This window comes from Copadichromis virginalis, linkage group LG17, assembly GCF_057382275.1.
Source record: "Copadichromis virginalis isolate Kocher_CV1m ecotype Utaka linkage group LG17, C_Virginalis_male_GT1.1, whole genome shotgun sequence".
Classification (NCBI taxonomy): domain Eukaryota; kingdom Metazoa; phylum Chordata; class Actinopteri; order Cichliformes; family Cichlidae; genus Copadichromis; species Copadichromis virginalis.
In genome coordinates this window covers 23,140,260-23,248,410 of record NC_140634.1, presented here as the reverse complement: position 1 = coordinate 23,248,410, position 108,151 = coordinate 23,140,260, and the positions used below count along the sequence as shown (strand labels likewise).

The 108,151-nt window shown below is 40.0% G+C and overlaps 1 protein-coding gene across 7 annotated transcripts; it reads left to right on the top strand.

The window, feature by feature from the left end:
- Positions 1-3,326: 3,326 nt before the first annotated feature.
- On the top strand, positions 3,327-107,501 carry dgki (diacylglycerol kinase, iota). Of its 7 annotated transcripts, none has more exons than XM_085436225.1 (34): positions 3,327-3,799; positions 53,690-53,798; positions 60,217-60,312; positions 67,108-67,179; positions 70,439-70,495; positions 70,588-70,653; positions 70,734-70,802; positions 72,388-72,504; positions 74,272-74,346; positions 75,150-75,245; positions 75,933-76,015; positions 76,307-76,367; positions 76,448-76,561; positions 83,810-83,935; positions 84,226-84,304; positions 84,632-84,687; positions 85,630-85,692; positions 87,961-88,034; positions 89,584-89,695; positions 89,768-89,854; positions 91,563-91,675; positions 92,502-92,564; positions 94,389-94,489; positions 95,173-95,252; positions 95,550-95,594; positions 96,019-96,088; positions 97,330-97,370; positions 97,488-97,612; positions 98,877-98,902; positions 100,310-100,347; positions 101,551-101,671; positions 102,371-102,407; positions 102,664-102,763; positions 103,603-107,501. In XM_085436225.1, exons 1-34 carry the CDS (start codon positions 3,576-3,578, stop codon positions 103,699-103,701), a joined length of 2,895 nt encoding a protein of 964 aa, XP_085292351.1. In that variant the 5' UTR covers positions 3,327-3,575; the 3' UTR covers positions 103,702-107,501. The 7 variants fall into 7 exon arrangements, with proteins under 7 accessions (XP_085292351.1, XP_085292350.1, XP_085292353.1 ...); XM_085436224.1 differs by having other exon boundaries at positions 67,105-67,179; XM_085436227.1 differs by lacking the exon at positions 92,502-92,564 and having other exon boundaries at positions 67,105-67,179.
- Positions 107,502-108,151: the final 650 nt, after the last annotated feature.

The window sequence follows — 108,151 nt, the reverse complement described above, 5'->3', positions numbered from 1 at the left end:
TAGTTCCAGTGTAAATATTTTGAACTCAAGGTGGAGAGCATGGAATGCTAAGTTATTGGCTAAATCCTGCGAACTTTGTTAGCAAGCTTCATTCATAAACTGTACGTTTGCAACAGGCAGACAGACCTACATAATAATTGTTGCTTAGTAACAAGCACCAACACCACCATTATGCTACAGCTGCCCATGACACATGCCAATCAAACTCACCCACTGAACTGTTTTTATGGAGGAGATTGGGGATTGACTCACTTTAGGAGAACCTCATTTGAGGAGATGCAGTAATTGGTGCTTGTGCACAGGTCAAAATGTACAGTTACTGAATCACAGTGATGTCATGCATGTTAAAATGGTAAAAAGTATGTGAATATGCTGACTCGTGTTGTGATATAGTTTTGATGGAGGCAATTTTTGGCTCTAGAACTGCAGACTGACAGTTTCTGTTGCTGAAAACGAGACATCCCACAAACCTGACCGTCCTGACTGGATTTAGCAGGATTTAGCTTCTTCTGTTTTCTTTAAAGTTTAGTGCAGCACTGATTTATGCGTTTCACACAGCAGCATTCATTTCTAAGGATTTCCCTGGAAATCAGACAGACACAGTCCAGAGAAACAGACTCACTGCTGACTGAACTCGATCGGTAAACAAGCCACTTTTGTAGTTTCTCATTTATCAACTGAGGGTTTTGTTTGAAAGACATATCTGCAGCCAAAGAGCTGGAGGTACCGAGAACACCGCTCAAAGGTCTCGATACGAGTATTTAAAACTAGAAGTCTTACACATATATACTGGATTTGTGAGGGATATTTTCTTTTGTTATTAGTCTGCACTCTGGTATTGTAGACATTATAAAGACATAAAGTTTAAAAAAATCTGCTCACACAGAGATTCTTCCATGAAATGAGATTTCTGGCCACCTCAGAAACCGGGTATTAGGGTAAAAGACTAACTGAACAAGTAATGGCTGGTTGAGTCGTGATAGCTGGCGCTCAAGTCTCGCTGTTTCATCCGATAAAGTGAATGGTTAGAAGTGATTTCAACCTGATCTCAAACTTGGTACTTTTGGTACTTGGTATCAAAGTTCAGGAGACCTTTTATCCAATATGACAGAGTCTGTGGAACTCTTTTTGACATTTTCTCTAGTGAATTCATTTCATTAATTTTATTTCTGTCTGATCATAGCAAAACAAGCAGTATTTTCCAAAAACAATGAAAAATACTAATAGATAAATAAAATAAACAACTAAATAAAAAATAACCCCGTTATATTTCAGACAGAAAGGGTTCAGGGAAAAGCAATTGCTTATATGTTGCTGTTTTTTTTAAAAGAAAATATAAAATAGCTATTAAATGCAATTTGGCAGGTCAAAAATTATATATAAAAGATTGGATTTATAAAGCGCTTTAAATTACAATTCCACTATTCATTCACACACTGGTGGAGGCAGCTACAGTTGTAGCCACAGTTGGGGCAGACTGACAGAAGCGAGGCTGCCATATCGCGCCATCGGCCCCTCTGAAGTGTATTGCCCAAGGACACAACAACCAAGACAGACAGAGCTGGGGATCGAATCGGCAACCTTCTGGTCACAAGCTAAGCTCCCAACCCCCTGAACCATGATCACCCAAGATTTATATAAATCTTAACTAATACTAGTGTGTTTAAGTTTCAGCATAATTCAGTTTGCCCATTTGTGCCCATCACTGGTTATTTTTTGGGTTACCATTAAGCAGTTATTTGTTCTTTTTAATTTTTGTAAGGCTTTTTGGACAGTATGGCTGCAGTATTGTAGATAAAATTAGTAACTCTTATATGATTAGACTAATGTTAATGAAGCTTATTACCTGTAGTCATTAGTTTAGCTGTACAGTCATGTGGCTTGCATATCAATTACTGGTCCGTGCCACCTGTGGTTAATAGTGCTATTAGTTTTCGTGTAGTGTTCATTGCTCTTTCATCTTCTTGTCTCTTCCTTAGGTTGACAGCCTATTATGCACTAAGCGAACACTATAACAGTATGAACCGGAGAGATCAGGTTTATATACAGTGACAGATTTTTTTTTTCATGCACACATGAAAAAAAGGTTGTTTAAACTCAGCAGTAATTTCCCTGATGGTCCGGTGCAGTGGAGTGAAAAGGGACAGATGTGGCCTGATGTTTCACAGGGAGACTGACAGCAACGTGTAGGAAGCAAAGAAGCATGATGAAGAGGGAAGGGCAGCATGTTGACATCATGGAATGTGTGTATGTGTGTGACTAGACTGAGCATGAGATACTAGCAGTCTGAATGTGCTGATGCATGTATGCTTACGCTCTGGCCTACTTTCTCACTGATGATGCTGCAGAAAAGAGAGCAGCAGGAGGAGAGGGAGTATCCCACAATGCCACGCTGCTCACCCCATGAGCCATGTGGATGGATAAAGGACGGATGGATGGATAGATGTCGGAGTCAGCCAAGATCTGCACACACTGAACGTGTTTACTGTCACCGCCCTCACATTAGCTCGCGCTTTTGCAGTTTTTAAACCTGTGTCATATCGCAAACAATAAAACACATAACTTCCGTGTGAGTATTTCGAAATAAATGTTTTGTTTTTTAAATTAATTGGTTAGTTGTGGCTATGAGGAACCTCGTGGAAGCCATTTAATATCAAATATGTACTTAACGTTTCAATGGATTTGATGTTAAAGAAGAAACTGTAAATAAATCACTAATATTAGTTATAATATAGTAGTTTTAAAGATTTTGAGCTTTAAAAACAATTATGTCATCTGAAATTTTAAATCTGCCTTTAACTTGTGGTAAAAAAATGCATGGGAATATGGAGCTTCTTAATGTGTAAAAAAGTATAAGTGCAGGGATTGATTCTAAATCATAATTATAATTTGTGCAAGAACTCACATTTAAAAAAAAAAAAATTCAGAATATTTTTGTGTTTGTCATTTGTTGTAAAATGTACTTATTAGGTATTTTCGGGCTTATTTAAGGGGACACTGGTCCAAAATTAAAAAAGTAGGAGAAGAAAGCGAAAGGAAACCTAGTTTAAACCTCTAATTTAAAAAAAAGGCGGGCACAAAACTATAGTAAAAAAAAACAAACAAGCAAAAAACCTTACTGCTCTATGTATAAATAACTATTTTATGACATAAAAAGACGATGGTTAATTTTTTAATGAATTATTATAATATTATTTTTTTAAAATATCAAATGTCACATAAAAATGTTTCGTTTAAAAAAAAGTTTGGGGGCTTTTATTTTGAAGACAAGTTTTCCCACTTCCTACCTGGCGTGCGTAGCTTGACGTAGCTCACTGCCAGTTGGTCAGGGGGCTCGTGAGTGCAGTTTGTTCTGCTGTCCAGGCGGCTGCGCGTGCTGCCGTGCTCGGCTGCAGTATATAAAGGCGGTCAGCGGTCAAAGCCCACACAGCCGCTCTCAGCGTTACGTTTTTTTTTTAAATTTATTATCACGCCGGAGTAGTTAGACTCTCCTTTTCACCGCCGGCATCCGCGTCCTCTCAGTACCCGGAGGAGAGGGGGTCCAGCGCGGCGTGACACCGCGAGGAGCGACCAGCATGGACCCCCAAGCGAAGGATCGCACCAGCCCGGCGGCGGGGGGCTTAAGCGGGCGCCCGGCCTCTCTCGGAGCTGACGGGGGTGACTCGGAGTCCGGAGCCGGCTCGGAGGAGGCTGCCGTGGGCTGCTGCAGCGACACGTTCAGTAGCCTGCCTGACATGGAGCAAGAGACTCTGGAGGAGAAATTAAGGGGACTGGCGTTCAGAAAACAGACGTCGTATCGGTGAGTGGGATAGCTGGGAGGATGCTGGGGAAGGATACTGGTTCGAGAAGGATATGTTTGTGCATTTATTATGTCTTTGCGCCTATACTTCACTCTCCTCGTGCTTAAGTTACACGTTAAAGGCTAAAGCTGCTGCAAGAATTACACCCATGCTAGCTAAATCTTGTAAACATAAACACACACTGAGTGGTGCATACTTCAGCTCATAGCTGAAAAGCTAAATTCTCACATGTCATAGTTATGATAACCCTGCCTTGTCCCAGGCTGTGCTCACCATGCTGCTGTTGACAGCCCCAGCACTGATATGCGCACAAAAGCCAGGGCATTTTAGCCCCATCAGTGAGGGATAAAAACAATTTTACATACACAACAATGTGTGCATGTCCCTGTGGTGCTGGAACAGTGTGGAGGAGGGGGAGGGAGTGAAGCTGTATTGATTTGTGGTGTGTGTTTGCGTGCGTGTGTGCGTGCGTGCGTGCGTGAATGCCAGCAGCATCCTGACACCCCAGTGTGACTGGCAGCTGCAGTTGATAGTGAAAACTGGCCAGATCCCAAGTCCACACGTTCACACAGTCTATCTGTCTGTCTTTCTGTCTAGGCTTTGTGTTTATGTGTCTGCTGGAAATGATCTGTAGTTGGGGGTCAAATCAATCATTTCAGCTTGTTTGTGTTCGACTAACTTGTTTGTGTCTGATTTGGGGCAGTGTGATAAAGTGAAGTATAATTTTTACCATCAGCACTATTAAATCTTTGCTTGGGAAAATTGATAAGAAAGGGTCACGACCTCTAATCTGGTGACTCTGTGCTCGTATGTACTGATTTGTGTCATGAAATTAATATTTTTCACTTTCAGATGTCGATGGCGTTCACATTTTGAATGTGGGAGGGTTTGCAGGAGAGGTTGAGTGAGTCATTTTGCAACTTGCACTGTCGACCTCACTTTGACTCGTAGATTTTAATCATCAAGTAAAAATGACTCTGTTTAGGGATTAAAAACTACTTGGTTAGATTGAAGGTCACAAAACAGCTTGGTCAATAAAACCTACTTTGATCAGTTAAGGGAATAAAATCTACTCTGATTAGAAAAATATCATGTTTTTGGGTGAAAACACACCGATTGCCACTTCTTTTTCTTGGTTTCCACGGTGAGACATCCCCTCCTATTGAAATTCATTCATTTTAAAGTTGTAAATCACATTTGGTCTTCGTCAACACAAAGAATAAAAACTGTAAATTAAAAATTATGGCTGCATTTGATAAATTATTTCTTTTTAAACCTGGGTGGAGGGTGGGGGTGCAGGATAATTACTGTAAGCCTTTTATTGCCCCAGTAATTAATGACCCAGTCAGATTAAATATTCCCCATGTAAACACATTACAGTTGAATAAACCATTCCTTTTTTTTTTTTTTTGAGGAATGCAATTCATCTCATTTTAAAAAGTGCTGGTACATTATAATAATCCTATTACAATCCATTCGACAGATGATAATTACCCATTTTGTTGTTGTTGTTGTTTGGAGTGTGCATGATCTTTTTAAACAGTGTAAGGCAAAGACAACAGAGACTCACAACTCCTTTGTGTTTATTGTGTCATCATTTACGGAGTCTCTGTTCCGAGGGGAAACCATCTTTGGTTAAGTGAGGTTTCCAGGAGATTGTGTTTCCTGGGGAGTGCCGCAGCTGGCTTGCCTTTTTCCAATTTTATGACTGCAGGAGTAGTTTGTTGTGATAAAAGTGTTGCCTCAGTAGAAAATGCAGCAGTAAACCGGAACATTGATGGGTTTGGTACACTGAACATATCAAACCCTCGTCTGCTTTATGGACTCCGGAGGAAAGGATGACGTCATGTGAAGAATCGTGTTCAGCCAGCAGAAGTCTTAGTTGGCAGAAGTTGTGTTATTATTATGTGATAGTCAAGGAAGTGGTGGTGTTTGATTATTTGCTCGACATGGATCCATTTTATTGCACTTAACTGAGTCAAATATAGCGAGTCAAATGTTCATAAGTAGTACTTTTTTTAAAAATGGTGTTTCTCCAGACATTTTGTGCCTGTGAGGAAGAGTCAGTATTTGAGATTTATTGTTCTGTAAAACAGTTCAGAGCTTGATCGGAACTATTTTAAGTCACACTTTTGGCTTCCAGTGATTATGAAAACAATTACCCCATGGTAACCAATGGTTGCGAGGGAAAGATTGGTTGGGGAGTGTTTGCGGGAGGTTGCTTGCTCTCGCTGGGTGAAAGTGGTGCACCCAAAACCTTCTTACGTTTGCTTTGGTTGCTCCTAGATAGCAGTGATTAACTTTTACTTTGAAGGTTTCCCTTTTTCGTCGCCGATTTTTTTTGGTTTCACTACTGCAGTTAGTGAGGGTTTACAGATGCAGTGGTGTCTTCTGTGGAAACTAAAGGTGAATGTGATAATCTGATTGCGACTAAAGAAAGCTCAGGGAGGTTTTTGATGTTATCACCATTTTTTTTGGACCAGTTTAACCTAGCAACAACTGGTCAGAGAATAAACGTTTCCCCTAGGGACCAGCAGTTTCTGACTCTTCTCTAGGCCCGTGTAATTGACCAACTTGCTCGCTGTTAGGTTCAGCTCTAGCTGAGATGACTTCGATAGGTAAAACCCAGCAGTTTCCATAGAAGAACCTGTGGAAGAACTACTACCGGTACTTGCTGCTTTTTGTCTCCAGATCTCTCAGGACCCATTGAACTGGCCTGCTTTAAGTGATGCACAGCAGCTGGCTGTTGTCTTGGCAAAGGTGATAAGATCCCAACAATTTAAATGTGAGACAGTTTAGTTTAGTAAATACACAATTTTCCATAGCCTGTGAGTAATTCTGATCATAATTTTTGCCAAAAATAAGGAGTTCCTACTCTCATTAAGTAATGACCTGTGGTCTGCCATACTACACCAAAATAAGGTGGTGTAGTCCAAGGAGCTGGCGATTGTTTAATTTAAAAATGCAACATTTTTTTACGTAAAAAGAAATGGGAACAATTTAACTGTGTTTTTATTAGGTTATTAGGCATTAGTTACCCTGTTTTCATCTGGTTAATATACTAATACAGTTAGTTTATACAACAGGAACAACTGACGAGTACTTGTAAGGTTATCTTGTGTTTTATAAATGCCGATACCCTTAAAACCTGTCATTCATCAACAGATAGTTGTTGGTGTGAGATGAAATTTTGGCAAGTGTGATTGCTCTTTTATGATGATTATCAGACACTTGGCTCAAACTTGATTGAGTAATGCAACTAGAAACCAGAAGATTTACCCAAACTCTGGCCTAGATATTCTACATATATAGAAATGCAGATTTCTCTGTATAGAGATTAATATATACCGAGTATATTGGAATATTACACCGGAATTGAGAGTAAAAGTTCTGGGAGGAAAGTGGAATGACAAAAGATGAACCAAATAATGACCTTGTCCACCCTGTCCCTTTATAGCTGCTTCCAGTAGCTGTATTCAGTGCTCATAAACTGTAAATGGCCTCACTGGAATCCCTAGTTGGATTATTTTTGTTTGCAAAGCAGAGAATTTGGCTCATGTTACTCAGCCACTGTTTGCTACTGTGCACCGAGTATTTCAGAGAAGAAGAATGTGGAAATGAAATGCCAGATGGTTAGAAAACCTGCCATTTTTTTTCTTTTTCTTTTTCTTTTTTTTAGTTAATGAACAACTTATACTGTGTATATGGTACTCTTTGCTGGAATTTCACTTATTCCTTAGCATGATGTTCTTTTGTCACATCTGAAGTTAGAACAGTTTGTTTCTTTATTGTATTTCTAATCCACCGCATTATGTCGGTCGTATGTTTGGACTGGAAGAATACAGTCTGGTATATTTAATTACGCCAAATAAATCTGCCTTGTTCTATCAACACGACAAAGGCAGATTGGCACGGCGGTTAACGTGGCGTGTCTTGGGTTGTTTGGACCTTTGACCTTATTGGATGAGGCTATGATTAATCTGTGAATTTTCTGCTTCGTGGAATCAGCCATGATGTGCAGGAAATGGAATTAGCCGGTCAGGGGAGATGGTTTGTAAGAAGGTGGTTTACATAGCTTTGAAGTGGCCAATGCCAAGAAGTGAATTACCATATGTGGCAATATGAAAGAGCTGAGAAATTATGCTGTTGAACATCAAAGCCAGCGTGTGTGTGAGTGTATGTGAGGAGCTGTGGTATTGTGTGTTTATGGCAGCATGAGGCACGTGTAACTTATCTGCCAGACATTCGTCACACTTTGTCTGTGTGTGTGTGTGAGTGTGTGTGTGTGTTCCCAGAATGCTGTCCCTCCTTTTATCTATTCTTAGATGTCTCACCCATCTGCCTGCATGACAGCCCTTCCTCTGTCAAAAGACAGCGGCTTTGTGTGTGTCTGTGTAGTCAGTGCACCGGTTGGTTTGTAAGACATTACTTTAATTAGCTAGTCAGTCAGCCGGCTGGACACTCAATCTGTAAGTGAGTCAGTGACATGTTTCTCCAACCACTTCCTGGTTATCTGTGACAGGCAGTTGGTCAGCGTTGCATTTATAGATTTTTTGGATTATCTAGCTGTCAACACAGTTGGCATTAGAGCTCATAAAATTATATAAACCCGCTACAGTTCCCACAACCCATAAAGCAGAGCCTTAGCAGAGCGGCAGTTGTGCTCATAGCAGCGAAATGAGACTCTATCTCCTCTGTCCTGACCTCACAATGACCCCACTCCATCCCTGTGCACTCTTTCTGAAGTCCTAATGTACCCCAAAGCCCATATATACATGCCTACAATATTTGCAGTCTTCCTGGAACACTTTATTAATTATGCCACAACTGACTGATAGCCACATTGAGATTAGATATAAAATATTAATTGCAACTTAGAGCTGCATCATAGTTGAAATACGTAGTGGAAGATATGTATTGTAAGATGATGCCATTAGAGATGCTGGGGCTTTTCCCTGCACCATTAAAGAGGTGTTAGTCAGAGCCAAAGGACAGTAAGGGCAAAATGATTACTAGTTTTTTAATTATGCTTTTATTTATTCATATATAAACTATATATTTTTTCGAGTAGTCTACTCCCAAAGACTAATTCTCAGCCTGGAAAAATCCCTGGATATGTAACCCCTAATTATCCTCTAATGTTTCTGGCCAGCGGCATGTAAATGTTCTGTGTCTGAGGCTCACCAAAGAGCAAACAGAAAAGGCAAACCTGTATTATCTGCACAAGATAGCTATTATGTTATCTGGAATGACAGTTTTAATTTAATTTGTCCTTATTGTAACTTATGAGAACATTTGAGAGAGAACTCACTGATAAATCTGTGAAAAAAGAGCACTAAAGGATAAGATTTACAAATATGAATGGGGGAAAATTGCCTCCGTGTATGCAAACAGTCTCCAGTACAGAAGAACGTCTGTGGTTTTGAAGAGAGGGGGTAAAATGGTACATACACAGATACATTCTGATGCTAAATCAGTGTCTGTGTTCACAAAACAATCTCTGTTTACTTTATTCTGCTGAACTTACAAAGTATCTACGAATTTCGCTCGTCTTTTGGTGGTCTCTGCGTGTTGTTTTTATATTCTTTAAATGACTTTAAAATAAAGTTTAGTATAGATTTGAATTTGTTGAAACTGTACTGGCTGATCTGAAGAGTTTTCATAATATATATATATATATATATATATATATATATATATATATATATATATATATATATATATATATATATATATATATATATATATATATTAGGGGTGCAACGATATTCGTATCGATATTGAACCGTTCGATACAGTGCTTTCGGTTCGGTACGCATATGTATCGAACAATACAACATTTGTAATTTATTTTATCAATTTTCCTTCTGACGATGCTGTCTGTGTTGAGCGCTCAGTGAATCTGTGTTCGACTACTCCGCCTAGGCTGCACTGTCGAGCGCAGATCCACTGAGCGCTCAACACAGACAGCATAGTCAGGAGGAAGAGCGCAGGGCAAGCTAGCGAGACAGAAGTTAACCTCTCAGCAACATGGACCTCCCCCACTCTCATTCAGATCTGGCGTTTGGAATTATTTTGGTTTTCATGTGACGTATGACCCTGAAGGTAAGCGAGTCATGGACTAAAGTAAAACAGTATGTTGGATGTGCCATGCAATGCTCAATTACATTGGTGTGAACTAGTGTGTTAGCGCAGTTAGCTCGTTAATGTGTTGGCCGTCTAGCCCCATGCACGGAGCGATCGGCGGTAGCTCGTTAACGGAGATTTGCCGTGTTGTGGCGTTAAGGTCATTTCAACGAGATTAACCTGAAAGCACTAGTGGGAACACAACGAATATGACTGCACATTTACGCCGACATCATCCTAGTGCAAAGACAAAAACAACAAGCATGCTACTAACTTTAGCCGAGTCATTTAGACAGCTGTTAGCACATGATTCTCCTTATGCTGCTGAGAATATAGCCCAGAAGAAGCGGATAGTATAGCTTTTATTTTGGAAAGAGCCATTTCTCTGTAATAAACTCTCTTTTCCAAAGATGAGTGATTCCTCAATCAGATACAGGGCTTGCAATATCGCTAGCCCGACGTCCCGGAGCTAGCGATTTTTTCAGTCGGGCTACCAAAATCTATCTCTTCCCTGCCCGTCGGGCTATTGTAGGAAAAATATATGTCAATGCTTTTGCATTCTTTCAGAAATGTAGCTGGGTAATTATGTCATTGGCATCGGTGAGCCACTGTCAATATGTGACATATTGAAGTCACGTTTGAATTTGCGCTTGTTTTTTTGCTTTCACTTTGCAATCGTGCGAACTGTGTATAGAGAGCGACAGTACTGATTGGTGAGTGATGATAATTTGTGCACCAATTCCTCTGACATTGTCTTATTAATCGTTAGCTTACTATGCAAACATGACAAGTGAAATCTCCTGCAGCTTAAACATGTGAGAGGTTGATCGCGCAGAGAATCGCTGAGCTTATGTGAGTGCGCGTGTAAAAGCAGCAGGAGAAGTTATGACAAATCAGACTATAAGGCAAAAAGAAAGTGCAGCTTTAGGGTTTCATGGACAAAATAATTTCTGTGGCTGCAATATGACGAGCTAAATAACCAGGGCTGCACATAAGTGGTCCGCAGGTGCGCATTCGCTGTCAAAATAAAAAACACGCACAAGGGTTAGGGTTAAATTTAAAAACTGTACTTTTGAGTTAAAATATATATTTATAATTTTAATAAATGACAAATTAAAAAGGCATGAACATTTTTTTTGTATCGAAAAAATATCGAACCGTGACACCAAAGTATCGAACCGAACCGTGAATTTTGTGTATCGTTGCACCCCTAATATATAAATATATATATATATATATATATATATATATATATATATATATATATATATATATATATATATATATATATATATATATATATATATATATATATATATATATAAAATAAAATAAAAGTCTGATGTGCCTGCCTTGTGCTGCATTTTTGGTATGATTATATTCAGCTGATTAAAGGAGTAGGCAGTTGAAAAATTCTATAAAAACAAGTCTTCAGGGTGCCACTGTAGCTCACCTGGTTGATTGGGGAACCCATGGGGGCAGGGGGCCCTGGGGTCGAGTCCACCCTGGACCATTTCCTGCATATCATTCCCTCGCACTCTCTTCCTGTGTTTCTGTCTGCTCTCTACCATTCTGTTAAAAAAAAATCAAGGCTAAAAATACCCCCAGAATCTACTGTTTGTATCCCAGCTGTCAAATGCTTCCCCTGGCACCTTCTTTGACTCCAGGATGTCATCGCTAACAAGAAGCCGACAACGCTGAATCACACATTATTTGACAACCACCTAAGACTTCGAGTCTGTAGCTGATGAACCAGCTATCTGGCCGTGATCTCTGACTTTGCAGGCAAAGAAAATGCCAGCGTGACCTGTTTGCCCCGAAGCAAAAATACAAAGAAACAAACACTCTGTTTCATCACCCCAGCTTTACCGTGTGGTGAGATTTTTACCTCCGCCTTTGTGGGAATTGTTGCTGAAACAAACCGCCACAGGACAGGATGTTGCAACGCTATCCTTCCGCTATTTACGGCCCACTTTACAAATGGCATATCACAATAAGTGCATGTCTGCAGTCCAGGATATACTCCGGGTTTCACGTCCACTGGCTGACTGCGAGGTGGTGTATGAGAGGGATGGAGAGAAAAGGCTGGCGAGGCACACACAAATGCAGGAGGAGAGAGGAAAAAAACATAAAAAGATACGAGTGTATCTCATGTTGCTACTGCTGTGTACCACCTGCGGGGGTAAACAGTGATCAAAGGCCTTTCATCATCTGATACTGCCAGAATATAAAACTCTATTCAGCCTTCAATTAGGACAGAATACAGAGGGGAGAGGGGGAAAGGAGGGGTAAAAAATGGCTATAGAGGGGAAGAGAAATGGGCAAATGTTTGATACAGAGTCAGAGGTATATATGAAAGAGGAGGAAGCAGGAAAAAGAGAGAATTAGTGGCAGTGGCATATTATAGGACAATTATTTTATTACCCAGTGGAGAAGTGACATTAGGCGGAGTAATAAAAGTTAACTCGCTCTTAAAATAAAACAAGCCCGGTGACTTGAATGAAGCTGTCTTCTGGTGTAAGAGTAAGGCATTTAAGGTCCCTGATATATTTATAACCAGCGGAGCTCCTGCTGCTGCTTATGTGCTGAAATCTTGGTTTCTTCCTTCAAGCTTTAAATTCTGTTATCATTAACCTGTCATTCTTTTTAAATTAAACTTAAAAAAAAGATGTGAGTTTGCAGTAGAAAAAGCATGTTTGATTTTCCAAATGTACTTACCCGGAGCTCCTGAAGGCACTCGTGAATTTTTAACTTTCTGATTTTTGTGTCTGCAGTTGTTTTCTATGGACGATGCACACGGTCAGCAGCCTGAAACGGCCTAAAGGAAAGAGATATTTATGAGTTAGAAACCTTTAATGTCATTCTACTTACAGTAATTGTAAAACAGAGCAATACATCCCAGTGCAGTTCAATAGCATTGGCTTTCTCTGGGGAAATTAAATGGGAAAGGCCAAAACAGAAGAAATACCTTGCATGCAGTAAGGGCGGCATTTAATAAGCTACAAAACACATGGGCACACATAATTTTTAATGACATTTTTACAATTTAATGCATTCAGGAAAAGGAAAACTGTTTTGTCAAATTTTGACAGGAATGTAGATGTTATTAATTTTGCTGTTATGTCCTTAATTTATCTACCTACAAGTCTCACTGAGAGACGATCAGACATCAAAAATTAATGTTTTGGTGACGCTTTAGTGTGTTACTCTGGAAAAATGTCAGCCTGTTTTGGCTGGTTTTTCACTTTAGTGTTGGTTTAGTAATGGTTCTCAAAATATGGCGTGTGGACAGTAAGAAGAAAAACTATAAAACTATAATTACTATACGTATCAAAACATCCAAAGGAGATGATGCTTTTGGGTTGACCTTCACTTTTAGATCAGTTTCTATTCTGAATGATTGCTAAAAATTCTGGAGTATGGTGCATGAACCATTTTTGTGCAGAAAATGAACTCGAAATTACTCTTACATGATCCGCACTGTATGAGTGCTTCTGACGTTAGTGAGCCTTTGACTCTCCTGAGGTTTCCATTTTTAGTTTTAGTGAAATGGTCTCAGCAAGTGCTATGTGGGTGTAACAGCAGAAGGACCTATTATTTTATATGTAATACAGTGGGGCAAAAAAGTATTTAGTCAGCCACCGATTGTGCAAGTTCCCCCACCTAAAATGATGACAGAGGTCAGTAATTTGCACCACAGGTACACTTCAACTGTGAGAGACAGAATGTGAAAAAAAAATCCATGAATCCACATGGTAGGATTTGTAAAGAATTTATTCGTAAATCAGGGTGGAAAATAAGTATTTGGTCAATAACAAAAATACAACTCAATACTTTGTAACATAACCTTTGTTGGCAGTAACAGAGGTCAAACGTTTACTATAGGTCTTTACCAGGTTTGCACACACAGTAGCTGGTATTTTGGCCCATTCCTCCATGCAGATCTTCTCGAGAGCAGTGATGTTTTGGGGCTGTCGCCGAGCAACACGGACTTTCAACTCCCGCCACAGATTTTCTATGGGGTTGAGGTCTGGAGACTGGCTAGGCCACTCCAGGACTTTCAAATGCTTCTTACGGAGCCACTCCTTTGTTGCCCGGGCGGTGTGTTTTGGATCATTGTCATGTTGGAAGACCCAGCCTCGTTTCATCTTCAAAGTTCTCACTGATGGAAGGAGGTTTTGGCTCAAAATCTCACGATACATGGCCCCATTCATTCTGTCCTTAACACGGATCAGTCGTCCTGTCCCCTTGGCAGAAAAACAGCCCCATAGCATGATGTTTCCACCCCCATGCTTCACAGTAGGTATGGTGTTCTTGGGATGCAACTCAGTATTCTTCTTCCTCCAAACACGACGAGTTGAGTTTATACCAAAAAGTTCTACTTTGGTTTCATCTGACCACATGACATTCTCCCAATCCTCTGCTGTATCATCCATGTGCTCTGTGGCAAACTTCAGACGGGCCTGGACATGCACTGGCTTCAGCAGCGGAACACGTCTGGCACTGCGGGATTTGATTCCCTGCCGTTGTAGTGTGTTACTGATGGTGACCTTTGTTACTTTGGTCCCAGCTCTCTGCAGGTCATTCACCAGGTCCCCCCGTGTGGTTCTGGGATCTTTGCTCACCGTTCTCATGATCATTTTGACCCCACGGGATGAGATCTTGCGTGGAGCCCCAGATCGAGGGAGATTATCAGTGATCTTGTATGTCTTCCATTTTCTGATGATTGCTCCCACAGTTGATTTTTTCACACCAAGCTGCTTGCGTATTGTAGATTCACTCTTCCCAGTCTGGTGCAGGTCTGCAATACTTTTCCTGGTGTCCTTTGAAAGCTCTTTGGTCTTGGCCATGGCGGAGTTTGGAGTCTGACTGTTTGAGGCTGTGGACAGGTGTCTTTTATACAGATGAGTTCAAACAAGTGCCATTCATACAGGTAACGAGTGGGGGACAGAAAAAGCTTCTTACAGAAGACGTTACAGGTCTGTGAGAGCCAGAGATTTTCCTTGTTTGAGGTGACCAAATACTTATTTTCCACCCTAATTTACGAATAAATTCTTTACAAATCCTACCATGTGGATTCATGGATTTTTTTTTCACATTCTGTCTCTCACAGTTGAAGTGTACCTCTGGTGCAAATTACTGACCTCTGTCATCATTTTGAGTGGGGGAACTTGCACAATCGGTGGCTGACTAAATACTTTTTTGCCCCACTGTATATATGTCCGTGTTTGCTAATACAGCACACTTCTCCTTCTGCGTTACCTCTCATGGCTAAAGTGAATGACAGACAAGATCAATAAGAAATAAATAAAGAAATGTAAAACAACGGTAGCCACTGTGATGTCGCCTGCTTTTGAAGACATCTCCATTGTAACTTTTGGAAAGTAGACATCATCAGCGGGAGGTAGATCTGAGAAGCCAATGAACGCTGCATGCTTATTGGCTTGTAGCCCATTAGTCATCTCTGGTAAAGCATATTCCTGTTTATTGTCATTATGATCACAAGTGGTAACCTTGACCTACAAAGTAAACATTATGTTGCACTCAGTAAGACTTGGAACTGGTACTTGAAGACATAAAGTCAGCAGGAAAGTGTTTAGTAAAAGGTAGAGCTCAACTGAGGCAAATGCTGTTTTCCCATAGAAGGGTTGGTGTGACAGAAGAGGATGCTAGGGACAGCCTGAGATGGGAGTATAAATATCCAGGATCTGTATCCAAAGTTTGCCAGACTGATCTTGATCTGTGTGAAATAGTTTAGGATGAAACCAAATGAACACATCTATTTAACAAAAAAAAAAAAAAAATCAGGAAGGAGAACAGAGCTCATCTGATAGGCCTGTGTGGGTTAGCCTAACAATAAAGGTTTGGGATCACTGCTCTATAGCGTAAAGCAAGAAAGACCTGATCCCGAATGTTCTATACAACCAGTGTAGGAGCTGGTTTTGTAGTGCAGTATGTGTTAAATTCAGTGGAACGTTTGGCTCAGAGTCCAGGCAGCTTAAAGACACTCATGCATTTTTAAGCAGACGATCACAGCACCAATTGTTGATGAAATACAAGGCTCAGTGACACAATTTTCCCTCTCTCCTCTCATCCTCACAACGGATGAACAGATATACATGCATATTTATGATTTCTCCTCTTGTTAGGAAGCAGAGGAGGAGGGAGAGTAAGCTGTAAGGTAGACGAGATAATTCAAAAAAACAGAAGAACATATAGGATTTTTGTAAGATTAAACCAGTCTCAGTGCTATGAAGCTGCAGTTTTCTTTTAATCCACAGTCCTGATTTCTCAAAGTTGATTATATAATTCATTTGGGGGTAAAAAGACATTTTATGGGACTGAACACTTCGAGTGTGAGGCATGAAGTGTTCAAGACATAGTTAAAGCTATTTGTATGTCCAAGGCACCTGAACCCAAAATTTTGAATGTAAGATTAAATACTGACGCCATTATGCCATTTCCAGGCATTATACTTTTTCAAACTCTTCCTGGGGATTTTAAGGGGTCAGCTTTGTATTTGGTCAGTGTAGATGGCACAGCTTCGTCATGCTAAATTTGGAGGCTTTTCAGTTTTTGTTGAAGGGCGTGTCTGTGGCCCAATGGGCAACAGCAAATGACATGTTGCACTTACAGCTTCAAGCTGGTTGACTGAAGCCATCTAAAAGTTGGTCAGGAAAGTCAAAAGGGAGTTGGTGTTACTTTATTTTGAAAACCGTGAGCTTTTACCAAATGTGTGACCATGGCGGCATGGAGAATTCGATGTTTTGCAATGGAAAACAAAATTGAACTCAAACACCCAAACTTCTCGTTTGATGAGAGCTACAGAGCAACACAAGCACAATAAGATAATTTTGTATACTGGTACTGGTATACTGGTAATGTTGTTAGCCTAACCTGTGGATGGACTACATCAAAGGTTAGGCTGTTCATACAGATTGAGCACAGAAGTCAAGGAAGAGTCAAAGGCACCTTCACAAGATAAAGGGGGGAGAGATGGGGAAATGCTTGTGAGACTATAATGATATCATTACATCAAGAATCCAAACTCAATAATATTATATAAAAAAACAAAAAAACCCTCATCGCCAGACTAACCACAAAGTCAAAATAGGAGCCAAAACTCAATAATATCAAGCAAGAACCCAAAAATATTCTTTCTTTTTTAGCCATCTCTCTCCTGATTGGCTGCTACTCGCAAACAGAAAGGTTGAACAGAAAGTGGGAGGGGCTAGAAGAGCGTAATTGGAGTATTTGAAGTAGAAATAGCCTGAAATAATTTATTTATTAATTTTTCTTAAGCACAAATTCTGTGCCGAAGGGATTCTGCTTCATTTTCCAGAATAATGAGTGTGTTTATGTTAGTGTATGTTATTCATCGTGATGTGTAGGGTTTCTCTGCTCACTGACTCAGTCTCCTTTTATTTCTATACATATTATAGACGGTGTTATTCGGAGGTGTTGGTACAACCTTCGCTACCTTCACTGAGTAATGCTGTTCTAGTTGTCTGGTGGTGTGTTTGTGTGTGCTTATGCATATCAATCATTTTCTTGCTAAGAGGAAGAAGAAGAGTGATGACATCTTTTTTTGGAACAGTGGGATTTCTGGCTTATCTCGCTCTCTTTTCCTAGCCTTTTCAGGAGTGTTTGAGAGTGACTGGGTGTCTCTATGTGTGTGTGTGTTGGGGGTTATTTTGCCCATAATGCAGTGTGCCGAGGCATTAAGGGGGATTGGCTGACAGGAGCCGCTCCTTATTAGTCGTCTGCCTGGCTGTAAGAGGCTTTTCCCACTTGGAAACGGGGCTGAAAAAAAGAGGGCAAAAGGCGAAACAGACGAAAAAAAGGGAAGTAGATCTTCTTAGTGTACTAGAGAAGAGAAACCATGACGTGTTGCAAGATTAGTCAATTAACTTCCTTCCCTCACTAGGTGATTGTGACAGGAGTTTTCTGCGACAGTTAGTGTGACGTGTGTAGCCTGTTGTGACCTGCTATTTGTTAAAAATGACTACCTACACTGATCATCAGAGAAGTAGTCTCTCATCTATCATGCCGCAAATGATGTAGTAGAAGAAATTGTGTCCTTTATGGCCACAGAAAGTGGCCTGATGATAATACAGTATAATGAGCAAAAAAGCAACAACATGGTAAGTAAATCAACAAAGGCAGGTCTGAAAACTGACTGGTGATGGCTGACCACATCAATGCAAGCAGAATGACTCCTAAATACACTGAATTCGCTGTAATGGAATGAAAGTCTGATGTGATTTAAAATAAAAGAAGAGGACAGCTTTCCCAACCTCTCTTCCGTGCCACTTTATGTAATTTATGTAGTGTAGCTGTCTGTTTACATTCCACAGATGTAGAGAGGCACAGCGTTGGACCTGCTTGTACATTTTGTCAAGAAATAACCACCATAAATTACACCTTCAGTTTCTGAAAATGTGTTTTGACATACTTAAACTTCCTTAGGTAGCTGTTAGTATAAGGTTTGAAACCCCTTTTCCATTAAGACTGCCTTAATACTTCATGGCATTGAATCAACAAGTTAATGGAAACTTTCCTAGCATTTGCTCCATATCGACATGATAGCATCGCAAAATTGCTGCAGATTTGCCCATGCACGTTTTGGATTGAGATCTGGTGATTGTGGTGGAAATTAGAGTAGAGTGAACTCATTGTCAGGTTCAAAAAAATCAGTTTCAGATGATTTGAGCTTTGTGACATGATGTGCTATCCTGCTGGAAGGAGCCATTAGAAAATGGGCACACTGTGCTCATGAAGGAATGGATATGATCAGCAACAAATTTCAGGTACATTGTGGTTTTTAATGAATGCTTAGTTGGTAATAAGAGTCCCAAAGACTAGAAAATGTCCCCCACATCATTGGAGCGCCACAACCAGCCTGAACCACTGATACAAGGCAGGATGGATCCCTGCTTTCATGACATCATTTTCATTTTGGTAAGCCTGTAAGCATCCAGTGTAGCCCATCTGCTTCAAAGTTTGACATGTTATGCATTAAGACATGTGGGGTTGAAATGGTACTGAGGGGCCAGAAATGTGCAGAAACTGTCCCCCGCACCACTATACCACCACCAGCAGCAAGAACTGTTAATACAAGGCTAATCGATTCAACATTTGTCCAGTTTGGTAAACCCATGTGAAACCTTAGCCTCAACTTCCTGTTCTTAGCTCATAGGGGTGGTACTCTGGTGGCCTTCTGCTGCTGTAGCCCATCTACTTCAGTTTGACATATTGTGCATTCAGAGATGCTCTTCTGCATACCTTGGTTGTAGCGAGTGGTTGTTGTTGCCTTCCCATCAGCTTAAAGCACTCTAAACTTTTCAGACCTCTGGTACCAACAAGACATTTTCAAATATTTTCTCTTTTTTTAGACCATTATTTGTTGTTTATCTGTTTTACATGATCTGTCTATGGCTTTAATAGATTATTTTAAATACCTATAGGTAGATACCAGAAAGATGATTACATTCATCTGGATAAAGTACGTTCAGTGAGATACAAGCGGAATCAATTTTCTGTGATTACCTGGATGATTGAGCATGCATCAAGACTTATTGGTACATAGATATGCAGGTAATTACACCTAATGTCCACCTTCAAAAATAACTTGCAGTCTACACACTTATCTCACTTTTCTTAGATGAAATGCACACAATGATTAACATACTGTAGAGAAAAGCACTCAGAGTCCTTTATTTTTAAGTAAATTTGTGTGAATAAATTTCTCTTTCACTAATGTTGGATGGAAATAAAGAGAAAATCATTTTCATCACTCAACCCATTTTGTCATCAAAACACTTAACAGGCCATGACAGTTGTAGCTGCTGGGCTTTTATGTTTGTGACACTGATTGCTTTTGACTAGCTAATGAATTAATTATGACAGCCGAGGTCTTGCTTTGATCTATCAACTTATTACTAAATTTACACTAAAACTGGTTTGTTTGCACTGTTGGCATTCACCATTTAAAACAACCAAAGGTGCTCAGGATGGATCAGCATACATCTACATACCAACCATGTATGAATGTGGATAGACTGCTGGTTGAACGATTAGTTGCATAGACAGCTGACTGACTCGAATTACAAGCTGTTTAGCTGTTAGTGAGTGTTGTGAAATAGGCCACACCTTATTAACCTTGATGCAGAAACCTTAATTTTGTCAGTAAAAGGTATTTTATGACCCAGGAGGTGAGCTGGAAGATTTCCGGTTGGCGTGTTTCTCAGCTTTCCTGTTTGCCTGGATATAAGTTTGATTGTCTTGATTTGTCATATCAAATTGCATATTACCACCTTGCAATCACTTGGCGATGATCAGTTTTTTGCTATTATGTTCATGTTCATGTTTTGTTTTTTTTAAGTTTTCCTTATAGTTTAGTTTTTTTCCTTCTTTTTCCTCAGTCGAAGTGCCAAGAGTGGTGAGCCTAAACTAAACATGCCATGAAAACTTTGCAAACCTCTAACTTGTCATAGAGAACTGTCATGTCTGCAGCATGATAAGTGCATGTGGGCCATCATACTTCTGCTTTTGTTTTTTTGTTCTTTTGGCCACCCACTTCAACCGCGACATACAGCTATATTACACCCAAAGAACACCATCTTTTGATAGCAGTGTCCCCATTTCTTTAATTGATTTATTTATTTTAAGCTGATGGGCGAACAGGTTTACGTGATAGTCCCCTGACAGTCGACTGAGATACCCTGCTACGTTGCAGTGTTTCTGTCAGTTGTCGAAACCGAGGTAGAAAAGTAAGCATTACCAAGAGTGAGTAAAGTCAATTTGAGTACTACAGTACATCAATACAGAGGGCTATCTATAGCCATGTTTCCCTGGTATGTAATTGTACTTTGAAAGTAGCACCTCCTCTCTCTCTTCCAACAAGCCCATCTGTCTTGATAATGAACCTGTGGAGTTCACTGCTGAGGTGACACAGACTCCATCACTGCAACTCCGGCCTTTCTTCCTCTGTGTCTCACTCCTGTCATATCACAATGAGCTTTATCACCTAATAGGTTTGCACATACACAAATTATTTATCTTGTTTTTTGTGAATGACAATGATAAACTTAGGAGAAAATAAAGTAAAATTACAACCCGTGAGAACCCAATGGAAAACCAAAACAATACAGAAACATCTATTATAAGAATATGATATAAAGTATATAAAGAATATATAAAAATGGTCTGTTTTTAAAACAAAGGAGGTGTAACATGCACTAATGTAACACATGCACAGCTGTGGTGACCTCAGCTCTGGCTGTATTAAAGGGTGTCATGATGCTAGTTTTGCTTCCCCTTGTCTCGTTGGTCTGATTGTGTTCAGCTGTCTTCCCTGGTGTTCCCCATCTCCCTGATTACGTGGTATGTACATAATGTCTGAATCTGCCTTTATTTTTTGTTGTGTTGTTCCTCAAGGTTGTTCCCTTCCTCACACTATTGTTTTTTTTCCTCCTACGTTGATTTGAAGGTTGCAGCTGAAAATTCCAGCTAGACTTTGTATTTTTAATATCCCTAATATAACATGGTTACACTTAGACCCGGTCAGTGGAGAGTTGGAATGACGGCATTCACAATTAATTTCCTTGTGCACAAGCTCCTCGCTCTTATTTTGAAAGTTTTGCTAGTCCCAGCCCTTCCTGCTTCATTTTACGCACTTACTGGCTTGCCCAGATTCACATTGGATTGAGTGGACTACTGGTGTCAGTAGTCCACTCAATCCAGAAGCCATCATTGGTGGAGAACTGGTTCATCTGTCGAGACATCAAGTAGAACCTGGACTATCTCTGCTATGTCTAAATCTGTGGAAACGCTGGGTTCCTTAAAATCAGTTTTGGAAGATTATCTAAGCGGCCTAAGTGGTCAATGAAGAAAATATTCAGTTGGCACATTTTTGTGTAGATACATGAATATAAGAATTGCAGTTTCTTCTAATACCATACTTTCATTAGTCTTTTTTTCCATACTATTTTTACTACTTTTTCCAAAAAGAAATTGGATGGTTTATATTTTCTGCATGGCTGTAAATCCTGGAATAGATTTCAGTATCTAGGGTTTACTCACAGGCATTTTCTGCCAGGTAGATTGCTCGGCTAAAGAACCGACAAAAGGGCATTTCATTTTTTTGATTTATTTTCATTGCTTTATTGTCTGGCCTAATCATCTTTCAGAGGTATCTCAGAGGTTTTGATGGATGAGAGAGATCTGCGGCTCTGCTGCCAAATGCCTGTGCTGACTAATTTGGTGAAGCCCACAGCCAGCTGCTCCATCAGGGGCCGATGCTCGGGAAGGGGATTTATGCTTTACTCTGTCTGGTTCACATGCCGCCAGGCGTGCTTTTCTTTTTGTAATTCTGGACCTTTAGGGTGTGCACACCGCTTCCTGTTACGCACTCTGCCATGACCGCAAACACGTACATCCTACATGGATTAAAAAACCTTTTGGAAGAGTCTTGTATTTGTGTTTATTTTGTGTGTGTGTGTGTGTGTGTGTGTGTGTGTGTGTGTGTGTGTGTGTGTGTGTGTGTGTGTGTGTGCGCGCAGGTAGGATTACCGAGCACTGATCATCTCCCAGCACTCAGAAAGAGGAGTCCTCATTTAAAGTCAAAGCTTGCTCTTGCTCACACACACACACACACACACACACACACACACACACACACACACACACACACACACACACACACACACACACACACAGAAAACACACACACACACACACACGCACAGAAAACACACACACACACAGAAAACACACACACACACACACACGCACAGAAAACACACACACACACACACGCACAGAAAACACACACACACACACACGCACAGAAAACACACGCACAGAAAACACGCACAGAAAACACACGCACACACACACACGCACAGAAAACACACACACACAATACCCAGCAGACCTCAGCTGCACAGACACACTATAATTAGTGAGACAGCTTCTTTATCTCACTCTCTCGTTCTGTGTGTGTGTGTGTGTGTGTGTGTGTGTGTGTTTCCCTCTGTGTTTGTTAATTGCTCAGGTTAGATTAGAGTTATTAGTAAATGATTAATTTTATTAGGCAGATGTAGCCTGACATTACAGAGACAGTGCATCGACCTTTTTGTGAATCTCCCACTGTACTGTGAAGTGCAGCAGAAATGTTCCCAGTTTTCCCGTGTTTGTTCGTTCTTTTCTTCTTTGTTTCTTTCTCTGATTCTTGTACTCTTTGCCATCTTTCTCTGTGCGTGTCTATTCTAAGCGTTAAAGGTCAGATACAGATGCACAGTGTGAATCTGGTGCCACCCCCACATTACATGCTCGCTCTCACACACATGTAACACACAGGCACGCACATACAGGCTCACTGACAGACTGTGTAATTATGTAGGTGTCAGGGGAAGATGTGAGGGAGAGAGGGAGCCCGGGTGAGGAGAGGGTCGTATCACTCAGGTTCTGGCTCTTCATGACATTTATTAATTGATTGCAGAGTAGGATATACCTAGTGTCATCACTGCTGCTCAGATCTGTGTATGACTGGGTGCTGTTTGCAGAAATTATGTTAAAATATGTCTATAGATAAGATTTAACATTTTTCCAGTTTCATTATTAGTTTTGCTTCTTCTTCATCGACTTTGTTATTGATTCCTTATCAGTTTTCTGTGGGGGCCTGTGCAGATTATTGTTACAGAGTATTTAGGAGCTCCACCTCAGGTGAATCGGGTATCAGTTGTTAATTATTTTGCAATTTGCAAATGCCAAAAAACCCACCATTGTTGAAAGAATGTTGTTATATTGGAGGCATATGATTCCAGCAGAGTGGAAAATTGGCACCAAAATGTTGTTTCAAACATGACGTGACATAACAAACATGATTAGAATGTTTTTTGTTTGATATCATGTTGCTATTGAAATAAAACAATATGTTATTTATTTAGTTATTTTAATCTAGCCTAGAAAAAAAAACATCCTTGAGGTTGCGTAGGAGTTCGTCCAAACACTCTACATGTCGTTTGGTAAACCTGGAGAGGGCATGCAGTCGTGTCCCATGGGGTTTCCATGTGGGGGTTGCTACAGGAGTATGGGGTAGCTGGCCAGTTGCAGTCTGTGTAATCGTAGTGATTACTTAGTTCACACTGCAAAAATGAGTCAGACTCACTCCTGGTGGGTCCTGCCCTTTGACATCGATTCTGTTTACAGCTTTTACAGGGACAATTTCTCAGCACAGCCAAGTAGCACAGGCTCTCTGCTTTGGCCTCGGGATGATTTGGATTGAGTTTTCACTTCCAAGTCTGAGAGCGTGCCTTGCCCATTCCCGGAGTTGCTGCTCTTCGGGTCTCATTCATGAGTGGTGTGTGGAGCAGGAGATGGGATCTTTTCTTTTCTTCTCTTTTCTTTTTTTTTTACACCCACATTTTTGCCTCATAATGTTACTTTATTTAACTTTACACAAAAGCAATTAAAAACAAATATAATTTTTACCTTACTCATGTATTTTGGTGTCCTATTATAGGCTGCTGAAAAAACAGAATTAAATACTCTTGTCTTCCAGTAAGTACACAAAGACATTTTTAGAAATCTTTTTTTTTGATTTGGGGTGATTTTTTTTCTTTTACTTTACAATTGGTCATCAGTATGGTAATTTTAAACAAAACCACTCTTCACTTGTATGACTCAGTTATGTTGAGGTGCTTTCCCAGTTCGATATCCATCTAGTGCCGTGTGTGGTTGTTTGTGTTACAGTGCAGACAGACTGATTTAAAAAAAAAAAAAAAAATCCCAGTAAGGCCAGTTGTTCCTAGTTCTGCTGCTTTTTTCTTCCCTACTGCTCTGTTTAGAAAGCTGTGCTATTAACCTGAGCAGACATGGTTTTACTTATTTACATCAATTTGCGTGTCCCATTGACTTTGTGTGCATGCGTCCTGTTTAAAGTTAGCTTTGCATTCAGTCTGAACACGCCTTTGGAAGAGCTGACGTTCTCCAAGTTTCTACAACTCCGTTTTTCAAACCTGCCCAAACATGCTGTCTCGTATAAAGCTGACTCTCAGCACTTTGCTTTAGAAATAGTTGGCATGATAAATGTGCAAACTGAGTGACAAGTGAGAAATCCAGTCATTGCCCTGTCATGGTGTTTTTAAAGAAGTGTGATCACTGTGTGATCTAATATGTGACAAAATTGTTCATTTTGTTTTTTGTTATATGAAATCAATATCATAGTTTATTTATTTCACCGCGTTCTCAGAAATTGGCAGTGAACGGCTTCACCTGCAGGGTGTTTATGTGGTATTGACTTCATGTATTGAGTACAGCATTCATACCCTGCCTTGTTTGGTACATAAGTGAAACAAATACAGCATGTCGCTCATTAAAAATGTGTTTTGTGGTTAATGTTGTTTCATAAGCCATGTTTGCAATCCACCTCAGTTCACTTTGTGTCACTCACAGAACAGACTTGGTGTGATTTGGACCACCTGCCTCTTGAAAGTACTCATAATTTCAGCGTATTTGTGGGTCTTTAGGGCATGAAGCTTTAACACTTTTGGAAGCCCTCGTGTGGTATGCCCTCTACATTTTTGACATTAATAAAATCCTATTTCCTCTTTCGCTCTTACTGGGAAATCCAGAATATCTCTGCTTTTTCAAAGCCAATGAGTAAGAGACCACTCTCTGTATCTGTGTGTGTGTTTCAGCAGTATGTTGAGTTGACACTCCACCACTATGACTGTTAGTAGCTAGTTCACAGACAATAAGAAGTGCTCTCACTTTCTTTCTATCCTTCCCACTTATAGAAACAGAGTGGGTTTTCTGAGTGGGAGTTTTTGGAAAAGATACACTGCTGACTCTGCTGAACAAAGAGAGAGAGATGCTGCTGGCTGAAGCAGCTCAAAAATACCAGTAGTACAGTAAAAATTTAAATTTTGTGCATTTTGATATTTCCTCTACTCAGATTTTAGAATAAAAATATTCTGGCTAGATATGTTACTTGGACCTCAGTCAAACAGGCCTGAAGACCAGTTGGAGAACCTCAAACAGCCTTTGAGGAACACACTCTCCTTGTTAGCCATCTTGTTTGAAAGGTCACCAAAGTGGGTGGTTCGATCTCCAGCTCCTGAAGTCCATTGGGTGAGATGGTTAAACGACCCCTCACCCCAACAACCCCCAGTATATGGTTGCCACTCTCTGAGCCTGGTTCTGCTGGAGATTTCTTCCTGTTAAATGGGAGTTTTTCCTTCCTGCTGTTGCCAAGTGCTTGTTCATAGGGGGTCATCTGATTGCTGGAGTGTTCTCTGTATTATTGTAAGGTCTATACCTTACAATATAAAGTGCCTTATGATGACTGTTGTTGTGATTTGGCAACAAATAAATAATCTTGAATTCACATTAAAAGCTTCTCTGGTGGTAATTAAAAATATTGTGTGGATGGATGAACGTGGCTTTCAGTATTCAGTTAGAGCAGAAAAGGTCTGTTAATGTACCAGCCCATTACCTGCTGTAGTCATCATAGGCGTTGTTAAAACCAATTCCAGCCCTGCCTGTGACTTCTTTGACACGGTGTCAGTTTGGAGTCCAGTAAATATAAATGCTAATTAAGCTTGCATTCACTATTTGGTTTTGGCTCCTGCTGCCAAAAGTCATAGATCAGTGTTGAGAGGTTAATGAAGCAGAGCTTTTCTCCTCATAAGAGTAACACTGGCAATTGTCCAACCAATGAGAATTCATTTAGATGCATATTTTCAAGAAACCATCAAAAAGATTGAATCTGATGTGCATTCAAAACAAAAAGTGCAAGTGATTTCACAAAATAAATAGGAGAGAGGATGGAGTAACGCCGTGCGCTGAGAGGTGGATGAGGTTGCGGTGGGGTAGGAGAGAGAGGTAATGTGTGAAGGAGAGATGTTGATCGTGAGGAGGAGGAGAGAAGCCAAGGCCTTTGGGCAAAGCCAAGACCGCCCACAGATGCTCTCTCCTTCACTCCTTCTCTCTCTTCTCTCACACTTCATCCCTTTCACTTCTCTCTCCATGTGTCCTCTTGTCCTGTCTCTCATCTCCAGCCTCTCTCCACTTCACACTCACTTTCTCCTCCCTTTCCTCTCTAATCCGACTTGTCCTCCCTCTCACTCTCTCACACCCCCAGCGGAGAAATAATGTAGGCCAGCGTAAGGGTGAAGTGAAGGGAAAGCATGCGTAATCAGAACTTCACCTTTGCCAGAGAACATCACGTGTGTTCTGTCTTAAAGTCATTGGAAACTTTTTCATAATATTTCCCCAATTTGGTACTCTGCTTTTACAGATGTGCCAGGGAAGCAGATTAACACCAACCAGATTTTAGGCCATTTCTCAGACCATAAGAAAGAAATTGCATTATTGTAATAAAGTTGAACAGCCTTTTCCTCAGACCATTATAAAATAGTCTTTAAACCCTTGCGAGCACTTTGAAGCAGACTTTGTTTCATTTTTATCCCAGGAAGTCACCGGTGGATTGAGATCTATCAGCGTGGAGCGTAGTGGTTGCTGTATTCAGGGACGCAGAGGCTCAGGAACTCCAGGGAACAAAACATAACAAAACAAGACAATTATTCTGACTTTGGAGCTAAATTCTTTAGCTTGGCAGTGAAAGTTAATTGGCTTTCCAGTGTTGCAGTATGATAAGTGTTGATGAAAGCCTTGAAAGTGCAGGCTGGAAAAAATACACAAGTCATGTAGAATATGTGAATTGGTGCAAAGACAAAAGGATTGAAAAAGGGCACACATAATGGAGAGGGTAAAATTGACATGCGTGTCATTGTGAGAGAGGGAGAGAGAGGCGATGCTTATAAATAGAGGGAGGAAGGTCAGAGGGAAAAGAGTCAGGCTTCCTGTATCCAGCCTCATAACCGGACACAGACACGGACAAAACACACAATAAAAATGTGACGTCAGTGTTTTACATGACCTCAGCATCATCAGTTACATTTTATGATGATTTAATATCATAAATTATTTTTAAAAATATGCAACTATTGTCATCTTTTCCTCCCAGCTGGTCTTCTTTTATCTTCTGCTCATTTTTCAAGAATTAACCTTGAGCATTTAAAAAGTCGGGATGTACAAAAGTTTGGTTATCAGAGTTACATGTGATTAGATTTCTCCTTTCTCTTTACCAGTAGTACAAACCCATTTGAAGCCATATAAATACATAATTTCAGACTTGATAAACTTGATTAGATAAGACTTAATGAATCCTTTGTCTTTAAAGTACATATCTGTGCTCCCTAGCTAGCATGCTTGTGCTGTTTCAACATCTGCTTCTTCTATGAAACTGTTTGCTTTGCATGTAATTCTCACATGCAGTTTTTTTTGTAGCACGCCTCATTATCTGTGTGTGTGTGTGTGTGTGTGTGTGTATTTCTTGGTCCCCACACTGCTGTGGCGTTTACAAAACAGCGTTGTTGGCCAGAAGTGCCTGCTTGTTAACTTTGTGTGTTTTACTGTGTATGTGTGAAGACAGTGATCTAATAAGAGTTGATGGTGTACCCGACTGCAGCTGCTCTCACACACCCACTCCCTGTCAGAGACACACGGAGAAGAGAAAGTAGACTGCAATTAAATATATAATAGATATTCAAATAGATAAGAAATACCCCAGCTTCAATACACGAGTCAATACATGAACAGCTCATGAGGAGACATAGTAGTATGGCAAAAGTGCAGTACGGTGCTAAATTCACCTCTCAAAACTGGTGCAGTGATTTATTCAGACGTGCAATGAATCATGGGAATGCAGTTTATAAGGCAAAAACAGAGCTTTTACAGTTCCAACAGGTTCCACATTTTTGGTATGACCATGTTTATTCTTTAACATAGCAACTTTCTTAGCTCTTCTGTAATTTCTTTATTAAGTATTCTTCAGGAATAATTCTTCAGTCTTCTTGAAGATTCTGAGCTCTGGGGAGTGTGTTTTTCTATCCAGGTATGTTTTTACTGCATTGGCAGAGTGTTTGGGATCATTGTCATGCTGAAAACTTAAGCTGTTTCCAATCTGATCCCTTCCAGATGGTTTTGCGTGGTGAATCTGAATATGTTGCCACTTTTCTGCGTTTGTAATTCCACCAATTCTGAAAACCACCAACAGCACTGGGCGAACCACAATCCCCATCACCAAGCCTTCACCGTGTTTCACAGATGGCTGTAGACACTCTTATATCTCTCCCCTGATCTCCTCCGTACACAGTGATGACCAGAAACTTCAAGTTTTGATTCATCACTCAATCAGACCTGTTGCTACTGATTTTCAGCCCAGTTTTTCTGTAATCTGACATACCTCAGCCTTTTCATCCAGTTTCTCTTCCTTAAGAATGAACGCTTTAGTGAACAATAGACATATATTTATACATGGTGTTGTTATATAGTTTGTCCAGCACAGAGACCCCTTCAAGTTTTCCTTTCAGTATAGCTCAGATTTTCCTGTATTCCCCTAAATTATGCCCCCTAAATCCCATACTTGGTCACTTTAATTAAAACCACTAAACTCCTGAATTGTTTCAGTCAGGGTCACTTTGTTTGTATTTTGAAGGATGTGCATGACAGTTGTTCTGTTATGACAGCTAAATTTTCCATCTGTGGGTGTGTGAATCTCACCAAAGCAACTTTCTCATTAGCAAAATTCAGCATACAGTACTTGAGATGCAGCAACCTGCTATTAACTGTCTACATTCACAGGTTACTTTTTTTTTTTTCATCTTATTTGTTACTATCTTACTTTTATTAGAGTCAGTCTGCCAACAGACAGGAAATGGTAATCAAAAAGGAGTTTCATTTCTTTTTTTTCTCCACTTTTTGAGCAGAACCAAGATCTTCAGTATAAAATAAAGTGTTCTGTGCAGATAAAGGTAAATGTAATTATTGGGTCAGATTAGGAATTAAAGTGTTAAAGGACCTGAGTAGGAATCAGGACTCTGGACTGCAAGTGCATCAATCTGAAATTTAATAATCACTTGTTGGGCACCTGTTTTACCCAACAGACCTGTGAGTTGTCACAGCAGGAAAATCACAGCTGAAACACATTTTCTGTTTCCAACAAATCTATGCCAGTGAGGCAGCTTGAACAATACTTTGACCTCGAAACCTTCTCGACAAAATAGCTCATTTTTTTTGTGTGTGCTTATAAATGATGATGACACATTTTACGGCAGAAAGTGACAGCTCTGCTGTAGCGTATTTTTGTATAACTTGTGGAAAGGGCCCAAAGACAAAGAACAGAGTTTTTTTTTCAATAATAAGAACTATTCAATAATTTGATCTGGGATTGTGGTACCTCTACTTTAAGATGTTTTTTTTTTTTTTAGTCACTACGTAACAATAAACATGTTTATATGGACACAAGTAACTGGGTTCAAAGCTTATTTATATGAAGCATATACTTTATAAAAATAAGGTCATCAAAAGATTCTTGCCAAATCACACTCATTCGATCAAAAGAGCAGGAGGAAAGTAAAATCTGTGGCAGCAAGGCAACGATTAAAAGACAGAAAACACAATTTGTTCTTCAGCGTCATGATCAGGTTACTTTGGTCCATTTAAACAGTGAACAGTTTAATCCAAGTTTTAATCAGACGAAAGATTTTTTTCCCCCATGTAAACACAGACGATATCTTAATGAAAGCTTATGTAAGTTTGCCTTTATATTATATTATTTAATCTTAATATAATAATAAAGATCACACATTGCCCCCCCTGCTGAGTGACGTTTAAGCAGCGAGGCTTAAGAAGTGCAAAGTCGCGTTATGCCCTTGTTTAAAAATCACACCAGCATATCCTCCTGTTTTCTTTCCCTCTGAGATCATCATGGATCAGTGTAGCTGCTTCACAACCACACATTACTGTAAAAGACTCCAGAAGTCAGGGTGTGAACTCGTTGTTTTTCATGCACAGACATGTCCGTGCTGCAGTTGTCAGTTATCTGTGCAGATGTGGGGTAAAGCTATAGCTTTGGGTAAATCCCAAATCTGCACTGTTTATTCACTAAATGCTGCATTAATGCTGAGCAGCATTGGAGATGTTACCTACGAGCTACTTCTGCTAACACAGTAATGTGAAAAAGTCTACTGTAGTTTCTGCCGTCGCTAATTTCTCTTTATTAACGACACGACTTATGTGCGCCAAAGATTTCTCACCAGGCTAAATCTGATGAAAGTCACTCCAATTCTGAACCGTTTCCCTCAGTGTGTCCTTTTTAACTGCTTGCAACCTTCAGTTTTGCTTCAAGGGCATCTAAATGAGTGACACTGAAGTTATTTACGATTCTGTTCTGATGATCAAAGCACAAAACTAGTTTTCTTTCACTCATTTCCTGTTTTTCTGCTACAAAAAATGTGCATGGCAACTTTAGGGACATAATTGTGACGCCCACTCTAAGCTGGTCTATAGAATCCAGTTGTTTTTAATGTTATTAGTTACACCTGTTATTTTCCTGTTGAAAAAATATCTGCCATGGAATATAGCTGCAGTACAAAAGGAGGGAAAACCCTGGGGTCTCGTTGTTTAAATGAACCAGTTGTGAATCTGTGACATCTCAAGAGGCCCTGATAGCAAAACTACCATGTCAGAATCTGTCTGGTTTGACTGGTCCAGGGCATGCTCTGTCACAATCCAGATCCCGAACATTGTGCAATCTGATCCTGGAATGAGTGTGCCATTCTGTGCCAACAGGGCTGATTCATGGCAATCACGGTCCACAGGTGCACCGTGCGTTTCATTCGGCAGATAATCAATGCAGCTCAGCGGGGCGGAGTGACAGCTGGGTGAAATCACTCAGTCTGGTGGCTCCTTTTCTTCCACTGCTTGGCGACTACACACTCGAGCAAGTTATCTGCAGCTACGTTTGCCTTTAGCGTTTCTCAGCTGCTGCCGAGTGCTGAAAGGGATTTGCGGGGAGCGATGTAACGCACGGTGGAGGCACAGACAAACGGACAGACGGAGAGGAAGGCAGACAGACACAGAGAGGAATGCTGCATGCTCGGATAAAACTGGGAAGGAAGTCTGAGTGGGGTTTCTATGACAACCACACACTTCACCCCGCTTTGCACACATGTACACACACACACACAGACACACCAGACCGGCTAAGGCATGGAGAGTAAAGGAAATGTTTGTGTGTGATTATTGTGGAGTGTGTGCAGAGAAGTAATTGTTGTGTGTTGTTTGACAGTAAGTAACCACACAAGTATATGCTACAGTGTTAATCTGACCGTGAGTGTATGTGTGTTTCTTGTGTGTTGATTTCTTCCTGCTATTGTCGGCTGGTGTATGTGTGCAGTCACGTTCCTGTGTGTTTTTGTGTGTATTTTTATGTGCAAAGGGTCAGACTGAGACTGAAATAAGAAGCTGCATATTGTTGTCGATTTTACATAGCTCGCTATCTGCTTCAGTTTTCCTGTTTTATGGTAGCTCAAGATTGAGTTGTGGGCTTTGGGGACACACCAATATAACTTTTTCAGTTCTAAACCTAATACCATTAGCTTGGCTTTGAGTATCTGCTGATACACAGCATCATTCCAGTGAAAGTATTAATTGAATAAGCTGTAATCCATCCACCCGTCCTTCCAAAGTCAGGTTGGGCTGTCAGCAGGCTAGAGCTGGGCGATATGAGATTTTTTCATATCACGATATGTTTTTTTCATTTCAGGCGATAACGATATCTATCACGATATAAGCCAAATAACTATATTTGTAAGATTTAAATGTGCCGTTGCTCACAAGTAAAATGTGAAATAATCAGCACCTTGTTTTGATTTAAATATTTATTTCCCATAATAAGTTCAACAGGGTAGATGTACTTAAGGAACATGAGACTTTTTCAGATAAATAAAGGCAAATATTGCAAACTACACAAAAGGCAGCCACTAAAGCGTTTAAGTTTCAAAATAGAACAAACGAAACAGACTACTAAATTGTCAATTCCACTTAGAAACAAAATATTAATTCTAAAAATAAATCTTAGTTTGTTTTACAGAAGAACAGACAAAACTGACTAACTTTTGTCAATATCAAATAAACTGAGAACTAAAAGGAAATTCTCAATCTCTCCTTGTTGTATAGCTTAGCTTTTCAAACAGTTTTAACAGTTACTTTAGTCTGACAAAAGCCGAATGACGAATTAGCGCTTCCAGTCAGAGACTGAGGCTACGTCCACACGTACACGGGTATTTTTGAAAACGGAGATTTTCCGTTTTCGTTTAAAAAAATAATCCCGTCCACACAAAGGCAGAAATGAAGGAAAACGCTGCTATGAACATGCCAAAGCAGCAGGTGGCGCTAGATTCCTAACCGTGCAGAAATGTTGGCCAATCAGAAGTCTAGAAGCCTCGGTGGGAAAAAGTAAACAAAGCTGGGGCATAGAAGCAGAACCGAGTCGTATGTGTGGAGGGACAGTAACTGTGTGTATATGTAAGCATTTAAACACTGCAGAGAGTAGAATTAACAGTAACAGTATTGTAGAAATTCATTTCACCGAAACAATAACGTGGCGCACAGTGTGACGCATGCACCAGTTTATTGTATTTCCAGACTTGCTTTCGGCACAATTTACAGTGCACGCTACTCTGTTTTTTGTCAGACTTGAAATAGCCGAAATACCTTCAAACTACGGAGCTTCTCTGGCTCTTCCGTTCGACAATCTCTCCGGCATTGGAACCATCATCTGTTTTCTCTTCGGTCACGCTCGGTTGATTTTTCTAGTCGGCACACTCATTTCCTCCATTACGCGCTGGCTCCATTACCCGCTGGCTGCTTCCCAAACAAACACACGTGCGGCTTGGCACTTGTGCTGTACGTAACAAGTCACGCGACGTGACGCTGCGGCTGTGATTGGTTCGGCTCTGCGCTACTTAATTTGGATTGGCTGACCTTTTTTTTTAAGAGGACAAGAGCGGCGAAGTCTATCGCGATAGTTTAATTTCTCTATCGAGTAAAAGTTATATCGCGATACATATCGTTATCGTTCTATCGCCCAGCTCTACTTTCCACTTCCTCCTGGGGCATCCCAAGGAGTTCCCAGCCCAGATGAGATATATAATTCCTCCAACATCTACCCCTGGGATCTCCTCTCATTAGGCATACCTAGAAAACCTCAAAAGAAAATTGCATCATGTTCAAATCCCTGAACAACCCGAAATGGCTTTACAGTCTAGATTATACTGTGTTGCAAACACGGACGGATGGAGACCTGACACCTGAGCAGTCATTCCTGTTACACTTCTTTGACATCCACTTGAAGTCCGCCGCCCGTGACTGCTTATATTTGCGATCTCCCTCTTTCACTCATCACGCACGGCTCATGACCATCAGTGAAGGTTGGACCATAAATTGAAAGCTTCACTTTCCAGCTCAGTTCTCTCAGCAGTCTTTTATAACATGTGCATAACTGCCAATTACTCTATGAGTTTGCTGGTCTACTGTGGGATCCACCTTTCCAGGAGAAGATCCTAAAATATCTGAACGCCCTCACATCGGGTAACTTCTCTCTCTTCTCCCAGCATAGTGAGAGCAATCCACTGTTTTCAGGCAGGGCCTTTAATGTAATCCTTCTTTTTTATTATTTCCAAGGCAAAATCATAGAGCATAGTAATGCCTCTGAAAGAACTAAAACAAAAACTATTAATAAAAAAACACATTTGTTATTCAGCAAATTTATTTGCACTTGTTTCATTTCAGCTCACTGTGCAAGTTTTTTTTATGCTTTGCTGCCATTGGTGGGCATTTTGGTTTCTCCTTTCTCTGTTCTTTGCTGTGTGAACATTTCCTCATATCAGTAATTGCAAACACGCCTTATGATACCATAAGTGTTAAACAGAACATGCCAGAGGCAGAGAAGCTGACATGGAAAGCTTCATTGACTGACCTTTTCAGCGGTGTCATCTTACTTCGCGTGCAGTTTTTTTTTTAAACTCAAAATCACCTGCAAACAACCAACCAGAACTGGCTGTGTGGGAAGCGTGAAATACCTACAAACTGCTGAGCTTTGCTTTTAGCTTCTTCTGTGCTATGCTATCTCTCACTCTAATAACCTGTGCACTGCTGCTGATGCATGGCTGAGTAATATGGGCTCAAAATGTGGTCATAAATATTTTGTACTTGTAAAAAAGATTTGTATGTGTAAAAAAGATTTGTGTGTGCGTAAAAAAGATTTGTATGTGTAAAAACGATTTGTGTGTGCGTAAAAAAGATTTGTGTGTGGACTTAGAAAAAAAAACCCTGCAAGTTACAAGTACGGATTTTGACCCTATTTTTCTTCCTTTCATCTGATTGATCAATGTCATGTCAATCACAAATGTAACAATCCAATCAGAGAACAGATGGGTTTGGCTGTCGAGGGGCGCTTTTTTTGAACTGCAGGTTTTTGAAGGGAATAAATGCCCTTTTACATGCCAACCCAGCGTTTTCCTTCATCACCACGAAGGAAAACAGTCTGTGGTCATCCGAGTTTGGTGATTTTTGTGTCACAGGTCTACGTGTTTAATATAGGGAATTCCACAGCCTTTTCAACAGCGCTGCGGACCGCGGGGTGGGGGCGGGCAGTGTTTTGGAAATGACAGTCTTCATTACAAAAGCTTTCTTCGTTATGAATTAGCATAGATGTTTTTATTGAACATTTGAAGAACCAGCAAAAAAAACGAACTCTTGTAGAGGACATAAAGTCAGAGATAGAAAAGACAAGGAGCAGGTGCATCTAGTACAGGTAGAGCTGCTGCAAAAACCCACAGAGCCCAGCAGCCAGCGCAACAAATTCTGGATCCTTTGCTTTTAGTTAGCAGTTAGCATTAGCAGCACATCCTGCGTCCGATGTGAAAGGACTTTTATGCTGCACACTGTGACTCACAGCAATGGTCCTGGGTCAGCCCTGACTTTGTGTTAAACTAATCCTAAAGTAATAATGGTATTTTTAACCACTGATATACCACAACTTTTTCCTTTCAACAGCTACTTAAAGTTAGGGGACCTAGCTGCTATCGGATATTTATATAGCGATCCTCCAGCTTCAAACTGTATCACCCTTCAAGGACCTGCAGTTCAAAAAAGCGCCCCTCCGACAGCCAAACCCATCTGTTCTCTGATTGGATTGTTACATTTGTGATTGACATGACATTGACCAATCAGATGAAAGGAAGAAAAATAGGGTCAAAATCCGAACTTGTAACTTGCAGGGTTTTTTTTTTCTAAGTCCACACACAAATTCTTTTTACACATACAAATCTTTTTTACGCACACACAAATCTTTTTTACGCACACACAAATCTTTTTTACGCACACACAAATCTTTTTTACACATACAAATCTTTTTTACAAGTACAAAATATTTATGACCACATTTTGAGCCCATAGAGTAACACAGAACAATATAGACTTGTTGAATGCTGTCATGCCACCCGGTCTAGCTTTCTGAGTCACTATTGTACCGATATCTGATGCAAATATGAGACTGGTGCGTTGGTAGCTTCTTCGATGCCACAACACTGCAGCGATTCAGGGGATTTTGAAGGAGTGATTTTTCAGCCACCTCAGTGACTGCAAAGCAAACTGTTATTTAGCAGGAACATGCCCTTACATGTATTTAATTGCTGTTTTAGTGCACAAATATTTTGCACTGAGTTTCTAATTGGATGACCCTGAGTTTTTCTTTTTGCTTGATCCCTCTGCTTCAGCACCTCTCGCTGTGCCAAGGCAGCAGCAACACTGAAATAAATGAGGAGGCTTTAGGCCATTTTGTTGGTCTGAATACAGCCTTTCATCATGTCTGCACACATCAGAAGCAGCGCACAACCGAAGATGAAATGGCAGCTTCAGCCCTGGTGTCTATACACAATGTGTTGAGTGTTAGTTACATTGTCTGAGCTAGACCTATAAACCTGCCAGGATGATGGATCAGCTAATATTAGCTGAGAGTAACACCAGTATATTTTTAGTATTTCGGCTATTAGACATTGTAGTTCAGAAATGTCAGAGAGGTTTGAGGTAAATAATAGAGCTGCATTAGCATTAAGTTAGCACTGACAGGTAGATTTTTCAGCTTTACGGTGCATCATTATTCTGAAATCTGAGATATCTGAACATCCTTACACACAGGAAGAGACTGGAAGTGGTGTCGAGACCAGCGATCATTGAATATCGATGAAACTGTGGGACTTGTAGGGACTTCAGTGGAAATAACTTTTAGCTGTGCAGAGTGGGCGCTATCTGAGTTTAACTTTTCTTTTCTTTTTTTCTTTAACTTTACTTTGAGCAATTGAGTTGTGGGTAGAGCTGGGCGATAGAACGATAATGATATGTATCGCGATATAACTTTTACTCGATAGAGAAATTAAGCTATCGCGATAGACCTCGCCGCTCTTGTCCTCTTTAAAAAAAAAAAAAAAAAAAAAAAAAAAAAAAAGGTCAGCCAATCCAAATTAAGTAGCGCAGAGCCGAACCAATCACAGCCGCAGCGTCACGTCGCGTGACTTGTTACGTACAGCACAAGTGCCAAGCCGCACGTGTGTTTGTTTGGGAAGCAGCCAGCGCGTAATGGAGCCAGCGCGTAATGGAGGAAATGAGTGTGCCGACTAGAAAAATCAACCGAGCGTGACCGAAGAGAAAACAGATGATGGTTCCAACGCCGGAGAGATTGTCGAACGGAAGAGCCATAGAAGTTCCGTAGTGTGAAGGTATTTCGGCTATTTCAAGTCTGACAAAAAAAAAACAGAGTAGCGTGCACTGTAAATTGTGCTGAAAGCAAGTCTGGAAATACAATAAACTGGTGCATACGTCACACTGTGCGCCACGTTATTGTTTCGGTGAAATGAATTTCTACAATACTGTTACTGTTAATTCTACTCTCTGCAGTGTTTAAATGCTTACATATACACACAGTTACTGTCCCTCCACACTTACGACTCGGTTCTGCTTCTATGCCCCAGCTTTGTTTACTTTTTCCCACCAAGGCTTCTAGACTTCTGATTGGCCAACATTTCTGCACGGTTAGGAATCTAGCGCCACCTGCTGCTTTGGCATGTTCATAGCAGCGTTTTCCTTCATTTCTGCCTTTATGTGTGGACGGGATTATTTTTTTAAACGAAAACGGAAAATCTCCGTTTTCAAAAATACCCGTGTACCCGTGGACGTAGCCTCAGTCTCTGACTGGAAGCGCTAATTCGTCATTCGGCTTTTGTCAGACTAAAGTAACTGTTAAAACTGTTTGAAAAGCTAAGCTATACAACAAGGAGAGATTGAGAATTTCCTTTTAGTTCTCAGTTTATTTGATATTGACAAAAGTTAGTCAGTTTTGTCTGTTCTTCTGTAAAACAAACTAAGATTTATTTTTAGAATTAATATTTTGTTTCTAAGTGGAATTGACAATTTAGTCTGTTTCGTTTGTTCTATTTTGAAACTTAAACGCTTTAGCGGCTGCCTTTTGTGTAGTTTGCAATATTTGCCTTTATTTATCTGAAAAAGTCTCATGTTCCTTAAGTACATCTACCCTGTTGAACTTATTATGGGAAATAAATATTTAAATAAAAACAAGCTGCTGATTATTTCACATTTTACTTGTGAGCAACGGCACATTTAAATCTTACAAATATAGTTATTTGGCTTATATCGTGATAGTTATCGTTATCGCCTGAAATGAAAAAAACATATCGTGATATGAAAAAATCTCATATCGCCCAGCTCTAGTTGTGGGTGATAGTAAACATGGTTACCTATGAAATCTTTTTTTTTTTTTTTTTTTTTGCGAGGACCTTTAATCTCATTTTTGAATGTGTATGATTTTCTTTTTTTAATTTTATTTTTCATTTTATTGTAGCACAGAAATAGGGATGGGCGGTATAAACGGTATACGGTAGAAACGATATAAATTTGGCCAACGGTAGAGATTTTGACTATAACCCTCTACTGCGATAGCGCATGTTGATGGTGTCATCAAGCTGCGCCTGTTTTGGTCGAAAGCATTGCAGCGGCTGCAAACAACATCATCTGCAAATTATGCCGGGCGACAGTCATAGCAAAGAGACGAAGCAGTTTTGGGATATGGGGAAAGCCAAAAACTGCGCTTCCTCCACTTCTGTACCATTGATTCATTAATGCTGAATTCTCTCGTAGCTGCTCTATTCCCATGTTGTTGCAGTATATTAATGACTAACCTCGTATTGTGGATGGATTATCTCAGTTGTTCTCCTGACTGAAGTTTGGTCCGTTTATAGCATCCTGCTATGCAATTGCATTTGTCCCTAACCACCAGAATCCCTCACGTTAACTTTTATTGAGTGGAAATAAGTTAGCGTTCATCCTCCAGCTTTACTGTGCTAATGTTATGCTAATGTAGCTGTTTGCTAGTGATCACATAGGACTAGGGCTGTTCAATATAACGATATATATCGGATGATGAAATAAAAACGTCTATTGTTTCATTTTACGCTATCGTTTGTTTTGTGGTGTCGCAAAATAAACTGTTTATGGCAATATTTTTTCATCGTTTTGATGGTCACTGTAGTGGCTATATTAAGTTCTCTCTTTCTCTTATATTTAATATAACCACACTGCGGACGGACAAGCGCCTGTTTTTATGCGTTGTGGTTAGCAACAACGACGGTAACACCATCGCGTGTCTGCTTGTTTATGTTCCACTTAAACCTTTCACAATAAAGCTCAAGATCCTGTTGAGACTTTTCAAAATAAACTGAATCACGTGAAAGAGCAGATTATTTACGGATGAGAAGTAAAAAAGAGCCGCCAGGTGCTAAAAAATAAACCTTAGACTCAAATGTTAGAACAGGCTTTTCCCTGCAGCACGCTGTGTAACAAATACTCACAAAGAAAACGGCGGCCTTTACAACTTATGTCTAAAAATGTATAGTTTCATGCATCTGTTAAAACACTGGACTCCAGGTACATGACGCGCAGCTGGAAACACTTCCCGCAAGTCGAGCTGCCCGAGATTCACAGAATTTTCAGAAAATGTTACATTTTTGTGATTTATATTGTTATCAGACGATAGAATTCTTATATCGGGATATGAGATTTTGGTCATATCGCACAGCCCTACGTAGGAAATCATTATATACGAGCTAGTCCAACTTCTGTAACCCTACAAACGTCATTGCTGTTTAATTTTCTGTCTTCATTTATGTTGGAAGTGGTAGCAGAGCTGTACGTTTTTATTTTTTCAGAAATCTCTCAGTCAGAACATGCTATATCATGTTTAGGTGGAAACTAGCGAGCTAACTTCCCGCTAACTTCCTGCTAACTTCTAACTCTGTTGAATTTAATAAATTCTGTTTTCATGGATGCCTGGATGTTCAACTGAATTGTTACACCTGGTAAAGCAGCAACACTGATCATTTTATTAAAGATGAAAGAATTTAGACAGTTTGTAACTCTCAGTGATGCCGCAGTGTTTGTTTGACTTTGGGACCTAAAGCAGACGTTTTGGACCCAGATTACTCCGTGAGGCTCCTGGCTACGGCAGCCGTAATGCTCCGCCAATCCATCAAGCGGTGCGGCTTCATAGCTTACCAAAGTCTAAAACATTTTTTGACAGATTTCTGCGTGCTGTGTATCACATAAAATTGTTTCGAGGTCAGTAAGCACAACCAGAATTCATACATAAGGAACATTGTTGATTTTTGAGAATATTAAAGGATTTTAAGTGTGCCTCATAGTGTGTAAAATATACAGAAGAAAAGAATATATCGCGATATATATCGTTACCGCACATGCTTCAAATTATACCGTGATATGGATTTTAGGCCATATCGCCCAGCCCTACACAGAAACCAAGACACTACACCAGATTACTCTAAGTAGTCAGACTTCTAGCTTAAAAAAAAATAAGAAAGTGCCAAATAATGCAGTTCCTCCAGTGGCCATTCAAGGCTGACTCCAAAAGACAGTCAACTTTTAGATTGCCCAACTTTATGGCAGAAAAAAACATGTTTACAGCCAGACACAAAACCGTTTTGGGTTTCTTTTTCCAGGAAGTACATTTTATATAATTACTCATTTAAGACATATTAAGACTTAAAGTTGTGTCTGATTAGGTGCTGTAACTGCTATGTGTGAGGAGTGAGTGCTTACACAGGTGACTCTAGGTCCTGACCGTGTGCTTGGCTCTATGTAAACAGTTTTGCATGGATGGGGCTTGTAATGTTAGTTTAACATTTTCAAAGTAAAATCCTAGCTTGCATTGGGGGTCAATTATACTACAATACCATCCAAAGAGTGCACTGATTTTTGGATTCAAATTCGTTGACTGCATTTAAAAAAATAGATGTAGCCACAGTAACATGACTCATGAGTGTGTTAGCAGCTGCCATGTTGTTTTTCTTGGTGTAGAAGTAGTCTTATTTGGATGAGAGCGCGGAGTGCTGAGTTATTGGCTAATGTGGGCTAGCTTGCTAGCACATGGCATTCATAAACTTTATGGGTTGCACAGCTATTGGACGATCAGCTAATTGGCGCAAAGTAGCAGAAGGATAAAGGACATGAATTTAACTCTCCAAAACTAAAGAATAAACCTCCTGCACCACATAGCAAGTCCTTCAGAAAACGCCAACAGCACAAATACAGCAAAATAGATCCAGCTGAATGACTCCTCTTAGTGGAGGTGAAGCCTAGCAGACACCATTAGCCTGCAGCTATTGCTTATTACAGCTAAATTCACCTACTGTAGAGTTGTTATGGAGGCAGAAACCTTCCATAGAGTACCAGACAGGGTTGTTTTTTTTGTTTTTCTTTTTTGTAATGGTCTAAATTGTTTGAATCCTCGAGTTCATCTTGCACGCTTGCATGTGGTGATCAACTTTAATCTGTCGGACGCCTTTACCTGAGGCCTGCATTTGTGTGTCTCTGTCACACATACGTGCACACGAGCTGGGCATGCTGTGTCACCAGAGGCAATGTACGAGCTTTTCACAGTGACCCACATAGAGGCAGAGAGTGGAGGAGAGAATAATGGGAGGAAAATTGGGATGAGATTGAAAGGAGAGAGATAAAGAAACAGAAGTGGAGCGACAGCAGAATAGAGCAGGCATTTGTTAGATAGTGAATGAAGGGCAGGCTGGCAGGATTGAGATGTCCTTAACTGTCAGTGTTTGAGCTCAGTTTAAATTATGTTTTTACATCCTTGTGTATTTGTGCGCACATTAAGCCTGTAACGCGAAGCATGTTCACACAGATCATTGTGTACCCGTTTGTGATGAGTTTCACCTCTTTGTTGGGGGTTTATAATAAAAACCAAGTGATGACAGTAAAAGTGATGAAGTTACTGTAAACACTGGCAGTTTGACAAGTTGCGAAAAGACACAATTGGTGTTTGCTTCATTGGCATTCTGCAGCGTCTCTGTGCCATACAGAATGCCACTTTTGCTCATTGTTACTCCACTGTTGAATATTTTGAGCTTCATTGTGAAGAATTGTTTATGCATCACGCCATGTAAAAGGGTTAAAGTCTTTCTGATGGTAGGACACTCACTGATATTTCATGGAATGACCCAATGGTATTTCCAGAGTAGGACACTCATTTTTGCTATGCAGCTCTCAGGACTGAAGTTGCTCATAGTTGGATTTGTGTCAGGCCTCACTCAGTCTGCTGTGACACCTTATGCAAGTTTTTCCAAACAACTCAAGTCTCCTGGGCCTCTACACATCTTTGTCAGTACCTACAGGCATCCTGCAATGGAGGCTGTGGGCTTTCGGGGACCAGTGTTTGCCTTTTCAGTTCAGTTCAGCTCAGTTATATTGATATTGCACCAAATCAAAACAAAAGTTGGCTCAATGCACTTTATATTGTGAGGTAAAGACCCTACAAACCCCAACAATAAAACAACCCCATATGAGCAAGCACTTGGTGACAGTGGGAAGGAAAAACTCACTTTTAAACTTAGCCACCTAAGGAAAAGGTTTTGGAAGTGATCAGAATGGTCGCTGGAAGAAGGGAACTTGTTGGATCCAAACTTTTTCCTGATGGGATTGTTTCTGGAACAACATAATTATAGAAAAAATGACTGATCGCCAATCAATGGATAAGACAAGTGTTGCTAGCATTACCATTAGAATAAATAACCTGCAGGAGAGACTTTTCATATGGACACCCATCACCACTTACATCAAACATTTAGATATAGCAAGTTAAAAAAAACAGCTTCTCTTCTTTTCCTTTTTTGTTTTACGAAGCTGCAGTTATGAGCAGAAAAACATTGATTTCTTATTTTTTGCAGCTACAAAGAAAAGCTGTTGGCGTGGCAAATATGAAGCTGTTGGCTTCTTGCTAGCAGCCAGTTCATAGGATTGAATTAATAAATGGATCGGCTTGTTGTCACTAATGCCCGATCGAGCTGTCTGAGTCGAGATCCGAATGATATCTGATCCAATAATGCATTGATTGCGTCCCAATTTGTGAGATTAACACACATTAATCTCTGCTCAGTTCCCTACCTCATGTTTCCCACCACGTCCGCCTTGATTTATACATTTATTTAGCTGTTTTTACATTTTAATTCTAGTTCAAGGAAATTCACTGTAAATTCACAAAGCTTTCAGTAAGTACCTGACTCGATGGCAAAATTGTACTAAATGATGAGCAATACCCATCAGATTTGATTTGTGCAGTTGTGCAGATTTTGTGGAGCCAGACTTCAGTGTCTTTGTTTGGGGAGGTTTGGTTTTTGACATCACAGATAGTTTAGAAAAGCAGCTGTGATGCAATGTTAAACTTACAAAAGCCTGCTGCACACGCACAGAGTGAGAGTTGACCTTTCAGTGAAGCCTTTTTTTTGGCATTTCAGTTTGGATATTTTGTGTTATATTGTTGCATAACATGGATTAATTTAATTAGCATTACTCGTATTTTTTTTATTGATCTTTTAAAGACGTTTCTGAACTTTTCTTTTTAACCTGCACTCTCAAGAGTTAAGTTCTGTCAGTATAAAAATAAAGCAGGTTGGTCTTCTTGGCCTTTAAATCCCCACATCGGTCTAACTCTGAGCTGCACGAACACTCAGTTCAACTCTCCTTTCCTTATGAGAGTGATGTGTGTGTGTGTGCACGTGCATATCTAAGCATGAGCTCATGCATTTGTGTGTCTGCATGTGTTTCTCAAGTTGCCCTTGCCAGGTTACCTCTTATGTAATGTTCCAAAAATAGAGAAGATTCACCTGTGAGGGCAGTAAGGAGGGAAAGGAGACAGGCAGGAAAATAAGAGAAAAGAAAAGTGTTTAAACACCCTTCCAACAACTTTTTGCCTATATCGTTAAATGATATATTGGTTATTTTGAAATATTAGCAGTCCTGTGAAAAAAAACACTTATGCTGTCAGAATTACCGATTTTATCTGTTCTTTTTTTGTTTTGTTTTGTTTGCAGAAGTGGTGCAATGAATAAAAAAGGGAAACCTTGATTGCTTATCCTTAGAGCAGGCTTTACTGAAAAGACGATGAAGTAAAGTAAACTTTAGATGAGTTGTTTATTGTGATTGTGTGGCTTTAAAGTGAAGTACATGTAATAGAAAGACAGCAGCTACAGACATTTTGGTAGAAGGTCTGACTTTAAAGCTAGCTGCTCTTGTAAAATCTTAGACAGAATAGAGGTTTCTGGCACAACCTTTACTAATCCAAGGTGCACAGAGAGAAGGATAAAGTCTGAAAAAGTTTCTGCTTGTAGTATATAAGACCGGGGTTAGGTTTAAAGAAAGGCGATTACTCAAAAGAAATAAAAAGATACTAACTCAAAGTATTAAATGGTCTGAGTGGAGGTTGAGCGGAGAGCTGGAGCTGAACCCAGTCTCTCTGTTACACACAGTTACAAACTGGCTGGTCAGATTTGTTTTTTTCTTTTTCATTTGGCAGCAACCTTTGCACAGTGAATTTTCAGTTTCTTAAGGCTTTTAGTCCAGCAGCTACCGATCAGATAAACAAATCATGGTTTTGTTATCTTCCATAATGCTGTGTGAATTCTTTATTTGCCTCTTCATTAGGTTGTATTATCCTTTTCTGTTGTCTGTGTTGTTGTCTGTGCATGTGAGGATGGATGACTCGCGTAATGCAAACCGCAAGTAAGCTGAACCTCATGAGTAAGTGTTTGGCGGTAGTGGGAAGGAAGCACTCAATTCTAACAGGAAGAGATCTGTTAAAACTCCATCTTAACAAACTTAGGGCGGGGCAGCCATCTGCTGTGACCAGCTGGGGGTTAGGGGACAGTGAGAAGATAAAGAGCATAAACAAGTCCAACAGAAAGGGGTAGAGAAAAATGTATGACGCGCAAATACTTTAATGTGATGCTTGACTGATTGGTTTGCTTTGAATTACTTTCTGAAGACACTCTGGTGCTGGTTATCCTCATCTATGTGCTTGAAAGTTTGTTGATGTAGAAAAAAGAGGCAGAGGCTAAAGGAGAGCAGAGGATCCAGTGTCATAGTTCATCGGATACCACTGCTCTCACACTCGCTGGTGCGTCTTTGTAAGAAATTTAAATTCACTACATTAATTTGCTTCATGAACTTTATCTCCTCTACTTTGGCTGTTTGTGGTTACATCATAACTTAATAGTAACTCGATCAAAACGCACACATCCTGCCTGTCTCTCTCACACACACACACACACACACACACACACACACACACACACACACACACACACGGTCATTGTCACATAGTACAGAGCTCAGATGTCTGGTGTCAGGTCTCTCTTACCCGTCACGTTGATTGGCATAATTACCCGAGCCGTGCTGTGAGTGTGTAAGGAAACAACTTCTGGGTGATTCAGTCTGCACTGGGATGTTTTTCTCTGTTATCTTGGAAAGCATTAGTTACAGAGTAAGTGAGAAAACCTTTCAGCATAATAATGATAAATATTGAAACCCACGCAAAGGCAGGAAGGAGAAGGAGGGGGGAAAAAGTGCGCTGGTTCCATCGAATTTTTGGCTACAGGTGAGTGGAGCCACTGAGATGTTTGAAGTTCTGCCTGTAGCTTCATCTGAACAATGTGAACAGCTTTTCATTCTTTTAGCACTGTAATATAGCACTGCAGACATACAGGTAATTTTACAGTAGCTCACAGTGAATGTAGTTAGTGACTGGAGTTTAATGGCAAGTCAACTATAAAAATACCATAGTACCAGTCAAAAGTGTGGGCACACTCAGTCATAGTGGGGTATTTCTGTATTTTTTAACTGTAAATAGTCACAACAACAAAACATCAGCTGAATTCTTCAATGACCTACAGTAAAATGAGCTTTCTTTGTTTTTGTGGGCCTAACTTATATTGATGCTGAATAATAGTTTGGCATAAATCATGAACAGCCCAATGAGAGGAGAACTATAAAATCACTTACGCTCTTGTGAGTTTTACTTGTTCAGGACAAATTTTAATTGTTTAATTGTAATATCATTTTAAAATAATATAAATATATATATATTTAATTAAACTCCTGTTGGATAATGAGAAACGTTCAGTGTGGTAAGTATACAGGAAATCTTTGTGATACTGTACCTGTTGATTCTACACAAAAACTTCACGTTTATAGAGAAAACAACAATATAACAATAAACCACTCGCTCAAAGTATTATTATGTAAAGCTTATAAAATAAACAATGTGATTGTGTAGATTAACGTACACTGTAAAAGTAGGCTGTAAAATAACGGTTGAGAGCTGTTCATCTTTAACATTTCACTTGGAACTACATCTAAGCAACGACTCAAGTGTAATGTGTCTCGTTTCCACATATACAGTTAATGTTTTTAAGAAAATGTTTCAAGTTGTGAAATTAGTGGAAATAATTGGCTCCTCAGTTGTTTCTCAGTATTAACAATTTATTTGTCAGTTTCTGTCGGGTTTGTGTTTAAAATGCAGATCTTACTCATAAGTATGAAACTGTTCTTAAAAATAAACTTCTTGGTATTCATATATAACAGGAACAAAGCTGAAAATAATAACATTTCTTAAACCAACCACTGGCAACTCCTTTTTTGGAAATGGCATATTCATTGCTTCTCTTGAAACAAAAATAATGCCGGTTTCTTTTGGTTAAAATAAAAGACTGGACTGTGGTAGAAATGTTAAGCTGTGCAACTTACTACTAATATCAGTGTTATTATCATTAATTAAGCCTTTATATTGTTTCAGTCTAAGTAATACAGAAAGAATCTGCAGTAGCTGCTTGCAAAACTATATTCCAACATCAGTGGGAGTTGATTGAGTCAGACAAATCAATTTTGACATTGGTTATTTTGGTTTGGAAGTCCCTCTTTGTGTGCAGTGCCGTGAGGTAATTTTAAATCACTGTAAATCACAATAAAGGGACTTTCTGGTTAAATAAAAGTATTAACAAAAGTCCCTTTATTATAAAGGGAAACCTGGTCAGGGTAACATCCATACAAAGTGTAAACCTTACAAAAATGCAAAGTAAACCTAAAATACATCATCTACATCGCGGGTGGGGGAACTCGAGGCCTCAAGGGTCAGTGTCCTGCAGCCATATAAATCAGCTGTGTTGCATCAAGGACACATCTAAAACCTGCAGGACACCGGCCCTTGAGGCCTTGAGTTCCCCCACCCCTGATCTACATAATAAACAATATATAAATATTCACCACAGAAGTGGCATCTCATAAAAATATTCACATCCCCTTTACAGGATTCAGTGTGATGATTTTAAAGTAAGCAATCAATATATAAGTAAGTTTAACTTTGGTCTTTCTGCAAGTTAATCCATGTCTGAGGTGCAAACTAACCTTGGATTATGGCCAGTACCTGTTTGTTATACAAAAACAATCTGTTATGTATTATATATTCACATCTAATCTAGACAGTGATGTGACATTTTCAGCTTCTGGCCTTTCACAAGATAACCCCTTACAGAACATCACTGTATAAAAGGCTTATGACATGACTGGAAAATCTTAACATTTAGGATTGGCACAATTAGTTAAATAAATGAAGCATATTTATTCATTTTTCTACACAATCTAATAAGTGGTTGCTCTCAGTAAAAGTAAACCTTTACATTTGGATTTCTCTCCAATTATACTCAGTCTGTGCAAAGAAACTGACTTCAGAGTAAACCCACACTGGTGCAGTTGTCTCTTTTGTTAACCAGCTTCTCCCACGTAATCACAACATCTTCTGGAGTCCGAAGATGTTAAGCCCGATTCCTCCCACTTGCAGCTGCCTTTTTATTTTTGTGCCTATTACTTTTGTTCTCACTTTAGCTTTGATCATGAGCAGTGTTGCACAGGCACGACTCGCCTCTGTGGCCACACAGTGATTTTCAGAAACTGGTTAAATGACTGCAGCTATGGAGGAAAATTAACCATTGTAGGCTTGTACATCATCCGTACCACCCACCTCGAGAATCATATCTTCTTCCCACCTTAATCACTGGAATAGTGAAAAAACTACATAAACAGTTCCTGCTGTAGTAACTGTTGATCCCTCGGTGGATGCAAAGGATCCGTATTTAGAAAACATTTGGCGAATTACATCATCCTCAGTGTGTGGGCTGTGTATTGAAGACGGTATATGTGTATGACTTTGTGTCCACATTCACACTGTCATCCCACATAGGGTGATGGGGTGTCTGTCTAATTAACTGCATTTACTGTAAAGTTGCTGAAACACGCTCCTCACACACACACACACACACAACACGCAGATTCTCCACCAATACAATTACTGGATGAGCTGCCGATGCTCCCGCTGTGCCGTTGTCGTGGCAACGCCGACAACCCACCTCTACAGGAAGAGGAGGAGGAGGCTGGAAATAAGGAGATGAGACAAGAAGGGAGGATGAGAAATGAGGAGGAGGAGGGGGGCAGAGGATGACAGCAGCGTGAGGGAGAGGAGGAGCGAAGCAGTGGGAGGAGAATGGAGGAAGATTAGAGGGGGAGGTATGAGAGAAGTGAAGGTGATGTGCACAATGACAAAGCAGAGCGAGAGAGAGGAAGGAGGAGGAGGAGGACTGAAGAAGAGTGATGTGTTCAGAAAAAAGAGGAGAGATGGTGAAGGGGAAAAATGAGTGAAAAGGAAAGGAAGAAGAGAGGAAGAGTAGGTGGTGTTAGAACTGGAATGAGATTTTTCCAAGTTTTTAGAAGTGACGTCCAAAATTAAAGTTTGATATCTCCACTGGAAGCTACTAAGGACGGGCACTGGGCAAAAATATAATTTTATATTGACTGATAATTTTACAGCTTTTCTTCCTTTGTTAAACTTGCAAAGTCATGAGCATAAAAGATGTGCGTGCTTTAAACCTGCATTCTTATGCCCAAAAGCTTCTGTATTATAGAGGTGTGTGGGGAAAACAGCCTGTGTCCATGACATCAGCAACACTTTGCTGATGAGTTTATAGGTTCAGTCAAAATTTTAGGGTCACATTGAATAGGAAAGGTTTAAATGTTAGAAAGGAGGATTATTATTGTGATCGATAACTTATTGTTTGCATCAAGGCGTTTTGTGTTGTAAGGTAAAGACCCTTCAATAATACAGAGACAACTCCTCGTTCAGATATCATGACCCAGTATGAGAAAGCACTTGGCGAAAGTAGGAAGAAAATAATAAATAATAATAAAATTAAGTAGATTTCTTTGAGGTACTTTAAGTAGAATCATATCCATTATATTGGGACTTTCATGGTGTAGGTAGAGATGTTTTTAATTTGTCTACTGCTGGGTAGCTTTTGGTGTAATAATACAGGATCATTTTCTACTGGTGCTTCAAACTGAAGAGGGTGAAAACCGTCCAAGTGCAATAAAACTATGTTAGAAGTTCTGCAGGTCAGGGTGAACCGTGCAGTGAATTGCTCTGTTGATTTTTGTCTTTACTTTAGACACTTCCTGTTTTTGGATTTGCAGTGTTGAGGAGTCGTTCCTGTTTATTTAACTGCTTTTGAGGAAGATTTATTTTCAGATTGATGGGCTTCTGCAGACTTTTTCTGGACAAATTTGCTTAAAATAACTCCAAGTCAGGCATGCCGTGTGTGTGTGTGTTTCAGAGACCACTTTCATTTTATGTTTAGATTTTTAGGAGCTAGCTATAATTCCTGTGATCCTGTCTGCTTTTAGTAGATTAGGACTCACTCAAATGTAATGGTGGCCCATGACCTCTGAATAAGAGAGTGATGCTAATGGGCCTTTTTTAAGGGTACTACTACTTCTGTCTGTCTGGCTACAAGCCCCCCCCCCCCAAAAGGAGAAAACAAGACAACAAACCCCTCTCAGGTACACACTTTCATTTCAGGGTCATTTCATTATGAGTAAGAACTCCATGAACAACACACACACACACACACACACACACACACACACACACACACACACTACTCATAATCAGTTTACAATAATCCTCGGCAGTAAGCGGCAGGGTTAAATGTGTTTGTGTCTCTCTGAAGGATCTGATTTTCCTGGTTTTGGCTGTCATCTGTGATAGCGATACTCGCTAACGTCAGTAACAGCAGCATTTATTAAAGAAAGAGCTCATGGTGCTAGAGTGCTGTGTATTTGAGTTTTGGGTTCCTGTTTTAATGTATTTGCTGTTCTGGAAATTCTTTCAGGAATTTACTTTTCGAGCTTACTTTCATTTTTATCCTCGCTTCTGTTTTTTGGTGTTTCCCTCTGTCTTGTTTTTTTTTCTGTGTCATCTTGTTTAGTGCAGGTCTGTCTACATAAAAAGTATATGTGGCACATCCATCCCAGAAAATGGCTCAATTAAGTAGAAAATCATAGAGTAAAATTAGCAAACAGTACAAGTCTTCAATGTAATAACAGTCCGTTTAAGTACAAATTTGAATAAAATACAACACTTCATGTAAAAAGTTTTATATGAAGGAAGACATGTTAATAATTTTAGTAAAAAGTAACAAAGTTAATTTAAAAACTAAGGTGACATTATAATGGCTCAGTATGCACAGTTTAAAGTAGTGTACAGGGCTGAAATGTTAACTGATGGTCATTTGCTCTCAGATGATGCATTGCATTGCAGAAAGTTGTTGCATTGCTTAGGAAAGATTTCCTTTGTCTGTGTTTCTGGCTCAGAGAAATATGAACACAATTGTCCAAATGTGCAGGTGAACACTACTGTACAAAAGTCTTTATATTTAGTTTCCAAGGAGCCAGACCTCCTTGCAATTTTGTAAAGTGGTCTTGAGGAATAGCACTTTACAGCAAGCAGTGACTGCTTTTTCACTGCTTTTCATTCCACTCCAACCATCTTTGAAAAACGCCAATGTTTGACAGGCATTAAATTATGTAAAATTTTAGTGTTTTGGCATAGTTAGCATAATATTTGTTTTCCCTACAGAGCATAGAAGAGTACTGTTAGATTTTGATGCAATACCATACAGTAAAAGCATACCTGGATAGAAAACCAGACAGTGGAACATAATCAGTCATGGACTGGCCTCCCCAGAACCCAGACCTCAACATTAATGAAGAAGTGTGGGATCATCAAACAGCAACCAACATCCAAATAAGAACTTTTCATTGTCCTTCAGGAAGAAGGACTATTGGAGAACTATTCCTGAAGACTACTTAAGGAAATTACAGGAAATCGGCCTCAGAGTTTCGGCTATGTTGAAGAATAAAGGTGGTTACACAAAATACTGACTTTAAAGTGATTGTACAAACAGTCTTTGCCTTCCGCTGTATTTCCATTCACGGTTGCACTACACCCATTTTCTTCACAAAACATTGAGAAATGAGGGGTGGTGAACACCAGCAATATGTCTGACTTCCAGTTTATTAGAAACCCTGTTTACTCATTTGATAGGTGCAGTAGGTCAAACGTGAATCAGCAGAAAATGAAACATTTTTCGTTTTCATTTCTCGTTTCTTGTTGATTTTTAAAATTGGTTTCGGCAAGCATCAAACGCACCATTGTCCCTAAACAAATGTGTGTCCGACCTCAGCAGACAAAATGAAACACAAACTTGTTTAAACCTGATAAATGTTTGCATATTCGCTTTCTGCCTTTCGTTTCACTTCTGAATAAGCAGTTCCAGTAAAACTCTGGGTTTGCTCAGTCTCGCTGCATGTGCTACTTCCTCTAATGGACTTACTGTGTTGCAGTGCCCTCAGAGCTGAGTGGAGAACTTTGTGAGTAACGAGGAGTAAAAGTGTAAAAATGAGGCCTTAAATAACGAGGTCCTTTAATCAGTTAGACTTCGCTGGTATTTGTGTGTGGTCGCTGTTTTATGCGGCATATGTCCGGCCTCCATACGTCCTTTCATTTCCGGTCATCCACAGTGTGCTATTTTTATCTCAGGGGCTGTGAGCACTTTTTTGTGTGTGTGTGTGTGTGTGTGTGTGTGTGTGTGTGTGTGTCATCAGGTTACAGGGTGTGTAAGTGGACTCCTCTTTGTCCTGGCTGATAATTTTAGACAGAGGGCCACTGAAACTTTCAACAGGGGGTCAGATACTCCTTTTCCACTGACACACACACACACACGCATGCACGCACGCATGCACACACCCACACACCTTTGGTAATGCCCATAATTACTAGTTACTATAAACATCTTGTTCATCGCCTCAACTCAGGATTTGTTTTAAATGTTCCTGATCTGCAATAGTTTGTATTCTACTGTAGTATATTTTAATATAATGAATAGTTATAAATAAATAGTTTAATCAGAAATCAAGCAGTGAGTTGTCAGTGTGTAACTTTTTTGCGTTTGAGCTACAAAGCTCTCTTTTTTTCTTTTCTTTTTGCCGTAGTGTTGGAGCACACCCTTTTCCTTTACAGCAGTACTCTTTTGCCCTTTCCTAAAAGCCCAGACTCATATGTGGTTTGGTTCAGGTTTAGCCACAGTGACAGTTCTCTCTCTTCTGTTAGCAGGTAACCACCTGCCAACTGGGTGGGAAATACACATTAAAGCATAAAGTTCAGTAACTACATCACTTTTGTGAAGTTAAGTTAATCTTGTCAAACAAATTTTCTGGCATCTCCATCTCCTTTACTAAACTTCTTGTTCATGCCAAATGATTAACTTCTCTCATTTTTACCAACTTAGTGTGAATTTGAAAGCCCCGGTCATAACACTTTAAAGAGTCCCTTGGTGTGCCTATAAAAAGCCATGCCAAACAGCATTCTGTGGGTGTGGTTTGCAAATAAAGGTGACACTTTGTCTTTATCTTTAATAGACACGTTAGGGTATTCACTGTTGTTCAAACAGGCCGGTTGTCTCGTCTTTTAAAAAGACAAATCCACAGATTTAACTTGAAGGAGAGCACTCATTTCATATTTTCACTTTAATTAATTTATTTTTTTATTTATTTTTTGCTTTCTCTTGCATTGACTGAAGCCAGTGAGACTGCAGAGGTGTCTGCGTAGATCAGCAGTTAATAGATGTAGACAGATGGGCCCTCTCATGTGGGTGACTGTACTGTGTACTTGCAGAAGAAGATAGATGAGCTATGAGATGAAAGAGTCGGGGACAATTGAAGTGGATAAAGATGTACTCGAGTCAGTTTAAGAAAACTGCAACAGGAAGTATAATGGGGCGAGCGTCTGCGAGAGATGACTGCTGACTCATCCTCTGACATAACAGATCTGTCTGCGACTTCTCTCGTCACCCCAAAGTGGCTCTGGCAGTCTCTCCGCCAAGCTGTTCCTGGTTCACCTCAAATATCTCCAGCTGAGCCCGCTTGAAAGCAGCCTCCTAATATGAATAATGTACTAAATTATACTGAAAAGTCCGAGAACTATGAAGTATCTTGACAATGATAACCGTGTGTTTCCTTCCGTTTCTTAGGAAAGCGATTTCCCGCTCAGGCCTCCATTACCTCGGCCCACCTCAGCCCTCGCTTCCTCCTGCGTCCAACGGCCCCACCAAGGAACTACGTACCTGTGTGGACTGGACGGTCAGAAATGCACATGCACATTTATTTTATATAACTGTGAATCTGAACAATGATGACATTTTTTTCCTGGTCCCAGTCTGTGTTGTCCCTATTCTGTCTGGCTGATTCACTTGTCGACATTTGCATTTTTATGCCAACAGATTTGTTAGCAGACTGGTTTCAACAGCCATATGTTCATGTGGAAATGGAAAGCAGTAATTTGATTTTCCTTCCTTTTTTTAATTCCTTACAAGAAAAATGCCGTTCTATCTCAGCGTGGGAAAGAAACTTTTATGTGTCACGACTTTGTGACGCGGTTTATTATTCGACATTTAATAGGTTATATTTAAGAAACATGAATCACGACTCAAAAGCACCAGATTAAAAACACTTTGGGTTTTAAATGTAGTGCTAATGCTTAAGGAAATGTCAACATGAATTGGAAAGTATTGTCAAAAATGCTGTTAAAGAACCCAATAAATGTATTTTTAAAAAGTCCTGTTTTCCTGTCTCCAGTTGCGCCACTCCAAACCTGAGCTTGTGATCTGGTGAAAGCAGGTATTAAAACAATGAATCTGCAATATTCACCAGATTGTGCAGTGTGTGGCACGGCAAGTAAACAATCGTCAAAAACAGTCAAAGATGCATTAAAACAATGATAAAAATAATTGAAGCAGTTTTTTTGATGATACACCAGGATGACAATGTGAATTGAACCTAATCTGAAAGCAAAAAGACCAATGAGACAGTTTTGAATAGTATTACTGAAGCAGGCAGATAATTTTTTTTATAATCATGAAATAATTTAAAATCTTTTCCATGTTGTTTTTCTTTCAAATTGTTTATCACCTTCTTTCTTTCAAATCTTCCATTGCCATTTAGTTTTATTTAATAAAATCAGATTACTCTGGGTCCAAGCTGTAAAATCATATGAATCATCTGAAGGTTTTTTTTTCTTTTTACTTACATAAACTCTTTTGTGCAAAAACTTTGCAGACTTGAAACAGATTTTTTTTCTTATGATTATGGTACAATAAAGCCATTCAAAAAAAAAACATGACAAAGAAAAGAAAATAATAGAGCGTTTTCACACGAGCCTCCAAAATTCAAGAAAAAGACATCAAAGTGCTTCAAACTCAAGAAGAATATGTAAAGGTGAAAAGGTGCATTTCATAGAATTAGTCGTATCTATTGAAAATTTGCCAGCCACATAGAGGCTTTGTGAGGGTACTCTATGTTAATGGATGTCAAACTATGTATACTGAGGTGTCCAAACATGTCATTAAGGATACGGGGGAGGTCGTCATGTGTTGTTTTTATGGGGGAAAGAGTTAAATGGGGTGGACATCTGAAAAAGTTGTGTAAAAATATATTTAAAAAAAAACCCCACCCTCTGTCCTTTAGTGTTAGTACCACTACCTCCATTAGTTATTTGATTTTATTGTATTTTATGTATTTATATATTTGTACTGTGAACCTACTGTCAAAAACAAACTGGTTTATCTGCAGTGATACAAAACATTTCAAAAACACCTTAATTTCTTATGTAATTTCTTTTTTGTTTGTTTTTGTCCATCAAAAACGAACAACATTTACGACTTCCACTTTCCCCATTTTTCACATTTGCAAAGCCATCCCGCGGGCCGGATCGAAACCTTTTGCGGGCCATTTCTGTCCCACGCTCCATTTGTTTGACAGCCGTGCTCTAAATGATTCATGCATCAATAATGAAAAGCAAATGCAATGTGCTTTATTATTAATAGGAAGGTGTAAGTAGATAAACAGTTGTGGGCTCACATCTGAGATTTCCCTTGGGCTCCGTCTGTAGGGACACTTCCAGCACGTCATTGCTGCCCTTTATCTCTCTGCACGGCTCTCATGCACTCACTCATATATTATCACTGTGCTCAGACACTCATTAATATACACTCAGGGGTCGATTCATTGAGACCTTTAAGGTCTGCTTTTAGGTGCTAATAAGTCCAAAAGGGTTTGTCCATATTCCCAGCAGGGCCAGAACACTGGTAGAAGATGTGTAACAGGAAGTGGAAATTTAAACAAATGTCCATTCAAATTGATTTTCTAGTTTGTCACTAATTATTGTGACTTTATGAAAAAAGTGCTGCACTATGACAATAAAACCCACATTAATTACTTCATAAAAGATGCAGGAACGTCAGAATGTCTGCTCCTCACAGTAAACCCTAGAAAGTTGGTTGAGGTTAAAAAAAATTTAAGTGACTGATTCTTTTTAATTAAATTGTTATTTCAAAGTGCTTTTAAAGATTTTGGGGCATTTGCAGGTAATCCAGTCTTTAAGTGCTGACGTGACGAATCCAAACTACCCTGCATTTAATAAGGCTTTTGTGTTTTTAACATGTTTTAATACTTTGTATCTTGTTCTATTTAATCTCAAAAAGCCCCTAAAAACAGTCAGTGATCACTGTCGGTTTTTCTTACCACTACTCATTTTAAAGCTCAGTTTTTAAAACGTTACCATGTAACTACAGCCCAGCCCATGCAGCAGTATATGAATGACTAACCTCATATTGTGCATGGATTATGTCAGTTGTTCTCCTGACTGAAGTTCGGTCCGTTTACAGCATCCTACCATGCAATTGCACTTGTCCCTGACTAGAGATGGCACGATACCACTTTTTTATGTCCGATACCGATACCGATATCATAAATTTGGATATCTGCCGATACCGATATGAATCCGATATAGTGTTTTTTAATCAACAAAACTGTTTCTTAAAATATCTTGCTGCATTTTGCAAGTCTGCAAGTTCATACTCAAGTTTAAAACAACAACTACACTAAAGCTATTCTGTTATACCTGTATACAAAAAAAATATTTCATAGTTCAGCAATACTGATCAATCTAATAAACTTAGACCTACACCATCCTCCCTATTCTGGTACTTTAAAGAGTACTTAGCGTAAATATTAAGCAACCTAACTAACAGGGTTCCAACTCCCAGCAACAACAAAAATAAATAAATAAAAAATAGGGAACCACCCCTCACGCTCCACCTCATGATGCTTAATCGACGTAATCAACCTTAATTTGATGCAGTGTGAAAGAAAATGCACAGAAATCAATTATTTTTCAAGAAATATTAAATAGATTCAACATCTTTCTTCAACAAAATTGCAGACTGCACAGATGGTACCTTCCCAAAGTAAAAAGTACTATAGCTTACTAGGGTATATATATTAGACTTAATAGTCACTATATACAGTAGTTGACTTCTATTCATTTTACATCAAATTAAAACTTTGGGTGTCAGATAATTATTTATTAAAAGCTAGACATTTTAAATGAGAATAAGAAAGAAAAGTATGTCTTTGTGCCCCCTTTTCCCAGTTAATGCCCTATCGGCCCCCCTGGCTAAACTTTGCTAGATCCGCCCCTGCACAGTTACCAGCCGTCAGCTACGTAGAAAAAGATCCTGGTGTAGAAAGTAATATTAAATAAATTGTAACAACAGCTTATCAAGCTTAAACGTGCTGCTGTTGTTCAGCCGCTGGTTTCCTCTTTCTGGCGCAAAGTGGACCAAAAACAAACAAGAGAGACGGACTCGCGACAGAAAACCCGATCAGCTGATCAGTTTCACGATTGAAGTAGCAGCCGGAGAGCGAGAGGCAGTCACTCGTTAAGCTTAACACAGGAATGCTTTACAAACATTCAGAGATGGACTTACACACTTGCTTTACTTCTCTCGGGGATAACTTTGTCGGAGATGAAATGCCAGGTTGCTAGCGAAGCTCCAAATGCTATCCAGACCACCGACAGGTCCCGCATGCCACAGCCGCTCTATCACGTGATGCATACTGCTCCGACGTGCTAACGTTCTGAGGTGAGTTACGGCGTGTTGCAAGTTTTGTGAGGTGCTTTCGTGATATTTAATGGATCGGATTACATTTTTTATTTTTCTCCGATATCCGATCCAGTAATTTAGGTCAGTATCGGACCGATACCGATACATAATATCGGATCGGTCCATCTCTATCCCTGACCACCGGGAATCCTCACGTTAACTTTTATCAAGTGGAAAAAAGTTAGCGTTCATCCTCCAGCTTCACTGTGTTTATTATGCTAACATAGCTGTGTCGCTAGCGATCACGTAGCACATCGTTATATACCAGGTAGCCAAACTTCCTACAAACGTCACTGTTGTTTAGTTTTCTGTCTTCATTTATGTCGGAAGTGATAGCAGAGCTGTACATCTTAATTTGTTTCCGAAACCCCGCAGTCAGGACATGCTATATTGTATTTAGATGGAAGCTAGCGAGCTAACTCCCTGCTAACTTCTAATTCCGTTAAATGTCATAAATTCCGTTTTTATGGATGCCTGGATGTTCAACTGAATTGTTACACCTGGTAGAGCAGCCACACTGATCATGTTATTACAGATGAAGGAATTTAGACAGTTTTTCAACTCTCAGTGATCGCTTGACTTATGGACCTGCAGCGGAGTTTAGGCCCAGACACGGCTAATGACGTCAGACTTAAAGACCAGATATAACAGTTTTTATTGCCTGTTTACTTTCTTCAACTTTTTGCCAGTAACTCTTTATTATAAATAAAATATTGGAATAATAGAATAGAATAGAATAGAATTCAACTTTATTGTCATTGCACATGCACAGGTACAGGGCAACGAAATGCAGTTTGCATTGAATAACACATTACTCTTGATGTAGGACCTTGAAAGGTTAGTGTATGTAGGTCACTGTAAAGTTGTAAGGCTGCAAAATTATATTTTACAATGCGTGTTTATAAGTTTTAAAGAACCTATATTTTTGCCACATTACATTTTGTAGCTCGTTAAATGTACAGGAGACAAAGAGTTTAGATGCGTATTGTGGAAATCTTTCTTCAAGCCTTGCAGATTCTTTGCCCGATTGCTAAAGATATGCCTGCATTGGCTTGGGAAGGAACTGCACTTCCTGTTGGACCATGTTATGCTCTTCTGGCTGTTATGCACATTATTCATAAAATTGAACTTGGATTGAAGTAAATAAGACATAGTGATTTAAATTAAACCCATCTTGCCAGAATCTCTTAGATCCTAACAGAGTAAAAGTGGGACAAAGACTGTTTGTGTGGGCAAAGTGGGACATGTCATGTCTTGCCAGGGGTAGTCTGAAATGTTCACATTGAACTTAAAAATTTTTGATCCATATTTTACAGTTGTAGTGATTTTTATCCAATTATGACATGGATAATGTGTCACTTTACATATTTTGCCCCAGCATAAAAGTTTAAAATAACTCTTGCAAAATAGACAAAAGCAATTTCTCAGAGTATTCTGCTGCTTCATTTCCTTTGTGGTTTTTTTCCGTCATATTCAACAAAATCTGCAAAGTTTGTTACTTTCCTTGATGAGTGCTGCATTCGAAAGGAATCTTCTGACTGTAATAAAAACTTTTCCTTCATATTCACTTAGTAAAAAAGTGCATGTCCCACAGTACCAGTCAAAATGTGGGACATTATCTCGAGACAAGGGATAAAAATGCCATGCAGTCCCACATGAAGAGGGATATCTGGTCACCCTAGTCAATCCCCAATGTTATGTTGACATGGAGGGACCCCACGGCAGAGATTTACCCTATTAATTATTATTTTTACTTCCCGGTTTTCTGGGCCAGCTTTTATATTCTCAAAGTCCTACTGAGCTGAGTCATCTTATTACCCTCCCATTTCAGCCAGGCGTTGTCCCAGATAGATATACACATACAAAGCCACATCCAGACCTATACATTATTAAATTCCATATATTTTATGTTTGAAACTAGTGTGAACCAGTAAAAAAAGTAATTATTTACTTTTACTTTGTAAGATAGTTGCCAAGCTGATAAATGAAGTTAAAGTTGTCATATACATACAACATACTGTTATTAGGAAATACAATCAGGGTTTTTCTTATGTTGCAAAAAAATCACAAAAGAGAGAGGAAAGTGCAAAATTAAGATAATTAAACAAATACAAGTTAATTATATAATTAGCAAATGAAACAAAAGGTCTTCCAATCCATTTTTCCATTACTGAATGAATGAGCAAGCAAAACTATTCACATCTGAGCTGAGGGAGCGTGATCACAGCTGTGCAGTAAACCCGGTGACACAATTTTACTCAAACATTCAGCCTGCATGCATTTACCTTGAATGTCTTTGTACGCATATACACTGACATGTATTACTCCATGTAGGAGTGTGTTTGCACATGAATCAGTAGTGTTTAAATTAACATGCACTGTGAAGTTACCCACCTACTCAGCAGTGGCTGTTATGTGCTTGACACACTTGTTGACCTCATTCGCTGCCATGTGCTCATGTCTATATGGTTGCAGTTAAATGTGAGTGAGACAATGTTGACTAATTTTATGATTATTCCCCGCTCATTTTCTCTCTCTTGTCTGCTTCTCCGTAGGAGAACGCAGTGAATGGGGATCACCTGTGGATGGAGACGAGCTGCTCAGGAGAGCTCTGTTATCTTGGAGAGGACACCTGCGTGCTAAAGACAGCTGTGAGTAATCTATAGTCCTTATACAAATCCTATGTTAGCATGTCAGATACAGTGAAAGACTTTTGTTTTTTCTAGAATATGTATATTTATTTCTTTTAAGTAATGGTCTTATGAACATTAAATAACTGGACTAAAAAGAATCCCAAAAAGATTTTGCTCCTTGTAATCAACTCGGTACCCAGATCCTCAAAAAAAGAGAAGCGAACTTCAGAAAAAAGACAATGCAACAAAACATGTATGGTTTAGAACAACTAACTAGTCTGACTGACTTATTGTTAGATTCAAATCCTCTAAAAAACTCCCGAAAGGTCCCGAAATCTTTTCAAGTACATCATCTTCAGGCTTTGGTATATATTTGTATTTTTAAAGGGAGGTTTCATATTTGTCTTATGCACTCATAAGCATTTGGTTTAGGCGTTATTCCCCCTAGACATTTAGCTTTTTGGTATGCAAAAACTGAGACTTATTAATGTTGCTCAGCTTTGTTATTTGTATTTATATTTGTGTCCTTCTGAATACAAACCAAGTAGAAGTAGTTTTGGGTCCCTCTTCGAAAATGATTTTCTCACACATTATTAAGAATTTTATCCTTTAGCAGCATCTGTGAATCATTCAGTGAAACTTTTTGAAACTGAAAATGAAAACTAATGCTAATTAATGCTTTTTTAAAAAATCTTTTCAGTTTGAATTGATTTTTAAAAATGGATATAATGGCATCTTAAATTAATTTTATATCATGGCCCACATACAGCCCACTTTGGTCTTAAGTGGGCCAGACCAGAGAAACTCTCCTTTCTGTTATAGTGAAGACATTTAACTACACATTTAGTCCCTTTGATATCTTAATATAAGAAGTAACTTTTTTCTGCATAGTAAAGAAACACTGTGATCAGCGCAACTGTTTGGGTTTAAATTGTCAGAAATAAATGTGCAAAAAATACAGAAAAAGTTCTGGTAGCTCTTTACTCAGATTGTCCCTTAAAGTTTTAGAGTAGTTAATGAAAAAACAGGAAGTTGTCTGTTTATCAATTCATTACGGTTGTGTAGTATGATTAGCTATTGGGGAGGTCTTTATCGTCTACCAGCCGACTCAGTGGCCAGGTCAGTGTTGTGGCTGCTCTCGATATCATTCATCTGATTCACTTGCAAAGTTCAGATGACCTCCAACTCTGCCATCTGGGAGTGCAGCTGGTGACATTTATTGTTTTGGCCTCTGTCATGTTGGTGTTTTGGAGCCAGACGTTACCTTATATTGACCAAAGGTTGATGTGCCAATTTATCAGCTATTGCTAGTTGGCTTGGTTGTGGTCTTGTACACCCCATTCCCCCCCCCACCCCCCACCCCACCCCCCTTAGACTCAACCCTGCGACAGAATGTAAGACGGCTGCCATCAACATCGTGCTAGACTAAGTCAGTAGTTTGTCTGCAAAAATAGACTTTTATTTGAACTTCTGTAGGTTTTCTGTAGGTTTCGCTGTGTACAACAAGCAACTGTCGATGCATGTGTGGAAATGTGACAATTGCAGAGTTAATCAGCCTGAACCAACCATGACCAGAGTCTCTTATATCAGCACCTAATAATGCTGCCCGAAACACATCTGATTCTTAAAAGCTTTTTCATGCAGCAGAGTTTTGTCTCTTTAGTGCAGCTGCAGAATAAAAAGGCCTGTTATTGCTGGTGCTATGTTAATGAGACAAAAACAAAAAGCAAAAACATGATGACTCTAAAATGTGGCATCAGGAGCAGGTAATACAAAATTTCCGTGTAGTACCAGGTTGTGATTTTTAGTGCCACACATGAAACACTCATTGAAACACATCATTTGTGCTTCATTTGCAGAGCAGGTGGTCCCAGTGTTCTGCAAAAGGAGCGTTTCGTATTCTGTTGTAAATGCTAAAACAAAGCATTATTTTAAACAGGATGCCACACTCTGATTCAGGTGAAACATGTCCACAAAGCAGAGAATTAATTACTCCAAAAACAGAGAAGGAAGTGTGTTCTGAAGTGTCGTTGACTACAAGCATGCAGGGCTGCAAAGAAAGAGTCTGAATGAGAGCTGTTGTTGACCTTTTGTCCATCTATTCAGCTCTTACAAGAAAAACAGCACCTGCTATACAGAGCTGAGAAACAGCCTTTAATTCACTACACTAATGTAATGACATCTTTGTACATTTCCACTGATGGAAGGTAATTATAGTGCACGTATAAAAACACATTAAGACGCTGTCAAGATTGAGCTGCAGCAAGAAATAATCTCTCTGTGGTGATTTGTGTTAGATAAATGTCCAAGAGGATATGCCGACCTCAGAGGAATCTGAGATCGCTTTGACAAGTCGTGGCTGACGTAAGTAAACACATTCCTACCTGTTTTCAGCGGGATCAGCTCGATTTAATCTCAGTCATGAAGGAACAACCAGGCTGTTGTGTAAGGCAAATGCTGCAGAAAATACCTCCTCTCTCCTATTACACGCTTAACAAAGAGTGTTTGAAAAGGAAGTAAAGACCTCCATGGCATGCTTCATAATCATGGATTACCATCCACCCATCCATAAATCAGAATCAGAATCAGAATACTTTATTGATCCCTGGGGGAAATTATTTTTTGTTACAGTGCTCCATTTTAAACCAACATTAAGACAAGACAGACAATACGCTAACTAAGAATAGTACAATATATACATAAATATACATACATACATACATAAGTCACTTATAAATAAATATTTGGAAAAGAAACATGTGTAGTTGTAGCAGCAAACAGTGTGTTAAGTGGATGCGTTGTACAGGGAGATGGCCACAGGCAGGAATGATTTCCTGTGTCGTTCAGTGGTGCTTTTCGGTAATCTCAGTCTCTCACTGAACGAGCTCCTGTGACTGACCAGCATGTCATGGAGTGGGTGGGAGGTGTTATCCAACATTCTCTTTATCTTGGACAGCATCCGCCTCTCCGACACCACCTTGAGGGAGTCCAGCTCCATCCCCACAACATTGCTGGCCTTACGGATCAGTTTATTAAGTCTGTTGGCATCTGCGACCCTCAGCCTGCTCCCCCAGCATGCAACAGCATAGAGGATCGCACTGGCCACAACAGACTCATAGAAAATCCTCAGCATTTTCTGGCAGATGTTGAAGGACCTCAGTCGCCTCAAAAAATAGAGACGACTCTGGCCCTTCCTGTAAAGTGCTGTGGTGTTTTTAGCCCAGTCCAGTTTATTGTCCATCTGTCCATCCACCCATTCTCCATTCAGTCCATTCAATCCTCTATACCCTGGTATGTTTCTATTGGAATATTCCAGATTGCTGGGAATTCTGAAAGAAAGAGAAATCTGATTACAAATTCTAAACACCTGATTACAGCTAAAAAAAAGTTATGTAAAGTCTCAGTTATAAGTTAGTTTTGATTTACAGATCACAAGTAGCTCTTTAAAATTATATTTGACCAATTAAGATTTGTACAGTTGCACATTTCATAATGTTATTCTCATCATCTCTTTTCTGTTTTGCCTCCTACTCTTCATCGGCCTCCTCCACCACTGCTCTGTCCTCCCTCATCTACACCTCATCCTCCTCTTGAACTCAAGTCGTGGCTCTAAAACAATAAAATGTGCATTAAAATGATGACTTATTCTCCATTTATTCTATTTATTTATCATTGTCAGTCATGCAACACTCCCATCTCCAGACAGCTGACAACAAGTCTGCTATAACCAAAACAGATTATGCCAGCTAAGGCTTGAGTGTCCTAAAATATGTTAAAATGTAGTGTGTACAAAACGGTTTTTATACACCAACAGTCGTAGCATCACGCCAGTTGGCCATGGCTGTTATGGGGTACAGATGGTTAAAGAAATTTTTTCGGAAATGATGGCAAACCTCTTTCTGGGACAAGAAGGGACTATTCCATCAGTGTTGTTTTGCCAATCTTCAAGCTTGGAAATGGTGTGAAAAGAATTTCCACCTTGCGTTACTCTTGTGAATGCATATTGTGTTGGAAAACGACAGATCGTTTTGGGAACCACCTCAGAAACCTCACCCCATCTCTGAGGCTGAGCCCAGACCTAGAAGCTTGTTTGCTGCTTGCATCTCACTCTTTAGTTCGGTACCCACAGCCTGTGGGCAGAGCTAAGGATCAATCAGACAGTAAATTCACATCTTCTCCTAAATGCTCAGCTCTCTATTCAGCAGAACAGACTGGTACAGTGTCCGCCTCACCTCAGACATGGTACTACTGTACTTAGACATGCCGGTTAGTAAACACTCATGAAGTCTTCTTAGTATCCTTCATGTTCTGGGGTTGTTTCTTTTTGATTAATTGGATTGATGTTTTTAGCATCATTTCAGTGAGGACCACCTTACTTAAAGGAATATTGTTATTTTTGTCTACTGAAATCTATATTTGATGGCATGGCTCGGCTCCTGCCTGGGACCTCCTCATTCTCGCTATATTATGATTATTGTCTTGATAGAGCGATGTGGTTGGAGGTGTGATACAAAGCCACAATCTGGCCCACCAACTGTATGCTGGCTGGCATTGAAATCAGCTGATCTACTGGGATTGTGGCTGAGTATGATTCCATTGATAACACATTTAAATGCCTCAGTCCCAATGCTTGTCTCTCTGCTCAGCCATACCTTAAATCCACTCATAGGTAAACTGAATGAGACTGCTGATCTGATTACAGCTCAGCGCTCTTCTGGGAAACTTCCCTATCCTGGTCCTGAGTTCAGCAGTGTTAGGCAGGAGTATTTATTCAAGGCTTTAATGCTTTGCCCGACTGGTTTAAAATTTGTAGTGCTTTATAACTACTGGTTATTTGGTGATTGTAAAATGTGTAAAGTAAAATGATGTCATACTTTGTTTCCTTTTCTGTGAAAAACATGCTGTTAAAAGGCTACCGGACATTAATTGTTTTACACAGCTGTTTAAAGTTCCCTGACAATGACCATTAAAAATGTATTTTGTGTGTAATAAATAAAGTTCCTCTGTTTAGAACCTTCATTTTTCTTGGAGTTTTAACTCTTGTGGCATCTTGAAAAAGGATGTCTTGCTTGTCTCAGCATGATAGTTCATGTAAGAAGCTGATCTTGTGGCGGGGCTTTCCAAGCAGAACATTCAGAGCTACTAACCCATGAAAAATGAGGGTGAAACGTTGTTTTTGTTGTTGTTGTTTTTTGGGGGTTTTTTCTTTTCCTTTTGTGTGTGTGTGTGTTCGTGGGAGTAGCTCTGAGTATTGCTCAGTGTGACATTCAAGAGTGAACTCATTGACTGGAGATGAGACCACTCCATTATTAGTTGTCATATTATTACTCATAATGAGTAGTTTGTCTGTTGCAAGAGCAAGGGAAGCACGGCAGTGTTATTTATTGAAGGCAAATCGCACTTTGGCATCTTGAGTGTTTGCTTTTTTTTTTTTGTCAGTCACTGTGTGATAAATTACTCTGCGCTTTTAATTCATTCTTTTACCTTAGAGATTTGTTTTTTGTGGGTTTTTGTGTGTGTGTTTGTGTGTTTTTCCCAGCCCCACAGCAGTAAAGATTATTTTCTGGGTCTGGAAATTGAAGCTGAAGCTAAATTACCTTAAACCTGCATTCATTTAAATGGCCAACAGGGGGCGACTCTTGTGAAATAATTTTGTCTGTAATTATCTCACTGTAACCAGAACTTCAGTGCTGGTCTCGGTTAGGCCACCTGACCCTCGTAATGTCTTATTTCAAATAACCAGGATACCAAAATTAAGTTTTAAAACCCACGTCTACAAGCCAGTGGGTCTTCCTACGATGAATTCGTCCAAGCCTCATTTGTTTTTTTGTACATTCCTTTCACCATAAAAGTCTATAAACGTTATGCAGCATGTGACTGCTCTAGATAAAATGGCTTAAATGTACGTAAATCAGCTTAAAACAAATTATCTAAATTTCAATTTAGATTTTAGAAATTTCAATGCAGGATAAAATATTTAAATGATTAAATATATTATTACATTCACTGTACATAAACTGTTAAAAGGTAAGGACTGTGGTTGCTGATTTTTTTTTATGTAGTTTGTAATCCATGAATGAAAATGTTAAAAAAAAACCTGAATTAGTTATATAAAACTAATTCAGTTAAAAATATGCACAATTATTTATCAAATTGGTGAAAAATTATTTATTATTATTATTATTTTAGTGGTTCACAAAAAATCGTATGTATTTTATTAGTGATAATGTATATATTAACAACATATGGCTTTTATTCATGATTTTTATGTATTTTTGCATTTTTTTTTAAAGAAAAAGAACATACACAACATTAGAATTTTTTTTTCTTTTAATAGAAAAAAAATTAGCCAATAATCTGAAGTTCTTTGTAGAACCAAGCAAAGATATCAAGGTTTTTTTTTTGTTTTTTTTTTATGTTGATATTGACATGAAAGTAACATAAAAGACATTTTCTCTAAAGATTGGGTAGTGACACCTATATCTATAGAAGAGTCAGAAATATAAGCTAATGTTCTTAAAATCCTTATTTTTTCCATTTTGAATAATGGCTGGTGAAAAAAATAACAGAAATGGACTCCTCAAGCCTGGAGTGTCACTGTGCTGTTAGTGGTGCTAATAAAAGTCTGCCACTGCTTTTCAAACTGAACTGGAGTAAAGGTAAAATGTTGGGGGACCTTGAGCACATCTTGCCAGTGTGTAACAGCAGGTTGCTGTTAGTGTGTTCTTACACTGCTTGTGTTTGTTTCATTTGCTGTGTGCTGTGTGGATTTTGTGTGTCTTACTCTGCCCTTTGTACTCTCTTTTTAAGAAGTCGGCCCCCAGGAGGAAATGTGCAGCCTGTAAGATTGTTGTTCACACCGGCTGCATGGAGCAACTAGAAAAGGTAGCGCACACACACACACACACACACACACACACACACACACACACACACACACACACACACACACACAGTATGTGTATGGGTATAGAATAGCCTTTATTGTCATTGTACAGAGTACAACGAAATTGGAGTGCCACTCCCTTGGTGCAAGTTTCAATAATAAATATAAATGTAAAATATAAAAAGTACAAAAAAAACAATCGTAAGTACTCAAACAATAGTATGTACAATATATACAGGATAGCAGCATTAATATAATGACAGTATGAATAGCAGCATAATATAATGAAAGTGACGGTATGGAATAGGTTCAGTTGTTTTTGTGCTTATTTACTACGGTGATAGCTCTGGGAAAGAAGCTATCCCTGAATCTGTTTGTCCTGGTTTTATGTGACCTGTACCGTCGGCCTGACGGTAATAGTTCAAACAGTTGGTTGCTGGGGTGAGAGTGGTCCTTGATGATATTGCCAGCTCTGCTGAGGTACCGAGAGTTTGCAGTGACCTCCAGGCTGGGCAGAGAGCAGCCAGTGATCTTCTGGGCTGTGTTGATGACCCTCTGCAGTACTTTCCTGTCTGCAGCTGAGCACCCTGCATACCATGTTGTTATGCCGTACGTTAGGATGCTCTCTATGGTGGCTCTGTAAAATGTCACCAGCAGCCTCTCCTCCAGGTTGTTCCTCCTGAGCACTCTCAGAAAGTGGAGACGCTGCTGGGCCTTTTTAACCACCGCTGTAGTATTTGCAGTCCAGGAGAGGTCATCAGATATCTGCACGCCCAGAAACCTCATGGAGTGTACCCTCTCCACACAGCTCCCGTGAATGTAAAGTGGGGCCGGGTCTGCTCTGCCCTTCCTGAAGTCCAAGATAAGTTCTTTAGTTTTCGTGGTGTTCAGTTGGAGGTTGTTAACTGAACACCACTCAGTCAGTCTGTTGACCTCATCTCTGTAGTCCGACTCATCCCCCCTTGAGATGAGTCCAACCACTGTGGTGTCATCCGCGAACTTTATGATGGTGTTTGAGAGATGGGTAGGGGAGCAGTCGGATGTGTAGAGCGTAAACAGGAGGGGACTCAAAACACATCCTTGTGGAGACCCGGTGCTGAGTCAGGTAACCCTGACCATGATTGTAACCCTGTCACTAAAACCACATTTTGAGTCTTAAAAATGCTTTCAGACTTGTAGGGATGGGTATTTTATCCACATAAGGGCTGTTGATCCCCACAAGTATTGCAAACTTCCAATTTTTCTTGTCCCCACAAAGATATGTAACCATAGTACACAGACACACACACACACACACACACACACACACACACACACACACACACAGAGTTTATTGTTCATACTTCATTTTTGTCATAGTTCTCGATCCCTGGTTTATGCTCTTGGGTTCTGAGACTCAAATAAATATAATATTAAATAGCTGTTCCATTATTTCTAAGATCTTTAAATGCCTTTGATAAGATTTGTTATTTTCTTTCCCTATGTAAATTAAATGAAGCCGAGGCATGATAAGAAAACATATATTTTATTTATCCCAAAAGCTACAGCAGCCAAAACATTAAACATAAAAAGTAATAATTAAAGTAATAATTGGTAAAAATTTTAAATAAAATTGAAAAGTTATATAAGAAACTGAATATAGAATCAAAATACCTTACTAATTATTAGCACAAGCACACATGAGACTAAAAACAACTCCAGGTTATACACAGGGTTTAACAGGGTTGTAGTAACCAATGTGCTGCTTATCTTACAGGTATTACCTTCCAAAGGGTTATTGCATGAAGTACTCCATGAAATCGGAAATCTTTCTTGAAATGAGTCTTACACTTGACAAAGCCTCTGGGCAGTTACAAGCACATGAAGGTTGTTTTTAAATCAATGCCGTGAGAGCCGTAACTTAACTTCAGTGGTCACTGAGTCATGAAAAATGTCTGCAAAGTACCTGAGTAAAGTTTAATGACTGTGCCTGAACATTAGGTTAAAAAGCCTTTTCCCCTTCAAGCCATACTTCTACTGTGCATGTAGAAGTCTGACAACATTACTGCTTTATTAACAGATCAATTCAGAGTGGTGATATGTCTCTGCTCATTCTCCAGAGCACTGATTATATGAAATACTTGTCCATATTATGAATTAGTAAGAATGCTACTAGTACTAGCACTACCCCTGTACTTAGCAAGGCAGTATGCTCTCCACCACACAGTTTAAACTGTCATGGACCTCTGCTGTTTACTTGCAACATGACTGGCTAATAAGTTTCCCATTTTGGCTTTTGATTGGCTCTTACTAAATTCTCACATGAACCTTTACAAGAGATAAAACAATAATTCGCCACTGTTTAAAAGTATAAAACATTTAATTGATGCATAAGGTTCAGAAAAGCCTAAATGCAATGTTGAGATGTGAGAATTCGGGCTCTCAGGTGGTTAAAGATGCTCTGATGTAATAAAGTTTACTGTAGCTTACTAATAATTTTTGAAAGGTCTTTATGTCTGTGCATCAAAGTTTCACTGATCTTGGTTTTGTCCTGGCTTCCTCTCCCCACCCCAACCAGTCACAGCAGATGCCTGCACTTTCCTGAGCTTGGTTCTGCCGGATGGTTTTTCCTGTTTAAAGGGAGTTTTTCCTTCCCACTGTCACCAAGTGCTTGCTCACTGGGGTCTGATTGTTGAGGTTTTCTCTGTATTATTGTAGGGTCTTACAATTTAAAGCGCCTTGAGGCAAATGCTGTTGTGATTTGGCACAATAAAATTAAAATGAGTTTTAGCATGAATATATTCCAAACTCTTTCACCCCTAAGTTTAGCCATCTCAGTCAAATACCAAATCCTAACAGTAATTCTAACTAACCCTAAGTCTTAAGGCAGTTGGAAAAGATATATAATTTTTGTGATCATAAATAAAACAAATTCCCAACGGCAGCTACAGATGATTTATGTTAATTTTTAGTCTGAATGAGCAATTCTCGGGAAAACTAAAACCCTAATCTGCCAATTTTGTACAGGCATAATAACACACACACACACACACACACACACACACACACACACACACACACACACACACACACACACACACACACACACACACACACACACACATTCAGTGAGTGTATCATTATAATTATAGATGTCAGCTTTTCAAAATAGTAGCTTAACGATTGCCTGCATGTGATGCATTTATGGAGCATCTGTAAAAATGTAGCTGTGAAAAACAACCTCCCCAGATGGAAACTACAGCTTATCTCTTTTTTTAGATAAACTTCCGATGTAAGCCGACTTTCAGAGAGGGAGGATCCCGAACCCTGAGAGATGTAAGTGTGTAGCTGCATAAATGTGAGGGAGGAATCGGCTTTTTGTTTGAGGCGTTAAGTGAAAGAAATTGTGTTTCTGTGTTTGCCGGCAGAACATCCTCAGACACCACTGGGTTCACAGACGACGACAAGAGGGGAAATGTAGACAGTGTGGAAAGGTGAGTTTGCACTCAAAAACACATGCAGCTGCACACAGATGTTGTTCCTGTTCATGCAGACTGCCTCTTTGTTTCTGCAGAGTTTTCAGCAGAAGTTCTTCCACAGTAAAGAAATCATCGCCATCAGTTGTTCGTGGTGTAAACAGGCCGTAAGTCCGTTAATTCACGAGTAAATATGATATTTAACCCCACTAAGATGTTATTAGTGGGGAAATACAAGTTGTATTGTGCATTGAAGTGGATTAAATATAAACTTAAGCACTACAGGAAGTTTCTGTACCTATTTCCAAATATATATTAGAGTGACATCATTTGTTATTATTATTATTTCCACATTAACAAGGTCATGTAGACCCCACTCATGAATAGGCTGGTTGTACTGACACATCTGTAATCCCCCCAGTCTCTCATTTCCTGCTGTCTCTACAGCTGATTTTCTAATGTAGCCACACAGTAAAGTAAAGATAATCAATCATTTATGTACCCAATCTGTCTCGAGGCTGGAGGCGGAGAACTGCTAGTGTCACTGAAGGAAAGCACCTTAAAGAAAATGATGCATCACGTCCTTGTTTTTTGAAAATGTGGTTGCATTATTTAAAAATATTACATGTGTCATGGGCTCAATAGAGTAACTGAACCTATTTAATATTTTTGTATATGGTTACATAAATTCAAAATGTTCCCAGAACAGGGAATATGTCATAGGTTCAGTACTGTAATTGCACCCATTTAATGTCTGTGGCTCCCTTTATTTCCTGCTGTCTCTACAGCTGATTTTCTAATACAGCCACAAAATAAAGCAAACGTTGGGTACATAAATGATCAATAACCCGCCTCAAGGCTGGAGCCAGAGGACTGGTAGTATCACTGAAGCAAAGCACCATTTAATGTCTGTCACACAGAGCAGGGATGTCACTTTGACCTTATATGGGCCAGATCAGTGAAACTGTCCTTACTGTCAGTGTAAAGAAGTTTAACTACATATTGAATCCTTCACATATCTTAGTATAGGAAAATAGAAGTGCAATTTCAACAGTAGATGCTGTAGTTAATGGAAGAAATCTGTCAGCTATAATTATTATCTTTTTATTTATTCATTACTTACTGCAGATCCTCCATAAAAATATTGAAAATTCTATTGTAGCTAAAAAAAACCAAACCTAACCAAAAAAACCCAGGAAGTTCTGTTTTTAAATGTGTATCTATTTCTCAGATTCTCTGGTGTCGCATGAATGGCAATGTCAGTAGGAGATGCTGTAAAACTTCTGAAAATACAATTAAAAGTCCAAAATCGCTGCCTTCCTTCATACTTTCCAAAGCCATCCTTGGACCGAATTGGAGCCTTTGGTGGGCCAGTTCTTGCCCCCGACCCTTATGTTTGACACCACTGAGGTAGCATAAGAGAAGCAAATATTGGCACTCAGGGTGTTTTGTTTTTCTTATAAACAGCTGTGTTAGAGCACCACACACGGACAATAGAATAGAATAGCCTTTATTGTCATTGTACAGAGTACAACGAAATTGGAGTGCCACTCCCTTGGTGCAAGTTTCAATAATAAATATAAATGTAAAATATAAAAAGTACAAAAAAAACAATCGTAAGTACTCAAACAATAGTATGTACAATATATACAGGATAGCAGCATTGGCACAACATGTATGATAGTTTGGATTGCAAGTTTAGCGCATGACACGACCCTGAGGAGTGTTTTTTTGGGCTTTTTTTCCTTGCAGTTCCACAACAAGGTAACATGTTTCATGCTGCACCAGATAGAGGAGCCGTGTTCACTGGGGGCCCACGCCGGTGTCATAGTACCACCGTCCTGGATCATCAAAGTCAGGAAACCACAGGTATGCTCATACCCTCGCCGAGCACCCTCCTCGATCGCTCTGCTGGTTGATAAAGTTCACTGGGTGTCATCTTGTGACAGTAATGAGAAATGATTTTGTCGATCTAAGTTTAAGACTCAAAAAGAAGGCGTGTCACAAGTAGAGATGGACCGATCCGATATTACGTATCGGTATCGGTCCGATACTGACCTAAATTACTGGATCGGATATCGGAGAAAAATAAAAAATGTAATCCGATCCATTAAATATCACGAAAGCACCTCGCAAAACTTGCAACACGCCGTAACTCACCTCAGAACGTTAGCAGTCGGAGCAGTATGCATCACGTGATAGAGCGGCTGTGGCATGCGGGACCTGTCGGTGGTCTGGATAGCATGTGGAGCTTCGCTAGCAACCTGGCATTTCATCTCCGACAAAGTTATCCCCGAGAGAAGTAAAGCAAGTGTGTAAGTCCATCTCTGAATGTTTGTAAAACATTCCTGCGTTAAGCTTAACGAGCGACTGCCTCTCGCTCTCCTGCTGCTACTTCAATCGTGAAACTGCTTAAATGATCAGCTGATCGGCTTTTCTGTCGCGACTCCGTCTCTCTTGTTTGCTTTTGGCCCACTTTGCACCAGAAAGAGGAAACCAGCGGCTGAACAACAGCAGAACGTTTAAGCTTGATCAGCTGTTGTTAGAATTTATTTAATATTACTTTCTACTCCAGGATCTTTTTCTACGTAGCTGACGCTGGTAACTGTGCAGGGGCGGATCTAGCAAAGTTTAGCCAGGGGGGCCGATAGGGCATTAACTGGGAAAAGGGGGCACAAAGACATACTTTTCTTTCTTATTCTCATTTAAAATGTCGAGCTTTTAATAAATAATTATCTGACACCCAAAGTTTTAATTTGATGTAAAATGAATAGAAGTCAATTACTGTATATAGTGACTATTAAGTCTAATATATACCCTAGTAAGCTATAGTACTTTTTACTTTGGGAAGGTACCATCTGTGCAGTCTGCAATTTTGTTGAAGAAAGATGTTGAATCTATTTAATATTTCTTGAAAAATAATTGATTTCTGTCCATTTTCTTTCACACTGCATTAAATTAAGGTTGATTACGTCGATTAAGCATCATGAGGTGGCGCGTGAGGGGTGGTTCCCTATTTTTTATTTATTTATTTTTGTTGTTGCTGGGAGTTGGAACCCTATTAGTTAGGTTGCTTAATATTTACGCTAAGTACTCTTTAAAATACCAGAATAGGGAGGATGGTGTAGGTCTAAGTTTATAGATTGATCAGTATTGCTGAACTATGAAATATTTTTTTTGTATACAGGTATAACAGAATAGCTTTAGTGTAGTTGTTGTTTTAAACTTGAGTATGAACTTGCAGACTTGCAAAATGCAGCAAGATATTTTAAAAAATAGTTTTGTTGATTAAAAAACACTATATCGGATTCATATCGGTATCGGCAGATATCCAAATTTATGATATCGGTATCGGTATCGGACATAAAAAAGTGGTATCGTGCCATCTCTAGTCACAAGCTCAGTGTGTGCTAATGTGTGTGTGATTTTTGGGGTATGATGAGATGCGAACTGACACGTGTCTGGTCTGTCTGAGGGAACTCTGGGATTGTGTCTCTGTTATCACACACAGACACGCACACACATACTGCATATCTCTGTCGCGTCACATGCTTCATTGCACTTTTAATTACCATCACAGGGGACGTGGTGACAGTGACCTAACCACTGAACTCTGTGTGTGTATGTGTACCTTAGAGCTCCCTAAAGAACTCTGCCAGAAGAAAAAAGCGGACATCTTTCAAACGAAGGACAAGCAAGAAGGGATTAGATGTAAGTGATATTATCAGTTACACTGTCATAATACATTTTTAGCTCATGTTTATCCTTCATGTGATCTCGACTCAAGTAAAAAAAAAAAACATTAAACTAAATAAAAGTCGTTGCCGGCTGACTTCAAACTGTGTTTATAAAACATCGACTTCATTTAGGTATGAAATGAAAAATTCTTGCTTTAAATCTGCCTGGATTCTGATGGCCAGCAGGGGGCGACTGCTCTAACTGTGCAAAAAAATTAGATCGAGTAGAGGTATTTGGAGAAGTTACCTTATTTCTTTTCATTTTAAACACACTAAATGTTTTCTTAGTTATTTTTCTTTTATTAGTCTTCACTTGAGCATGATGAAAAAATATTTACAAAAAATATGGAGGAGGAAGTAGAATATAACTGAGGGCATGGCTAACCTGTGATTGACATGTCGGTATTGTATCTGTGCAGAGCTGTTTTTCAGTCATGTCCACACCTCGCTCTCATGCTTAGTTTAAAGAAGAAAAAAAGAACAACACCAAAATTGCCAAATCAAACCAAGCTCTAGGAAGCTATGTCCATCTTTGCTATACAGTCTATTATTGGATTATTAGGGTCATCTGATCTCAAATCATCGCGGGCTTCTGCTCCACCATCTGGAACTGGATCGACCGACTGATTTTCATAAAATACAAAAATTGATATATCAAGCTAAAATTTGTCAGCAGTCATCATATATGCCCAAACTTTGCACCATATTGAATGGATCATGATTTTAACATTTATGTTATGTGAACATTCTAATATTTTGATCTTATTGATCTCTTAGGAGTCTAAATGGCGTCCGTTCATGCTGAAGCCTCTCCCCTCTCCCCTCATGAAGCCCATCTTGGTTTTTGTGAATCCAAAGAGCGGCGGCAACCAGGTGAGCAAATGTCTTTAATCTTCTGTTTTCATCTGTTTGAGACGCCTTCTCTTCTCATTGTTGTTTGGAGATATTGTCGCTGCCTCACCTCGTCTGTCCTCAGCCTGTCTATAATTAATTTTCATTGTGAGGATGTCGGTTCAGACAAAAATTTGGTTTATCAGATGAACTGAGCTGAGCTGTTTTCACACATGAACTCCAAACATTATCGGGAGATTCGGGCGGAAACATCTTCAGAAGTTTCACAAATGTATCACACAACAGGAAACGGTTAGCTTCAGAAGTGTTGGCGCTGCAGGAAATACTCCGTTTTGTTTAGGCGAGCATGCAGGAGGTAGGACACAGCTGTGAATCCACCGGAAGATTACCTGCACAGCTCTCAGATATATGGACAACACGCAGATTTGTACTGGGGAGTTAAACAAGTTAAAGGCTCATTCAGCTGAGGCAGATGTTTGCATCTTACCTGCAACTCCGTCAGGTAAAAGTTCAGGGCTCCACTGCTTACTATAATCTTTTAGACTTCATCAGCAACATCTTCAGAACATAACACTGGGTTTAGTTTAAGATTTGGAGATTCATTTCTCAGATTTTCACAGATTTTTTTTTAATTTGCTTGCTGTTAGTGGCAGCTTTTTAAATATTGTAACATGAAGGAAGCTGAATTTTTTTCTGCTTTTTCTGTAGGGTGCCAAAGTGTTACAGATGTTTATGTGGATCTTGAATCCTCGTCAAGTCTTCGACCTTTCGCAGGGTGGACTGCGCGAGGCGTGAGTAATCTTCCCTTGGGGAGAGTGCTGGTGTTTCATTACAGCCTACACAGTTAGGCTGAAATCACCCTGAGCTTGACAGTTTAGTACCAATTACCTACTTTAAATCTTCATTTCACATCACCCTTATCTCAGTCCACCTCTGAGGGGGGAAAGCCATCTTTTCACTCCTCTTTTATTTAAATCCAAAGCTCACAGGTGAACAATTTTCATAAAATCTGGACCAATTACACCCACTCAACACTAATCAGCAGTCTTTTATTCTATAATATTACCTCTCTGCTTTGTTAGGTTGGAGTTGTATCGCAAAGTGCCAAATCTGAGGATCCTTGCCTGCGGAGGAGATGGCACGGTGACTATACATCTCTAATAGCCACTATTTTCTATTCTAAATTTCTACAACTTACACTTTGCCTTCATGTCTCGCTGTAGGTGGGTTGGATCCTGTCTGCTCTCGATGAGCTGCAGATGAATCCCCAGCCTCCGGTCGCTGTGCTTCCTCTGGGAACAGGAAATGACCTCGCCAGGACGCTCAACTGGGGTGGGGTGAGTTCCTAGCCTTGACTTCTGCTGCAGAGTTGATGGAGAGCAGCAGGGCGCAGCGGTGTGCCCTCTCTGAGTTTATGTGCAAATTTTTTGCACAACATGACTAAATAAATTAGATCTAACGAAGAAAAAGAAGAATAAGAGCAACAACAGCTCTTTCAGCATAAAAAACAAAAACATATTTAAGGGATTTAGAGAAGGGAACATTTGCGTTCTTCATGAGAGAGATGGAAATTTCCTTCTTCAGATTAAACATGACAGGTTTATAGCCATGTTGAGTATGCTCAAATATTAATATGCAGTAAAAATAAATTCTCTATTCCCCACCACCTCGGAGAGCTACAAAATGCCTCACCCACATTCCAGGATGTCTAAAAGAGCTCCCTTCCTCCATATAATCTCCCCCCCTGACCCTTAAGCCCGTTTGACCTCTTCAAAGCACAACTAAGATGACATGCTTGTTGGTGACATCACAGCAGCTTCCTGTAATTATGTTTCCTTTTTAATTTTAATTTTCTGCAGTTTTAAACAACTTTAAACACAACACAGAATCAACCCTCTGACAGCAAAACGGCTCGCTTAGCGCACCCCACCTCACTGGGAAACATCACAGCAGTGACACAGCTGCAGTGGGTGTTGTATTCAGAGCAGGTTTAAGTGTACAGAACAAACTGAGGTACAGAGTTTATAAATCCATAGGTCGAGTTGGCATTTCACTCAGGGTTTTTCGTGCATAGGAAACAGAAAGGGTTTGGGTTTCCCTCAGGGGAAAATCACTTATACTGTAAGAAAAAACAAACCATTTCCATCATTTTTTTAAAGTAGGGTTTCATTTCCTCAAGCGTAAAATACACTGTTTGTTTTCACATTCCAGAAATAATAGAAAAAAACGCATGGATGTCTTTAAGTAAGGTATCCCAGACTCATCGTTTCAATTATATGTGGACCAGTTGTGCTCACTGAGACTCACACACCAAAATAATAAGCCGCAGTTCATTGCTGCAAATTTTCTGAAATCTCTTTGTTATTATATTGTTTATTGTCTCATAGGGGGTCCAAACAATCGTTTTTTCCCCAGTGAGCTGTAAAAGATCCTCGTCTATTGCACAACAAACACAAAGCAAATATCATGAAGACACAGCTGCTAAAAATGACAAAACAATTTCCAAACTTATACAAAGAAAGTTCTCTATTCATTAAGAAAAGCTTTACTCATTTCATTAAGAAAAACACAGGAAAAATATGACCAAGATTTGTTGAAAGTAAACCAGAAACCCCACCATTTTACTACTTTTAGAGATTTTGATTCCTCCGACTACCGCCCGGAGCACAGAAATGTGAATAAACGTGCTTATATATTTCCTGATATTGTTGCAAGTGCTGATTATCATCCAGCATTGACAGCTGAATTAAACAGTGGGCCACCAGCCCTACAAATAGCAAAAAAACCCCCAAAACAATAAAACCCCTCTGGGGTAAGAAAACGACTCAGTTGACCACAATCTGCAATCTACTGACATCTAGTGGTGAGATTTTACACACTGTAACTTTAAAGATGTCTAGAGGAAATAGTGCAATTAAGTACATTTTTCAGATGTACCTTTTTCACTCTTGAAAATTTACAGTTTACACAAGCTAAATTTATGGTAAAAGACTCGTATGGAGTCTCAAACATAAAGCATATTGTACTGTTGTCAAGGTGGAACTTTTTCTAGAAATAGCCTTACAAAAGCTGGAAGTGTGGCATTTGTTGGATTATGAAAGGCGAGCCCTCCTCTGCTGGTTTTGACCTTCCTCTCCCCAAAACTTTCAGAAAGTCTGACAAAAATCTGCAACTTGTTCCTAAAACTCTGATGAAGCACTAAAGTTTGAAGAATCTGCCTCTTGACACACGTTTCAATAACAGCACTGCAGCAGATCTTTTACGAGCACCCACATTCTTCCATGAGACTTTTCATGAGATCAGCTATGTAGGCTTGTAGTGAGGATAATACATCAAATATTTCACGTATGAGTCAAAAGTTAGAGTGAAAAAAATTGATATGTCAGCAATTTTTCTTCACATTTTTCAGATAATTGGCATAAATGTATTAGTAAATTGATAAGAGGTCTTTACAAAAATCTATTTTCTGGCTGACATGCTGCAGTAAAATGACAGCATGCAGTACAGTGGGGCAAAAAAGTATTTAGTCAGCCACCGATTGTGCAAGTTCCCCCACTTAAAATGATGACAGAGGTCAGTAATTTGCACCAGAGGTACACTTCAACTGTGAGAGACAGAATGTGAAAAAAAAATCCATGAATCCACATGGTAGGATTTGTAAAGAATTTATTCGTAAATCAGGGTGGAAAATAAGTATTTGGTCACCTCAAACAAGGAAAATCTCTGGCTCTCACAGACCTGTAACGTCTTCTGTAAGAAGCTTTTCTGTCCCCCACTCATTACCTGTATGAATGGCACCTGTTTGAACTCATCATCTGTATAAAAGACACCTGTTCACAGCCTCAAATAGTCAGACTCCAAACTCCGCCATGGCCAAGACCAAAGAGCTTTCGAAGGACACCAGGAAAAGTATTGTAGACCTGCACCAGACTGGGAAGAGTGAATCTACAATAGGCAAGCAGCTTGGTGTGAAAAAATCAACTGTAGGAGCAATCATCAGAAAATGGAAGACATACAAGACCACTGATAATCTCCCTCGATCTGGGGCTCCACGCAAGATCTCATCCCGTGGGGTCAAAATGATCATGAGAACGGTGAGCAAAGATCCCAGAACCACACGGGGGGACCTGGTGAATGACCTGCAGAGAGCTGGGACCAAAGTAACAAAGGTCACCATCAGTAACACACTACAACGGCAGGGGATCAAATCCCGCAGTGCCAGACGTGTTCCGCTGCTGAAGCCAGTGCATGTCCAGGCCCGTCTGAAGTTTGCCAGAGAGCACATGGATGATACAGCAGAGGATTGGGAGAATGTCATGTGGTCAGATGAAACCAAAGTAGAACTTTTTGGTATAAACTCAACTCGTCGTGTTTGGAGGAAGAAGAATACTGAGTTGCATCCCAAGAACACCATACCTACTGTGAAGCATGGGGGTGGAAACATCATGCTATGGGGCTGTTTTTCTGCCAAGGGGACAGGACGACTGATCCGTGTTAAGGACAGAATGAATGGGGCCATGTATCGTGAGATTTTGAGCCAAAACCTCCTTCCATCAGTGAGAACTTTGAAGATGAAACGAGGCTGGGTCTTCCAACATGACAATGATCCAAAACACACCGCCCGGGCAACAAAGGAGTGGCTCCGTAAGAAGCATTTGAAAGTCCTGGAGTGGCCTAGCCAGTCTCCAGACCTCAACCCCATAGAAAATCTGTGGTGGGAGTTGAAAGTCCGTGTTGCTCGGCGACAGCCCCAAAACATCACTGCTCTCGAGAAGATCTGCATGGAGGAATGGGCCAAAATACCAGCTACAGTGTGTGCAAACCTGGTAAAGACCTATAGTAAACGTTTGACCTCTGTTATTGCCAACAAAGGTTATGTTACAAAGTATTGAGTTGTATTTTTGTTATTGACCAAATACTTATTTTCCACCCTGATTTACGAATAAATTCTTTACAAATCCTACCATGTGGATTCATGGATTTTTTTTTCACATTCTGTCTCTCACAGTTGAAGTGTACCTCTGGTGCAAATTACTGACCTCTGTCATCATTTTAGGGGGGGGAACTTGCACAATCGGTGGCTGACTAAATACTTTTTTGCCCCACTGTATATGTGACAGTAAGGATGGACCTTGTAGTTCAGTATCACTGAGTGTAATGAACTGTGCCGTCTCAGCCCTGCACCGAGCTGAACGATGAAGCAAGGACACGCGAATGACTTCAGCAGCTCCGGATGGAGCAGCAGTGAAAGCAATGATAAAACATTCCCGATACGTACAGAGATACACGCTTGGAGCGAAGACGGCCCTGAGTGGAAATTCTTATCTGCCATGTGATTAATTAGTCTAATTGCTCTATCCTTTTTGTCCTCTATTTCATCAAGTATTTCTGACTGCAGGCATTTTATCCACTTTGTCTATTTCCATTTCCTCTCCATTCCTCTGAGTTCTCATTTCTTATCCTTTTTTTTAACTGTTGGTGCATCTCCTTTCCTTTCCTTTCCTTTCCTTTCCTTGCCTTGCCTTGCCCTCACTGCTCTTCTCCTTGCTCCATTCCTTGTTCTCACTCTTTCATCCTCTTTTCTTCCTTTGACTTTCCCTTTTGCGCTTTCTTTAGAGTTTTTTTTTTTTCATTTCCTACCTTTCCTCTTTTTCCCAACTTTCTCCAACTTCTTTTGTTTTCATTTAATTTTTCTTTCATTTTCTGGACCTTCCTTCTTCATCCTGCTGTCTTTCCTTTACTGCTGTTCCCTCTCCTTCTTGCTCCTTTCTTTCTTCTCGCCTCTTTTTCTTTCAGTCTATATTGAAAGATAAATAAAATATATCTATTTCCTGTCCTCTATATTGTCCTTGTCTTTCCATTCTCTACTTTCCTCATATTTTCTTCCCTTTTCATTTATTTTTCCCCCCATTTGCTGGACCTTCCCTCATCATCTTGCTCTCTTCTCATTTAGTTTGCATTAGCTTTCTTTCCATTTCTTTCCACTTTTTTCTCTCCTCCTTCATTCTTCTCTTCTGTTTTGCTCATCTTTCCTCCTATCGCTTGTTTTTCCTTTCCTTCCCTTCCCTTCCCTTTCTCTCTCACCCTTATTTCTCCCTCTTCCTGCTATTTTATATTGCTTATGTGTCTTTCCTTCTTCTGTCCTGATCTCTCTCTCATCTCTCTGACACTCAGTTGTGTTACTCACCGCCGTATCTGTTCCACCTCTCGCTGCGTGAGTGTAACTGTCCCTGTGACTTGCTGTTTGAGTGTGAGCTCTCCTGCTGAGTGTGTGTCCTTGTTAGTACTTACATTGCGGGGACATAAATGGTGCGGACTTGTTTTGGACACACAAACGATCGTTTCCTCCATGCAAATGACTTGATTTGAGTGTTAATAACCTGTTGGGTCAAAGGTTAGGTTTTAGATTGTGTAGGTTTTGGTTAAATTAAGTTAATGTAAGTTGAAACCTGACTGTGTGTGTGTCAGCAGCTAAGAGGCCCTGCTGATGAGCGCTACTACCATCAGATTGTTTTCTCCTTATATGTGTGTGTGTTGTCTTTTGTCTTGTTTCCTTTATTTGTCCAAAAGGAGGGAGAAAATAAAAGCAAACGAAGACAGAAAACTGTACATGAGAGGGATCGACCTGCGGAGATTGTGAAATCCGTGGACGTGCATCATGTGGTTGTGTTTGATGCTCTTAAAGGTTATGGTTATAGTGGCAGTAATGAAACCTCAATCATCGCTCACTGAAATCCAATCATCGCATGCTGTTCCTGTCTGCTCCTCTCTTTTATTACTTAGTGTGTTTTCTTGCGCGTGGTGTTCTTGTTAGCAAGGAGATGAAAGAGGAATGGAGCGACAAGAAACAGCCTTAGCCTCTTCTTCAGTCTTCCACTGTCCACTTTCTCTCTCGTTCTTCTCTGCATCCCAGTCTGTTTTTAGCTGCTGTGCACATTCCTTAAATGTGATTCTCAAAATTTCTACTCCTTTTTTTTAATATATATATATATATATATTTTATTGCCTGAACTCAATGAGTAAAGCTGTGTGTATATCACAGCATTTAGACTGATTTACAAACAGCTAACAAATCCTCCAGAACTGGCAGTTCTTACAATTATTTGCTATTATTATTATTTATTTATTTTTTACTAGAAGTTACTCTTACATGGTGTTAACCAAACTCTAGCAGAATTAATTTTTACTGCAATATTTGATTTAGTTTTAGTCATAATTTAGACATCTAAATACTTTTAGTTTTATTCGACTTGTAGTTTTATTATTAAGATTATAGGAGCCAAATTCAAAAGTTGATTCATTGACTAAAGTGAAAAGGTTTGTTATGTCTTTACAGAGCAGAGGTGCTCCACAAGGTTTACAAAGTCTTATTTTGAAATCCTTCCAAGTGTTGTCGTTTTCATGAGAAACAGGGGAGCTGGTTGTACGGATGCCATTTGTCAGGTCTAACCTTCATTCTGATTGGATCATTTCCTAAATCGTCCCGCCTTTCTGCACAACTTAATTAGTTCTGATTGGATCTTATCTCTCTGAATATTTTGTTTATAGTTGTTGATGAAAGTGTCGCTATGTTTCATCAGTTTTCGTCCGTTAGTTTTCGTTTAGTTATTCTCATGTTTTGTGAGGGGGGGGAAAAAACTGCGATGAAAATTATTGGTCAGTGAAATTAAGACTGAACCCTAGATGGTTTACCAATGACCCAGTGGGTTTTAAACTATCATGTTTGTATAGGTTCTCAGTCATCCAAGTCATAGTCGTCTTGAGAGATATTTAACCCCTAGTGGGACTTCTCCCCTTTGTTTGTTGACCTGCTACTGATCATGAGAGTTGTCACATGAGCCAAAGTGTGAACAAAGACTAGGGTCTTAAATCATCACCAGGGATTAAGGGTAAACCACTATGTGAGACATTGTGACCTATTGAGGTAACATGAAGCGGGGTGTGAGTGGGGGTTGAAGCACATGGGGAGGGATCTCTAGACTGCATTGCAGGTAGCTGATACCTGGTGTCGTACTGTAAAGTTTTATTTTTAGCTAAATGATATAAAAAAAACCACTTCCCTGAAAATGGCTCCACAATTTTTCATTCAGCACTGATGGGTCTTTACAGATGTGAAGGTCAACCCCTTCCATATGCTCTAATGCTCTCCCATATTGTCATGAATGCTGGATTCTGCCCTGTTATTAAAGAGGCTGGGCCTCTCTGATAGATCGAGCAGCTCTGAGGTCCTCTTTTTATACCCAGTTAAGTTTCCATTTAACCTAAAAGGTTATCAGATGCTTCACCGGGTCATTTTGTAGCAACCTACACAACCTTTACACAACCTTTCCAGCATTTTATTAATATTCATTGCTAGCATTCAGTTAAAAAGAAAATCTCACTTTATTAAACGTTTGCGTTACAACATGTCATCTTTGTCCTATTTTCACTTACTCAAATAGTTTAGATGTTCTGCAGTGTGTATTTATCCTCACTTTGCACAGATGCATATTAAATGTAACATTAAAACCCTTTTGCATGGATGACTGTGTAGATGTTGGGTAGTTAAATTTGCCTCTGTCTTGTGTTTGCTATCCTCCCTGCAGGGCTACACGGATGAACCAGTGTCCAAGGTTTTGTGTCATGTGGAGGACGGTTCGGTGGTGCAGCTGGACAGGTGGAACCTCTTAGTAGAAAAGAGCTCTGCCCAGCCAGAGGAGGGCACACAGAAGGTCAGTTTGTGCTGGAAGTTAGGATGTGTGCGTTCCATATTAGGTACACTGTTGGAATAAAGATAGGGCAGTTTTGGTGCTTTATTTTTCAGCCTCTGAGGTTTTTGCTTGTTAATATCTATACCGTGGGTTTAAAGAGTTGGGCTTTACCAAAAAGTGTGAATTTGGATGAGTATCAGTAGCTAAATGGTCAGAGTTTATGCTCAAAGAGGATGTGAGCTGTCTATGTGAATAAATTACATTATATTTATGCAAAGAGGCCCACTTCAGTGTTTTTCCTGCATCCTCAGCTGCCCTTGAACGTGTTCAACAACTACTTCAGCCTTGGCTTCGACGCGCACGTCACCCTGGAGTTCCACGAGTCCAGAGGTGTGTGAAAGCTATTTTAATATCACTTTTTTTAAATTTTCACCTTGTGTCAACTCTATTCATGTTCCATTAGGTCCTCCTCTCCCTAGTTAATAGATCATTTTCTGCTTTTGTTAAAAAAAAAGAAGAGAAAGATGAGCAGAATGAAAAATTTACAAAGGATACTGAATCAGATTCACACATTCAGGCATGCACAAATGAGTCAGTCTCTCCGTGTTACTCTGCACCGCTCTGCGTGAGTTTTCACATTTGTAATCCCACGGTCTTTGTCGCATCTTTAATGTATTCTCCTTCTTTCTCTCTGCCTCTCTAATTGTGTCTTTCCAGAGGCCAACCCAGAAAAGTTTAACAGTCGCTTCCGCAACAAGATGTTCTATGCAGGAGTGAGTGTCCCCGATGACTTTCTTTCTGCTCACACATCCACAGACACACAAACCTTTGGAGCCGAAACTCTTCCTCCCAGTCACTGTCTGTCTGACACACAGACACATGTTAGGATGAGCAGGAAGAAGTCTGGTTTAAATAAGCGAGAATGAGGTGCTGCAAAAAATCACTCAGAGTAAATACACATGGAAGCAAAGAGAATATCTCAGCTGTTTTTCAAAAGAAAGTAAAAGCTACAGAATGTAAAGAAACATCTGCTTTGACTTTATATCCCAAGCCTCTGTACACTGAGCAGATTTCAGGTGAAGTTGAACGAGGACCAGGCTGTACTTTTGAGCAGTACCAGGTTGTGCCACCTGACGGTGCAGGGAGTCAGTCTAGCGTTCACTCTGAGGGCCTTTACACACCAGCACGTAAAATCTGTGCAAATGTTTCATGAATTAAAACATTTTTCAGACTTATCTATTTTTAATGCAGCCATTCACATCGACCGCATACCTTTGCCAGATGATTTTTGGGTAATTTTCCTGTAATCCAGTAATTTTACTGATCTGTAGTGAGCCGAGGTCATAGCACGCTGTTTTGATCTTTGATCTATTGTTAATTAATCCAGCATTTTTCCAACTTCGTGCAGCTCTAGCTTCTGAACCTCCCCGATTGAAATAAAAATTCTTAAACAAGAATTTTTAAATTCGGAGCTATTTGGAATGAGCAAATTCTCTGTGAAGGATGTGAGTTGGAAGGGAGAAGTGATGGGTGGGAGTTGGAGCGGAAGCGTGTCACGGAGTTATCTCTTTTTAATGAGGGAAATGTAATGAACTGTAATTCTGTTTGATTGGGCCCCATTCTCTGTGTGTGTGTGTGTGTGTGTGTGTGTGTGTGTGTGTGTGTGTGTGTGTGTGTGTGTGTGTGTGTGTGTGTGTGTGTGTGTGTGTGTGTAGGCTGCGTTCTCAGATTTCCTCCAGAGGAGCTCCAGGGATTTGTCCAAGCACGTCAGAGTGGTGGTGAGTGTTAACACACTCTCTCCGTCTTCTCTCTCGCTCTCCGCCTGTATCGTTTTCTGTGTCGACATGTTTGGGCAGCAGGTCGGTGATTAAAATCCCGCCCTCTGCTTCTCTTTTAACGGCCGCCGTGCTGAAGTGTCCTTCATTAAAGTCTTACAAGAACCACCGCGCTGCTCATTCACTGACCCTGAACACTGACATCTACCCCAGGGTTAGAGCACCAACAGTTTTTTATTAACATTTCTAATGACGATTTCATTGGTTAATTGAAAAATTCCTTAAAAAAAGAAAAATGCCCAGAGATAAAATGAGCATATTTAAAGGGACAGTTCACCCCATCTCAGGGGTGATCCAGTATGTGGTGCAGAGCAGATTTCTGGTTTGTTGTCTCTCTCTTCATGTTAGCCCTGTGATGGACTGGTGACCTGTCCAGAGTGCGCTGCGCCCTCTGCTCTGTGCTAACTGGAGCAGGCTTGGACGATATCAGCTGTAGGTTCAAGTCAACATTAACATCTACAGAGGAATGCAGGAGAGGGGTACAACAGTATCTACAGCTATCTGTAAAGCATGGCAGAGGCTGTGTCTTGGTTGGGGGCTGTATTTCAGGCAGTAGTGTTGGATATCTTGGAAAATCTTATGGAATTAGGAATGCAGATAAGTACTATCAGATTTTGATCCAGCATGTAATGTCCACCCTGGACAGGCTGGCTTAATTTTTTTAGGTATGACATTGATCCCAAATACAATGTCAATGCAGTAAAATCATTCCTGGATGAAACACACAGTCATGGATTGGCCTCCCCGGAGCTCGGACCTCAACGTTACTGAAGCAGTGTGGGATCATCTACAGGCAGAAAAAACATCCAAAGACGAGCTTTGAATGTCTTTCAAGAAGTCCGGAGAACTATTCCTCAAGACTACTTAAAGAAAGTACAAGAAAGCAGCCCCAGAAAGTTCAGGCTGTGTTGAAGAATAAAGTTGCTTATATGAAATATTGATTTTCGATTGCCCTTATATTAGTAATTTGTCAATATTAGCTATTGATATATAGGTATTGTCTCTTGTGATGGCTGATTAACCATAACTAAAAAAGTAAAAAAGAAATGAAAGAAACACCCTTCAGCCTTGTTATGAGTGTTGATGTTGCAAAGTTTGTCCACCAGAGGGCGCCCTGCAAATTTCCTGTTGGGAACTCATATGTGTGAAATAGCACATCTGATTGATTTGACTTGATTTGGTGGTGAACGGTCCCTTTGATTTTTTTTCCCAGTTAACAAACCCTGTAACTATCTTGGACTGAGTAGAACATAACTAAATTACAGGATTGTTTACTGTGTCTTCAGTGTCAGTGATGCCCCGAGGGCAGCATCTGTTGAAATTTCATGCCAGAGCAGCAAAACACAAACAGTTTTTTGATCGTCTCGGAACATTTTCCGACTTCCCTACTCTGATGCTGACTCTCATCCTCAAGCTTCTTGTTTCCTGCTGCTTTGGATAATAAATATATCCCGTCATTCAAAGAAAGAAAGAAAAAAAGACTCAATCGTTTCCTTAAAACAATCTTGGCGCTGCAGTTTTGAACAAATATTAGTAACACAGGAGGAAAAACTGTTTGTTTGGGATTGTTTTCAGCTGCTAATTTGTTGTTGCTGTGAGTATTTATAGCAGCATCAGCAGATTTACAGTGCCCTCGTTCATTGTAATGCAGGAACTTGTTAGAGGTGTTAACGCTGATGTGTTTTATATAGTTTCTGTGAGAATAATGGAGCTGTGTGGCACAGAGGAATGAGCTCAAGCTTCGGATGCGCAGCGCTGAGGCTTTCTGTTGGTTTTGGTCTTTTCCTTGGATTTATTTATAGAAGCATATTGAATTTGACTGGACTTATCCTTTAATTATGCTTTGATTTAGAAACTTTCCTGGTGGAAAATAGATAATTGAATATGAAAAATCTGACCCAGAAATGGTTTGTACATTTAGAAAATGGCACATCTTACGTGGTTGCAGCAATAAATCATTAACGGCATCCTGCAGGGAGCTGAGTGTGGCGTGACCCTTGACCTGATTAATCAGAACGTGGGGGCGGGTTCGACCGAGAGTGAGGACAGTGAAACTGAGAGTAAAAGCTGAGAACGGCGAGCGACGCTTGAAATGACATTTAAAAGCAAAACAAACGTTCTGAGAGTGAAAATAAGTTGTTATACTGCAAATATGTGGCGCACATTCTGTGAAACGTTGGCTCAATGTTTCTCTTTCCATGTGTTTCACAGTGTGATGGCACAGATCTCACTCCCAAGATCCAGGAGCTGAAGTTCCAGTGCATAGTGTTTCTAAACATTCCCAGGTAGGTGATCATGGAGTGGCCACGATGGCACAAATCGATGGTTCCCAGGAATTTCTTGACCTGAACTTAGTCAGGCACTGTCTAGGTTTCTGAATATTATTGATTAGCTTCATAGCTTCAAATTCAAATTCAAATTCAAATTTTATTTGTCACGTACACAGTCATACACAGTACGATATGTAGTGAAATGCTTGGACAACTGCTCGTGACCTAAAGAAAACAAAAAAGGAAAAGGCTATGAATAAGATAGGAAATAAATATGAAAAATTAAAAAGGGTAAATTTAACTAGGAAGGAATAAAATATAAATTAAGGTTAAAAATGAAATAACTGTACAACACAAATTAGAATGAAGGGTAAATGGCTTCAACACAAAGGGGTGGGGGTGTAATGGTGTGGAGGATTTTTTCCATTCTTTGTGACCCTTATTAGCCTACCCAAGTCTTGTTGCTGACCACGCTGATTCCTACTCATCCTCCGATGGTTGCTTCCAGCAGGATGACACATGGTGTCAAACTGGTTTATTGAACCTGCACACAGATGGACTCCACAGTCCCATCTCAGTCCAACAGAGCACCTTTAGTAGTGGTGGAACAGGAAATTCTCATCATGGATGTGCAGTCCACAAATGTGGAGCAACTGTGTGATGCTATCATGCCAACATGGATGTTTCCAGGACGTTGTTGAGTCTGTGGCATGAAGAATTAAGGCAGCTAAAGCTGTGACATAGATGTGTTGTGTCTTTGAACATCTGTGAGGGGGCGGTACTTATTTTCCCGTCACTCAGTGCTGCTGCAGTGTCAGTTCTGTCTCGATGCCTTTTGTGAACCAGACAGATTTGAGAGCTTTTCCTTCCCAGCAGAGGTCTGGCTATTTTCTTTTTTTCGAAGAAATTCACGGCGGACAGACTCCGAGCGTCATCAGTCAGTCATTGGTGAATTTAGTAGCAGTTTTGTGATCTGTGGCTCAGTCAGTCTTTTTGAAAACAGTGTTGCTGTGTTGCTTCTTTGTGAATTTCTTGGTATTTGCTCTGCTAAGAATAAATAAAAACCAAAGAAAAAAAGTTCACTGTTATTGAAAAACGTGTAAATAATGGGGCATCTGTAAGTTTTAATTTCTGTCTAACAATTCAGTGTGTGACAAAGCATGTTAAATAGCATCTAGAAAACTGTGAGACACCACAACTCTCTTGTGACTACCTGACTAATTAAATTCTTGAAGTGGGCTGAAGGTAGAGGCAGGAGGTGTAATTCAGGTTTTATGCTCGCTGAAGCTGTTGACTTCAGTCCTCCCACGCAGCCTGGAGTTAAAATACTCCTCAGTCAATAAAAACAAATTTCATACCTGTTCGGTCAGAGGAAAGTCTGCGCCGTCACTGGAGAAAGATGAATCAGCCAGAAAAGCACCTGATTTGATATTTGAGTTTAACCTTTGCTAAAAAACATCAGCAGTGAGCGTGTCATCAACAGGACGCCACAGGGGGAGCCCAAATGACATTTAAGGTGTTTTTGAGACTCTGTTGTTGCATGATTGTGTTAACACGTGTGCAGATACTGTGCCGGCACCATGCCATGGGGAAACACGGGAGACCATCGAGACTTTGAACCTCAGCGGCATGACGACGGCTGCATCGAGGTTATCGGCTTCACCATGGCCTCGCTGGTAAGAATTTCAAAAAAGAAGTAGCGCAACGAAGAGAAAACCACATCTGAAAACGTCTCTGTTGTCCACTAGGCAGCGCTGCAGGTCGGAGGTCACGGAGAGAGACTTCACCAGTGCAGAGAGGTCATCCTCACTACCTACAAGACTGTACCTGTTCAGGTAATATTAGAGTGACAGAGTGTAATATAACAACCTCATACCTGCAGGATTCAAAGCAAGAGCAGCTAGAGAATAATCAGAGTATAAGAAAACAACAAACACGTAGAATTCCTCAGAATAAACACAAACTGTTGTAGTAAATGTACAGTTTTATTTAGGAGTGTCTAACATAAGGCCCGGGGGCCAGAATCGACCCAGCAAATACTCCAATCTGGCCCACTGGACAGCTTTGGAAAATGTGAAGAAGTTTTACGGCTTTTCCTTTTGATAAAGACCCTTCACCACCAAAACTGTTTATGCTGCATTAAAGTAATTAAGTAATAGATAAACAATTAAATTTAATATACCTAGTTTAGCTTGTATTAAAAACATTAATTAATAAAAACTTTGAAATTGAAATGGTACGTGACAGCAAACTTTAGGTCCGTGCTTCTAAGACTTCCTCTGGTACAAAAACCTGGATAAAGTTCCCACTTCCCCATCTCACATGTTTAATTGATCAGTAACAATTAAAAACAATTGACTTCAGGTGAAATTAATTTCAGCACAGTCAGTCCTGTTTCCCAGCATGAAGATCAACCTTTTTAAATTCCGTATGTTTCTGGTGATGCACCTCACAGTTTGACAAACCTTTGAGATGACTGACTGATTTTTAATTTTTCTCTCTTAAATATTTGATTCAATTCTTCGTTTAGCTCTGAGTAACTCTGCAGGGGACAATATTTCATTATTCATTCTTTATTTCATTATTATTTAATCATATCTATTAATGATATTTAAAACGTAACTATAGTGCTGGCTGTAATATAAACAGAGAAGCAACAACGTTGAGAAACAAGAAAAGGGTTAAACAGTTTTTCTCAGATGGGTACATGAGAACCTCTCGGGGTAGTGTAGAGTACTGCATTGTTTAAAGTAACAGTCATGCAGAAATGATGAAGTCATTCAGCTGCAGTAAATGCAATGAGAAGTGCGAGTGTATTAAAATTGGCTATATATTAAATTTTATTTGTGATATTTAATGACAAACAGACAAAAGTGAGCCAGATGTTTGTGTGCGGCCTCTTTTCTGCAGTGACTCTGATCAAAAGCTCAGATAGGAGACAGAGATGAGAGCTGTTAAAACCCTCTGTTTGTGATGAGCAGGGGCTCAGTGTGAGATAAAGAAGGATTATTTTGAGCTGAATCGTGCAATGCCGCTCTAGTAGAGTCCGCTATACTGTGCTGCGGTTTGTGAGATTTATTTAATCTGACATTTCTTTTTATCAGGCCAGGTCAAATAAACATTACACAAGCTATTACTAAATTGAAGACGGCTCAAAACATCTCCAAGAGCCCAACCAAACCTTCAAACAATCTGTTTTGGGTAAAATGACCCCAATAATTACCATTTAAAAAAAGAAAAAGAAGGTTGAGCTCATATAAAGTCATCAGGGAAGTGTTTACTGAGGTCACAGAGCAAGTGAGTTGAGGGCCGTTTTCATTTTATAGAAGTGGAGGTCTCTTTCCAAACAAGAGTCACCCTCTGCTGGTCCTTAGAAAGAATGCAGGTTTAAGACGTCCGTCTTTTAAACTGTTTGTGAGTGCAAGTAGCTTCTTGGCTGATTTTCGGATTTATATGCTGCTGATGTAAGCCTAAAAGAAGCAAATACTATGAAGTCATTGGTTTGACTTTTAAAACATGACCTCAGCGTGTCTTTCTGTTCAGGTGGACGGCGAGCCATGCCGACTGGCTCCATCCACTCTCCGCATCTCTCTTCGAAATCAGGCCAACATGGTCCAGAAGAGCAAGAGACGCACCTCTGTGCCCCTGCTCAACGAGTGAGTCACACACACACGTGCGCGCTCCTACAGATGGAGGATCTAGGCCAGCAGCGTTGTAAAAAATCTGAATGAGTCACACAGTCTGTTTAGCAGGAGCTGACATTCACTCGTCAGTCTCCCACATCTCCGTACAGCACGCCAGACCAAGTCAAAGGAGGGACGTGTAATCAAATTAATCCAAACAAGAGCATGGGTGACACGCTGACACGTGACACTGGCAGTTTCCTGTGAACAGGAGATGCTTATTGATCTGTTTCAGGAGTGGCAGTGCTGCCTTGTGATTTCCTCCTGCACAAAGAGAATCACGAGACTACTAACCCTCCTCCATCCCCGTAGCACTAATATCTCTTCATGTATATCTCTGTCTTTATCTGTGTGTATTTTAAACCATGTCAGCTACAGTAACTGTGTGCATGTGAGAGCAGGAAGAATAGAGGGTGATGACTTTCTGTAGCAGAACTTATCGACTGTCTGTACTGCTACTGTGCTATCAATGTTTGTCCACTTACCTCTGGGCTTTTCTCCGTCTGTTCCTCCTGTTCTTCTTCTTCTTCTTCTTTTGTCTTCCTTCATATTCACTTCTTCATTCCTCCAACACACACGCCGGTGTGATCTTTAATTATTTCTTTTCTTTTCTTTACCTTGTCTCCTTCCCCTCCTCTTTTTTTCATTTCCTTTCCCCTCCTCGTCATTTTCTCTTTTTCCACCCCTCATCTCCCCCCGTCATACGTTCCTCCTCTCTTCTGTGTGTGTGTGTGTGTGTGTGTGTGTGTGTGTGTGTGTGTGTGTGTGTGTGTGTGTGTGCGCGTGTGTACGGCCGTAGTATTCAGAAGGTGTGTGCAGCTGATCTGCGCCGCCTCTCTGCTCCCCCCGACTCCTTCTCTGTGTAAGTACCTGAGCCCTCTGTGACCGGATGGATGGATGTTTGTGTCCGTGTGAGTAAATGTGTTGACAGCGTTGTGTCTTTATTGATCCATCAGGCTTTGACCAATATTTGACATGACAAAATCAGCAGTTGGCATCTTCCCAGCTTTTTGTGGTCAGTTATGATGATTTTAATGATAGCAAATTATAAAATATTTGACTTTATTTGTTCATTTAACAGTTTTTATTTGTAGTATTGGAGGTGGTGCTCAGTCAAAGCTTTGGCTACTGAACAAAAGGATGAAGCAGAAAAGCTGCGACCCATTTTAAAATGAGAAAATCCCACGGGCCCCACCCAATCTTAAGTCCTCACCCTAATCATGATACAAGAGAAAGTGATATTTCCTTGAAAGTTGTGTTTAAAAAAAGCCTTAATAGCAATCGCACTGATGAAGAAACGTAAATGTCCAACCAGGCCTTTCAAACATGACACGCTCTTTAACCTGCAAACACTTTAGTACAAACTCACGGGTAATGACCGGTACATTCACCACGAGTGAGCCTCCTGCATGCTGAACTCAGGCAGTACCCTCACCTGAACCAAGCAGAGTATTTCCAGGAGCGAGGAAGAGTCTGACGTGGGCTGTCTCCTGCTGCATGTTTAATGCGAGGAAGGGCAAATCAGGACAAAGTCCCAACATTGAAAGAGGCTCTGCATTAGGATTCCCAACTCATTTAAAGTGGCGCTTTTTGGGTTTTTAGGTGCAGGCACCTCATAGAGAGGAGACGGTTATCCAAGGACACCCTGACTAATGTTCCTCTGTGCTCGTTAGCAGCGGTGGCTAATCAGAAAGACAGCAACCTGTGAGACGTAACAGACAGGAGTCGTAATGTCCTTATTTTATAAGCCCAGATTTTTCCTGTTGGACGTGTTGGCTGTGAGGGTCCATGAACCCCATTTTGAGAACCCCAGATTTGAAATGCTCAAATAGCTGTATTGGTCAAACCCTGCTGTGTCGTGCTGGCTGTTGGTGTTTGTGTTACACAGGCTGGAAGAGAGCGGCAGAGAGAGAAAGAGCGCGTGGCAGCATGCAGATAAAAGCCTGTCCACTCCTCAGTGTGCTTCTGTCTTTTGTCTTAATGTTTCCCTCGCTGTAGTCCCTTTACCTTTACCTGAACCGAGCCTCTCGCTTGACGTCCAGACCCTGTAAAGTGTCTTAATGTTGTGCTCTGAGTAACAAGAGTCATGTAACTGTTGTAATTTCAAACGCTTTCTGTCCCTTTGCAGGTAAGATTATTGAGTTAGAGCTTTTGAGGCTCTGTGGACGTATGATTCTCAAACACCTGTGCAGATGTCTTTTATATGTCAGAGCTCATAGATCTGTTTTCACATGAACGAAAGAAGACAGAGGAGGAATTAAATATCAGGTAAAAGCAGCTGAGCTGAACTCCACTGTGCTGCTTACTGCTGAAATATTTATTCAATTCCAGTGTTTTGGTCTGTCCAGCCTTCGTCAGGTACGTGGGCAGCATCTCAGCATGAGATCACTTTCACTGAAAGTCAGACGGACCAAAACATCGTCAATAATGAAGTGCAGGAGTTCAGCTCAGTTGTTTGTTTGTTTTTACGTAGTTTTCTCCGCTGATCGAGCTGCCACTCATTCAGGTGTGCAGACACTCAGTTATATTTATATTTAAATAAAAGCTCAGATCTGTTTTGCGTTGTGTCCAGTTGTGTCTGTGCGTGCATGTATGCATCTGTATGCCTTTCTCATTGTCTGCTCGGGCATGTCTGATCTGTGCGTGTGTGCATGTACATGCACGTGTGTGTGTGTGCTTTTTCCAGTCCTCACGCAGTTCCAGATCGTCTGCGTCTTCGAGTGAACCGGATCAGCCTCCAGGAGTACGACAGGCTGCAGTATGACAAGGAGCGGCTACGAGACATATGTAAGGCTCTCTGTGTCTCTTAAATTAAAAAAGAAATCAGCTTTAATCTGACTTTTTGTATAAATTGTGGGTCACCAGCTGCAGAATTTTGTAGCTCATTTGTTTTTAGCCAAACCAACTTTATGACACACATATAGCTAGCAGATACCTGCTAACCTGTTTGTTATTGCTAAGAATTCCACTAAGGCTGAATTACATCTTAAGACTAAATTAGCGTAAGTACTGTAAGTCACACTGTTTGTCAAATAAACCATTAAAAATAAATTCCAAAAGGCAGCAACAGGATACACGAAACATAACTTTAAGCTTTACAACGAGCAAATGGATGAGTTTTGGTTATGAAGGAGGAAACTTTCCATACAGGCTGGTTTTGTACCATGACACATGACAAAAAACACATGACAAAAAAAAAAATGTTTTAGTGGTTTATAAAGTAACAAACCTTTGACTCATGTGACAGACAAATAAAACTAGTATTTTGGACCCGACTGTGTCCAACATTTACGTTTCTGCAGCCTGGCACCACGTTTTCATATTTAAACATATTTCTGAAGATTTCTAGTGCAGAAAAAAAATTTTCTTAGTGTAGGTGATCAGCTGTGGATACCATGTGTTGATAAATCTTTACTATAATTACCCTAAAGCTCTAACATGTGTCTGTGTTTTGTTTTGTTTTTTCTCAGCCATCCCTGTTGGCATAGTGGTGGTGAGGGGGGACTGTGACCTGGAGACCTGCAGACTTTATATTGACAGATTACAAGAGGCAAGTCTCTAGCTTTACCACCATCATCATTATCACTTTAATTGCCTCCCTTGTTCTCCTTTTCTCCTGTTTCCTCCTCTTCATCATTATTTCATGATCCACGCAGCAGCGTCGCTGCTCCTTTCTCAGTTATTTATAGATGGATGAATGACCGGCACTGCCAGGAACGCAGAGGTGCTCTTTAGCTGTCTGTCTCATGTGACTGAATGTAAAATGTGTAGAAGCTGTTGATGTTTTTTGTGTAAATGCTTCTGGCTCTTTGTTAACCTTGAAACCTGTCTGCTGTGTGCTTGCTAGGATTTACACCAGGCACCATCTACTGGCCACAGAGTGCACTACCAGGTATATGACTTTGGGGTGTCTTTCTGTGAGGGTTGAGAAACACTGAAACATTTGGACAGTCATCTAAGAGTTTAACATTTTTAGGTGGCTGGCAGCCCATAAGCATTTGGCTAAATAATAGCTAAATAATATAAACTAACTTTATCTGTTACAGGCTGGCACCCACTCTCAAATCCTTGTAGTAACCCTTAGAGTGGTAAAATCCCTAAAAACAACAAAAGATATGCACTACATGCTGTCTTATTGTCTTGCTCATCTCTGCCACGCTACAAAACACTCGTAAACAGCACTTTTGTCTTTCTCACGTGTTCTGTCTTTTGCTTCGTCCTTACTCTGATTAATCTCCTGATTGAACCCTGTTACATTCAGTTCATTGTTCAATAAAAAATGGCGACGATCACAACATTTGTCTCTTTGCCTCCAGGATGAAAGCAGAGGTGTCCCCCGGACCAGTTCAACCAGCAGACTGTCTCCCAACTGGAGCTTCTTGGATTGTGAGTGACTGAAACACCTTAAACTGGATCAGAGTCCTTCTAGAAGGATCTCGGTAACATCTTCATGCACCTGTTGTGGCAGTTAATTAAATTAAGTTTAATTTTAGTGGTCCCCAAAACACAAAAACTGCATGTATAGGGTCACCAGCTTGCAGACTTTGACTCAAAGCATTTTAAAACCTTACTTTTTCTTCCCTCCTTGAGAGTTAAATTTCTACTAAGATGCTGTTACAGAATTATTTATGTCTGTAAACCGTACACATAGCTTCTTAAAGCCTTCAACTAGTCACCAAACTAGTCAGTTATCCATCACATCCTTTAGTAAAGTGTCAAACACAGTAATGTATTCAGACTCCAGTCCTGAAAGTAGGGTAAAGTTTATTTATTTTGTGCTTTTTAAGAACAAAGGTCACAAATTCCTTCAAAAGCTGCTTGTATTGGCTCACTTGACACAAGGGGGCGCCACAGCAGGTGATACAACAATTAAGATTATGAGCTCTAAGAGCCGTGCTTAGAGTGCTTTGTAGTGAATCAGAAGAGTCGACTCCCATTGAGCGAGAGCCGGTTCCTCACTTAATTTCCTTTCGCTGCTCAGCTCTCACACAGTGGCTCAGCTATGGTCCAATCCCTCCATAATGCGGCCAATCACATGCAAGGATGTAGCATAACATCATTATGTGAAAACAGAGAGGGTGAGAGACGCGACAGTGAAGTGGAGCGTGTGTCTGTCCTCTCAGTAAGTGAGTGAGACAGTAGACAGCGGGGAGGTGGGCTGTGTGAGTGCATCGCAAAAACACATAAATGTGCCTGACACCCGTAAACGAAGCAGCATCTGGCTGCAGTTTAAAGACTTTTTAGTCTCCGTCTCAACTTTGTCTTGGTCTCCACCTGGTCTGTCTTGGTATTATCTTGGTCTTGGTTTAGGCGGTCTTGACTACAAGTCTAGTATTAGTTGATCCCAGGCTGAATGTGTAATGTTTGCTAACTTGCAAAGAATTCCCACAGGGGGGCGTCAAAAGTTTCAAGTTTCAAAAGCCACAAGTAGCACAAAAAAGGTTTATTATTATTGTCTTGGACTTGAGTTATAAACTAAATTTATAACTCGATAAAAATGAAAGTCGTTGAAGCTTTTTCTAAAATCATAAAAGGTTATTTGGGTATCATAAAACCCTGCAGAGATTTTGATGAATGCAGCTTTACAGACGTTTTATGTCGCGTAACTGCGTGTTCCTTCTCTGCAGCCACGTCAGCCGACCGCTTCTATCGCATCGACAAGGCTCAGGTATTTTTGACTCTCCTGCTGCTTCAGAATTCACAAAGCTTGTTTCCAGGTGCATTTTCTTCCTCACGTTCCTTCTTTCTTTCCTGGTTCTCTGGGGGTTTGGGGGTTTTGTTTTAGGAGCATCTGCATTTCGTGACAGAAATCTGTCAGGATGAAGTGTTCATCCTGGACCACGAAGCTCCAGTGGTGAGCCAGGGCTCGTCCGCGGGGATGCCTGATCTGGTGGTGGAGCCCACTGCCGGGTAAGTCAGCAGATAGAGGTGACTCACTGAGGTCAGGAGCCTCTTCTGTACGGTGGTCATTCATGCACCTCAATTAAATAAATATATGAATGACATGAACAATTATTAAGCAATGTTTGCATGCGTTTTTACACCTGGTGTGATCAGAAAAACGTAGCAGGTGAGAATTATGTCATGTTTTCCCAGATACATATTGAATTAAAAAAAGGAAATTTAGGAGACACCATCTGTTTGTTTGTTTGTTTTTTGTTTGTTTGTTTGTTTGTTGTTTGAAGATATCTGAACCAGAAAACTCCATGCACGCACTTTGTGGAGAAGTTTTCTCCCTCCCAAGTGTTTTGGAGTGCAGTGCTCGAGCCTCTAGGATCATCTTCTGTCTTGGTCTTCAGAGCTGTTCAGTCAGTGAGCAGCTGAATGCAGGCAGAGTTTAGCATCTATTCTCTGACCTGCTAATAGAAAAATGGGCAGTGAAGAGTGACTATCCCTTGGAGGTGGATGCTGAGGTGGATGGGTTCAAACGGCAGAACTGACATTGCGTGATGCGAGTGAATCGTGTCATTGTATATGATGCAGCCGGCACGGCCCTGTGCATTTTATCTGCTCCCCTCACCTCTGGACAGAGTAGACAAAAGAAGGATTACAGAGAAAACTATCTCTGAGAAGTTCACGCTCCACATGAACGTTTCGTTTTACCTACTGTGTGATCACCTTTCTTATCCTGGGTATCAAATAGTTTCCATACCTAAAATGCAAATGAGAAAACGTTTATTCATAATGAAGCAGCGAGCGATTTGGGAGAAGCAACGTCTTTCTGCTCCCAGGCGAGGCAGATCCCCCTGATGCATCTGAAAGAGGGCAAGTGACATCACACGTAGCCACCGCAGCGTCACCCCTGCGTTTTAGCTGCCGCCACACTGTTTTCTGTGGAGCCAGAAGTGACCATGTTTAGGTGAAAGGATGGAGCGCATTCATAACTCTTCACAGACACACATCTTTGAATTATTGCTTAGAGGAAGAAGCCCGCTCAGATGGGACATCAAAACTAAAGCAAACGTGTGTTTGAGGCTGAACATCAGATCATTTCTCTTCAACATTTATAATTAACAGATGTGGCCATAACTTTGCACTTGCATCTGCTCAAAGATCACTTCTATCTGATAAGAATATGAAGGTTTCCACGGTTACGTGATACTAACATTGTGTAAGCACTGGAAAAGTGTTATCTACATATCCTATTAACGCTGTCTTTGTTTTCTGTTTGCAGCGCTCCGTTGACATCAGACGAACAAGGTATCACACGCACGCACAGACACACAGTCAGTGTCACAATATTAAAGTTTAACTTTTTAAGGAGCCTGAAAGTAAGAGATTTCTCCAAAAACACAACAGGCAAGGTTAAACTTTGTTGTATAAATTCATTTCTAGTTATTTATATATAACAAAAATACAATAAAAATTTCCTTAAAGTGCTTTATGGAGAGTAAAGTCCAGCAATCAGATGGCAGGCGACTGTGGGAAGGAAAAACTCCCTGGTAACTGGTGTATATTGATGTTTTTTGTTTTGTTTTTTAAACAGAAGCAACGTCTAAGCCAGGCTCATCTTCCTGCTTTGATTCCTTCTGTAATTTTGTCATATTTTAAGGAGTTTTCCAGCCCTCTAATTACTCTCCTGTACTTACCTGGTACAAAAGGGCACATTAAATGTAAAGTGTTTGGCGTGCCTGTAAGTTGTAATATTCAGAGTATGAGGGTAAATATTTGCCTGATTTGATTAAATGTAATGCGGTGAATGTAAACCGTAAACATCAGCTGGTTGTGAGTTGTCAGGTGGAAGTCACGGGTTGAGCTTTGATATGACTCATAGATTAGTGCGTGTCTCAACTTTAGAAACTAAAAGTGAAACGCTTCTCGGACAGATACAGTTTCCTCATTTGCTTTTGTTTTCTTTCTGAAAAATAAGACTGAGCAAACTTTTTCCATTTTCATATGGAGATGGGCAGTTTAGGACTTTTCTTTACAGGTTTCTGTCTTTGGTAAATTGATTTGCTTTCTTCAGTGTGTTCACACTTCTGAACACACTGTGGAACGGTGTTTGCGAGGCCTGTTTACAGAGTCACATCATCAGTCCATATTCCCGGGACTCCCCAGTTCTCCCAGAGAACCGGTTGTTCCTTGTGCTTCCAGTTCTGCTGCTTTTTTTCTACTTGTGCCGATTTATGATTTTAGAAGCGCCTTGCTTGGACCGAAATGTATTGCTTTTAACACATTTATTTAATTATTTTCCTAAAAGCAGCTCCGACGGTCAGTCGCTGACTATGAAATCCTCATCCGTAAATGCTCCAGACACACATTAAGTGCTGGAGTTTTAGTTTCCCTGAGATTAATGCTGTCATTAAGTGTTTCTAGTTTCTAGTTGGGCTGTTCAGAGCAGCACGATGCCTCGAGACAAGAGGAATATTTCTCCTGTGTGGAAAAAACACCTCAGCCTTCACCTTTGTAAGAAAGTGGAGCAAAGTTAAAATAGAGCCCTGTGGAAAGACTCAGGCTGATGCTCCCTTCAAACAATAGGTCACCTTAATTATCTGTTACTGAGAAAAAGATCCCTGCATTGTTTTTCTGCTGTAAACAGTGTTTGAGCACAGAGACAGCTGCAGAAAAGATGAAGAAAGTGACTGCTTTGTGTTTGTGTGTTCACAGCTCTGCTGACAGCTGCAAGTTCTGGGGACCTCTCCACGGTAATTCACATCTACTCTGTCACGGCCTGAGGATGACCTGTTACTAGCCTGTGTGTTAGCCACTGCAGAATTAGTTTTTGTGGTTTAATGTTGCACAACAGTAAAATTCCCTTTGCCCAGCCGATCAACAAAGACTCAGCAGTTTCTTAAGTCATGAAAAGGTTAAATTATGCATCACTCCAAACACCACAGGATCCTTTTTTTTTAATTACATGCATGCTGTGACTCATACTACAGGCATTCTTACAAAGTTCCCTGTCAGCCATGACAGTAACACCTAATAAAGGGAGGAAATCCCACAGTTTCTTGTTTCTGTCATGTGTACATGTGACGGTTTTTCCCTCTCTTGGTTCTGTATCAGACCAGACATCCTTCATGGGGCAATGAAACTTTGCAAGAAAATGTTTTAAACTGGTTGTGGCCTGGCTCATAGTCCAGGACAGAAATGGAAGGGGCACTATAGCAGATGGTTAATGAGAGGACTTATTCGGATACAGTAAATGAAAGAAAACTAAAAGTGATAGCAGTGGAATGCCCACATCTATGGGTGTATTTTGGCCTTTTATGTCAACAAAAACAGGGGGGAAGAGTTCTGATTTTTGTGGACCAACAACAAATCTGTGTCTTTATTTTTTGTCACCTGTTATTGCTTGCGTCTCACGTCTCCTGTGATTAAGATGTGGGGTGTTGTGACAGATAAACAAAACTAAAAGAAAGACACGCGGGTCCACCGGGATAGGAGCGAGACAGTTGTTAGCTGAAGCTGCTTTACCCTGATTCCCAGACAGTAGGATCATTAACCACTCTTGCGTTACACAGAGAAGGCGTCCTCTCAAGGTAGCAAGTTTAAAAATTATCCTTAGGCACTTTGTCACAAAAAACCCACTTAATTTAATTTCTCTTGAAGAATACCAAAGCTAACATCTTAGTAATCACCTTGTTGTTCTTTGACAAACAACAACAAGGTGATTACCAAAGAGCTGTTAGCTGAATGTGTTTTTGGAAAGTGGAGGATGAAAAAAGAATTGGGGTCTAAAAAGATAAATGAAATAACATATAGAAATAGATTTTCAGTGCTTTTATCAAGAAAGAACAATCAGGTTTTTCTATCAAGAAAGATTTGCTCTTTCTTTGTTCCTGTTTTTAAGAATCCTGGTTGATGTTGAAAATCTTGAAATCGTGTCTTCCTGTCGGCCTCTGCAGCTCTCACAGTGTGTGGATCGAGGCGTCAATTTGTTGGTCCGAGACTCTGGGGGTTGTTCGGCGTTGCATTTAGCTGCTCAGAGCGGACACGCAGACCTGGTCCGCTACATACTGCAGCAAGGTGAGAAAGTGCATGTTAAATAAATATCTGTGTTACTGTAAACGAAAGTCTCCAACAGCCTCCTGGATCTACTTTCAGTCAGAGTCACAAAACTGAAAGACTCAGGTTGTTTAGGGTTAAAATCCCACAGCTGTGTACAACTCAGTGTCACAACAGCAGTTCTGGATATTCACAATATCCAATGTTCATACTGACACGTTTTAGTATTTCATGAAAACTCTTGTCTTACTTTGAATTTAATTGCAGCAAAATGTCTCCAACAAGTTGGGAAGAGGGCAAAAAAAAGCTGAAAAAGAAACAAGTGGAGGAACATCAACAATGTGATGATTGGGTATAAAAAGAGCTTCTCAGAGAGTAATGAGGTGCAGATTGGTGAATCTGTGCACAAGACCTGCATGTAGAAATTGTGGAACAATTTGAAAAACATGTTCTTGAATGTAAAATTACAAAGATGTCGAATATCGCATCATCTACAGTACAAGATATCATCAGAAGACTGAAAAAAATTGGACAAATCTCTGTGTGCAAAGGCCAAAAATAAATACTGGATGTGAAATGATCCAGAAACACTGAGGCAAAGTGGAAGACTGTTCTGAGGGCAGGAAAACATGGACTAAAGAGGATTTGGACCTTCTGGCTTGTTTAACAGCATTTGTACGTTCAGATCACTGCTCACGCTTCCTGTTTCTCCCTCCTCAGGCTCCAAGGTTCTTCTGGATTTAACAGACACAGAGAAGTACTTTCTGTTTCGTTTTCTCTGAAGGGAAATGTATCATTCATGTGTATTTTATATTTGTTTAAAATTCACACATAGTGATTGTGTGAGAACCTGAGTGCAGACAACTCAATCCTGTAGTGTAGTGTGGTATAGAACAGTCTGACCACAGTGACGTTACTGCTTTATCTATGATCTTTAGCTTTATATATGAGTTGTATCTGATCACCAGAATGTGTGTGTGTGTGTGTGTGTGCGTGTGTGTGTGCGCGTCTAGAGGTGACACTGCATTGCACAAAGCAGCATCAGGGAAGCAGCACGCAGTGTGTCGACTACTGGTCGAGGGCGGGGCGTCACTAGAGAAGACCAACTTCCAGGTAAACAGATGTTTAAATGGTAAATGGACTGGTTCTTATATAGCGCTTTTCTACACAACTTTAAACAGCTGCACATACAATTCCCGTAAGTCCCGATGAATCACGCAAATGATTTACAGTGAAAGGTTTTGTGGCTTCCAGGGTGTGTCACTCTCACTGTGAAAAAGGAATCGGCCAGCAGCTGATACCAAAAGCTTAAAGAACAGGAAGTATGGCAATAAAAAAACAGGCTTTACCAAACAGATCAGTGCATCACATCTTTGTCCTGAGGGGAAGTGTGTGATTGTCATTTATATTTTCAGGCAAAGAAGAGGTAAGTCAGTCGATACTGGCTGCAATAAAAGAGGCAAAGTTCCCCAGGACAGTTGTGACCTGAAAACATGTTTAAAGATTAAAAGCTTCTTTAGTTTCTCGCGTTCACTGACTTTCTTTAGGTTTTAGAGGCTTTAAGGGGCATTTTACACCACAGTTATTTTGTTTAAAGCACCAAAAATACCTTAAAAAATCCTTACAAGCAAAAACTTGTTGCAGAATTACTAAAAATGACTTTCGTCAGACTGGGTTAAACAATAAAATGTGGAAAGTCATCTTCTCAGAACCTTGGTAAGACATGTAGTTGCATCTAAACATGCGTCCTCCATGGTTCCATTTAAAGACGGTGATTTATTCTTTAGGCCAGATTAGCCCTCCATTATGCTAACTAGATTAGAGATCTCGCTGTGGGACACCTTCCTCCCTTACCTTCCATTTTTAATCCATCCCTCGGATTCATGCTGCCGCTTTTGTACGTTCCTTTTGGATGAGAGGCACGCTCCAATCTAATCGTCTCTTTCCTTCAGGGGAAGACGCCGGCAGACCAAGCCGATGGAGACGCTGAGCTCGCCGCCTACCTGAGCTCATCGTCTGCAAGCCACGAAGACCTGGAGACGGCCGTGTGATCGCGAACACGCTCGCGCACTCTGTGTCGCTCTGGACTCTGCGCGCTCGACGTGGAGAGGAAAACGTTTGGATTCGACTCTTCGGGCGGAGAAGTTGGAGACGAGCCAGAAGAGATGAACTGCTTCAGCTCGCAGCAGCACTGCAGAGGAGATTTTACTGGTCTACTATTTATTTGTATTTATTTATTCATATTCTATTTATTGGTTGTGCCGATTGAGTGAATGACTGATCGTAGGACTATCAGGATGCAAGTGCAATTGGACCAGCCGTCACACGTCGTGAGTTCACCTGTTTCTCATCTTATAAGGGATTCATGCATATTTTACTCCCTGAGACTTCTGCAGTGGTTTAAAGTGTATAAAGTGTCATTTCAGCGCTCGTAGGAACAGTAAAAGTTTTTGTTTGTCCCTTAAAACTTGTGCCAAAGACATTGCACTAGCGTAATGTCACATCTCGTCCCAAATTTCAGTCATTTTCCCATCATCTGTCACATAGTTTGATTTCCACGCCTTCCCTAAACTTTCTTACTCCCATGTCATTAAATATGCAACGCTAGCGTTTGCAATCACGTGCTGCCCGCTAAGTCACACATCACAAAATAAAACAAACAAAACGAACATATCCTCCCCGGGTGCGCTCGTCCTGAAGTGCTTGTAATGTTTTCCGCTTTCGGCTTCTTGCGAGTCCCGACTCAACGCCACTTCTTATCCTATCAGAGTCATTGCTTCGCCGTGACTCATAAAAATGACAAAACGCTTGTCAGCTTTCTGACTCTTTCAAGCAGCTGATTACTTCCAGGAACACTCAGTGGACTAAATGTGTCACATTTTCTACAGACAAAACCATGATTCAGAGCTACGTGTACAGATGAGTTTTTAAAAGGTTTTTTAAAATGAGGATCTGCTCTTGCCCACTTTTAACATTTATTTTCATTTTATGTCTGCGTCACTGCATCATTTCTCCAACGTCTTGGCATGTGCTGGAGTCTGAGAGGTTCACAAAGAGATCTTTAAACTAAAGCTGCGATTGAGTTATTCGCATGTTTAAAAATTTATTGTGGCAAACATGATGGAGGGACTTTATGTTCTCCACAGCAGCCACACACAAAAAAATACACAAGCTGATATTAGACGAGTGTAAATGTGATAAAGCCAGACAAAGAGCAAAATATCAGTGTTTCTCAGTGGTAGAAGCTACAAGTATTTAGCTCTATTTGCACTGTCAGTAAACCACAACAATTCAAAACATGGACACAGTTTGGCATAGAAAAAAATCAAACCTGCATGAACTGTGAAAGCTTTGAACTTTTCTCACAAACTTCTTTTAACTGCAGCTTTTTCTCCAAGTACAAACAACACACGGAACAAGTGACCGAGTGGGATCATTTATGACTCCAGTCATATCTGTGTATGTGCTGCTGTGACATTTTTATAACCAATTATGACTCGGATTGTATAACATTTAATAGAATTTTAATTAAATATGTCTGTTTTTTAGCATTATAAGCTTTGATTTTACTGGAAATGACCATTTCTAATCACTACATTGTAGAAAGGCATGTACGCTATATGGACCAAACATAAGCTGCTCAGCCATGCAGCTGAAAAACTCTGTTATATTGGGACATTATAGACATAAAAAAACATTATGAAATCAAAAGTGATCCCACCTGGTTTCAGTAGCTAAAATCTCTTGTAGATAACAAAAAGCAGCATTTTTTGGCTCTTTCTGGGATCCCAGAGAGTACAAAAATAACGGAATAATCACAACACGTTTCAGGAACCATGAGCTCATTAGCTGATGGAAAATAAATCACATTTGTGTCATAGAAATGCCTAAAATGTGCCGATCTCTGTCACATTTGTGGATATGTGCTTGTTTTCTTTGTCATATTTCTAATATTTTGCTTGTCTTGGTGAGATAAAGGAGATAAATGTTTTGCTCTGGGAGCCGTTTTGTGAAATTTCTTAGCCGAAACAAAAAAAAACCAAAAAACCCTCATATTTCAGAACAACACGGGACTCCAACTCTTTTTGTGGACAAAATTAGCGCTGAGCCATCAAACCAGTGACCGTACCAAGTGATAGTGAGAGGGGACCAGTATTAGCCCAGTATGGAAGGAATGACGCTAACCCAAGGTTCCCGTCGTTTGCGTTTGAATTCATTTTTGGACGTTAGACCAGAGTCTGTTTAAAAAATGGGAGATTTAAAGTATTTTCGTTGCAATGTTTCTTTCAAACTAAGATTTTAACTTTTCACAGTTCGATAGTGTGTTTCTGGTACTCCAGGTGTGTGCGTGTGCGTGTGTGTGTGTGTGTGTGCGTGTGTGTGTGTGTGTGTTTGCAGCATTTGTCTAAGAATAAATTAAAATCTGAGCCATGTTCAATGCAATATGAATAGATTATATCTTCTTGTTTTTGCATTTCTATGTTACTCATTTACATTACATTAATGTTTGTAACACGGTCGAGCATTTAGCACCGAGGAGTATTGAATGTGCGGTTTTGCTTCAGTGCTGGTTAGGAAAATGATTCTTGTTTCGTTCGTTCTTTTCTTTTGAGAGCACATATGTCAGTGGACTGAAATGACCCTGTGAGCTCTGCAGTAACCTGTGCTGATATTTGCAGGACATGATGCTTTCCCAATTATTTAAGGGGACATTGTAAAGAGTCGTGATCAGCCATCATAGAAGTCTGGCTCCCAAAGTCCCAGCTTACGTTTACTGCAGTGGCTTTTCTCCCTTTCCCTCAAAATTCAAACTATTAGTCGCCAACTTGTGTCCTCAGGTCTGCCCTCAGGAGGTTGGTTTGATATAAGGTTTCCGGTACATCACAGATTGGCTCTGGAGTCCCTTTAGCGTCATAGAAAGCAGATATCCTAATATGGTTATCTCAGGGATGCGTAAATATGTACTGACAGGGTGTTGGTGCTTTGCAAGCACAACTATTCCTGTGCAAAGACAATCCCGCAGAGGCACCTATTTGTAAAATATATGGAAAATTTAAGAGCGGTAAAAACATTTGCAGTAGGAATACAGCTTGGGTCTATTTTCACTGCACTCTTATCAGCCAATCAGATGGATCAGATCTCTCTGCCCTGTTTTACCAAGGGTTAAAACGTATGATGAGTAAAGACTCGTTTATTCCAGAGCTGTGTTGTTTAAACCCTTCGAATGTTCTTAGAATTTCTTGACTGAATCCACACTTTAAACATCCAGAGCCGATGTCTCGCTCTCTTTCTCTGCAGAGGTTTCTTGTTGTAAGATGGCTTCCACAAGCCAGATATCAAACTCGGTGGCCTTCCTCCGAGTTTCAGCAGTTTACACGGACAAAATGTGTGTAAAATAAAACCACAAACTGATCATTTCCAGAAAGTGACTGTGCTCATGTAAGCTACGTTCGTTCTGAGCAGCACACACACACACACACACACACTCAAACACACACACAGGCTTATTATCACTCTTTCTATTTAGTAGAAACATGACTTTGAATTAAACTGTGTCTATCATCAGCGTTGGTTATGCATGTCCTTTATTTTCTTACCTCCCTGGGATTCTGTTCTGGTAATGGCATAAAAAAAATGGCATTATTGATGTTTAAACTGTTCAATTGTTATCATTTTAAATGATTTATACTAAAGTTTCTTGTAAGGCTGGGCACGTGGTTTTGTTTTGTTTTGTTTTTTTTGCTTTTGTATTTTATTTTTCTGCTACTGATGATGATGATGATGATGATGGGATTACTTGAAGTTTGTTGTTTTTATTTTGTCATTTGGTAAAAGAAGATGTGACGCTGTTGTCTTGGTGTCTGACCTCATTTCCTGTTTGAGCGGTTGCCGGGGAAATCCCCTCAACACCAGCTGTTACTTGTCAAAACAAGCTGCTTAAATCTCTGACGTAACTACTCTAATGACAAGACCATAAAAGCTATAAAAAGTCTAATCTGTAATGTCAACTGGTCGTCCTGAGGGTGCACCTGGCCTCCTTATCATTGTGTCGCAAAGGGCAGAATTAAATATCAGTGTTTGTGGGATGGAGACTCGTGGAAGGTGATGGGAAGTTGGAAGCAGGAATGTCCTTCACCTGCTGTGTAATTTACTGGCAGGGTAAAATGGTGAATGGACTGATTCCTATACAGCGCTTTTCTACTCTCCTGGAGTACTCAAAGCATTCACCCATACACACCCATTCACATACGCAGTATTATCTATACTTTGAGTGCTTTCTAACTATCATTCATACGCCGATGGATGCATCGGAGAGCAAGTCGGGGTTAGTATCATGCCCAAGGATATTTGGCATGCAAACTGCTGGAGCCAACCTTTCGATCAGCAGCTGACCTGCTCTTCCTCCTGAGCTACAGCCACCCCAATCTGGTTCACCAGATAAACCAGGCAGATGGTGGTTTTGAGGGTAAAACAAATTTATTAAGGAAACAAGCTCTCTGA

Excerpts from the sequence above, each read along its gene's own strand:
- dgki (XM_085436224.1), top strand. The coding sequence starts at position 3,576 with ATGGACCCCCAAGCGAAGGATCGCACCAGCCCGGCGGCGGGGGGCTTA. Across the intron at positions 70,496-70,587 it reads GATCCCGAACCCTGAGAGAT|AACATCCTCAGACACCACTG; the intron begins GTAAGTGTGTAG and ends GTTTGCCGGCAG. Across the intron at positions 97,613-98,876 it reads GTGGTGGAGCCCACTGCCGG|CGCTCCGTTGACATCAGACG; the intron begins GTAAGTCAGCAG and ends TTCTGTTTGCAG.